A 144179-nucleotide genomic window follows, 5' to 3' on the forward strand; every position below is an offset into this window, starting at 1 on the left:
TAATTGGGCCATTATAATTCTTCATAGGACGGCCAAAACACGTGTCGACTGACTATTTAAGGAATCCAGACACTGCAAATTAAGGGCAGGTCACAAAAAGGACTAATAGGATCTAGGGGTCCCTCAATGTGTCAAGGGTTTTTCATATGTTCATATATTTATTTTGTTTGTTTTTTGTCTTTGAACTGATGTATTATACAACATTCTTGTGTTTTGTATGCACTGATGTCGATGTTCGATTTATGTTAATTTGTACACTAGTGATTGTATATTTTCTTTTACGTGTGTACACTTGATTACAGAATCTGTTAACTTTTGATATATGAATTAAACTGAAATTTTACAGAATGAAGTTGTTCAGACAAATCTGGTTGATGGTGTGTGGCATGGAGGCCTTGATTACCTTTTTCTGATGATTATAGGATAGTCTGGAAGAGGAAGGCCTACCAGGCATTCCCATTGTGCAGATCCTGAACTCAGTAGACATGATGCGGGCATGCACATGCTGCAATTACTGCTGAACTTAAGCACGGAGGTTACAGGACGCCCATCGCGGGCTTTACAAGGCCCAACTGGAGACACTGCAAACCGCAGCACTAATAGCAGATACTTCTACCAGGACCCCACAGGGGGCTGCAAGCCAGTACCATTAGCCTTGATAAAGACCCTCGGGTCGAAACACGTGTCGGCTGACAACAAGGGGATTCAAGAACCCCCCAATGTACTTTATGGATATGACAACGCATAACTAACCACTTGCACAAATAAAAGTGAAATTACATCGCAATTTACAACGTTTAAGAACAATTCTTTTCAAACCTATTGAGCAAGATAGCCAGGAACGAACCCCCTTTTCTCTTAATACATATGATGCGTGTAACCACATCTAATATTTATGCCTAATTATGTGTGTTAACAGTTAAAATGTGATGTTTTAAATTCCTGCTCTTTAAAAAAATACAGAATAATTATGAGTTGGGATCGCATGGGTTGTTTGCAGCACGGGGTGCTTCAAAAGGGCTTCAAAAAAGGTAGCAGGCGCTCCTCTCCAGGAAGAACATGGCATGATAACCTGTTCTGAGATGAGAGTTTGCAGCACTCGCCTTTTGCTCACTGTACCTTTCACAGATAGGAAATATCCATTTGCATATCAGTCTTTGTCCCGCCCACTTAGGCAGTCCAGCACCGAAATGCTATGGCAATTCCTCTCTGAACAAGAGTACTGACAGCAACCCCAATCACGTGTTTCAGCCTTGTTGGGCCTCATCAGTGAGGTGAAGCTGTGCCTCTCTGAGCACAGTGAGCAGGGAGTCCACATCTGGTTGCCCCCAGCTAACTCAGGATGACCAACCCCAAGTTCCTTGAAAATATTTCAAAAAAGGTAGCAGGCGCTCCTCTCCAGAAAGAACATGACATGATAACCTGTTCTGAGATGAGAGTTTGCAGCACACGCCTTTTGCTCACTGAACCTTTCACAGATAGGAAATATCCATTTGCATATCAGTCTTTGTCCTGCCCTGGGGCAGTCCAGCACCAAAATGCTATGGCAATTCCTCTCTGAACAAGAGTACCAACAGCAACCCCAATCACGTGTTTCAGCCTTGTTGGGCCTCATCAGTGAGGTGAAGCTGTGCCTCTCTGAGCACAGTGAGCATGGAGTCCACGTCTGGTTGCCCCCAGGTAACTCAGGGTGACCAACCCCAAGTTCCTTGCAAATATTTTAAAAAAGGTAGCAAATGTGAGAGCTGAAATGTGAGTGTAGATTTTTGTGGGTGGTCACCATCGCATAGAACAGTTATTTGGCCTTGTTCGTGCTCAGCCGAGGGTCACACGCTCGTTTTCCCACATATATGAATCCAGTGACCAGGAAGTGTGGGATAGCAACATTATGGTCACATACATTAAATGTTAATATAAAGAATGAGGTTACAACTCTACTATCACATGTTAAACCAAGGGCTATGAAGTGTGGCGGCACAGCTCCAAGAATCAGTGTACGCTATGTAAACTATTATATCTCCACGGCCACACATGTCGCTGATTGATGAGAAGCCTGACATCCCAGCTAGGGATGTGTCAAATTTCCCAGTTTCTGCTTTTCCCAATTTCGTGAAATCGGCAAAATAGATTAACCAGTACATTAGCCATAAAGAAATCCACACAAAAAAGGTCTTGCCAGTTGTGTATTCCCATAGACTTGCTGTAAACAGACAACAAAGGCTCTGTTGGGGGAGATTTTCTTAGTGAAAACATGGTCCGTAGATTAATCAGAAAATCTGAAACAGAAGTTTATCTGGCCTTTTTTTTATTGCAATATAAGTTAAAAACTGAAGTGAATAATTTCCAACCGTTTTGCTGATGAAACAAATTCCTGCAAAATCGTTTTTTCCATAATTGTTTTAAGCAAACTAAAGTCCTTTGCTAGCATTTTCCACTTATTTTGCTCATAAAATATCCGCCAAATTGTTTTACTGCTGATTTTTTTTTTTTTTTGTTCAGTACATTTCACTAGTTGCATCTGGAAAAAATATATAATTTTGCAATTCCGCAGAGTAAAAACTTCTGAATTTCTCCCATTTAAAATGTTGCACATCCCTGATTATAACTCTGTGATCGCCAAAATTAAGCAATGTCTGTAAAGTAGGGAGTCACAACTCATAGGTTTCACAAATTAGCCAATGGGTTTGAAGAATCACAAGTCCCTGGTCAAAGGTACACAATGTTCCCCTTAAAGAAGTACCCCGCTTAGGCGGATCTTCACATGCCATTCCTTAGAAAAAGGTACACTTTAATTTAGGGTCTTACCCTCGAGGGCCGTATTCATAACTGACTCCCTAGAGGGGGCATTTAAAAAGCTAAAAAACACTCTAATGTAATTCCGAATAAAGCGGGTGTTCAGTCTCAGCTAATAGGAGTGGCGCCATGTGAAGAATTACAGAGCAACAAGAGAAAGGAAAAAAGGACTAATGGTGGAGGGTAGCTCTATAACGCCACCACTCCCGCCATCTTGCTCCAGCAGCAAGAGACCACCCGCTTGAAAAATCCCCCAAATAAATAGTTCCCTTCACTTTGTGGGGGTGCACTTTCAAGTGCTAGGCCACATAATTTCCCAGACTGCATTGCTCTGTTATTGAATTGCGTCCTCACTCGGTAACGGTGAGAAAGCGCTGCGCATGCGGTGATGCTTTTTAAAGGTGAAAAATGAAGAAAGCCGGGGCCAGGCGAAATGGCTGCGGATACAATAATTCACAACCTATTTTTTCGCAAAATCTATTCAACCCGGGTGCACAAATTGGATGACCCACTTCCCAACAAAAAAAAAAACAAAAAAAAAACCTGTGTACAGGAACATTTCCTCTTTGTTGTAAAAGTTCCTCTTTGAATTTGGGGGGACCTTCGGCTGTCTCCTCTTTTGTCGCTGTGACAGGCAGTTGACATGTCTCATAGGCCCAAGAGTGTAAAAGGGAAAAAATTTGGGTGGGGGCACCAGGGAGGAGAGCTGGTTCATACATAACAAATTTAAACAAAACGCGCCCCACTATTCTCTCTCTCGTAAAAGAACGATGGTCCATCCTAACTTAGGCCCAGACGTGCCTGTCAGGGGTCCTCCAGGCTGAAGGTCAGATCTGCCCAGGCCATCCATTCCATGTCAATCTTAGCCCCACCAACCCCCACGCCCCTTTCTTCTCTGCCACTGCCCTCCCCACTAATGACACATGAATTGGAGCCTGGAACAAAGTGAGTCCTGCGAACAGACAGAAGGTGAGTGCGGTGTTTTATGAACTCTGGAGAGCTGGGAAGCCTGGCCAATTGTTGTCCTTGTGCAGCGTGAATGACAGTACAGTTGTTAAGGTGGAAGAGAGAAAAAGGGACACTGTGATGGGAAAGCCACTTAAAATCTGAATTACCTCCTCCACTCCAATCAGCTTGGTGGAGGTTTAATGAAGTGCAATTCCCCAGCCTTTTCCCCTGCACTCCTATCTGCAGAACAAGCCTCGCATTCAAGTTTGACAGCAGTACAATCAGCGCGCCATTCATGGCAGACCCTGTTCTAACCTAGCAGAATAGGGCCTTAATGTACGTGTCAGGAATGGCAATTAGGCAGGGAGTAATATTAGACACAGACAAAAGGCCGACTCTTTTAGCATTACAGGTGTTTTTCCTTTGTTTTCTTGGCCCCGCTCTAGACAGAGAGGAACCGGTAGCGGGCCCGGGGTCCCTTCTTCAGTCTCAAAGCAGGCCGGCCTGGAGATTCAATTAATTGGGGAGCCGGAGGTGCATGCCGCATTCCCGCTGAAGACCGCGCGACCGAGCGACTGGGCGGCCGTCTTGTTAAAATGGATGACTTCTTCGGCGGAAATATCTCATACCGGGAAAAAAAAGGAAGTTATCCTTTGCTCATTAAAAGACGATGCCTGAGCTATTCACGCGGCTCTCACGGTTTCAGAAATGAAATTATAATGGCAGCCAACAGAGAAAGAGCGGATGGGAGCTAATCAGAAGGCGATGCAATGCGGCGCGCCAGCCTGGGGCGCGGCCATCTCTGATGCGCAGCTTTGTTGCCTCTGTGTGCGGAGAGACAGGTGTGTGTGTGTGTCTGTGTGTCTGTGTACATAGAGTCCCTTGATAGAAAAGGAAAAAAAGACTGGGGAGAAGGAGCTTCAGAAATGGGGTACTGCCTGAATGGAAAACGGGGTCGCCGATAGCTTTTGAAATGATGCGCGGCGCATTGCACACAAGGATACGATGCAGAGGGGGTTCGGAATGGCAAAGTGACCTACATGACAAAAAAAGGAGCGATCAAGGAACTTTAGGAAGGAGGCATGGCTTGGCAAACAAAAAGATGGGGCGTCAAGTGACTTATGAAAGGAGCAGCATGAGTGACTGGAAGTTGGTGGGGCTAACAGGCGCGGCAATGGAATAACAGCACGAAGAGCAGAAAAATGGACGCTGAGGAGCTTGAAAAAAGAACCACGGACTTAGAAGGCGACAGAGAGCCTTGACAGTGGGGTAATAGCCTGAACAACAGAAAGATGGTGACAGAGACTCTTGACAAAGGAGCAATAGCCTTAAGAAAAGAGAGATGGCGGCAGAGAGCCTTGACAATGCAACAATATTCTTAAGAAAAGAGAGATGGCGGCAGAGAGCCTTGACAAAGGAGCAATATCCTTAAGAACAGAAAGATGGCGGCAGAGAGCCTTGGCAAAGGGTAAATATCCTTAAGAACAGAAAGATGGCGGCAGAGAGCCTTGACAGTGGAGTAATAGCCTGAACAACAGAAAGATGGTGACAGAGATCTTTGAAAATGCAACAATATGCTTAAGAAAAGAGAGATGGTGGCAGAGGGCCTTGACAAAAGATCAATATCCTTAAGAACGAAAGATGGCGGCAGAGTGCCTTGACAATGCAACAATTTCCTTAAGAACAGAGAGATGGCGGCAGAGAGCCTTGATAATGCAACAATATCCTTAAGAACAAAGAGATGCGACAGAGAGCCTTGACAATGCAGTAATACCTTGAACAACAGAAAAATGGCTATAGAGAGCCTTGATAATGCGGTAATACCCTGAACAACAGAAAGATGGCGACAGAGAGCCTTGATATTGCGGTAATACCCTGAACAACAGAAAGATGGTTATAGAGAGCCTTGATAATGCGGTAATACCCTGAACAACAGAAAGATGGCCACAGAGAGCCTTGATATTGCGGTAATACCCTGAACAACAGAAAGATGGCGACAGAGAGCCTTGATATTGCGGTAATACCCTGAACAACAGAAAGATGGCAACGGAGAGACTTGATGATGCAGTAATACCCTGAACAACAGAAAGATGGCGACAGAGAGCCTTGATAATGCAGTAATACCCTGAACAACAGAAAGGGGGGCTGGCAGTGGCAGATGGGAGAAGAAGGTTCAGAGTGAACAGTGAAAATATTAGCAAGGGGCTTAAGAAAAGGGAGATGCCATACATGGCAGGAAGATGAGTGGGCCCAGTGGCTTGGAAAATGGAACATGACTAACAAAATGAAGTGACCAGGTATTTTATGACCTTTAAAGTGATGCAGACCCAAGGTTCCCGTGAAAGGAAGTACTGAGTGAAACGCAAAATTATAGTGGTCTTAGATTTCAGCCAATTAAGTAGACGGGTCACCAAGAGGCTTGGAGGAAGAGTTTAGCGCCCAACCATGTGGCAAGGTAATTGGAAAAAGATAGCACAGCCTTAATGTGAAAAATGAATTGACAAAGTCAGCAGTTTTGGCTTTTGTATATGCATGGGATTGGCAATTGTCAGGCACTGCCATAATAGTACTACCTGGGGACAAGATGGCAACAAGTAGAAAATGGGGCTAGCCGTATGACAGGAGTGCCTGGCCTATGCCTATCTAATATCTATACGCATGTCAAAGTTGTTGTCTGTGTCAATGCTTGTTTTTAATAGGACTTTGGTGCAAGAAACAGATGTAAATCAAGTGGTTGAAGGCCCACTTGGTTAAGACATTTGTATTACAATAGCAGCGCATTTACAACTGTCATTAACTCTCCAGCCTACTTGGCAGGCCACATTGTGATGTCATTACTTCACAAGGCTTGCTCAAAGCAATGCCAGGGTCCCACAAGCATCTCGTTCATTAGCAAGCTTAGCAAGAAAGTATTTGCAACCCAACTACTTGCCAAAATCAACCAGCTTGGCACCATAAAATAGTTTGCGTCCTATCCGGTAGACACCAGTCCCAGTCACGTGTTGGGTTCCTAAGGTTCCAGTCTCTTCAGTCATCTTTAATCTATAGATTGAACCCTCAGGAACTCTCTTGAATGACTCCAACATAGCCATCCATCAGTCCGCTGATGACACGTAACTGTACCTTAAGGTCAGTGGTCCCCAGGACACTGCTCGCCTCCGCGAATGCCTGGCGACCATCTGATCATGGATGTCGAAACCCGACCTCAAACTGAAGCCCACCAAGACCGAAGTTGTGGTTATCATTCCCCCCCCACCAAGCAACAACTCTTGCAACAATTGATGGACAACCTACGCCTGGGAAGATTCACCCCACAGCTGTCAAATTCAGCCAACTCCATCGGCCTATGAGTTGACAGTCGCCTTTCCTTTCAAAAACTCATAGCCAAGGAAAGGCACACACTGTATGGCTGCAGATCTCCACACTACAAAATGAAACCCTTCCTCCACCTGCATGGCTTATGCACAGAGGTCCAAGCCCTTGCGATCTCACACATTGAAGCAGGGAATGCCCTACTTACTGTGCTTCCAGCCACAGACCTCGCCACCTTCAAGACAGCTCAACGTGCCTCAGCCTGTCTCATTACAGGCACTGCATATTTGACAGTATCTCTCCAACCATGTACAGCTTCACTGACTCCTCCTCCCCATTAGGATCATATTCAAAACTGCATGCATCGCCTACAAAGCAGTCGCAAACAGACACTGCATACTTGGCGGCTAAACTCTGCGCCCCTGGAGGCTCCCGCACCGCAAGTTAGAAAAACGATCAAAAGGTTGGACTCTAAACTAGCCAGTAAACAGAAAACTTACCAGCAGTTCTCCTGCAATGCCCCGACCATCTCGAACTCAATACCGGCAGAGCATCGAAATTCCCCCATCATCCTCCAGTTATGCAAAACACAACAAAATGTGGCGCTTTCAACAATACCTGCCGAACGAATAAAAATCCCTCTCTTCCTCCCTTGCTCTTAAAATGCCAAGCTCAGTGCTGGCACCCTCCCGTTGTAAAGTGCTCTTATGCTCTTCAGGCATGTTTGCGCCATAAGCAATAAAATAAATAAACAATGTGTTTTGTGTGGGGGCAGGTAGTGGGTGGGAAAGGCACAGGGTTTAGCATGGTCATGGGCAGGCAACGGGTAGAGGTTGTGTGTCCTTCCTCACATATCATCTCCCACCTAGCTGCACTCCAATCCTTTTGGCTTTTAGCGCCACCTAACAGCTGAAACTAAAAACCTTGCAGGCCAGTGGGTTCACGAAAACGTGAGACATCAGATCCGATGGTTGGATTGCAGGCAGGGGATATCACGCGATGAAAAGTCTCCCCTTTCCAGCAATACCTCGTACTTATTGTGCCCCTTGTTGAAACCACTTGAAATTAATAATCCTATGGCATGTGGATCTAGTTACATAATCTGTAGGGTGCCTGGGTGACCCCATGTCACGCGGGCTCCAGTTTACTGCCCGGAGCTTCCATTCGTTGACGTCCAATGCTCTAATCCACCTGCCATTCCGGAAAGGGACAAGGAAAAGACATCTACGGAATAACTATTGAATCTAGGAATCTTCATGGAACAGCACTTGGAAGATTCATGAGGCCACTTGTTACGTGTTCTTTTCCCCAATTGCAGCAATGATGCCTAATGGAGGGTGGTTTGCAGTGCTGCCTCTTAAAGAGTGGGGCCCGTGAGGGATGCAGGACAGGAAATCTAGGATGGGCACACGCTACAGACCTTTAGAAACTGTTTCTCCATTGCAAAGGTCTACATGTTAACCTTGCAGAGGGAGAAAGGCAAGACTGACCACATTCTGGCCTACACTCTCCTGATCCTACACTCTCCTGATCCTTACTTGGCCGAGGCATTAAGGCATGATTGACCACATTCTGGCCCACCTTGTCAAGGAGTTCCCCCCTTCTCACCTGAATCCGTTCTTTACCAGTGTCCTTGGAGGCTGCCTTCTTTCGGATGGATCGGGTTTTGAAGAAGGCGGCCCGTGTCTCTGCCGAATCCAGAATGCGTTCAGTTTTCCCAGGAGGTTGAATCCAAGAATCCAGGAGGCAAGGTAAGTTCGCTAGAACTAGAATCCAGGAGGAAGAAGAAGGGGGGGGGGGGTTTGAGGAAGGGATAGCGGAGTAGAAAGGAGAAGAACCGTGAGCTACGGAGCACACGTCTGGTCGCTAATCGCTATAGCATTGAGACGCGCGGAGCCGCGGAAGGCGTGGACTACAAATAGAGAAGGTTACGTCCAACGCATGGAGCGAGAAGGGAATGCGTTGGATGGCCATATTGGAGGTATTAATGAGTATAAATCCGTTGTGACAAGGACCATGAGGCCCAAAAGGGGCGCACCCTGCGATTCATGACAGCATGCCTCCTCCGAAGACCCTTCCCTCCTGGTTTGCCTGGGTGGATGAGGTGGAACCTTCTGAGCAGCCGTGGGGCCTTGATGTTTGCGAGAGGTTCCCAGGTTCTTTCACTAGGGGGATATCCTTTCCATTCAACCAGGTATTGAAGCTGGCCCCTTCTATACCTGGAGTCACAAATCCGAGATACCTCATATTCCAATTGGTCATCGACCAGTATAGGAGGAGGTCTGGAGGGTTTTTGGGAGGATGGATAGTAGGGTTTCAATAAAGATGTGTGAAATACTGGGTGTATCTTCTTCCAGGATTCAGGCAACTCGATCCGACAAGAAACAGGATTTATAATTTCTTTAATGGAAAATTGACCATAGTACCGAGGGGCCAGTTTACTAGGCCGTAGATGTCGGGGTAGTAATTTGGAGGACAACCAGATCTGATCACCGACTGCATAAGAAGGGCCAGGTCTTCTTCTGGAATCTGCATATTTCTTGGTCTGTTTCCTGTCCTTCTCCAAAAATTCTGTGGCTTCTTTATGTATGTTGACAAGGGTTTCGATCCAGGAGTCATCTGTTGGTACTGGTGTAGATTGGGGAAGAACAGAAGGTAGGACCGACGGATGAAATCCTTGACTGCAATAAAAGGGGCTGATCTTAAGTGCCGAATGGTCAGAACATTTGTAAGCAAATTCAGCCACGGGTATCAGGAGCGACCAGTCATCCTGGACCTTGGTGGCGAAGCATCGAAGATACTGTTCCAGGGTTTGGTTGACACGTTCTGTGATCCCGTTGGTTTGAGGGTGGTAACCTGACGAAAGGGCACGTTGGATCCCTAAGCATTGACAGAGATGTTTCCAGAATTGTGAGATGTATTGAGGTCCGCGATCCAAAATGATCTTAGAAGGGAGTCCATGCAAACGGAATATGTATTCCAGGAAGATTCCTGCTAGTTCAGAAGAGGATGGTAATTTACGCAGGGGCGTAAAATGAGCCATATGAGTGAAGAGGTCTATGGTAACCATGATGGTGGTATACCCACGGGATGGTGGCAGTTCCACAATGAAGTCCGTAGCAATAATCTCCCAAGGCCTAGTTGGCAATGTAGGTTGTAGTAGCAGGCCCGCTGGTTTCTTGTTATTGTGTTTATTTTGACTGCAGACAACACAAGATTGAATGTACTGCCGTAGGTCGGGTCTCATCCTAGGCCACCAGAATTGCCTTTGTATCAGACGGAGGGTATTGGTGACACCACGATGTCCGGAGTGTAGGGTATCATGGCAGAGATTCATTATTCTCTGTTGTAGTCTTTTTGTAGGGATGACCAACAGATTGTCTTTGAACAAATAGCCTTCCCGGACCTTTACATTCCAAGGATTTCTTTTGGATTTGTCCTTCCACAGATCAGAGGATTGGGTTTGGGCTTGGATTTCTTCAACGAGGTTGACTGCCTGGGCCACAAAGATCGTGGGGGAAAACATCTGAGGATATGCCTTGTCTTCCGTAGGCTCGTAGTCAGGTCTTCGAGATAAGGCGTCGGTGATCAGGTTTTGTGATCCAGGAAGGTGAGTGATATGGAACTGGTACTGGGCAAAGAAGTATGCCCAACGTGCCTGACGACTGTTCCTACACTCCAAAGATTGTCGAATCTGGAGGTTTCGGTGGTCAGTACGGACCTGAACTGGATGTTTAGCTCCCAAAAGTAGATGTCGCCATTCAGTGAAGGCTTGGCGGATGGCTAACAATTCTTTTTCCAGGACTGAATAATGTGTTTCACTAGGAGTCAAAGTTCGTGAGAGGTAAGCAATTGGGTGTTCCAGTTTATCTCCTAATTCTTGTTTAAGGACTGCGCCAATAGCATAATTTGAAGCGTCCGTTTCTACCAGGAAAGGACGGCTAGTATCGGGTTGAGCCAAGGTAGGAGCTTGCGCAAACTCTGTCTTTAAACGCTGGAACGCCATATCTTGTGGTGTTGACCAGAGGAAAGGAGTGTCTTTCTTCAGGAGGGCAACAATCGGTTGAACTATCTCAGAGAAATTAGATATGAATTTCCGGTAGAAATTGGCGAGTCCCAGGAAAGATTGAATTTGTTTCACGGAAGTAGGAGCGAGCCAGGTCAATATGGCTTTTACCTTTGAAGGGTCCATACCGATTCCTTCTGGGGTAAGGATAAACCCTAGGTAGTGAACGGAGGTCACATGAAACAAACATTTTTCAGGTTTCGCCAGGAGTTTATGATCTCGGAGTCTCTGCAACACTGCCTTCACGTGCTCTTCATGTTGTTTAGGATCCTTGGAAAAGATCAGTATGTCATCCAGATATACAATAACAAAGAGAAACAGCATGTCAGATAACACCCTATCCATAAAGCGTTGGAAAACTGCCGGGGCGTTAGCCAGGGTGTTCTGAAGGCGGTCTTCCATTCGTCTCCTTCCCTGACACGGATCAAATGATAGGCGCCCCTGAGATCCAACTTGGTGAATATCACTGCGCCTCTCACGGCTTCCAGGATATCCGAAATCAGGGGTAATGGGTACCGATCCTTGAGGGTACATTGATTTAGCCCGCGATAATCAAGGCAGGGTCTGAGTTCCTTGGTATCCTTCTTGGCAACAAAGAATAGAGAAGCACCAGCAGGAGATTTTGAAGGTCTTATGGTGCCATTTTGAAGGTTGGTATCCAGGTATTCTCTTAGGGCCTTCTTCTCGGGTTCGGAAAGAATGAACATCCTGCCGAAGGGAATCACTGCAGAGGGTTCCGTATCTATTGCGCAGTCTTCAGGTCTGTGTGGGGGTAAGGCCTGGACAATGGCAGTCGAAAACACATCAGCATAAGCTTGGTAGACTTCAGGAACTTGTATGACATTGGATACCATTAGTGGTGTCTGTTGTTCCTTTGTAGGTTCCTTTGGGTGTGTTAATGGAGGTTCTAGGGATAGACAATGAGACATGCAAAACTCAGAGCTTAGGAATAGGGAACCCGCAGACCAGTTGATTTATGGGTTGTGTTTCTGTAGCCAGGGCATGCCCAATACCAAGGGATAATGAGCTGACTTAATAATGTCAAACCTGATCAGCTCTTGATGGTGATTTATTGAAAGCTTACTTGGCCAAGGCATGAAGGCAAGATTGACCACATTCTGTCCCACCTCTCCTGATCCTTACTTGGCCGAGGCATGAAGGCAAGATTGACCACATTCTGGCCCACCTCTCCTGATCCTTACTTGGCTGAGGCATCAAGGCAAGACTGACCACATTCTGGCCCACCTCTCCTGATCCTTACTTGGCTGAGGCATGAAGGCAAGATTGACCACGTCCACGTTTGAACTGACTACCCTGCGCCTGCCAGGTCCATGCTTTGCAAGGCTCAGAGGGAGGAAGGCAAGATTAACCTGGTCTTGAATGGGCTAGACCCTGGTCCCTGTTCTCTGAGCGGCTCAGATGGAGGAATGTAGGAGTAGCTACATCCTGAGTTGGGCGACCTTCCTCTCCGCCATACTCAGAGCCACGAAGAATGGCAAGTCCCAGATTTGACCTGGCTTTGCACCCTCTGCCTGGTCCATGTTTTAGCACAAGGGAATAAATGCAAGAGTGACCACGCCCAGATGTGATCCCTCCTAAATAGCTCTATGAGGTCCATGTTTTACCTGGTGTAGCTAGCAGAACACAAGAAGGACCATGCCCAGCATTGGCAGCACCCCGCCACTCCCTCCATCACCCAAATCCATGTTTTACCAGTCTGAGGCAGGCTTCCTGATTCCCAGATTAGACAGGATACCATCCAGCTCCTAGGACTATCTTTTATTGTGCTCAGATGAATGAAGGCAAGGTTGACCATACACATTAATGACCCAACGGCAGACTCTCTACTGTGCCATGATCAGGTGGAGGAAAGCAATATTCATCACACCCAGAAGGAAGACCATTGCCTTCCCCCTTCTAACAGACCTCAGAAGGAGAAGGCTAGTGTAGCATGAGCCAGACTTAACTCCTGGTATATTCCATTCCCACTCCAAAATACCCTTCCGAGGGAGTAAAGGCACAAAAGACAGGCTCCATTATACGCAAAATGGACGGTGGCCTCTTTAGGCTGAATTCATACCCTGTCCGCACTTACACTTAATACAATATGCCTTATGTGGAAGAAGGCGGGAGCGGCTGGCTTAATCGTTATTGATTCTGGAGCCTCCTATCCAAATAAATTCTATAGCGCCTTCCTTACGCCTAGCTCTTGCTCCCAGCGCATATATTAATAGCCGGAGCCAGGCAGGAATGGGAGGCCTGATCACACCCTTTACTGATCGTGGTCACTCAAAGTTCTACATCAATAAAAATGACAAAGACAGGCTTTCCCACACCCAGATTAAAACACATCCACCCAGGCCTATGGAATAGCCCTCGCCGTCCCCCGCAAGATCGGCAAGAGAAGGGCAGGTCCAGGTTTATGGTTCCTTTGCAGACATCCTGTCTCTGTCTCATTCCCACATTTCAGGAAAGCCCTCTTCACTTTATATTCCTTGAAGACATGTTTCCAGACCTCATTTGTATCTGCCAACCCTTTCTGCAAGACTCCACACTATGGAAGGCCTACCCACTCAAAACCATACAGCCATCAAGCCTCCAGTTTTTCCTTCTTCTGACACTGAAGAAAGATCATTTGTCATCATTCTCTCTGAACCCCCACCTTCTCGCATTACCCGAATTGGGGTCTTAGTTTAGAGTTGAGTTTTTGCTTTTAGCCAGGCTGAGATTTGTGTTTTACTCACTGTGCCATATCTCATGTTGTGCTTTAAATCAGAGATCTTGATTCTCTGAAGTAGACTCGGGACAATCAATCATAGTCGTCGTTCTTCTAAACCAGGGGTCTGCAGCCTTTGACTCTCTCAAGTGCTTTGGACTACAACTCCCATCACTCTTTGCCAGCAGTCAATGGTGAGGGATCACTGGAGTCGTACTCCAAAATATCTGGAGAGCCTCAGGCTGCCTAACCGTCTCCCAAGCTCTCAATACATTCCTAAAGAGGAATCGCTGTGGTGCATTTCAACACACCTCCGTAACACAGCTCGCTGCTGGGACAGACAAGCCGCACACACTATAACTGGAAGATCTCTGCGGGGACACCAGAATGGAGGTTATGAACTATGGAAAATTTTCGGTCACTCGAGTGGTACCAAAATGGGTAGAGCGCTCATTTAAAGACTCAAGTCCTCCACTCGCCAAAAAGACCTTACGTTTTGGAAATTAAATGCTTGTAAAGATAGGAAGTGTTACAAAAGACAGAAAAGCACTAGAGAATGGGTGGTTCTTATGATGTGTGTTCCTCCAAGTAGCACTGCTGCCTGGAAGGGATAGGAGGAATCCCTGTTCATTGGCTCTGGACAGCACTTTGGATACTTAGTTCAGGTGTGGCCCCTTGCATAGATCAGGCTTGCCAAATGTGAAGGGTGTATCACTGTTATGTGCAAGGCATGTAAGCACCGAGTTCCTATGGGGTTGGTTGTGCTTGCAATACCCTGAGTCAGTAGGGGCCTGAGTAGCCAACACATAGCCCAGCGTCTAAGTCAGTAAGATTGGTGCAATGCGGAGGATAGCTCTGTACTCCAAGGTTTAAACCTGCAAGCTATTGCTACTGGAGTAACTGTTGAAGGACAGAGAGCTGTACACTGTTTAACCCCAGGGCACAGATCTGCATCTGCGGTCTGATTCTATGGGCTCTAGATCAAAGGAAAAGATCTGCTTTAGTGGCTGTTTATCCCAATGCATAGATCTGTTGCATGCGGCATGCGTCTATTGCCCATGTACCCTGAGGCCCTGGTCTGCTGCATGGATTCTGAGTCTACTGGCTGTTTATCCTAATGCATAGATCTGTGGCATGCGTCTATTGCCCGTGTACCCTAGGGCACAGGTCTGCTGTGTGGAGTCTGAGTCTACTGGCTGTTTATCCCAATTCATAGATCTGTTGCATGCGGCATGCGTCTATTGCCTGTGTACCCTGAGGCCCTGGTCTGCTGCATGGATTCTGAGTCTACTGGCTGTTTATCCTAATGCATAGATCTGTGGCATGCGTCTATTGCCCGTGTACCCTAGGGCACAGGTCTGCTGTGTGGAGTCTGAGTCTACTGGCTGTTTATCCCAATTCATACATCTGTGGCATGCGTCTATTGCCCGTGTACCCTGAGGCACAGGTCTGTTGCGTGGAGTCTGAGTCTACTGGCTGTTTATCCCAATTCATACATCTGTGGCATGCGTCTATTGCCCTTGTACCCTGAGGCACAGGTCTGTTGCGTGGAGTCTGAGTCTACTGGCTGTTTATGCCAATGCACATATGTTGTATGCGGCATGAGTCTATTGCCCCAGTGTACCCTGTAAGGAACTCATGGTGGCAACAGTAAAGACAGACACAAGTTCAAGGGTGTTTATTAAACTGTATATGCGGGTTGGAAAAAATGGCTATTCTAAACCTAAATCTAAGATGGGAGCAAGCTGCGGCCATCAAATAATAATAAGGCAGTCCTAGTGGCTTCTTGTCAAATAAAAGGGCATATATTAAGAAAAACCTATTGCCAATCCTTATGCTAAATACAACAGAGGGTGGGATAGGATTCACAAGAAAGAAAGAAGTGTTCACAAATAATATGTCAGCATGCGGTTGTCGGGGTCTCGCTTCCCCATGTTTTTAGCACGGGACAAGGTGGGACTCCTGAGGGTCCTGAGGTGGACCCTTTTTGCTTCTCCCATTTTAGTTTAACGCTGTCTGTCCTGTGAGCGCCCTGAGGCCTTTGGGAGTTTGGCGCAATACAAGAAAATCATAGATAGATAGGTAGATAGATGGATAAGATAGATAGAGCACAGCACACGCTCAAGCTTCCGCAGCACGAGCTAATAGTTCCGCTATCAGCTTATCAGGGTCTTCGGTGGGTAAGTCTCTTTTCTACAAAAAGTCTCTTGCCTCTGAGGACCTGATGTGTTCCAAAAAAATAACAAACAAAAGTTCTATTCTGCTTGCACGTTGGGTGATTCTTTTTTCACCCCTGGATGCCCCTCTTCCGGGCTCAGATCCACAAGATGTTCTTAGCAATTCCAGGTTGTTCGGTATATAAGCTTCTTGCTTCTGAGGGTCTGATAGGCTCAAAATAATAAACAAAAAGTTAACAAAAGTTCCAAAGTTCTTCTCTGATTGTCTCTGCTTGTACTTGGATGATAGCTCTTCACCCCTGGGTCCCTCTATTCTGGGCTCAGACCCCTCTCGAATATCAGCCTTCCTCCATCGGGTTAACTCGGTCATGTATTCAAAAAGACTTTTCTCTATTGCAGTCTTCTCTATTTCATTCACAGATTGGTGGATGATGGCTTTTCACCCTATGATCCCCCTCTTCCGGGCTCAGACCCTTCTCAACTGTTAGCCTCCCTCCTCCAGGTACACTACGGCTTTCAACACAATCTTATCTATGACATTTGCAAATATTACTGTTTTCTTATACAGTTCACTGTGGACATCCCTCTGCCGGGTTCACACTTGTCAACACTTTTTATCTGAACTTTTGGCTTTGCCGGCTCTTTATCGGCACCCCTCCATCAGGTTCACTCTTGCCAACTTTGTCAATCAAACAGTTCTTACGATTCGGGACTTGCTTCCCTTTGCTGCTCAATATTCTGTTGGTCAAAGGCTTTCAACTATACAGAGGATTTTTATAGACCCCTGTATGACCACTTTGACACCCTTCTCGCCTTTCTCCCAAAGCTTTCTGATAATGAAAGTTCCAACAATAGGGTAATTGCCCAGAGTTTCACTAGTGAGCACCCCCGTGGTGCCGGACTCCTCTATAGCTGGCTTGCGTTTTAATAGTTATTTGTACTTTCTTTAACTAGCAGCTTGCTACTTTCATTCAATACAGTTCGGTTTCTTATCGGCTCGCCCCTCGACTTACCGGCTGTGATAAACCCCTTGGCATTATTGTATCTGGAGTCAACGCCGGTACCATGGGGTCAAGCGTCACTCCCCGGCTTGATTGTCAGCGGAGGAGGTCCCCAGGTACCGTTGACATCTGCTGCAGCACACGCTGACTATTGTTGGCGGTCTTACAATTCCTTCTGTGGAGGTTTCACAGGCCTTGGTCAGAAAGGGCAAGGTCTCTTCTCTGCTTGGTGCCCCTGCTCTATTTGCGCCGTCTTTCTCCTCCTCTTGAAATGCTGTGCTGAGTTACCTCTTTCGTTGTGCGGCCTGCATTGATCGTATTGTGCTCTTATGCTCCACCTTTTATCCCTGTGGGGAAGGGAAATGGTCGGCAGGTGTGTGTGATTCCGGTCAATTGCTTGACTTTGCCTGACCCTTGTGCTGGTACGTGTCAGGAAACAGCTCTGGTGTTTGTCCGTTGTCTTTCGTGGTGTGCAAAAGTGTGTGTGTCGGAAAAAGGGGCGGGGGGGTAAAGTGTTAGAGTATCCTATGGGGTAGGATGGGGAAAAGGTGTTATAAGAAGGGGGATAACACGTCTCACCCGTCAGTGTCCCACTTCCATTCCCTGAGGACTCCCATCCAGGTGATCCTCCCACACTAGTCCACCCCCAGGAACTGGATCCAATAGCAATGGCCATGTCCTGTCCACCTGGATGACAGATCTCCCAGTTTCTCACAACTCTGAGGCACATGTCTGCTGCATGGAGTCTGAGTCTACTGGCTGTTTATCCCAATGCATAGATCTGTTGCGTGTGGCATGCGTCTATTGCCCGTATACCCTGAGGCACAGGTCTGATGCATGGAGTCTGAGTTTATAGGATGTTTATCCCAATGCATAGATCTGTTGAATGTGGCATGCGTCTATTGCCCGTATACCCTGAGGCACAGGTCTGATGCATGGAGTTCAAGTTTATAGGATGTTTATCCCAATGCATAGATCTGTTGCATGTGGCATGAGTCGGGCTCTACTGGCTGTTGGGTTCTATGTGAAAATGTCGAATATTGCAGGCTGCACACCAAAGACCAATTTATTTCGCCCGATTTGGTGCGGCCCCCAATATTCAACATATTTCACTTTTCTGGGGGTTTCACTCCCCCAACCCTCCCTCATCCAATCCCCCTCCCTCTATCTTTAAAACAGAGGGTTTCTTCTCTGCCTGCTCCCCTCGAAAATCTACATCCGAAATACCCCTCCCATCACAGACACACACACATCAACGTACACAGACACGCCAAAACAAACACACTTACCCGTTTCGGCCATTTCTTCGGTATTCCGGCCTGGTCCTGCCCGTCAGCCCCCACTGGCACTCGTCTGCGGCAGGGGCGTGACTGTTCAATTTAGAAAGATCGCTCTGAGCGGTCTCAGAGTGCTCTTTCTAAATCGACCGCTTTTTCATTCGGAAAACAGAATGAGATCTTTTGACTTAATACCGGCTGTTTATCCCAATGCATAGGTCTGTTGCATGCGGCATGAGTCTATTGCCCCTGTGTACCCTGAGGCACAGGTCTGCTGCATGGAGTCTGAGTCTATTGGCTGTTTATCCCAATGCATAGATCTGTTGCATGCGGCATGAGTTTATTGCCCCTGTGTACCCTGAGGCACAGGTCTGCTGCATGGAGTCTGAGTCTATTGGCTGTTTATCCCAATGCATAGATCTGTCGCATGCCGCATTAGTCTATTGCCCCTGTGTACACCGAGGCATAGGTCTACTGCATGGAGTCTGAGTCTATTGGCTGTTCATCCCAATGCATAGAAATGTTGCATGCAGCACGGGTCTATTGCCCCTTTGTACCCTGATGCACAGATATGCTGCACGGAGTCTGAATCTATTGGCTGCTTATCCCAATGTAGATCTGTCACATGCGGCATGAGTCTATTGCTCTGTGTACCCCGAGGCATAGGTCTGCTGCATGGAGTCGGAGTCTATTGGCTGTTCATCCCACAGCATAGATCTGTCACATGCGGCACTAGTCTATTGCTCATGTGTACCCTGAGGCATAGGTCTGCTGCATGGAGTCTGAGTCTATTGGCTGTTCATCCCACTGCATAGAACCATTGACGCAGCACGAGTCTATTGTCTGTGTACCATGAGGCACAGGTCTGCTGCTTGGAGTACGAGTCTGTTGGATGTTTACCCCAATGCATAGATCTGTTTCATGCAGCATGGGTCTATTGGCCTAGTATACCTTGGGGCACAGGTATGTTGTATGGAGTATGAGTCTATAGACTGTTTATCCCAATACATGGATCTGTTGCATACGGCATGAGTCTATTGCTCCTGTGTACCCTGAGGCACAGGTCTGCTGCATGGAGTATGAGTCTACTGGCTTTTAACCCAATGCAGAGATCTGTTGCATGCAGCATGAGTCTATTGCCCCAGTGTACCCTGAGGCCCAGGTCTGCTGCATGGAGTATGAGTTTATTGTCTGCTTATCCCAATGCATAGATCTGTTGCATGTAGCATGAGTCTATTGCTGTGTTCCCTGAGGCATTGGTCTGCTGCATGGAGTCATGGAGTCTGAGTCTATTGGCTGTTTACCCGAATGCATGGATCTCTTGCATACGGCATGAGTCTATTGCTCCTGTGTACCCTGAGGCACAGGTCTGCTGCATGGAGTCATGGAGTCTGAGTCTATTGGCTCTTAACCCAATACATGAATTGGTTGCCTGTGGCATGAGTCTATTGCCCTTGTACCCTGAGGCATTGATCTGCTGCATGGAGTCATGGAGTCTGAGTCTATTGGCTGTTTACCCGAATGCATGGATCTCTTGCATGTGGCATGAGTCTATTGGCCCCATGTACCTAGAGGCATGGGACTTCTGTATGTGGTCTAAGCACATGGGTTCTTTTTATCACAAGGCACAGATCTGCTGTCCCAGGCCTGGAGCCGTAAAATCTAAGTAACATGAGAGCTAGCTCAGCTGCCTATGGTTTCTATGGCCTGAAAGCTGTTTACAGTCTGTGAGATATAGGTGCTGCCTTTTTCTGATTGTTTTTTTTTGTCCCTGGTATATGTCCCACTTTTTTACACCCTTATAAACTGGCTCACTACTTCTTTTCATCTTTGTGCTATTGTACAGGCACTCTTCGTGGGAAGACTTCCACTGTCTGTAAATGTGTTATTGTAAGTCATTTTTGATCGAAATTGACATCTCTGTTCTTAAAATAAATACAAAATTCAAATACATGTCTACGGTCTATAATGTATTCATATCCTGGTATTGACTCTAAGGTCTAGTAAAGATGTGCAGCCTGAGGAATACCCTTGATGTTTAAGGCCTGTGAAGAGGGGCCCAGAGAGTCCTGGGGCATAACTCTGCTGTATAAGACTTGCAAATGCTGTGTTAGTATCAGTCGGTGCAGACTAAAATATGCCCCCGCTTCCCCAGCCTAAGGCACATAGCATTTGGCTCTACTGTATAATGAGTGAGTCTAAAGGAGCCGCCTGTTGTTAGGAATGTGTCCTATTATACAGTCCTATAGGATATATGTGACCGAAAGCCTTTTCCAAGTCCCCTCCGGGTCAAAGGTAGATCTTCCCAAACCTTCAGCCAAGCCTTTTCTTACTGTTATGATCTCCTGGATAAAATGAAGCACTGCCAACCCATTTTATAGTAGTCATTGCAATTTCAACCCATCATCCTTTAAACCGTGCTATATTAATTCCAGACTTATCATTACAAACCTTGAAAGAGAAAAAGTTGAAAATATTTATGATATTGGCTTCCTGGTGCTAAAAAGTATGAACATTAATGCTTCTGCCACCGTGGCTCCCACGTTCCAAGATGGTGCTTCTTTTCTCTGCTGTTTCAACAAAGACCTGCTGCACTTGGTGACCTTTCACCTCTGGTGCCCATTGGTATGCTTTTCTGTCATCTTGGCCGATGATTGGTAAACCTATTTGACCTCATGTTGGTGCTAATTAATGGTGCAACAAAGCCATGCTGGGTGTGGATTGGTGTCTTGTACCTCAAGCGGTGGGTTGTATACTAATTGACCTTTTCACAACTGACCTCAGGAGAATTAACCTTGGGAGAATTGACCTAATTTAGAAGGTCAATTAGGACATATATGCGGGGGGAAACCCCCTGCAACCCCCCACCCAATCCAAAAACCACCACAACCCCCCACCCAATCCCCTTACATTATTTTTAATCCAAAACCTACCCAATACATATATAAAATAATATAAAGGTCACTTGTGCAGAAGGTCAATTAGGACCACTACAATTAGGTCAATTGTGCAAAAGGTCAATTGTAAAAGGTCAATTTGGGTAATACCAAGCGGTGGCCATCTTGCATGGAACGCAATATCAACAGGCCACTCTACAGAATAGACATTCCTTAATGAGCTATTTGAATAAACAATATCTGAAGAGATTTTATACACTGGCAAAGTTGTAATTAGCATTAAAAGGGAGTACTGTGTGGAAGCTCTTGGGAAAGTACGCTGCACTTTTCTTTGTGGCGCGTGCTAAATGATTGCCATTTAAAGCGGCTAGATATCCCAATGGCAGCTTTACGCAGATGACTTTCTGGACCATTTGGCTAGTGGGAACAGATGCATCTCTTATCAGAAGATCATGCAGGCAGCTAGGTTAATGCCCAAGGATTAGCGGGTGTTGCCAACCTGAAGGATCCAGGTGGTCTCCTGGAATTTGGAGAAAGCAGTAGCCTGCAAGCTGCTGGAGCAGTTTCTGGGCAAATTAGAACTGCAGAAATCTCTTGCTCAGACTGGCTCTGAGCTGTTGGTAATTACCTCTTGAATGGCTGGCCAAAAAGTGGATCCTGGAGGGGGGCAGGTCTTCTGCACATGCCCCATGCAAGGTTCAAAATTGAGATTTTATGAGCAGGGCCTAAAACCAACTTCTGGGTGTCGGGCATCACCCAGTAGGCAGGAGCTATCGCAGGGGAATCAGGAGCTCCCAGAGGTACTCTTTTTGTCCATTTTATAATAACCATTGTGTTGAAATGTGTATTCGAGGTGTTCTTTATTATCAGTCTCAAATACTCAAAGATAATGTCACATATGCATGTTTCTAAAGCACCAGTTGGCCCCGGGAGCCAAAAGTAGCTCCTGGTAGATGTTGGTGTCAAGCAAACCAAGCTCTACTATGCTAGAAGCAGGAGCTAAATAGCCCTGAGCTCCCCTTCCTTTCATACCTTGACCAGGGTACAGTAACTACTGGAAGTTAGGCCAAGCTCGTTGACCATTCTATTTGACCACATCTTCATCAAAGCAAAGAAGCTCATTATCTATAGGCACATTACAAAACCCAATAAATAAAGAGAAGGGTTATCAAAGAAGGAGTTATAGATTCTTAAGTATCAAGGCCCAAAGAGAGGCCTGCTGCCCTATACAGAAATCCATGTCATGTCAATCGTGCCATTTCTAAGACTCGGGATGAGTGGGTCTTGTTCGCCATCACCTTGTGCGACCTTGGACGAGCGACTGACTCTTTGCTTTCCCCTCTACCCAACGAAGGTCATGACAGCAGACTGCCATGGACGAGTCCGCCTTATTTGTACGCCGTTTGTTTCTGGTCTAGCGCCTTCCTTACACGGTATATACATTAGTGTTGATCCAAGCTCTTAGCTCACGTAGCGCAGAAACCCCTCTAGCCATATAAAGCCACAGGAACAATTATTAATGTTTTATTCCAATTATATGAAAAAATAATAATGTTGGCGTGTCGTCATCCTTTTTTCCCTCGCCTGGCCAGCTTCCCTTCCGCAGATGCAGGCGGCGGCAGCGGGCTTTCTTGGAAGGATCTGGTGGAAGAAAAGAGACTGGGGCTTGGAGGGAGAGAAAAAAAAAACAGATGCAGCAATTAGGCATCTATTGCCGCTCATTGAGTGAAAGGACACAAGTGGGTGACGCTAGCCCTCACCTCTCACACTCTCCCCCCTTTCGCCATGGAGCCCCCAGCTCCCCCGCCTGCCCTAAACCATCACTGTCAGCAACACCCTTTAGAAGAGGGAGCGGAATTGAAAAGAGGGGGGCGGTGCGGTGGGGAAGGGGGGTACGGAAAAAGACAGCCGGAGACAATGGCTCCTCACCCTTCCCTGCGCGCCTGGAGTGAGGGATCAGAATGCTGCTAAGGGGCCTGAAAACATGGCGTAATCCGAGAATGGAGCGCGGGGCCATTGTGGCGAGCGCTGCAACCATGACTGAAAATGCTGTGAGGACCTTTACTCCTGTGCTCTCTCAGAATCACCAATTAGACAGACATTAGCATCAATTAAGCTGTTATTCAGCACAGGTTCCATATAATTATCTTAATGGGCTGACTGCTTTCCTGAGCAGTAATTTCTTAAACAAACTTCATCCTTTGTGCAACAGGCTAAGAACATTTCCAGCAGGGAGCCTTTCCCCTTTTGTCAGGGTTTCTAAAGAGACAGCCGAATTGTTCTATTTAACAACAAACACCTTCACTAAAGGACCCTCTCATTCCTGTCCTCGTTCCCACCACATTTGACGGGCCGGAGCTCAATGCTGATTAAGACAGGCCCTCAGACAAAAAAATAAATAAAAAATTGGAAAATACCACACAAAAAAAAAAAAAAACCCAGAGAGACAGAAGAATGCGTCCTGGCCGGGGGGGCAGAGCCTCACGCAGGGATGGCCTTGCACAAAGGCCCCGGCGAGGCTTGGCTTCAGCTTGCAAGGAAGGCCTGCGGAGAAAAGGCGGCCATTGAAAGCGCCAGGGCCCATTTAGGATCCGAAATGGGAGTGAAGGGAGACGGGCCCGTCCTCTCTGGCAGCACAAAGAGAGCCCGGGAGGGCGGGGCTCGGCGGAGGCACGAGGGGGACGGTTCCCAGAAAACGAGGCACTCAGCGCCGGTAACAGCTAATTAAGCGCGGGGACTGGGTGCTGGCAGCGGCCCCTCCTCAGAAAGGCCGTGCGCCTCGCCCCCTCCTTTCCTGTTTAACAAACATTCCCCCGAAATGTACTCAAATAGTCCCTGCGCGGCCCTTCCTGCAGCCAGTGGCTGCGGGGCCCTTGGCCCATCCACTGAATGGCTGGTGAGGTCATCACGGTGGCGTGGCGTGGCGTGACGTGACGCCACCACGCACGCAGACACGTTTGAAAGCGTTTCCTGTCAGAAATGTGCACTCCCATGTTTCCCAGGCAGTTAATCTTCTGTCGAGGTACTGGGTGTGGACGTCCTCAAAACGTCTCCAGCATTGTTAGGCCTATAACTGTCAAGGCTGGAATTTTCTGGAATATTAATTTTTGCATAATGATGTGTATCTGATATGATGGGCAGCACCTACATTGTTCAACTCCGATTTGTTTAGGTGCTTAGCCAGCCCTGTTTTTTTCATTGCATTCTGGGACGTGTAGTTCTGCTTTCCCCATTTACAAAATGCAGACTACAACTCCCAGAATGCACAGAAAATGGTATGACTGCATAACCACCCACAGATGGGATTGGATCATCACTGCGCACCTTTGCATTTTCATTCACACAATCTAAACGTTGCCATCAGCTATGCATCAAAAACTGTGCACACATGCTTTTGGCATGTATGATGCAATTGAATCCCACTCTTAAAGAAATAGAAGCCAGAGCACATTTTGTAAGGGCTTAGTGATATGATCCTATGTACCAATGAAAATGACAATACAAAGGATTCATACGTATGTTAAATGCAATGGTTGGGCGACGGATGGTCAGAGAAGGAGTTGTACATGGAGGGATGATTGGCTAGATGAACAAGCAGATGACTGGTAGTATGGACACAAAAAGTGACAGAGGTTGATCGATCAATATATGGATGAATGAAAACACAGATACCAGAATGATGGCGGATGGATGGATGGGGTTGCTGGATAGGTGGATGGATTGGTGGGTGGTTGTGTTTGGGTGGATGGGTGGGTGGGTGTGTTTGGAGGGATCGATTGATGGATGGATGGCCGGGGGAATAGCTCAAGGGGCAACACGTGTGTCTTGGAAGCAAGAAGCAAGACAACACATAGCAACACAGGTTCGAACCCCAGGCTTCTGCTTTGGAACTGGTCTCTGGGATTAAGTGATTTATAAAAGAACAATTATTAGCTGTACATCAAACATAAACTGTGGCATGTATGATGCAATTGCAATTCCGTCCCGCTCTTAGGCAAAATATTTGAAAAGCAGAGCTTGTGTGAAGTGGCTGGGTGGCTGGGTGGCTGAATAGATGGATGTGTTATGATATGATAGGATGTTTAACTCACCTGAACACAAGTTTTTCTATCCACGACAAGGAGGGAAGACAGAGGGAGGACAAAACAAATGATCTTGTCAGATCGTGCAAGTGCACTAACGGAAGTGCAGGGGGTGGGGGTGGGGGGGGAGAGGAGAGAATGGGGGAGAATGGGGAAGTGGCAGGGAAATGGGAAGTGCAATCAGGGAAGCATTGCTCTGAGTAAGTGTAGACAGGGCAGCACAGCTCTGGGTAAGTGCAAGGAGGCAGGGGACAGTAGGGTAACAGTTACAGCCCCTAAGTAAGCAGTAGGCCTGGAGGCAGTGCAGCGGTGACTGGTCGTGGAGGACCCTGCTACCCACTGAGACTCTAAGAGAAGCCAGGCCACCAGTCAGTGGTCAGCCAGGGAAAGAGAGAGAAAGTAGAAGCAAAAATTAAGAACTTGAGCTGCTTCCAGAACTTCAGGTGGTGCGACTCAAGTTTGAGAGGGGCAGGAGGACATCCCAGAGGGAGGCACCTGCAGAGGAGACAGCTCTACCCCCACTCTCTGCCCAAAGAAGCGTCTGACCCTCGGTTAAAGGTGGCTGAGCGGAAGTGCTCGAGAAGGAAGGATGTGTGGGTGGCTGGATGGATTGATTGATGGATGGGTAGTTGGATGGTTGGAGAGACAGAAAATAGATTAAAGAGAATTGGTGGATGGACAAATGACAGGCGGCAGGCGGCTGGATGGACAATAAGAGAGTCATGTGGATAGCTGTATGGCTGGGTATGGCTGGGTGTAGATAATGGAAGGACAGGTGGATGTGGTGATGGCTGGACAGTGGATGGATAGAATAGAAGAAACCACAAGCAACAGATGCTGCTGGATGAAGAAAGAGATAGAGATGGGTTGGATGGACTAATGGATGGGTGGAGGGATGGGCAGACAGCAGGATGATGGACAGATGATCGAAACAGAAGTAGATGGATGACATAGAGACAGCTATGTTAGGGAACAGCAGGTGGCTGGACAGTGAGAGAGTTTAGGCTAGGTAAACGGATATGTGGATGAATGACTAGATTGGTGGATGAACAGGTGGGTTGATGAATGCAAGCACGGGACAGGGCACACTGGGTGGGTGAAATGTGATGGATGGGTGGGTGGGTGCAATACTTGATGCAGTGATAGAAAGACAGGCAGATGGCTGGCTGGTGCACCGCATAAGCCTATTTATAAAGTCTGTATGGTTCCTTCATAGGGTTTGTGTCTTCCATGCAATGGGGGCGTCCCATCGGCTGCACCAGTCTACGTAGGGCACTGTTACCCACTCGGCCGCCTGCATGGCATCATGCCGCCAGTGTCAGGGCAGAATGCCCATGGTAGATGGCCTGCTTCCAAGCCAAACACCTTTCTCAAAAGCTCAGGTTCCTTCCTGGTTCAGCTACTTATGCCACAACTCGGCACCCAGAACCAGCCGTGCAGGTCTATCCAATCTAGGGTTGCTTAACCGAGGTTCCATGACTGACCGCAAATAATGCAAGGGCATATATCATGGCATTGCTTTCATAGGTAGATTGGACTGCTTCTCTAGAAGGCCTGGTGCTCTACAGGGAGTATTCTAAAATCTGTGCGTTGACTGACTGGCAGCGGATGAAGATGTCCATGTTCCAGGGAGATATGCTGCCCTTTTTTGTACCCGGAGGATGAGTCCGGTTGTCAAATGCAGAACCTTTTAAGAACTTTCAATGATGAGTGCCGAATACCATGGATTACGCGCAGGCATAATCAATTTTAGATAAAGTGGTAGCTATTTGAGATGAGGGCAGATATTTCAGATAACATGGTAGCCATTTGAGATAAATTGGTAGCCATTTGAGATAAGTTGGTTGCCATTTGACATTTGAGGTAAGTTGTTAGACGTTTGAGATAAGTTGGTAGACATTTGAGATAAGTTGGTAGCCATTTGAGATAAGTCGGTTGCCATTTGAGATAAGTTGGTAGCCATTTGAGATACGTTGGTAGACATTTGAGGTAAGTTGCTAGATGTTTGAGGTAAGTTGGTAGACATTTGAGATAAGTTGGTAGACATTTGAGATACGTTGGTAGCCATTTGAGATATGTTGGTAGACATTTGAGGTAAGTGGTAGACATTTGAGGTAAGTTGGTTGCCATTTGAGATACGTTGGTAGACATTTCAGATAAGTTGGTTGCCATTTGAGATAAGTTAGTAGACATTTGAGATAAAATAGTAGCACATTCAACTGAGAGGCTAAATATGCCTTTGAGGTTCTTTTTTCAGCAGAGGCTGGGTGCCAGAGGTCCATATAAGTGATACATCTGAAAGAGATTTTCCTCTCACTGTTGATCTATAGACTCATAGAACCACATGACAGGACCTTGTTGTTTTATTACATTATATTGTTACCAGTGCCCCCTTTATGCAAAACACTCTCATAGCTGCATATTTATCTCCTCAAAAGCAAGCCGAATTTTTGCTCCGGACTGCAAATAGTAAATCAGGGGGGGTAGACTCCGAAAGTTATTTGTCCCCCCGAAATCTCCAGTCACCCAAACGCAAGCGTTTGTTCTTTTAGCCCAAGTATAGTGTGTAGCCAAGTATAGAGTGTAGCTCAAGTACAACACGCTGGCCTTGGGTTTAATATCCCAGATGAGCCGACTCAGCCTTTCACGAACCCGTCCTCCATGCCATTACATTGAGTGCTGCGAGTGGATAGTAATATTGACATTGATTTTTATAGTGCTTAGATGCTGAAGGAATCTGGCATGAAGTACTATATTAAACACATAATAAAAATTAATATGAATACTACTACTGCTACTACAAATAATAATAGTTATTAACCCTTCATACTGCGGTCACATGGCACTCTCAGTAGTTGAAAAGGGGTAGGGGCCTACCAAGGTGAACACCAGAGCTGATCCTATCCCAGAGGTTTGGGGAGGGCCTTGGGCTGGTTCCAGTCCTTGAACTCCATGAATTTTCCTTGAATGTTGACTTTGGTACCAGTGTCTATCACCCAATATTTACAAACATTCGTTTTTTTGTTGCTGAACCTCAAGTCCCAGAATGCCGTGCGGTGGCGAGAGAACAGGACAAATGGTTAAAGTGAGTCACTGGACACGCCAAAGCCCATGTGACTCCACCGAAAATCAGCCTCCAGGCTATGGAAAAGGAATACCACTTACCGCAGTGAAAACAGAAGCAAGCGGTGAGCGAACCCCAAGTGGAGAGAGCCACAGGGGCCACACAACTACCACCCCACACAAATAAGGGGTGGGGCTAAGAAGAGTTCATGAAACATTACTCTGTGTTGACCAGCGCTCGTGAAGAAGGGTAGGATTAGATTGGCCCTTAGAGTCAGGTGAGTCACTGAGCCAATGGACGGGGAAAGGACCAAAGGAGACAGGAAGTCATGGGTACAAAGGATCTGCAAAAACAAACCAACGTGCAAAGGCGTTCAGGTGAGGGCAGGAGATGTGCAGGTGGACCGAGAGACCAAGAGAAGGGTGGAAGGTGGAGTAGAATGCTGAGGAGTTTGTGGTGGTACTGGATGGATGTGCAACTAAGGCATTGAACATGAGAGAGAGTGGTAGCAAATTGTAAGAGTGACCCTGTGACTGTGTTTGTGTGTGTGTGTGTGGGGAGTAAGTGCTAGGAGAGAGGGTTGTGGTAGCTAGACAAGTGAGTGAGAGGGTGAAGGTACAGAGGAATACATGAGAGTAGTTGTAGAGGGATGTGGAGATTGGAGGAAATAGTGGAGGAAGCAGGAGAAGGTGGGAGAGAGAGAGGGATTGTCAGAAGATCAGATGGACAGAAGGGGAGAGAAGGGTAAAGAGAGAGAAAGTGGTAGGAGATGGGAGGGAGATGAAGGGAGAATAAGAGAGACAGGGAGATGGGAAATGAGAAGACCAAAGATGGGGGGAGAGGGCGACAAGGAGGGATTAGAAGGATAGGGAAACTTGGAGGAAGGAACCATGAGATCAGGGAGAAGAGTGAAAGAGAGCACGAGGGAGAGGGAAAGAGGGGGCGCATATGATAAAGGCACAATCTCAAATCATTTTGATAAGATCCTGGGAAATAATAGCACAGGGAACCATTAGGAAGTCCTCTAGGGAGTATGACAGGGAAGGCCTTGGACTTCAGGGCCTTACTTGAAACCTAGTCTAGATTAGACAATCAGGGATACCAATCTCTACTCTGGAGATGGCACTAGGGGGTGGCACTAGGGAAGCCTGGATTAGAGTGGGGGGAGCCCATGGGTGGTCCATCATAAGGACATCTTATTATCCGTTAATAAAAACCCCATAACAATCCTTTGGATTCTGGATTTTGTTGAAGTAATCCTTGACATTAAAAAACAGAACATCTCATTCCTTGAGCTTCACACACACGCAGGTACAATAGCTGCTCAAAATTTCATCCCAAATAGCTACCGCCACCTCAGTTCAACAACATGTCGTGGTCGCCTCCAAATTTTGTCCAATGACCATACAGGCTGTGAGCCTTCCTTCCTGCCCCTTTTAGAGAAAGGTTGTAAGTGTTGCTCAATAAGAAAGGGCGGAAAATGTGGGTATACGCAGATAGCTCCCCGATGATCCTGGAACCGTCTAGGAAAGGAGTCAAGTCTCCAATGTGAGGGCAAAATCCTAGACTGTTCCTCTGCCAAGAGGCCTTGTACCTTTTGTTTTTTTTCTGACCGATTTTCTGACCGTTTATCCCTATGTGTCAGAATCCGAGACCTCATCCAGGACAGGACTCCTCGATACATAACCCTGGGAGACCCTTGACCTCTTATGGGTGGGATGCCCTAATGACATCATCTGAAACCTATGCGAGTCCCCTGGCACAGTTGGCTGTGACTCACTTTGGTTGGTGAAGGACATTACCACGAGGGTGCCCTGGAGGGCACCCCTCTAGGAAACATTTGCCTTGTGTCATGCAGTCAAATCCTGCTCCTTTTGTGTGAAAGGAAACAGATGCAGCCATATATGGCTGTAGCTTCTGGCTGCCTTGGAATGTAAAGGCAGGAGGAGCCAAGGCGAAATCTGTCTGGATGCTTGAAGGATGTCTGGGATTCCCCAGACGAATCCACTTCTTCATTGTGTTCCCAGGAAACCTTGAAGACAGCAAGCCCCAGTGTGATGAAGTGACTACGGCACTGCAGGAGAACAGGAAGGAGTAATGGCTAAAGCACCTACTCAGCCTCACAGTACTACTAAACCAGGAGTGATGCCAATAATACAGGTGAAATGGGCACAGCAGCAGGTATACCTCCTTTGCCTCATTTAGTAACACGCGCCAAGGGCAGGCTGAACTCTGCAGGAGTGGGTTGAGATGGTACAGAACCAATCCAAACAGGAATGGTACCAAAATAAACTAATGCCCAACCAAGGTTCTATAAAAATAGGATCTTTAATTAAACTAACAAAAATGAAAAAAACAAAAATACCACTGGCCCACTCCCGTGGAAAAGCAGAGAAAGCAGGCTTTAGAATAAAGGGGCAGCCTAGGTTTGTGGTCAGGTGTGTTCAGGCACAGATTTCGGCAGCAAATGTCAAAGGCAATGAATATGTCTGTCAAAAGGGAGAGAAGGGGGTCAAAAGTCACTGGTATCCTTTAAGGCGGACCAGAGGGGCAGGACCTCTTGAAATACCTTTAGTTTTATATCGTTGGGGCTCAACCTTATTAAGCCGGGCTACTTTGTGCTGTATGGCAGTTGAACCAGTGTCCAGATGGTCGAGCCGGGCTTTCCAAATGGTCAGACGGTTTGACGCGAGAACTCCTAGTGGATCGAGTCAGTGTTCGAGGCAGGTCAAGTCGATCTCTTCCAGCGGTTCTATGTCCCTTTACCAATGTTTTTGAAAAAAAAAGAGTAATTTCTAACACCAACAAAAAAACTAATCTAAAGTTTTGTTGGGTGGGTCCAAACCCCCCTTTTCTCTATATTGCAACTCCTACCCCAAACCCCTCTCTATCTCTTTTAACCCCTTACCCCCCTACATAATTCGATGAGTTTTCTTCTTAGTCATTTTGACGTTTAAAATTAGTATGAAATAAAATGTGTTGGCCAAACAATCGGATACACATCCAGCAGGTCAAATCAGTTGAAGCAGCGGTTGGGTCCGCAGTCAGTCGATGATTTCCGCTTGGTCAAGGCAGCATTCGAGTCAGGCTTAGATGCTGCTTCTGTTGGATTGAATCAGCAGTGAAGACACAGCGAGTTGGTTGCTCCCACAGAGTCTACCAGCGATCGGGTTGAGTCAAGGCAGTCTGCTTCAATGGGTTGAGTCAGCGTCTGGATGGCTTGAAGTTCAGGTAAGTGGCTTGAAGTACTTGGAGTGCCAAAGGCAGCACCGCAGGCCCTGTAGCCACTCACAGTGAGTCACACATTGTTAAGACAGCTTGAAAGTATATCTTGAGGCGGTTAACACGCTTTCGGCTGCCTTCTGGACTTTGTGGTTACTAGGAGGCCCATTCAAGAATCTCAAGGGCAAGGTGAGTCCTTTCTTCTGTCTTTCCCACCAGGAAGGTTTGTAGAGGCCACTTGCAGGGTTGTGCCATGTCCAGTCAGTGGTGGACTGGCCTATATGAAACTCTGGAGATTTTCAGGTAGCGCTTTGCACCATGGGCTTTGTTTTTGTGGGTACTGTGAGCGGTCAGAAATGTGTGGCGGAAAAATGTGATAAATGTTTTTCACAAGAAGATATTTTATTAACTTAAAACGGTGTGATCAATTCCTCGCTTTCCATAACCTACTGTGGGAACAGGAGTATATGTTGCTCCGTTCACTCCCCGTGCTGGCCAGCCACCAGAGTCAGGCACAAGGCGTGGAGATCACTTCTCTCCGATGGGGTAACCTGCACCAGCAGCGCTTCCCACTGCGCGACCTCTGCAAATCGGGCTTCTCCTTCTCACGCCTCTCTCAGCACCATCAACCAATAAAGACACAGTAGTGGGCCGGCGTCCTCGGGTTTCTGCCCCTGCTGCATGCGCGGCTGCTGATAACGTCTTCTACTACTACTGCTGCTATGGAACACTAGACTTCAAACTGCAGTTATGTGCCTCTGAGACCCTCTTCCGCATCCCACTACCTATGGCATTATGGGACGGAAAGTGTCTGCCTTTGCCTGGCCAAACAAGAAGGGTCCCAGGCCAGGTTCTTTGTGATGATCTCCTCTGATTCATAACCGAACCCTGGATTTCTGCTCCTCATACCCTCTCTGCAATGCCCCCTGCCTGCTCCCTTCCATCTCTCCTCATTCCCCACATCCATTTGAAATAAAGATTTTTTTTTACAAAGCTTCAAATATGTTATTACTCACTCTTACAAATGTTACATGTACGTTTTTGGTTATTTTGAACTATGTGTTAGTGATATGATATAACTAATTTATAACGCGCCTGTACACAAGTGGTTCTAGGCACGACAGGACAAGGAAGGGGAAGATAAGGGGAACAAAACAACGATCGTACTAGGCCTTGTGTCATTCAGATCGTGCAAGTGCTGGGGGAAAAGTAGAGAGGGGAAGTGCGAGGGGCAGGGAAAGGGAGAGTACAATAAGGAAAGCTCAAGTAAGTGCTGCCGGGGGGAGGGCGGTTTGAGTAAGTGCAAGGAGGCCAGGGACTGTAGGGTTGCAGATACAGTCACTAGTGCACGGTCGGCCCGGACGCACTGCATGAGGCAGGTGGTCGTGAAGGAGTCTGGTCCCCATGAGGTTCAGAGGGAGGCCAGGTAACCAGTTAGTGCAGCAGACAAGAACATCAGCAGGAGAGAGAGAGAAAGCAGAAGCAAAAAGGAAGGTCTTGAGTTGCATCCGGAACAAACCTAAGGTGGTCCTGCACAAGTTTGAGAGGAACAGGGAAGCTGTTCCAGAGGGAGGCACCAGCTAAGGAGAGAGATCTACCCCCCACTCTCTGCCTGGGGAAGCGTCTGGCCCTCAGAGAGTTGGAGGTGGATGAGTGGAGGGCTCGAGAAGGAAAGTGCTTAGGAAGAGAGAGTTGGATGTAGTGAGGTCCCCGGCCCCAGAAAGCCTTGTGGACAATGCAGAGAGTCCATATATATGGGGACAAATGTGCTTTGAAATTCATAATTTTGAACCATTTTCCTCAATTTTCTTATGGAAGAACCCCCCCCCCCCAAACCCTCTTTCGAGGCCTTGCTTGCACTAATATGCAGCCACTTGAAAAACATTTCCAGGGACGCTTTTGGTTCCCAGTCCATCCATGCCTGCCTCCATGGTATCAGCATCTTAGCTGCAGAAGGCTTTGTCCAGCCAGCGGGTCATCCCACATTGGCACGTTTGATGGTTAGGAAGAAGATGTCTTCTCTTCCTTGGAGCAGTCTGTCTTCACCTCTAAGGCAGAGGACTTTGACGCAGACCGTACACTCAACAAAGTTGCAGGTAAATGATTCCTCAAAAGTATTTCAAAGATGACTAAGTGCATGGATCTGGCCTTTAATGGGCAAAATGCTACAGTGGATTGGTCCAGTGGTCCAGAGCAAGCCTGTTGTTGAGGACCCAATAAATGCTGCTGTAACGGATCTTTGTGATTCCATCGAAAAGATTTGCTCGAAGGAGAATTCACTGCATTTTCTTTAATGGCATTTCATGGCAAATGTATGCACGAGGAGAGCCCCTGCAGTGCTCTCCTAACCTCCCCCCCTTTATTATTACACTTACCCACCCCCCACATACATTTGCAGTGACAATTGTGCTAATAAATTCAATGAATTCACCTTTGAGAAAATCTTGTGTGTCGTAAAGTACCTATTCCATCGTAAGAAGTGTCCTTTGCCTGCTGTTGTCATACATGCTCAGCGTGCTTTGTGTGCAGGAAATGTGGAGAGGGACAGGAAGTTTGGGGGCCCTAGCAACATCCAAGATGGTGAGACCTGTCTCTGGACTAAAGCTGTCTTCTGGGCTACATTAACTCCACCCCTTCCTCTGTCTGCCTACTTCAAAGGTTCTTCAGTAAGCAGCAAGCTTGTTTTAGGTGGCATTTGAATGATAGGACTGTCTTTGATGCACTAGTTCTTAGGGGGCCTCCCCGGTAAAGTCCCTGTTTACTGAGGGAAGGTGTCAACCCTCCTCAAGGGGATCCAGGGGAGGCTTCCTGGGCTGCACACAACCCGTTTGTTGAGGGCACACCCAGGCCATACAACTAATACCCACCAGACCCAGACATGAATGGGTCACAGCCCACCAAGCTTACAATAGTATGACATCCAATGCTTGTGGCTGTATAATTGTGTCATCTCAGTACAAACCATGTTGTAACTAGTCATGGCTTATGGTTAGATACTAACCTGCCACCAGGCTGCTGGGATACACAATTATGAAACATTGATCCAGAGGTGCATATTATTTAAAAGCCACCTGTTTGTTGGAACTTTGTGTTCAAGAAGCTGTGCTCAGAATGCACATACAACGTTTCCACCTGCCCTGTTGCTACTACGGGGCAGCTGCTTGTGATGTTAGTAGACGGTCACAGCAAGGTACGTGTGTGCATTATGCTTTCTGGCATGCAGCATTATGAAAGTGGGTCTTGATCAGTAGATCACAGAAACAGGGCTACCGATATCATTGTATTATTTAAAGAAAAAAAAGCTCAGGCTATTTCACCCTCACATGTGGCATTCTGTCACACCCACTGTGTACCCAGTACCTGGGAACAGGATGGTTGAACGCATCAACATCTCCTGGCTCCATGATACGCCCATCTGTGCATCGCTTTGTGGCTCATTCATAAAGCAGCATGAGTTTTGGTATTCCATGGAGCCGACTCTTTAGCTGCTCTGTGACTGCTGGACAATGACATGATATGATAGGTTATTTATAACGCGCTTAATAACCAGAGGTTTCTAAGCATGGACCCGGGGATCGAACCTGCGTTGCCCCGTGTCGTCTTGCTTCCAAGGCGAGCACGTTGGCCCTGAGCTATCCTCCCGAGACAATGACTCATCTTCGAGGTCCACATGGACTGCAAACAGCACCACTGCTTTGTGCTCCATCTACAACCACCTCCAGTGAAGCTGCTCTTGCCCTGATTGTCCACAGTACTTTGCTGTTGCCGCCAGAACCTCCATTGAAGAACGGGGGACCAGAGCTGCCGCAGACTATTGGAACTCACGTGACTGAACCCTCTTCATAAAACATGGCTTACGGAACGCACCATCCTGCTACTTTGTTGAGCGCCTAGGATTTTTTCTGCATTTGCTGGGATGCCTGGACATCTTCCCCCTTTGAGTGCTACCCTGCAGTCACTGGGGGGTGCAACTCTCTACTGTTTGCCCTTATGACTTCCACAGTTTTGTCACTCCAAGCAAGGAGTGCCACCTTATCCAGACAGCGTATCCTCAGTACTGGCTGGTGGCAGTGTTACCTCAAGCTTTGGCTTCTGCACTCCTGGCCATTCTACCACTCCACAAGCCCTTCCTGCTCCCAGGCAGAGCCCTAAAATAGCCTCTCCGTGTTTGTGAAGTCCAGTAACCAGCCAACTGTGTTTCGTTGCAATTTGTGCATGCTTGGCAAACAGACTCAGCATACAACATCAATGCTTACCTGAGCTCCAGCTTGGAGGTCACAAAAGGCTCTGTCTAGGCGCGCCTGGGCATGCCACGGCATGGGATGTATAGGGGCGCCCTATGTAATCCATAGCCTTTTGTTTTCCCACACAAGTGCCTGGGAAAGTTTGAATGTCTCAAACAGCACTGACTGGCTGTTAGCCAAAAGCTTGAATGGTGCATTTGATTGGAGGTTGGAGTCCCTGTTAGCCCCTTGTCTAGGGATGCGCCACAACCTTGTCAATCACTTGGATTAAATTCTGTAGCACCTGGAAGGAGGGCTCATCAGACATTGGTGAAACATCTCTTCTGCTAACCTCCTGAAGCTTTGGAAATCCAATGGCAGAGCTCTGCATGTCCTGCAGCTGGCAGGAACTGACTGTGGCACTCCCTTCCCTTGACCCCGAAGGTTAAATCTAAGTACAAACCTAAGCTAAGGGTTTCTTTGCTATGCCAAAGCTCCTGGCGGTGCCTGTGTCGCCTATTACTAAAGTGGGGGCAAGGTTACCTTCCAGGACCCCTTCAGAGGACACCTCCCTGCAGTCTTCAAGGGGGCACGCGCTGCTGCGTCGCATCTTTTGTGGCTGGACTTCATCTTTGGTCTCCGCTCGTCCTTACCTTGATTTTCACTCTATCTCGCCTAGCGTTGTAGGCTGGGATCCGCCGGCAGACCGTGCATCTCCACCCATGGGATCACATTGGGCCATTGGGATCAACATAGAAACTTCAGCATCCCAAACTCTGCATCCCGCTTGACCAATCAAAGTGAACCGTTGTTCTAAGACAATGGAACTCGGTCAAGGAAATTTCGACCAAGCGAGACTTAGGGTCCATCTGAAGTACCTGTCGGACGTTAGAAGACTGTGGAACATTTGTATGACCCCTGTAGGGGTCACATTCTCTACAAGACCTTTTATTCCACAATAGTTGTCTATCATATCACACAGTCATCCCAACTTGCACAACATTTATAGAAAGAACATATTTTGACAAATGTATTGCATGGGTTACTGAGAATCTGCCTTTACTGCACATCAACTCTGTCACCTGGGAAACAGGCGACACCAAGATAAACCCTGTAGGCCAGGGCTGCACAACTGATTTTGACAGAGGGCCGAAAGTACCTTACATGAGGGCTATAGTGGGCCGAAAAGTAAAAGTGGGTGGGGCGGTAGGCGGGACATGTCAGGAGGCTTTTTCAACCCCCAATTTGTATTAAACACATGGAAAAAGAATATGTGTTTGAGAGGTAACGATTTTTATTACATTTCAAACTTACATTTTGTACTATACATTTTCCATTGTTATCATTTATTTCGATTTAGTTATTGTATATTGTCTGTTTAATTAACTTATATATATTTTATTGACCCTAGATTGGACATGCCGTTATTTTGGACTGCTACAGTTTGCTGTTTGGGTTGCCCAAGAGAAGCATGGCCTTCGTTGAGTCAGGTTTCCTCAAAAAAGCAAAGGATGTACATCTCCTAACTGTGCCTGTTTTAGCTTTATTATTGAGTTCACTCTTGGAGTGCAACACTATGCCCCATGGCTCCCACCCCCAACCAAACACTATGCCCCATGGCCCCCTCACCCCCAACCAAACACTATGGCCCATGGCCCCCTCACCCCCAACCAAACACTATGCCCCATGGCTCCCACCCCCAACCAAACTCTATGCCCCCTGTCCCTCACCCCCAACCAAACACTATGCCCCCTGTCCCTCACCCCCAACCAAACACTATGCCCCATGGCCCCATCAACCCCAACCAAACACGATGCCCCATGGCTCCCACCCCCAACCAAACACTATGCCCCATTGCCCCCACGCCTCAAGCAAACACTATGCCCCCTGTCCCTCACCCCCCAACCAAACACTATGCCCCATGGCCCCCTCACCCCCAACCAAACACTATGCCCCATGGTTCCCACCCCCAACCAAACACTATGCCCCCTGCCCCTCACCCCCCAACCAAACACTATACCCCCTGTCCCTCACCCCCAACCAAACACTATGCCCCATGGCCCCGTCACCCCCAACCAAACACTGTGCCCCATGGCTCCCACCCCCAACCAAACACTATGCCCCATGGCCCCCTCACCCCCAACCAAACAATATGCCCCATGGCCCCCTCACCCCCAACCAAACACTATGTCCCATGGCTCCCACCCCCAACCAAACACTATGCCCCCTGTCCCTCACCCCCCAAGCAAACACTATGCCCCCTGTCCCTCACCCCCAACCAAACACTATGCCCCATGGCCCCCTCACCCCCAACCAAACACTATGCCCCATGGCCCCCTCACCCTAACTAAACACTATGCCCAATGGCCCCCTCACCCCCAACCAAACACTATGCCCCATGGCCCCCTCACCCTCAACTTAACACTATGCCCCATGGCCCCCTTACCCCAAACCAAACACTATGCCCCCTGTCCCTCACCCCCCAAGCAAACACTATGCCCCCTGTCCCTCACCCCCAACCAAGCACTATGCCCCCTGTCCCTCACCCCCAACCAAACACTATGCCCCATGGCCCCCTCACCTCAAACCAAACACTATGCCCCATGGCTTCCACCCCCAACCAAGCACTATGCCCTATGGCCCCCACGCCTCAAGCAAACACTATGCCCCATGTCCCTCACCCCCAACCAAACACTATGCCCCATGGCCCCCACACCTCAAGCAAACACTATGCCCACTATCCCTCACCCCCAACCAAACACTATGCCCCATGTCCCTCACCCCCAACCAAACACTATGCCCCATGGCCCCCACACCTCAAGCAAACACTATGCCCACTGTCCCTCACCCCCAACCAAACACTATGCCCCATGGCCCCCTCCCCCCAACTAAACACTATGCCCCATGGCTCCCCTCACCACCAACCAAACACTATGCCCCAAACACACTCTCATGCATGCACCCATACAGACCCGAACCCCCCCACCCCCCAACTCACCACACACATTCTCAAGCATGCACACATACAAACCCGAACCCCCCACCCCCCAACTCAGCACACACACTCTCAAACATGCACCCATACAGACCCGAACCCCCCGCGCCCCAACGCAGCACACACATTCTCAAGCATGCACCCATACAGACCCGAACCCCCCACCCCCAACTCAGCACACACACACTCAAGCATGCACCCATACAGACCCGAACCCCCCACCCCCCATATCAGCACACTTTTAAACATGCACCCATACAGACCCGAACCCCCCACCCTACCAACTCAGCACACACACTCTCAAGCATACACCATGCACCCATACAGACCCGAACGCCCCATCCCCCAACTCAGCACACACTCTCAAACATGCACCCATACAGACCCGAACCCACCACCCCCCAAATCAGCACACTCTCAAACATGCACCCATACAGACCCAAACCCCTCACCCCTAAACTCAGCACACTCTCAAACATGGACCCATACAGACCCGAACCCCCCACCCCCCAGCTCAGCACACACACTCTCAAGCATACACCATGCACCCATACAGACCCGAACCCCCCCACCTCCCAACTCACCACACACATTCTCAAGCATGCACACATACAGACCCGAACCCCCCACCCCTCAACTCAGCACACACACTCTCAAACATGCACCCATACAGACCCAAACCCCCCGCCCCCCAACGCAGCACACACATTCTCAAGCATGCACCCATACAGACCCGAACCCCCCACCCCCCAACTCAGCACACACACTCTCAAGCATGCACCCTTACAGACCCGAACCCCCCACCCCCCATATCAGCACACTTTCAAACATGCACCCATACAGTCCCGAACCCCCCACCCCACCAACTCAGCACACACACTCTCAAGCATACACCATGCACCCATACAGACCCGAACCCCCCATCCCCCAACTCAGCACACACTCTCAAACATGCACCCATACAGACCCGAACCACCCACCCCCCAAATCAGCACACTCTCAAACATGCACCCATACAGACCCGAACCCCTCACCCCTCAACTCAGCACACTCTCAAACATGCACCCATACAGAACCGAACCCCCCACCCCCCAACTCAGCACGCACACTCTCAAGCATACACCATGCACCCATACAGACCCGAACCCCCACCCCAACTCAGCACACACACTCTCAAGCATGCACCCATACAGACCCAAACCCCCCAACTCAGCACTCAAACTCTGAAGCATGCACCCATACATGCATCTCAACATACACAACACAAACAAAAAACAAACATTCATACACATCCGACACGCCTCCCCACGCCCCATCTCAACATACACAACACAAACACTCAAAAACAAACCTTCATATACATTCAACACCCCCCCACCCCCATCTCAACATACACAAACACTCAAAAACAAACATTCATACACATCCGACCCCCCCCACCCCATCTCAACATACACAACACAAACACGAAAAACAAACATTCATACACATCCGACACCCCCCCATTTCAACATACACAACACAAACACTCAAAAACAAACATTCATACACATCTGACACGCCCCCCAACCCCCCATCTCAACATACACAACACAAACATTCATACACATCCGACACGCCCCCCACCCCCCAATCTCAACATACACAACACAAACACTCAAAACCAAACATTCTTACACATCCGACACGCCCCCCACTCTCAACATACACAACACAAACATATAGCAGAACAGACCCGACACACAAACACAAACACACAGACCACTTACCGGAGACGTGCTGGAAGGCAGGTAAGCTGGAACGCTGTCGAGGTAAGTGGAATCGTACTACGGCTGGCGTGGCCAGCAAGGCTGAAATGTCTTCCGGTATCAAGCCTTGCTGGCCACGCCAGCCGTAGTGCTGGCACTCCATTGGTGCAGCACACACGCACTACGTGGCTCATAGGAGTGACGTGGTGCGTGTGTGCTGAGCCAATGACGACCAGTGTTTTGTCCGGCCCGAAAGACAACAAAGACGTTCCTAATGGAGGGCGGCCGATGCTGCTTGCGGGCCGCCCACCTTTAGGAAAGTCTTTGTGCCTCACGGGCCGGAAAAAACAGCATGGTGGGCGGCAACTGGCCCGCGGGCCGTATGTTATGCACCCATGCTGTAAACCAAGTGAGCTGATGTATCCGTGCCCTACACATATGTTTTAGATTTATGTTTTATCATTTATATTGCGCACCACTGACCCGGAGGCTTTAGGGCGCATTATACAGACCACACAAAAGGGCAGGCACATACCAGAAATCAAACACTAAAGGGGCTGATTCCAACCGCGGGCAACTATGGGGCCGCGCAACTATGGAACTCCCTACCTCCAGGCATTAGAGTTCCCCAGCCTTTCGCCAAATTCAGACAGAATTTGACCAATGGGCTAAAAGAAAATGACAAATAAAAACTCAGACCAACACCCTCTCGACGCTCTGCTCCCTATCCTCTACTTATTGAATCGCTTACTTTGTGCCAGTCCATTTGGACCACTTTCCTAATGTACTGTGACTACTTTAAATCTATGCTACCTAACCATGTAATTTACATTGTATATACCAATATGCCACTGTCTATTTCGTCCTGCATCTCATGTACCCATGTAATTTCAGTGCATTCCCATGTGATTATGTAATCTACTCTGTATATACTGATGTGTTATTATATATGTCGCCCTGTTGGCCATGTAACCAAGTTGAACATATCCTTATCTGCTGCGCCCTCTTGCCCCTGGGTCTGGTGCACATTATAAATAATAAACTAAACTAAACTAAACTAAACCTCCTTATCTAAACAGATAAGTCTTGAGTCTCTTTCTAAATAATGCTGTGGATTTTTCCTCCCTCATGTCTAGTGGGATAGTGTTCCATACCACGGGGGCTGCTACAGAGAAGGCTCCTTTCTTCACTTGAGACAGCCTGTGTGCTGGAATTTTCAATTGGTTCGTATCATTAGATCTGAGATTGCATATATTAAATGTAATCTCTAACGTTTCACTCAGATACAAAGGTGAGAGACCAATCAGGCATTTCTGCGTAATCACTAAGAGACGAAAAGCAATTCTGGCCTCTATTGGAAGCCAGTGCAAACTCCTTCCGGCATCCGACACATGTTCCCTTTTTCTAATGTCCATGACAATCCTGACAGCATTGTTTTGAATTTCCTGCAGGCGGCCGATCTCAGTTTTAGCCAGACCACCAATAAGCAGGCTGCCACAGTGGTCTAGCCTTGAGCCAATTAAGGCTCTAACAAGTATCTCACAATTTTCTCTGGATATAAATGGGTGGGCTTGCGACAAATGTTTAATAGAATATGAGGCTGATGAAACCATGCTCCCATCCTGAGCCTTCATATTAAGATTATGGTCAAGATATATGATGTGATATGATATGATGGGTTATTTATAATGCGCTTAATACCGAGAGGTTTCTAAGTGCGGACCCGGGGATCGCACCTATGGTGCTCCCTGTCGTCTTGCTTCCAAGGCGAGCATGTTGCCCCTGAGCTATCCTCCCGAGACGAGATAGACACCTAATGTTTTACCTTTGTTCTTGGTGTCAATGGCACAGCCATCAATACAGAATTGGGCATAATTCAAGCCCATTTTCCTAGTTTTGGCCAAAGTGCCCACCACCATAACCTCAGTTTTGCCGCTGTTCAATGCCAAACCATTTTCCCACATCCAGCGTTGGATCACTCCATAAGTCTGATAGATGACTTTTTGATCCTCTGTGTGATTACCTCAAATATTGATGACACATTGAGTGTCATCAGCGTAATTAGTTAAAATTGATTTTGTTTTCTTCAAGAAGGTCAAGAAATGCAACAATAAAAATATTATAGAAAGTGGGAGACAAACACGCCCCTTTTGGTACCCCATGTGTTATTAAAGTTGGAGTTTCCTCCGCCGAGCTGCTGCTGACTCTACACCATTGGTTAGACAAAAATTATTGGGCCCAACGTATCGCTGGCCCAGAAAACCTTGCCACCTTCCCTAGTTGATCAAGCAATAAGGTGTGATCTACCAGGTCGAAGGCGGCAAAGAGATCAAGCAGCATCAGGAGGGCTGTTTGTCCATTATCCATGATACAAAGAAGCTTGGACTTCAAGTCCAGAAGAGCAGTCTCCGTACCATGGTTTTCCGAGACACGACTGGTGTTCGAGGAGGCGGCGCATTAGGATCGTGGACGCATTCGACACTTTCCAATCCAGAGCATTTTCTGCTCTGGCCACACAGTACGGCACCATTTTGATGGTCTGTGGCCCCGCTTCTATAGAAAAGCTATAGACTCACCCAACATTGAAGCAAACGATCCTGCATACTCAAGACGTATTTCTATCCTCCCCGAAACTTAGTGGCCATATCGTGCAGGAGCCATCATTTCAGCCCAACGAGGTGGATCCCTGAGTGAGGGACAGAAAATAGCTTGAGTTCGGATGACAGCACGGTCCATATATATATGCCCTAGCACTTCACGACTCGTTTTCACCAACCATCATACTCTTGGTCCACTTACCCTTCAGTTGTGGCAACTGAGGACCCATACGATAGTCCTAAATTACTCATGAAGCAGTGTGCCCCCACAAGAACACTATAAGGTCGCATGTGATTCCTTTTTCTCCATTTGGAGTTTCTGAATAGGATCTCGGCCTCAAATATTTTTTCTCCTGATGAATGTTCTATATTTATTTGTAAAGAACAGAAACATGTTGTGACCCCTCCTCTCTGGATGTTAACAGAGAGAACAAAAAATCTCATGACTGTAAACAAGTTGATGAATGTACACAATGATTGAAATGCATTGAGATACTGCAAATTGATTGCTATGTCAAAAATCATTGATTGACTTTGATGTTTTCCTATGTTACTGGTTTTTAAACTTATTGTTTGTACCAACTAGCCACAGTCCTAACTTGTATGTATCAATTTAATCAATCTTTAACTATTGTTTGCGAAATATAAAAAATATGTTTCCCTTGATATGTGAGTGTACTACTATTGCTCACTAGAATTACTGCCCCCTGTCACTCCATTATCGCTTTGAGTTTCCCTAAACCCTGACTGCTACTTGTTCAGAATGTTGTTATTCTTCAAATGTGTCAGAACTTGTGTGTAGGCTACTCGGTCGAGTATTTTCAAAAGAAAAGGAGAGTTAGAAATAGGCCTATAATTCTGTGGATTAGACGGGCAAAGACCTGATTTTTTCAATAGAGGCGAAATCCATATTTTCTTAATAGATGCAGGAACATTACATTCACTAAAGGAGGTGTTCACAAAGTTACACAATGTGCCAATGAGAAGAGGAGAGCAATTTGTTATGACCAATGCGAGACAAACATCCCCCTTGCAAGAGGTTGGTTTCAGGTTTTTAATTAATAGGGCTGGTTCTTCCTCAGATATTGGTTTAAAATAAAATTGTTCATTCTGGTCCCAGACATCCTGTATCAGACTAGAGGATGATTTCTCATTAGGACTTATAGATTATTTTGCCTGATCAGTACTGAGTTAAATCATATTGAGTTTGCACTCCATAGCATCCTGAATAGAGGAGCACCATTCGGTATCTCTAGTGATATTGTCTGCATCATTTTGAACTGGATGTTCCAGTTATTTCAGAATTCTAAATAGTTCTCTGGGATGGGATTGTGCTTGATGAATTATATTATCAAGTGAGGACTTTTTAGCCAATATAACAGCTTTCTTATAATTTCTTGCCGCCTTTTTGTAGTTCTCCTTATCTGTTTCTGTAAGAGAGGCCTTCCATAGATATAGGCTCTTAATCTTAGTACTCGTAAGCATTTGAAGCTCAGGAGAAACCCATAAATGAGCCTGCCTACAAATAGTTTTCTTTTTGTTTTTTAGGGGTGCCAGACAGTCGATGGCATCCAGCAAGATACTTTCATACCTTTCAACAATGGCCTCCACTGCCTCCATATCTTTTGTCTCCTTCTCCAGGGCTAGGAGCCAGGGGCACTTTGTGTCAAGTGTAAGATTCCTGTAGGGCAAGAAGTCGCTTCCCAAAGTCACTTTAGAAGATGAGGCTCTATAGAGGCCCTGAGAGGAGACAAGCGCAAACTTGTTGGTCTGACCATTGCTGATTTGTTGGTCAGCCAGACTGACCATTGCTGACTTGTTGATCAGTCGGACTGACCATTGCTGACTTGTTGATCAGCCGGACTGACCATTGACTTGTTGGTCAGCCGGACTAACCACTGCTGACTTGTTGGTCAGAGGGACTGACCATTGCTGACCTGTTGATCAGCCGGACTGACCATTGCTGACTTGTTGTCAAAACTTGATAGTCGTGAAGATTATGAAAGCCTCTGTCCCCAAGTACCACACAGGGAGATACCAAATAACTCCCTGTGCAGTCCTTGAGGCCACAGGTAATAGGTACTGGAACGCTGGAACCCAGGAGCGCCGGAAACCCCAAGCCGCTGTAAGGTAAGCAAGCAATTAACACAGAACCAAGCAAGCAGTGATAGTTAAGTACATAAACTATGAGTCACTAGACCGCTTACCTATTTGTGATAGGGATGGAGCTTTAACCAAACCGTAGGCTCAGGGCACATACTGTGGTGGGCGTTCTAGAAGTACCCTCAGTGTGTGATAAGAGGCGGCAGCAGTAGGGTGTGGATGGTTGGCAGCTGTCTTTGCTGTTAAAGGTGTCATACACTGGAAATACCAGTGGAAGCACTGTTGTTGCAGCCGGATTGGGAAAAGGGAAAAACTTGAAGCGTGGTAGCAGAAGGGAAAAGCCAAAACAGTCCGTGCAACAGATCCGTGGTCGAGTGTTCCAGAGAGGCAACAGTTGGCAACAAATCTGAAGGGAATACCAACAGGAGTCCAAGTTCAAAGTCCGTGGGTCGAATAGCGGAAGAGCACAACTGAAGGCAAACAATACAAGGAAAAAGCAAAGGAAATCCGTAGTCCGTAATCCGTAATCCAAAAAGCCGGTAGTCAAAGTTTGTGAGTACGTCAAACAGTGCTGATTAGAACAGCTGTGAAGCACTGAAGGGCGCGTACTCAGGGCATTTATGCTGTCACCATGGAAGCAATGTCACGTGAGCGGGTCTTCCGTATCACGTGATCTGCAGGAATATCACCTGAGCGGATTTTCTGGATCACGTGATCCGAGGCAGATCGTGGTTGCCTGACAACGGGACGCCTGATCCCGCCTGTACCAAGGCGCCAGGGTAGCTGCCAGTGAAGGAATGGACGTAGACGTCCCGGGTGATGTGAGGATGTTTGCCAACGGGCATCGAACCGCTGCCGCCCTATTTGAGGACCAAGGGTAGGAGTGTGTATATGTGTAGAAGGGACAGCGGAAGGAGGGGAATCAGGATGCATGACACTTGTTGGCAGAACCTGAGACGTTTCAAGATGAGCTGCCAACCACTGGAGAAGGGCCCGTGCACGCTTCCGATCCAAAAGCTGTTTCCCTCTCAGAATCTATTACTGTCCAGCAAGAAGCCATGGAATGTAAGGACATGGAAATACATTTCAGGCAAGCTCAACTTGCTCTAGAAACAAAGAGACAATTGGAGCTCAGGCATTTGGGCTTGGAGCAAAGGAAGCAGGAACCACAATTTACTGAGAAGGAAAGGGTGAGGGCTTTAAAGGAAAAAGGGCTCAGCCAACATCTGGAGTTTAAAAAGCTGGAACGTTAGGCTGCCAAGGTGTCAGTTCTAGCACATCCACAGAGAGGCCAGTGCAGAATCTCACTTCCCGCAGAGCATGGTGTGTTAATATGTTGCTGGGACATAAGTGTTATCATGGTTGCACGGGTTTGAGATGGCTTCAAGCATGCATGAAGTCTCTGGGAAGTCTCAAGATGATTGTATGATATCAATCAATTATTGAGTGTTAGTTGAAGATAAACAAAACTGTGACTTTATGAATGATGCACTAGCACACAGTTTGTTAAAGCTCCCACTCAGTGCTTCAAGAACTTCAGGGAGTAAAAGAAGTCGGTCATGTGCATTGGGCAACATGGGTGACTGGCGCCTTGAATAACTTGCATGGATGGATAAAGTGGATCATTTAGAGGGCATGCTTGGTTTGACTAAGCTGGGGCACATTTTGAATGCTTGATCCCCTGTGTCATATTAGCATCTGACTGACTCCCGGGTCATGGATGTAGGACACTTGCAATTGCTGCACATTTCCTAGGATGCATCGAAAGGGAAAGCAAGTGGCCCCTCAAAAGCACGAGGGGACCAAGTTCCACCACTCTACCGAACAACATGATTCCAAACAGTTGCCCAAAATAGAGGGGGGTAACCCACATAGGTGGTGGGTCCCCCAAGGATAGTGTGCACTCGACTGCAACACTCAGTATTGCGGTGACAGATTCCTCGCATTGCCAGGAACTTGCTGCAATTGTGGGACGTCTGACCGCAGGAGAGGTCACGTCAGCGATTGCCGTCTGCATACCGCGGGACAGAAGCATGACGCACAAAAGATCCACACATAGGTCGATGCACAGTGCATCATACAGCAGTCCAGCAGAGGTATCTTGAAAGCATTTCTATGCATTGTCAGGGAACCAATCACTTGAGAGATACAGAGGCCAATACATCTGTGGCAGACAGTTGGCTCCTCAGGCGTGAGGACTTGTGAGAAAAAGGCCTCATCCGATTAAAGTGGCCAGGGAGCCCCCACAGAAATTCCATGCGGCCATAGTCAATTTCCAAATAGGGGTTTAGTGTCCAAAAAGATTTCTGTGTTGAATTGTGGTGCTGCGATTCTCACAAGAGACCCACCCAGGATTGCCTAGTGGCGGTAGCTGTGCTGCCTGCATCGAGCGGGACGGCGACAGCAGTGGCGTAGCTCAAGGCACGTGAAGGAACAACGTGGAATCCTCCCTTCAGTATGCCTGTGCTACAATGTCAGGAGCCGGGACGGCAGCGTGCTCTGCTCTGAGGGATGGAACCGGATGAGAGACGATGGCAGAGAGGCGCTGCAGGACCTCAGAGGAAAGGCCCTAGCCTTTTCCTTCGGCAGCGCTAGCACAAGTCCAGGATGTCTGCAACACCGTAGAACATGTGGGAGGACCCAAGTTCGTATACCCATAAAGCAACTTATAGGAATGTAAGTGTGCACCTAAATGAATTAAATAAAAGGCTGAGCCCCAAATATCGAACAAATAAGGATCTATGTAATAATGTTGCTATGAAAATGTCATCAGGTTATGGTGACTTTTTCCTGGCTACCAAAATTCTTTCCCCAAATATCCTAGGAGGGGTATAGTTATATATCATTATCTCCAGTCCTAGAATGTTAGGGGAAAGTGCTTTATAGCCTGGATGGTGCAACATTAATGCATTTTTAAAACAAAGTGGCCTACCTGCCGAAGTTTTTCATGGCAACATTATTACCTGATACCACCAATAATATTTAAAAAGAGATCTAGGATAAAAGAAGAATAAATATAGGAAATAAAGAAAGTGAAATCGTGATTAAAACAGAAGTCCAACTGGCCAATCAGAAGAGAGAGCCTAACACAAGACGATCAGAGTGGAAACACCCTGCCAGCCAATCCTGTAAGTCCGGCTTTCAACCAATCAGCAAGCAACAGGACCCAGCTGATCCATCACCTAAGAGGCCCCAAGAGCAGGACCCAGCTGATCCCTCAGGTAAGAGGCCCCAAGATCAGTACCCAGCTGATCCCTCACCTAAGAGGGTCCGATAGTAGGACCCACCTGATCCCTCACCTAAGAGGCCCCAAGAGCAGGACCCACCTGATCCCTCACCTAAGAGGGCCCGATAGTAGGACCCACCTGATCCCTCAACTAAGAGGCCCCAAGAGCAGGACCCAGCTGATCCCTCACCTAAGAGGCCCCAAGAGCAGGACCCAGCTGATCCCTCACCTAAGAGGGCCCGATAGTAGGACCCACCTGATCCCTCACCTAAGAGGCCCCAAGAGCAGGACCCACCTGATCCCTCACCTAAGAGGGCCCGATAGTAGGACCCACCTGATCCCTCACCTAAGAGGCCCCAAGAGCAGGACCCAGCTGATCCCTCAGCTAAGAGGCCCCAAGAGCAGGACCCACCTGATCCCTCACCTAAGAGGCCCCAAGAGCAGGACCCAGCTGATCCCTCAGGTAAGAGGCCCCAAGATCAGTACCCAGCTGACCCCTCACCTAAGAGGCCCCAAGATCAGTACCCAGCTGACCCCTCACCTAAGAGGCCCCAAGATCAGGACCCAGCTGATCCCTCACCTAAGAGGGCCCGATAGTAGGACCCACCTGATCACTCACCTAAGAGGCCCCAAGAGCAGGACCCACCTGATCCCTCACCTAAGAGGCCCCAAGAGCAGGACCCACCTGATCCCTCACCTAAGAGGCCCCAAGATCAGTACCCAGCTGACCCCTCACCTAAGAAGCCCCAAGATCAGTACCCAGCTGACCCCTCACCTAAGAGGGCCCAATAGTAGGACCCACCTGATCCCTCACCTAAGATGTCCCAAGAGCAGGACCCACCTGATCCCTCACCTAAGATGTCCCAAGAGCAGGACCCACCTGATCCCTCACCTAAGATGTCCCAAGAGCAGGACCCACCTGATCCCTCACCTAAGATGTCCCAAGAGCAGGACCCACCTGATCCCTCACCTAAGATGTCCCAAGAGCAGGACCCACCTGATCCCTCACTGAAGATGCCCTAGAAAAGGGCCCAGCTGATCCCCACCTTAGAGGTCCTGCACCAGAAAGGAAACTACAGGTCCCAGTTTACGTTATTGCATAAGCACCCTGTTGCTTGTCTACCCGAGGTGGCCTGGGAGAAGACCTCTCTGAATTGATGGACTTTGTTATTTAGGGAAGTGCTTTAAGTTAGGGATTGTATCCCAACACTTTTCCATCTAAGGACTGTAAGTTATTTTCCTCTTTTCGCCGTTTGATTTAGCCATTCGGAAAACAACTTTAGGAAGATTTGTTTCATGAAACCTTCCTTTCAAACTGAGGTTTAGTTGTGACAGGCAAATTCCTGTAGGGTGTTTAGGACTTTGGGCACCCTTTTGACCTCGTAGGCGTAGTGCACCTTACACTTGCGTTACTCACACTGGGATGTAATTCTAAATCATTTGTGTTTGAACTTTTTATTCTGTGTTTAAACTCTTCAAATGTGTTTATGAATGCTTTATTCCTTAAATTCTCTTTTGTCTTATACCTGCTTACAAAAGAGTTTTCTTCGAAAAGACCCAAAGTCTGAGACTCTTCTGTATGCTATGTCCTCACGCGTCCCAGCAATGGTCCTGCAGGGCAATGGCCTGGCAGAGTTTGGTAGGCTTGATGAGTCAGACACCTTTGCTGGACTGTGATTACCAGGTCATAGTCCAATTAAGGTCAGCCTATCAACGAGAGTACAGCCTATCAACGAGAGTAAGGCTTCAGAAAGCCTTGTCCAAAGAAAAGACATGGCAGGAGTGAAAAATGTGAATCAATAAAGTGCATTTTGATAAAAGTGAAACACCATGTCCATTCCATTTTTGTCATGTTTTCATTTAGTTCCAGATTATCTTGCATACAATGATTTACAGAGATTGCTGCACTGAAGAATATGTGCACAGATTATTCTTCAGTTAAATAAATGATACCTCTGCAACCATTTAACTGCATGGGTGAGAGTTCCTTGTTGTTGCAGCCGCTCAGCGAGGAATGAGGAGATAGTTGTGTGGACTGGTTGATGTTCACATTGTAGCCAGAACTGTGTACTGCCGCTACATTGTATCTATCTAACGAGCGACTTATTTATCAGTGTCATGAAAGAGACATATTTGTAGCTCATTCTACAAGGCAATCTGCAAAACGGCTGAATGCAGCACGCGCACCCGCATATGCGCGCACACACACATTTTAGCCCTAAAAGAAAGAGAAAGGATGGCACAGGTGGGGTGAAATCCCCACAGGATTTTCCCTATCAATGGAAACAAAAACGAAAATGTTAAGGGTGGTGAGAGAGACGTTGCGACCCATTTCGGAGGGAAGGTGATTTTACAAGAAATTGTGTGTGGTGAGGGAGGTGTCGAAAGACATTGAGGGTGGTGGGGGAGATGTTGAAAGATGTCAGGTTGTGAGGGTGATGTTGCAAGACATTGAGGGTGGTGAGGGAGATAACTGAAGACATTAACTGTGGGAGGAAGCTGCTGCAAGCAGTTACACCAAACATTACACATCCCAGCGTAGAGTTGGTTCATGCTGCACTATTTAAGAGGTGTCAACTCTTAGCGCTTGTGGAGATGGGAGTAATCTTCAAAATTAAGCAGGAGGTGATTGAAGGCTATTTTTATGGTGCTGGGGACACTCTTAGGTCCCTGGTGTTTAATGGGGAGGGGTACTATGAAACAGACCTGAACCTTGAGAAGCTGAGGGCTGTGTAGGGGTGTTAGGTGTTGTGAGGATTTTGATCGAAGAGGGTCAGGCGAGCTGTAGAGTGAGACAACATGAAGTGGTAAAAGGAGGAGGAAAGGATGGACTAGAGTAGTAGAATGTCTTCTTTGAATGTGGCCTTGTGATACAAAGAACGTCAGACTGCGCGATGTTAGGAGGGGGTGTCAAGGGTGCATTTCGGAAGGTAAAGCTATAAAAGTATAGCAGTACATAGCGCCCTTTCAGGGTAAGAAAGAACCAGAGTTTGTGGGAATGAAGGGTAGCTGGCCGGCTGGGAAGGCTCTGGGCGATGGAATGCTTCGAGGAGCAGTAGACTTGGACCGTTGAGGATCCAGCCATCGTGGGATGGACTATTAGGTATGAAGCAGGGTGTGCCTATCCAGCCATCCAGTATTGGAGCAATCGGTCACATACGCTTGGAGTGACTTGGCAAGGTATGGAAATAGAAAGAAGATTTCACTGCCTTTTGCCTAAAGGTATTAAGAGAAACCAAATGACGAGACTGTGAGAGAGCCTGAACATACAGAGATGAAGAGGCAGTCAAAGATATAGGCTTTGTGTGTTCCCACTGGTGCTGCGGTGGGAGTGAAGCTGGAGGAGGACTAGGAACCTGTGTGGTACTGTCTGCAAACTAGGTGGTAATGAAAACGACCATCCAGCCTTGGTCAAATTCTGCCTGGTGGATTTTTCCTACTCCATTTCGTGAAGTACTTGTGCCCTCCCACTGCTGCTTCCCTCTCGAAAGGGGCTCCCAAGGATCGACCTTCCTCTCTACTCTCTACAGCTCTTCTCTAAGCAAAGTTGTCTACTCTTTCAGCGTCTTATATGATCTCATTGCAGAGATGCTCAACTCTTCTTCTCTGTCTACACCATCACCCTTGATCCATCATCTTACATGTCCACCGGCCTCTCCCCCATCCCACACTGGATGGCGCGGGGATGCCTGATGCTGAACTCCATGAAACCTGCAGCCACCTGCCCATCCAGTAATACTGCTTATTTATTTATTTACTTAGTTACAGTGCGCCGAAAGCCTGCAGGCATCAGGACGCAACAATTACACAATCAAACAGATAAGACGGGACAATCAAGATCCAAGAAGAGCCCAGTCAAAATGTCTCCCTGTCCACTAAATCCATCCCTCAACCTGATTTTCCCTGCCACCAAGTACAACACACTGCCAGCACAACAACATTCTGAACGTGTGAGATATTAATTTAGTCAGTTGATTTTCTTATATAATTCGCATTAAAATAGATTCTTTTGTCATTTTTAGTCCGAAATGACTTTTGTCACATAACAAAGTTATATTGTATTGTACAGTATTCAAATGACCAGTCTCTGTATACATAGAGTGTGCGTATGAGAGATTAACTACATTTCTCTGCTTTCGTGTAACTATGATGATTTTTACGTCTTTAGCATACCCAATGACGTGATCACGTCACGCACGCACTTACCTTTTTGATAAATGTCGGCCATTTTCATTCACAAAACATGAGCGCCCCATAACCTTGCACACCTTTCTGCTTGGAAGCTCTGACCTTCACCTTGAGGTCGCTTTTCCTGGCCTTCGGTCATTTAGCCAATCTTTGCACTTAATAGTTCCATACACTACCCTCAATTTCAGCTTCCAATATTTTAGATACCCAGCGTGTCTTAGCCTTGTGGTAACAGTCATGTTGCACGCAAGGCCCCCTGTACAGGAGCCGTGAGCTGTGCAGCGACTGAACTCTGCGACAATATATTATTGGGGTATCACCAGGCTTTGAAACATAGCCCAGACGGTGCCCACACATCCATAGCAGCCCCGCCCTTCTCTTCTCCAACTAAAGTCACCTTTAATGTGGTCTATCCGAGGCCGCGCCACATCGGCTCCCAGCTTGGCAATCCCAAATTACTATTCGCCAATTTGCCCCATGGAGTAATTTGAAAAGTAACCCCAGGTCTAAAAGCTACCAGAATTCATTTGGGTATCTGCAGCACACCTGGAGCCCCTCAGGTAGCCAAACACTATCTGCTATTAATGACCTCTTGGCCCTATAAACTGCTTCCCATGCCAGGCACGTTTAGAGCGCACTGGTCTCTCTGCAGCCTCAACCTATGGCTCATCTTTATCACAAAACACGTGTGTTCCTACCTTACACCGCCCTATCCCTACTTCTCTTGCATTTCACCTGCTTTCCAATCCTTTTATCTTCCTCCCACTCATGCTCCCCGGCAGACTTGGGTCTGGGTCCCACAGGGGGTGGGTGCTAAACACCATCCTTTAGACAAGCCAGGAACTCTGACACCACTATGTTGGTAATTTTGTGTAGTTTAAAAGCCTTGCAACACAACATAACATGACTTAACATAACACAATAACATAACGTAACCCTGTGACCCCCTAACCCCAGGCAGTGGCGTAACACAAGCTCTGGGGCCCCCCCTGCAAGCCATGCTGAGGGCCCCCCCCCCAACTCGGCAATAAATCACGAGTCGTGCCACACTTTGGGCCGCCCTAGATTACCACGCTTGCGCAAAAAGCACAAAAGTGTTGCTGAAGGGGTATGCCACACACTGCACTAGGAGAAAGATATAAATATGTGTTTTATTAAAATATACAGCACACTTTCTGAGAAAAATGTACTAAAAAGCCACAGTGTTTGCTATTGTTGTGTAGTGTAACAGCAATCCAAAACATGCAAGTCACCAACAGTGCACATGAACATTAATGCTTTGCTATTAAAAAATGTCATGCCACAATGAAAACATGTCCAACTGGCTGCACAATGTAGACCAGTGTAGACACATAATAACATTACAGTAACATTAAGACATACCTAGAGTGGTTGCACCAAAATGCCAGTCGAAGCAATAAGACTCATCAAGAAGAGAGCACACATTCAAGCCTACGTCTCTACGGCCTCTAACAACACAGCCAAACTCTTTAAAATCTGCAAGGAACTGGCCAATCCTGTTGCGGTTTCTACCTCTTCTGTTCCCTCAACAGGCCCTCTGTACGGCTTTGGCCTCTCACTTCTCCGATAAAACTCAGGACATCCTGTCCACTATCTCCTCTTCCTCTCCCTCTTCCTCGCTCGCCCCCCTTTGGCCATCTCTCCCTCTCCTCCTCCTTTCTCCTCTTTCTCTCTAACACCTGACAAGGTTTCTAGACAAGTCCCATCTATGGAAGTGTCATCGAAACAAGTGCTCGTCTGCTCCTCCAGAACCGTCAAGGACCACATTGACACGATCTAGCCTTGGCCGATTTCTGTAATCATTCTTTTGCCACTGGAACTTTCCCCTCTCCCAAATTCTTAGAAAAGCTGGCCAACTGCCAGCTTACAATCCACACTGAATCTGTTGGTTGTCTCCATGACCATTAGTCTCGCTTAAGAGCAGCCAGAGGCACGTAAACTGGTCTCCTGAACACCTGTGAAGATCTGATCTCTAACCTTGATTCCAACATTCCTTCTGTCCTCATCATCCTGGAACTTTCCTCTGCTTTTGACACGGTCAACCACGCCATCCTGATCAATTGACTCTGTGAGAACCTGGGCATCATGGATCAGGCCCTGGAGTGGCTGACCTCCTTCCTCTTGGACCGCCCCTCCCAGGTCCAACTTTGTCCCTTTCACTCCGCCACCTCTCTCTACATGTGTCGTTCTCCAGGGCTCTATCCTCTCACCCTGGGTTTCAACCTCTACTTGGCCCCTTTGACCCACCTGATCTCTACCTTCTCCTCTAACTTACAGTGTTATGTGGATGACACTCAGCTTTCATTCAGGCTCCCATCAGCCTACTCTCCTCTCTCGCTCATTCCTGGTGTCATCTTCAACTCCACTCTCTCTTTCTCTCCTCACATCTTGGACGTCACCAAGAAATCCCACTACCAGCTGCACCTCTTCAAAGGCACTCTTCCATTCCTCACTTTCCCCCAGAAGCTCACTGTCTCCAGAGCTCTGGTTCTCTCTAGGCTGGACTACTGCAACAGCCACTTTCTCAATCTGCCTTCCTCTACTCTCAACCCTCTGCAACTAATCCAGAATAGGACTGCGAGACTTATCCTTGGCCTCAAGCCTAGGGACTATCTCTCCAGCCATGAAATCTCTCCACTGGCTCTCGTGGCTGCAAGGATCAAGTTCAAGACCCTTTTCATTGTCCACAAGGCTTTCTGGGGCGGGTATCTGCACTACATCTGACGGTATCTTCCAAAATACCTTCCTTCTTGAGCCCTAAGGGTTGGATATTTCTCCAGGCAGAGAGTGGGGGGGGGGGTAGATCCTTCCCCCCTGCAGGCGCCTCCCTCTGAAATGGCCTCCCTGACCCTCCCAAACTTGAGCCGGTCCACCTGAAGTTCGGGAAGCAGCTCAAAACGTTCCTCTTCACCTCTGCTTTCTCTCTCTCTCCCTCCCTTGCTGACCTACCTGTCTGCTGTACCAACTGGTTGCATGGCTACCCTCTGTCTCACTGAGTCCAGGCTCTTTCTTGATCAGTCACCCTTGCACTGCCTCCAGGCCTACCATGCAGTTAGGGGCTGTAGCTGTAACCCTACAATCCCTTGTTCTCCTTGCACTACCCAGAGCCACGCTGCCCTGGCTAGACTTACTCAGGGCATTGCTGCCCTGTTTTCCCCTCCACTCTCCCTTGCACTTCCCCCCTCCCTTTCCCCTTCTCGTTCTTGCACTTGCACGATCTGAATGACACAAGGCTTAGTAAGGTCATTTGTCTTGTCCTCCCTCAGTTTTCCTTCTCTTGTCTTGTTGTGCCTAAATACACTTTTGTACAGGTGCGTTATATATGACCAAACATATCATAACATATCATTTTATCACAGATGCCCAGAAAAATATACAGTGCCGCAGTAAAAAAACGGCTAGACTGGCAGAATCCAAATGTGAGTCTAGCCAGGTAATTACACTTAGCAGGACTGCTTTATCAGAAATGCCCAGTTAAAAAAAGTCATACCAAACTGAGAAATGACTAGACTGGCTGCACCAAAATGTCTCTCTAGCCACTAATACCACATATCATGCCTGCTTAGCATGGACATGGACGACCATTATGATTTATTGCACAAGCTCACCCCCCACACATCCCTTCTCCCTCCCATCCCCTACTCCAACCTCCAAAATCAGCTCATTGGCCCAGAATTACCTCCATGTCCCTTTTCCTTGTCCCAGTGCTTACGTATGAGGCTCCTTGCCTCACTGGTAAGTACTGGAGGAAGAGTGGGAATAGGAGTAATGAAGATTACAGCTAGCTAAATCAGGCATTACCTTCATGTACCTCTACCTTATCCCAGTACTTGCGTATGAGGCATAGTGCCTCATACACAAATACTGCCTCATACACAAGTACTGGGATGAGGAAGAATAGGGCTAGGGGTAATGAAGAGTACCAAAAATTAATCAAGGCATTAAACACAAGTAGTGGTGCAACACCATTGAGTTGACTGGGCTTCAGCACTCCACCCCCCAACTGAAATTGTGGGCTATGTTGACTTGACCTGGCTGACCTTCAGAGCAGTTGCCGGACAGAAAAGGACACAGATGTTAAACGGCACCTGGTTTTTGCCATTAACAAGGGCCCGGCCCAGCAACTACTAATGCACATCATTTCACTGTTAGTACCTGCATTCAAATGCCAAATTTTTTAAGCAATTGAAATTATAATGTGGGTTTAATACTTGCATGCCAGGGGAGTGATTGGAAGGATAGGGAGGGAACAGGAGACCAGTCATTCTCACAGCAGCCCATAAGTGGGTGCTTTCAGACCTAAAGGAGAGAGATAACTGCTTGTAACATTGAAGCTGCACTAGAATAGTCTCATTAAAATGCGTAAAGAAGTTAGATGACCCCACACAAATAAGTTTGCTCCTCCCCACCACACGTGAAGTTAGCACCTCTCCCAACATTTGAAAAGTTAGCCCCCCTGAAATGTAGGTTTTGTTTTGCGCCCCTGAACACAAGCACACACACCATTCACCATATATACACACGCACATACAGCCATCCATATATTTAAGTGTGCACCCTTTCACCATAGAGGCACACCCAGGTTAAGTGTGCAACCGTTCTCCACACAGGCACACACAGCCAGGCAGCCACCCATACATTTAAGTTTGCATCCTTTCACCGTACATGCACACCCAGCCACCAACACATTTGTGTGCACCTTTCACCATACACACATACAGGCTGTCACCTATACATTTAAGTGTGCACTCTTTCCATCTGAGGAGCAGGTGAGTGCGCCCCCATCCGCGACCCCATTCCGCGTGTTTTCTTTTTGTATTTCTCCCCCCCGCCCCCGCGTTGACCCGTGGTTCCCTGCCTCTCCCTTCGGGAATCCTTTCGCCCGCCCGCCTCCCAGCCCGCCCCACCACCCCTCCCTAGTCCAGCTCCCGCCCCCAACCCGCCCATCCCTCCCTTCATCACTGCTCCGTCCAGGGCAGCCCTCTGCCCAGCAACCCATCGGCTAAGGACCCGAGGCAAAGGACGACTCCATTATTGGCGGCTCCAAGATGTGTCTGCAGGTGTCCGCAGGGGACGCCAAGGAAGCCAGCAGCTAACAGACACCACCAAAACCGTGAGTGTGGGATGGGTGGGGAGTAGAGCAATCACTCCACTCCAGAAAGCCCATGCCACTCTATCTTACCCCCAAATAACATAGACTGCCATAATACTAGCATGTCCGCACCTAGACAGAAATGTGAAATATTAGCATGTCCACTCTTAGATGGAATTGTGAATGTTAGCATGTCCGCACCTAGACGGAAGTGAGAATGTTAGCATGTCCACTCTTAGATGGAATTGTGATTGTTAGCATGTCCGCACCTAGACGGAATTGAGAATGTTAGCATGTCCACTCTTAGATGGAATTGTGAATGTTAGCATGTCCGCACCTAGACGGAAGTGAGAATGTTAGCATGTCCACTCTTAGATGGAATTGTGAATGTTAGCATGTCCGCACCTAGACGGAATTGAGAATGTTAGCATGTCCACTCTTAGATGGAATTGTGAATGTTAGCATGTCCACTCTTAGATGGAATTGAGAAAGTTAGCATGCCCACTCTTAGATGGAATTGAGAAAGTTAGCATGCCCACTCTTAGATGGAATTGAGAAAGTTAGCATGCCCACTCTTAGATGGAATTGTTAGCATGTCCACACCTAGACAGAAATGTGAAATATTAGCATGTCCACTCTTAGATGGAATTGTGAATGCTAGCATGTCCGCTCTTAGATGGAATTGTGAATATTGGCCTGCGCCGCATCTAGATGGAATTGTGAATGTTAGAATGTGAAAGTTGCATTTAGAAAGTGTGCCCTATAGCCTCTCCTTGAATTTTAGAAATGTGCCCAATAGCCTCTCTGGTAAATAGAATTTAGAAGTGTGCCCAAGATCCTCTGTGAAAGTTGCATTTAGAAGTGTGCCCAATAGACACTCTGGAAAGTTGCATTTAGAAATGTGCCCAATAGACAATCTCGAAAGTTGAATTTTGAAGTGCGCCCAATAAGCTCGCTGTGAATTTAGTAGTGTCCACAATAACCACTCTGTGAAAGAAGGGCGCCCAATACCCCCTCTGTGAAATTTAGAAGTGTACCCAATTACCCAATAACCTCTGTGAGAGTTACATTTAGAAGTGTGCCCAATAGCCCCTCTGGTAAACTGAATTTAGAAATGTTCCCAATAGCCTCGCTGGAAAATTGAATTTAGATATGGGCCCAATATCCTCTGTGAAAGCTGCATTTGAAAGTATGCCCAATAGCCACGCTTTGAAATTTGTATTTAGAAGTGCTACCAATAGCATCTGTGAAAGTTGATTATAGAAGTGTATCCAATAGACATTCTGGAAAGTGGCATTTAGAAGTTTGACCAATAGCCTCTCTGAAAACTTGAATTTAGAAGTGTGCCCAGTAGATGCTCTGTGAAAATTGCATTTAGAAGTATACCCAATAGCCTCTGTGAGAGTTACATTTAGAAGTGTGCCAAATAGCCTCTCTGATAAATTGAATTCAGAAGTGTACCCAATTGCTTCTGTGTGGAAAATTGTACCTAGAAGTTTCGCCCAGTAGCCTCTCTGGGAAAGTTGCATTTAGAAGTTTGCACATTGAAAAAGCATACAACCCATCATATCACACCACCACGCGTACTCTCTCCTTTACATCACCACTCAACTAGAACACAGAGATACTATGACACCATTCGGTATAACTGTTCTCATACGAACATCCGCCGCTTACTACACATCATTCTATGTAAACACTGCTGGTCTCACACGCCCAGCCAGGCGTTTTCCTCAGGCCTAACGCAGCCACATCCGTTCCGGATAAATCCTGCCAGAACGAACACATTCTCCTGATCTCTCAACCACCACACCTACCGATAAGAAGCAGCTATTACACAAGTACCGCACGAGCTGCACACATATCCGGTGCTCACACGCACCTTTTGACTCTCCCTACTCTCTCTACTGATCTGAACTGCGGTTCCCAAGGGCGTTCAACCTACCAGCGCCTTCAGACCATACCAATGGTATATAAGGCGCTATATAAGTGCAAAATAACATAACATAACATACCCTCACACAGTCACCTATACATTTAAGTGTGCACCCTTTCACCATACACTCACACACGCACACGTCATGGGTAGAGGGGAGCCATAATACTTCAAAAATACATTGGGCCTCATTAGGACCCTGGCGGTGATGGTATGAACGGTGCCGGTAAGGCACTGGCACCGTTCATACCGTCCCGCTGCATTACGAGTTCTGTTCTCGGATTCCTGACAGCCCGCCAGGTCACGTTATCAACGGTACCGGCGCAACCATGCTCCCCACCCCCATTCTGCCCTACTGGGCAGAATGAAGATCGGGAGCCCGGCAATACCGCCACCCGCAAATGGGCAATTACCGGCCCATTCATTTTGTAATGGGCCGGTTATTGCCCAATCGCGGAAGGCGGGGCCGGTAGTGAGCATGGCGGTAGCCGTGCCTGCCATACAGGCACAGCTACCGCCATGCTCGTAATGAGGCCCATTGTTTCTTTTTGAAGTCACTCTGACTTCATAAAGAAATTATTTCCGTTAAGGACTGAACCATAACGGAATAAACTATTTATTTTTGAAGTCATAGGGCTTTCCCCCACCCCATGACATGGAGGCCTCCAGCCTAGGGTCTTCATGTCATGGGGTGGGGGTAGCCACCAGACTTTTTGTATTCACTCTGCCTTCATAAAGAAATGATTTCTGTTATAGAAATCATTTCTTTAGAAATGCAGAGTGAATTCCAAAAGAAAATGTAAAAAAAAAAAAACAATTATTATTATTTTTTTTTTTTACTCCAAGTGGGGCCCCCTTCCAGAACATGTGGTCGCGGGGCCCCCACACCGCAGGGGGTGCGGGGGCCCCTGTTACGCCAGTGAGCCCAGGCTCTGAGCCGAGTCTTCTCTTGGCTGATGGTCTCACGCACAGGCCTCCGCATCACATGACCTGCGAGGTGGCGGCAACAATAACTAATGACAGGAAATGCAAATGAATTACTAAATAACTGAGGTAATAAGTACGTGACGTAATGGACACAGCCTCAAACGTTGCTCCATTCAGAAAGCCTTCTATACAAGTGCCCAAGACACACCAGAAAATGACATGTCACAGTAGTCCAACTAGATTGCCCAGGAAACCGCTCATCCCTTTTATTGTTCTGGTCACATGGTCACTGACATGTCACATGAGCACGAACCTTGGGAGATACCATGCTCCCAGGAGGGGAGAAACACCACACCCAGCTCAAACCAGCTCCAGCAGTGGTCCTTCAGTCACCAGAAGTGTGGAGTCTGACCATTGGCAGTGCTGGGCCCAAGACTCTTGAATCTACTTAAATCTCGCGTGTGAACAACATCTCGAATCACCTGTGATTCAGAAAACCTCCGAAGACAAAACTCTTCGAACTGGTCCCTGGATGCTAGAGGCAACCTATGAAGAACGCTGACTAGGGCACGCCACCCCAATCACCCCCGCAACGGGCTGGACTCTGCGGTTCCTCATTTTCCAGCACAATCCTGGGCTTTCTCTGCTTTCTTCCTTTCCCCTCATTCTTTTTCTTAGCGCTGAGAAATTACAGAACGTATAGCGCTAGAGAAAACCCTGTAAATAAATATATAACGTCCACGCCGCTCTGCTGTGCAGCAAGTGCAGAGACGCTAAGTCGATTACAGCTGTTTCGTTTCCCAGTTCTGCATGGCCCTATGCTAAAATTGTGAGTAATTACAATCGCAAGCCAGGCGCAGCACGTTCGGCCCTCGCCACGCAGTAGGGTTCTTCAAGGTGCCGCCGTTGTACACCCTGTGCTTACATGGAACTGTTGAGTAGTTTGCCTGCCCAAACTGCGCATAATCGCTGTATCTCTTAGCTAAAGTAATACCTGGTGAGGGGCAGCGCCACCATTAAGGCTGAAAACATGTGCCTGCTGTCCTCCGCCAGGCTTCCCTTTGGTCAATAAATGCAGAGGTCCGCACGCCCTCCACCAGGGAGAGGGGGTTTGGATCTCTGCAAAGAACTGCCTGGCGGGGTGCCTGTAGTCTATTAAGCTGGGGCTAGCCAACGGTGCGTAGCCTCACGAGCCGGCAGGCGACCCTTTGCTGTTTGGCCACACCTCTTGATGAACCCCCAGCTGGTTTTGACTTGCCACACTTAAGGCACTGCCCAAACTGATGATGAAATTGGGACCAGGGATATGTCAAAATCAAAGCCCATACTACACAACTAAATGCACTGTCATCCCTCGCACTGGCCACTGCCCCAACACAGCTGAGCAGAAACAAAACACAAGGCCAAAAACATGGGGGAAGTGCAGTAACGCCCCTCTGATATACAGGAAGTGTAGCAACCCCCGAGTACACCTGCCAAGGCACACAGGGGTGGCCACTCCTCTATGTACTCCTGGCACGAGGAGGTGCAGTAAACACCACGGGGTAGGCCTGGCACAGTGGGAAGCGTTAACGGGAAGGCCCCTAGTACCCAATGAAACAAGGGTAAAACACAAGGCCCAAACCATACATGGCGGAAGTGCAGTAACGCCCCTCTGGTATACAGGAAGTGTAGCACCCCCCCGAGTAAACGTCTCACAGCATGCAGGAGGTGTACTAACACCCACCCCTCTGAGTGCATCTGCCAGAGCATGCAGGAGGTGGTAGCACCCTGAGTACCCCTGGGTCCTGGCACAGCACTAGGGGTGTACTAGCAGCAAGAACCTCTGCGTACACCTGGCACGCAGGAGGTGCAGTAACACCATGGGCCTGGCACAATAGAAAGCCTTAACTGGAAGCTCCCTAGTACCCACTGGCAGAGAGTGCCCTCCAACACAGCTGAGCGGAGCTCCCTTAAAAACACAAGGCCCAAAACAGGCAGGAGTTGCCTTGACCCCAAGCGCGACAGATTAACCACACTGCATACCATCGGATCTTCCTGTCCCCTGGAGAGGGGGTGTCCGCATCCCCCCTGCCCCCAATGTGATTTAACAGCCCACCCCCGGGCCCTGGGTGTAAACTAACTACTAATCTGCTAAGAGCCATTGGAAGCAAAAACAAACAAACAAGCAAAGCCAGACCAGAGAACAAACGAGCGCCCCTCGCAGATACCCCCCCGAATCTTCGGATTAACGCCTCACTTGGGCCACTTCGGGGCAGAGAGCTGCAGGGGCCCCGCCTGCTGTGCGGCGGGGCAGGGGGGTCGCGAGGGGGCGAGGGCATCGTTTGACGTCCCTGCTCCTTCCACCCTCGCGCTTTCCACCCAGGGTGGGTGCGCGCACCTCGTCACCTCTAAGAAAAATAAAATAATGTCAAACATCACTCAGTCTAAAAGGCTCCCCTGGAACAACAGAGACGCTTTTCTTTAAAAAGTTCATCATTAGACTGTAGCTTTAGAGGTCAGTTTTCTTCACGACCCTTTAAATATTATACTTTATTCCCAAATGCATGGCATTTATTTATAAAAATAAGAGCTGCAGTGGCGCAGGTACAAAAACAAGCTGTACAATGACAGGCAGCTCCGACACAAAAATCATAATGCGCTCATGCAGGGGAAATAAAAAAAAGAGTATTTTTCTGTTGCTTGCAGAGAGAACTGTCAGTAAAGAAGCTTTTTAAATAGACCCTACTGAAGGAAAGAATGTGTGCTGACTGAGCAAGGGCCCTTAGTAACAAGGCAGACTTGAGCGTCCATTTTATTTTGTGGACAGCCTCCATTTTGTTTTGCAGCCGATACATTGACATATTAGGCCCGAGTCTCAGTGTTTTTTCCATACTTGCTCAAGCAAGTCTGTCAATGAAACAGGGGCAGTGAAATAAATGTAAATAAGTGTAAAAGGGAGGCATACAATGCTTGAAAATAGTCTTAGTTATTTTACCAATATGGGTCGGTTTACACAACTTTTACTGGTGGAATGGTAGGCCAAACAGGAAATGCAGCCCTCCTCCACCTGCAAAGTTTGACTTTTTTTTCTTCAGCATGAGATTTTCATGAAGGCGTGAAACAAATGGATTCCTATGGAATCCGCCTGCATTTGGCATCTGCAAAAAGTAGGCAGATTGCATAGGAATCCATTGTAGATGCAGCTGCAATGCGTCTTTTGCAGGGGGCGTTTACTTTTTTTTGCAAAAAGCAGAATTAAAGGAACGAGTAACTGTAATTTCAGCTGCATTTGCTCTTTTGCACTCTGTTTTTGTGAAAGCTGAAAATTGCACAGAGGAGACTCAGCAGCAACTGAGAGTTAACAATGGCTGCCCGGGCGTGTAATTAGCGCTGTTAACATAATGCACCCCATGCTGCGCTCGTCCGGTTTCACAAAAGCGAATTTCTGCATGCACACGCGACTTTTTACGTGCCGGTTGGGGTTAATGCCTTCCTCTCCGAACGTCCTTCCCTGGTTCCACTGGACACTTTTCTCTCCTCCACCTCACTCTCCACCTCTGGTGTCCCTCAGGGCTCGATCCGCTCCTCTTGACTTTTCTTTTCAACATCTACCTGGCCTCTCGGGCCCCTTTGATCTCCGCCTTCTCTCCTCACTTCCAATGTTATGCAAAAGACATGCATCTCTCCTTCAAGCTTTCCCCCACTGCCTCCTCTTCCTCTCTCATTCGTGACTGCCTGTCTGCTATTCAGGCATGGTGCGCTGCCAGCGATCTCTGTCTTTATGCCAGTAAGTCCTTGATCCTTCTCATTGGGACCCCTGCTCCCTCCTTCCCTCCTACTCTCTGGCGCCCTCCATTGGTCCTCTCCCCTCACCGTCCTGTGAGGCAAAGCACCTTGGTGTCATCTTCGACTCCTCTCTCTCCTCACATCACACACCTTGCCAGGCAGGCCCACTTTCAGCTGCACCTCCTCAGAGGCATTCTCCCTTTCCTCACCTTCCCCCAGAAACTCAATGTCTACAGAGCTCTGGTCCTCTCCTGGCTGGATAACTGCAACAGCCTCTTTCTAAACCTACCCAACTCCTCCCTTCACCCCCTTCAACTAATCCATAATAGGACTGCAAGATTTATCCTTGGCCTCAAGCCCAGGGACCCAATCTCTCCAGCCCTAAACTCTCTCCTGGTTGCTGCAAGGATAAAGTTCAAAACCCTCTGCGTCATCCACAAGGCTTTCTGGGGCCTGGGACCCCAGTACATCCAGCTCTCTCTCCCAAAATACCTCCCTGCTAGAGCCCTTGGGTTTTCTAGCTCCAACTCTCTGCAGATCAGACGCTTCTCTAAGCAGAGAGTGGGGGCAGATCTCTCTGCAGATGCCTCCCCCTGGAATGGCCTCCCTGCCCCCCACAGACTTAGGCAGGATCTCCTTAAGTTCTGGAAGCTTCTCAAGACCCTCCTGTTGTCTTCCTCCTTCCCTCTCCCCTGCTAATGTTCTCCCTCTGCCTCTTGACTAGCTGCCTGGTTTCTTCTGATTCTTACAGGGCGCCTGGCCCTCCCCAACCCAGTTGTTCCCCTGTACTTGGTCTCTTCCAGCCCGCTCCCTCCACCTACACTTGCCCTTCTAGGCTCTGTCTTCCTGCACTAACCTGGAGCCCGGGGCCCTTCCAGCGTCATTCCTCACACTTAGCACATGGGCCTTCTGCTCCTGCACTCTCTTCTCCTGGGGCCCTGTCTGCCTGGCCGCCCCTTGCACTCGCTTAACCCTCTGGCACCGCCCCCAGCACTTCTGTTGACTGCACTTGATACGATAGTTATGATAGTTCATTTATATAGCACCTATACACAATGGGCCTCATTACACGGTAGGCGGTAGGGGATTACCGGCACCGGTAAGGGCACCGATGCCGGTAATACCCTACCACCCTACTACGAGGTCCCTCAGCGGGTCCCGTCCTTAACATGTGGTCTGCCCAGGCGTTATGAACGGTTCCCGCTGAGGGACCTCAGAGCTAATAACGGTACCGCAAATTGCGGTACCGCTATTAGCTCCTTCCCCATTCCCATTGAGCCCTATGGGGGCTCAAATGGGAATGGGGAATGGTTCCCGGAATGGGGACTTACCGGTCCCGCAAAGGTCGGAATAGACCGGTAAGTCCCTATTCCGGGAACCCAGACTCCGACGGCGGTAGGGGGTAGACATGGCGCAAATAGCACCATGGCTACCGACTACCGTGTAATGAGGCCAAATGTGTTTCAAAGCACTTCAAGGCAAGGGAGGGAACAAGGGAAAATACAACGGCATTCTTACAGGCTATGAACAGTAAGGATGTGAAATTAACTATCGTACTCGGCCTGATGACATTTCAGATAGTGCAAGAGCTAAGACATAGATAAGGAAGGGAGGGGGAGAGTGGGAAGGAAATGGAAACAGACAGGCGACTACCATACTAGGCCTGACAACATTTCTGGTAGAGCCGGAGAGGAACAAAAGGTGAGGGAGAGGGGTGCAGAAAAGGAGGGGAGGAACAAACCAAGCGACTACCGTACTAGGCCTGACGACGCGATCCTAATGTCACAAGGCCTAGTAGGATTGTTTTTGTTTTGTCATCCCTGTCCCTCACGCCTCTTGTTGTAACGCTCACCTGACTCCCACGGAGGCGCTGGCCTGGTTCGCGCTGCTGTGACCTCTTCTAAGGTGATGCGCAGGGTTCGGAAGATGGACTGGACCGGGCCCCCAAATCTGGCTTGTCTGGCTCGAGAAGTATCCTTCTGTAGGCGAAAATAGGGGATTAACTGTCTGCGGGGTAATGCAATCAGCCTCCCACTTTCCCCTCTCACCCTCCTCGAAACCCTTCTGTGATTCCTCGTAGCGTCTCACCTTAGGGTCTGGAAGGACGAGCTCTCCATCCTGCTTCTGATGCAGGGGCGCGTTGGTATCCAGTTACTTCACTGGATTTTCGGATTGGTGAGAACCAAACTTGCTTGGCTTCCAGGTAAGTTTTTGTTGATAAGAGGTTCCCCTTGTGTCCATGCATTAATGTACTAATGCTAGTGTCTTTTTCCCCATAGGGGCCGGGGTACGGAATGCCGGGGAACAGGCACCGACCCGAGATGAGAGGTGAAATCCTTGTAGAAATCAGGTAAGTCTTTAATGAACGTTTTTTGGTAATGTCTTTTCATTCGCTCATTAACGCTGATGTCTCTTTTTCCCCTTAGGGGCCGGGGTCCAGAAATGCCAGGATGCGACGCGGACCCGAAATGAAGAGGGAATGAATCAACAGGTAAGTCTTAACATGGAGATTTAGCTTTCCTTATTCCCTTCTCTCTCTCACCTTTTGTTCTGGTCTTTTTCTCCCTAGGCGCTGGGGCGTGACTGCGAATCCGGATGATCGCTGCTGAACATGGAGGCGCCCTGTAAAGGTGAGTGGAATGCGGCGCTGCAGCGATCGACGCAATGAGCTTTTAAATAAAAGTCTTCCTTTTCAGGATTGTCGGCGAGATGTCTCTGGGATGCGGATTTAGCAGGTAAGGACTTTTCGTTCTTCTGTTCTCTTCTTTTCTTCCTTTGCAGGTGATCCAGGATGCTGGCAGGCGTGGCAGAAGTCAGGATGCAGGAGCAGACATGGTGAGCGTCCAGCTGCTAGATGCAGAACAACGCGAAGCACGTGTGGCTGTTCGGGTGGGGTTTAAATAGCCTTGGAAGAAGTTCCAGGTATGTATCCTTCCTCCAATCAGGTATGTATCCTTCCCCGACCACGCCCGGATGGTAAATTAGTCCCACAGGTAAAGTAGTTCCTTTCAGGCCTCAAGGAGGCCGGGATCCTGCAGCATGGTCTGCATCAGGTAAGTGCACCCAAGCACTTCCATAATGAGCCTGGCGCCTATGGCGCCAGGACTGATGTCTTTTATGAGCCTGGCGCCATAGGCGCCAGGACACTGTCCAAAGGGCCCCTATATGGGGTTTCTGGGTCCTTCCTTGGGGACTGGATGTCCGCTTTCGGGGACGCAGGGCTTGAACCGGCTCCCCGGGAGCGGGCATCATGACAGCACTCCCCCCCAAGGCCCCTCCCAAGGTTGTTCCCTCCGGGGGTTTTGGTTTGTCTGGGAAGAGTCGGTGGAATTTGCTGACTAATCGAGGTGCATGCACATGGTCGCTGGGTTCCCACGACCTCTCCTGAGGTCCGTACCCCTTCCAATCAATTAGGTAGAACAGTTTTGACCTAAACATTTTTGAGTCTAAAATGTTCTTCACTTCGAATTCGGGCTCCCCATCTATTAGAATGGGTTCTGGAGGTTTGAGTAGTCGGGTTCCGGGTACCACTGGTTTCAGAAGTGACACATGAAAAACAGGGTGAATTCGCATACTAGCTGGTAAATCAAGTTTAACAGCCACTGGGTTAATTATTGCCGTAATAGAATAAGGTCCCAGATATTTTGGGTTAAAAGTTCAAGGCCCTTTGAGTGGTAAATGTCTGGTAGCTAAACACACTTGATCCCCAATCTGATACGGAGGTGCTTCACTCCGATGTAGATCAGCATTCTCCTTGTATTTTCTCTTGGCTTGTTGTAAATGCGTAGTTGCCTCTTTGAAGGCTTGGGTAATTGTAGAATGCAGATGTTCTACTGCAGGCATTCCGAGGTTCTGAGGTGAGTCAAGGTTTGAGGTTCGAGGGTGATGCCCAAACAAAGTATAAAAAGGACTGTGGCCAGTTCCAGAGTGTACCGAATTATTATATGCGTATTCGGCTATCCAAAGAATGTCTTTCCAGTTGCTTTCAGATTGATGTAACATACACTGTAAGTATTGCTCAAGGGTCTGATTTGTCCTCTCGGTCTGACCATCGGTCTGAGGGTGGTGACTGGTCGATAATCTTGCGTCGATCTGCGCCATTTGACAACATTTGCGCCAGAAGTGGGAAATGAATTGGCTTCCCCGGTCAGAGATTAGTATAGATGGGAATCCATGTAGCCGAACAATATTTTCGAGGAATTCTTTGGCTAGGACAGAAGCTGAAGGTAAACCTTTTAAAGGAATAAAGTGGGCCATTTTGGAAAACAAATCCACAATTACCAGAATAGTATTGTACCCCGAACAAGGAGGAAGGTCCGTAATAAAATCCATTGATAGGGTGTGCCAGGGTGCTGGCAGTATGTCTAGAGGTTAAAGGAGACCGGCTGGTCTTTTCTTTTGACTTTTATTTTGGGCGCAAACACCACAGGACATCACAAAAGATTTAACATCTTTTCGCCAAGAGGGCCACCAAAATTGTCGTTTCACCTTTTCCTCTGTCTTGGCAATACCGGGGTGTCCCTCTATTAATGCATCATGATAACCGGAAATAACTAGTTTGTGTAATTCCTTATGTGGCAGGAATAAGCGTCCTTGGAAATAAGGTAAACCATTATCTATGGTAAAGTCGGATCCCTTTTGTATCCAATCCTGTAAGGTTGTAGGGTCCAGGAGTTGTTTCACTCTGGCTTGAATGTCTTCAAGCGTCTGTAACAAAGTCATGCCTAGAATCCTCTGTTCGGGAATTATTGGTACTGGTTCTGAGTTTGTATCCGATTCTCCCATTCCAATTCGGGATAAGGCGTCTGCTTTGCCATTCTTGAAGCCAGGTCGATAGGTAATCACGAAATCAAATTCAGCGAAAAACAAAGCCCATCGGAGCTGCCGTGATGACTGAGCCTTGGCGGTTTTCAAATACTGTAAATTCCAGTGATCAGTGATCACTGTGATGGTATGTCGAGCGCCAAGCAGATAATGCCGCCAGGCTTTAAAAGCGGACTTAATGGCTAACAGTTCTTTGTCCGTGATTGCATAATTAACCTCGGGTCCCGAGAATTTTCTGGACCAAAATGCTACGGGATGCAGTTGGTTGTTTTTCGGATCTCTTTGGGACAGGACAGCTCCTATGGCTAGGCTGGATGCGTCAGTCTCGACGACATAAGGGAGATCTGGACGCGGGTGTTTCAATATAGGTGCAGAGGTAAACTTAGCTTTTAAATCCTGAAAGGCCTGCTCGGCTTCTTCAGACCATTCAAAACGTTTATTTTTCCTCAAGAGTGCAGTAATGGGTTGTACCACGCGTGAAAATTCCGGGATAAACCTGCGATAGAAATTGGCAAAGCCGAGCACGCTTTGAACCCCTTTTACAGAGCTAGGTGATGGCCATTTGAGGATGGCATCCACTTTTCTTGAGTCCATTCAGACTCCTTTGGGTGTCAGGATGAAACCTAGAAACTCGACTTCTGTGGTATGGAAAACACATTTCTCCAATTTAGCAAATAGTTTGTGTTGGCGCAGTTTTTCAAGTACTGCCCTGACGTGTTTTCTGTGATCAGATTCCGAAGAGGAGTACACCAGAATGTCATCGATATATACGACAACACAAACATCGATGAGTTCCCGAAGGACATCATTCATGAAGTATTGGAAGGCAGCCAGCGCATTACACAATCCGAAAGGCATCACCTGGTACTCGAATAATCCGTATTTAGTACGGAAGGCAGTTTTCCATATGTCGCCTTCTTTAACTCGTACCAGATGATAAGCCCCCCAGAGATCTAACTTGTATATGCAAGCGTCCTTCACCTGGTCAAGGAGTTCAGGGATCAGAGGCAGAGGATAACGGTTTTTAACCGTTATCTGGTTCAATGCGTGGTAATCGATACAAGTTCTAAGGTCGCCTTCTTTTTTGGGCACGAAGAACAAAGCAGAGGATGCCGGGGACTTTGACGGGCGAATAAAACCATTAGCTAGGTATTGATCCAAATATTGTCTCAAATGCAGATTCTCAGGTTCGATAAGGGCATAAATCCTGCTACAAGGGGGTTGTGCACCGGGCACCAGATCGATTTGGCAATCGTACGATCTGTGAGGAGGTAACGTGTTGGCCTGTTCCTTTTGGAAGACGTCCTGAAAGTCTTGGTATTCCGGGGGTAGTTGCATGGAGGCAGAGGTTACAGATGCTAGATTAATCTTCAGGTTTTCTGGGTAGCAGGTTTGTGTACAATCCGGGAAGGTTATTCTCTTAGCTCGCCAATCAATTTGAGGATTATGTGTCTCTAACCAAGGGATTCCAAGAATAACCTGAAACTGTGGAGCCTTGATTACATCAAACACAACACCCTCCCGATTGCCGTCGGGACCAATAAGAGTCACCTCAGTAGTGGAATGTGTTACCGGTCCAGAGGCAATTTCAGTTCCATCGACTGTGGTGATGACATCTTTGCTGGTTTTAGGACAGAGAGGGAGGTTTATCCTAGAGACCAATTCACGATCCACATAGTTTCCAATAGCCCCACTATCGATGTATGCCTTTATTGCATGCAACCGCTTAGGCTGTTCTGGATCTACGAGAACCATTGGCACAATGAAATGCGAGGTCTGAGAGTTAGTTTTCAAGCTCGGCAAGCGGACCCCTACACTTGTCGGGCGGAGTCGTTTCCCGAAACAGAGTCTTTGTGGTTTTGATCAGCGGCTCCTACCGCCTTTCGGGGCTGTTTTGCCAGGCAATCTCGTAGAAAGTGTCCAGAATTCCCACAATAAAGACATCATTTTAACTGCCGCCTCCTTTCACGTTCCTTTTGAGTTAAGGGTCCTTTAACCCCTCCAATTTGCAAAGGCTCAGAGACATCAACTCCCTTGGGATTAGCATGGGTCTTGACCAACACCCGGGTCTCAAACCTGGACCGATCTGCTTTTCTGTTTTGAAGTCTGTGATCCAATTGGACCACTAAGTCTATATACTCTGTGCATTCTTGGGGCGGATTTACAACTTGGGCCAAGACATCTTTAAGTTCTCCGCGTAGGCCTCGATAAAACAACGTGACTCTTTTATCCTCTTGCCATCCCGTTTCCACAATTAGTCTATTAAAGGTTGCAATATAGGATAGGAGGTCCTGATTGCCCTGTCGCAGGGATAGAAGTTCGTCATCCAGAGCCTGCCCCTGAGAGTGTCGAGCAAATAACCTTTCCATGCTTGCTTGAAACCTTTGAAAATCACGGAGAATCGGGTCATCTTGAGTAACCAGTGGAACTGACCAATCGGCAGCGCAGCCGCTGAAATATGACAATACAAAGGCTACCTTGGTCTGATCATTAGGGAAGGCCCCGGGTCTGCATAGGAAGTGCAAACGACATTGATTCATGAATACGGCGAATCGTTTGGGGTCCCCAGCAAAGCGTTCGGGTGGGGCCAGCGGCATGTTTCCAGGTAGATTAATCTGCACAGGGTTACTGGACAGCGGCATGTTTCCAGGTAGATTAATCTGCACAGGGTTACTGGAAACCACAGGAGCGGGGTTCCCTCCGGAACCGGGTAGAGGAGTTTGCCCAGCTTGACCTTGCAAAAGCTGTTTGGCCAGGTCATCAGTTCTTTCCTTTGATATTATTAATTCCCTCCTGAGGGCATTAGTCTCTTGACGAGCGGCATGTACTTCGGCCCGTAATTCCCCCAGTAATTGGGCCAACTGATCAGTCTCAGAACTTTCCATAGCGCCTGGGTGGGAATTTCTAGGAAGGCTTCGCGTTTTGTAACGCTCACCTGACTCCCACGGAGGCGCTGGCCTGGTTCGCGCTGTGACCTCTTCTAAGGTGATGCGCAGGGTTCGGAAGACGGACTGGACCGGGCCCCCAAATCTGGCTTGTCTGGGTCGCAGAAGTATCCTTCTGTAGGCGAAAATAGGGGATTAACTGTCTGCGGGGTAATGCAATCAGCCTCCCACTTTCCCCTCTCACCCTCCTCGAAACCCTTCTGTGATTCCTCGTAGCGTCTCACCTTAGGGTCTGGAAGGACGAGCTCTCCATCCTGCTTCTGATGCAGGGGCGCTTTGGTATCCAGTTACTTCACTGGATTTTCGGATTGGTGAGAACCAAACTTGCTTGGCTTCCAGGTAAGTTTTTTTGATAAGAGGTTCCCCTTGTGTCCATGCATTAATGTACTAATGCTAGTGTCTTTTTCCCCATAGGGGCCGAGGTACGGAATGCCGGGGAACAGGCACCGACCCGAGATGAGAGGTGAAATCCTTGTAGAAATCAGGTAAGTCTTTAATGAGCGTTTTTTGGTAATGTCTTTTCATTCGCGCTGATGTCTGTTTTTCCCGGAAATGCCAGGATGCGGCGCGGACCCGAAATGGAGAGGGAATGAATCAACAGGTAAGTCTTAACATGGAGATTTAGCTTTCCTTATTCCCTTCTCTCTCTCACCTTTTGTTCTGGTCTTTTTCTCCCTAGGCGTTGGGGCGTGACTGCGAATCCGGATGATCGCTGCTGAACATGGAGGCGCACTGTAAGGGTGAGTGGAATGCGGCGCTGCAGCGATCGACGCGATGAGCTTTTAAATAAAAGTCTTCCTTTTCAGGATTGTCGGCGAGATGTCTCCGGGATGCGGATTTAGCAGGTAAGGACTTTTCGTTCTTCTGTTCTCTTCTTCTCTTCCTTTGCAGGTGATCCAGGATGCTGGCAGGCGTGGCAGAAGTCAGGATGCAGGAGCAGACACGGTGAGCGTCCAGCTGCTAGATGCAGAACAACGCGAAGCACGTGTGGCTGTTCGGGTGGGGTTTAAATAGCCTTGGAAGAAGTTCCAGGTATGTATCCTTCCTCCAATCAGGTATGTATCCTTCCCCGACCACGCCCGGATGGTAAATTAGTCCCACAGGTAAAGTAGTTCCTTTCAGGCCTGAAGGAGGCCGGGATCCTGCAGCATGGTCTGCATCAGGTAAGTGCACCCAAGCACTTCCATAATGAGCCTGGCACCTGTGGCGCCAGGACTGATGTCTTTTATGAGCCTGGCGCCATAGGCGCCAGGACACTGTCCAAAGGGCCCCTATATGGGGTTGCTGGGTCCTTCCTTGGGGACTGGATGTCCGCTTTCGGGGACGCAGGGCTTGAACCGGCTCCCCGGGAGCAGGCATCATGACACTTGTCTTGTTGCACCTTGAAGATCTGGGGAGATTCACAGCGCTATCACAGCGAATAAACTGGGGCACTGCAAATAGCAAGTAAATTGTACTTGTTTCTTATAGTATCAAAGTAGTTTCAATGTTTCAAAAAATGCAAACATAAGATTTTTTATAAATCATATCAGTGTATTTTTCAACGTCACACACCAGTTTTAGTTCAATAGATATACAATCAAAAACTTTAACACAAATGATTTGTTTCAAAAGGAACAAAATATGTATGTTGTTGTCACATTCAATAGTCATACAAATTTGTATTAGGATTCACAAATAAGTGCCAATATTTGAGTAGGCATCAGTTATTTGATATTGGTATAACAGTAGTCCTCTCATCTAACTACCCGTTTCGGGCGAGTACCACCCTTCTTCAGGTTTAAATATTGGGTAACTGTTCTTTGAAATTCTCCTGTAATTAATAATAAAAAAAACGAAATCAATATTCCATAATGAGATACTTAAAAACACATTGTGTATAGGCGCATTATATAAACCCAATAAATAAATAAATAAAGAAGAATGCCCATTTCCCGTGGAAACTGTTTGCCTGTCACTGGCACAGCAGAATAGTCAAGCAGGGAGCAGCGCCCAAAATAATGGCAGCAATCCACACATGTTGAAATGGAGCTAAAATGCAAAAAAGACATTGCAGAAATGCACACTCCACAGCCATCCAGGAGCCGGGGGCATTGCCTTTCTGAATGTGGACTCGAATATGCCACGGCACGGCCCAGGCTGTGGGGCACCTGTTACATGCATTCAGGGCTTCTGTGGCGCGTTGGGAGTTCCTGCAGTTGCGGCGCGCATTGCTCAACTTCCAAAATGGCCGCCCTTCCCCTTTATGTGTTAGCAGCTGTCACGCGCAAGCGGCGCACACATTTACAAATGGAGGGAATATCGCGATGACGTGGCCAGACCTCCAGTAACTGCTGGCATTGGAAGGGCCTGGAAGTAGCCAAATGAACTATGAAAAGGATCTGTGGTGAAGGGTCTGCACCCTTGGAAGTGTGGCCCCCGAGAGACAAGGCAGCGCTGACTGCCAAAACTCCACGAACCTCAGGGGCCTATTCACTGTCCGGCAAATGGCCTGAGTAGGATTCCAAACCCACTTTTCTGCGAAATTAATATCATACTGCATTTCCTCTAAACTGATGAGAAGGTCCGCACGTGTCTGCACAAGTAACCATCGTTATTGGGTATTATTGTCCCTTCTGCGCCTCAGCCCGGCTCACCCCACCCCCTGGTAGCGGCCCCTTCTGGGGGAAGGGGTGACTTTTCAACCTCCCACTTTTCATCCGGGCCACTCAGCTCCTTAGTGGAGGCCTAGGAGGAGGCACGAATGTCTCCGTTGCCCCAGGCCTCTCAACTGCCTGATGAACCAACTACACTCAATTACCACTAATCCGAAAAAAATAACCATTTGCACAATGCCCTGGCAATGCGTTAATAGCCAGAACTAAGCGGAACTAAGTCCCTCCTCGCTGATTACTGCTCGCATAATAGGCTCCGGGTCATCCTCCTGCAAACGGGGACACAGGGAGTCCAAGGGCAGGCTCTGGTAAAGGGGTCTGGGTACAGCCTCAGTGCGCACGCGCCTGTTAATGGCCCGGGACTGGGAGTCAAGCAGCCAAAGGCGGTTGGATGGTGGATGCACATGGAGACCGGGGTACCCAACATCAGGGAGTGCTGATACACGTCTACCCCAGAACCTACTGTGGGTGGGGGAGGGGAGCACGCTGGCCAGCAATTAACTCATGGATTCAGCCCTTCTCTGGTAAGGTCCCCCAAAGTATATCACAGACACAGGGGTCCGCTCGCACATTATTTGTATTACAGGAAAACTAACACGCAAGTGGCAATCGCTTTGCTTTGATGGGTTCTTTTATTGGTTCTCTGCGTGTTTGTGTAGCGCCAAGATGTCAATCGGAGGAACTATGCGTTTGCAACTGGAAGGGGTTTAGTTCTCAGCAGCAGAGTGTCATGTGGATGGTAGTCTTTCAAAACACCTAAAACCGCTGTGGATATATGTGTTCCTTATAAATTAAGGGCCCGATCGACAGAGCGTTGTCCAATGGGATTGCGCCATTAGAAAAACCCGGGGAAAATGGGACGTACATGCATCGAAGTGAACGTCCATGGAGTCATTCATTTCAATGGAGCGACATAGACCCCATGTGGAGACCCCTCAGATGCTCTATATATTCTAGGTCAGGGGTCTGCAACCTGCGGATCTCCGGAAGTTCTGGACTCCGACTCCCATCATCCCTCCTCATTCATCATGCCATCTAGGGCTGATGGGAGTGGTAGTCCAACACATCCGGAGAGCCAAAGGTTGCAGATTCTAGATCCAAGCGCCTCTGCTAAAGGTGCTGGGGCACCAACCCTCCATGCCTTTTGCCCCTGGCAGATAGAACAAGCCCTGTTGGGTGGGCACTGTGAGCTGACAGCAAAGCTGCAGAAAGCCTGCGAGTGTATGCAATGCAAATCAGCCATACACAGTGCAGCGTCGGCCATTTTGGGAACCCTTGGCACATGGTGATGGGAGGGACGGAGAGGGCAAGGCAGGTGTGCATCCTGAGGTGTTAATAGGTGCAGGTGGGAAGTACCTGAGGCCTTTACGCTGGTATGTTTCTAGGTGGGTTATGCCAGTGACACTTGCCTGGCTCTCTGTGTGGAGAGGAGAACTGAAGACCCATTGGTCCCCAGTGGTAGTTTGCCGGAACAGGTACTGGTCTGAAAGGGTGGGATGTGCCTGTGTGACGGGGCATGGAGATGCGGAGGGAGCTCATGGCTCTTCAGTGGTTAGTGTGGGGCTGAGTTCTAGAGTGCACCAGGAACCTTCTATGTAGTGTATCTCATTGACTAAGATAGTGGGGGAGGAGTCCAGAACGGTTGCTGCTCATCAGGACTGGGGTCCTTTGCTTCAGTAGTAGTTGCAGATTGGTGCATTTGCCCTGTTTCCAGCTGCCAGGGGCTTGTGCTATGGCCTTGAAGGCCCTATGTCTACACATGATGGGCAAGAGTGACCCAGTAGGGGTTCTTTGCCACTGAGCAGGCATAGCAGTGATGCGAAGATGAACGAGAGGACTTCACCTTCTGTGCCCAATGTGTAGGGTGCTTGACTGAGTGGGCATGGTTTGCCCACTTCTCTCTGTTAAAGTGGACCTGGGTCTCCGCTCTGGGTGGTATGGATGCCTTGTGACTTTATAAAAGAAGCGTAGATTTATATAATTGTCCTTGGCCTACCTCGGCCTGGCCTGCGCTCAGGGGGTGGTGTTGATGCGTTGTTTCTGTTGTGGAAGACACATGGGCAAAAGCGACCTGAAGTCTTGCCTTGGGGGCCCTCGTCATTAGGGTATCTTCTTGGCAGAACGGTAGTCTTAGAGTCCAGACTTCGTAATTACTTCGTGTGTGTTGTACCATCCTGATTGGGTCTCGTTTTCAGAGTGTACATGTCCGTGCTAGTTGGTTTGTTGTGGTGTCATGGGCAGATAGGTTGTAAGCAACTTTCTGAGGGTCAGGGGATCTTCTAGTGTGAGACGTCTCATGGCCGTGGGCCTCCAAGTGGTGGATTTGTTGTGGTGTCATGGGCAGCTAGGTTGTAAGCAACTTTCTGAGGGTCAGGGGATCTTCTAGTGTGAGACGTCTCATGGCCGTGGGCCCCCAAGTGGTGGATTTGTTGTGGTGTCATGGGCAGCTAGGTTGTAAGCAACTTTCTGAGGGTCAGGGGATCTTCCAGTATGAGACGTCTCGTGGCCGTGAGCCCCCAAGTGGTGGATTTGTTGTGGTGTCATGGGCAGCTAGGTTGTAAGCAACTTTCTGAGGGTCAGGGGATCTTCTAGTGTGAGACGTCTCATGGCCGTGGGCCCCCAAGTGGTGGATTTGTTGTGGTGTCATGGACCGCTAGGTTGTAAGCAACTTTCTGAGGGTCAGGGGATCTTCTAGTGTGAGACGTCTCATGGCCGTGGGCCCCCAAGTGGTGGATTTGTTGTGGTGTCATGGGCAGCTAGGTTGTAAGCAACTTTCTGAGGGTCAGGGGATCTTCCAGTATGAGACGTCTCGTGGCCGTGCAGCTCCAAGTGGTGGACTTACAGAATAAAGAAGAGGATCCACACTTCCCATCTACTTTTGAAACGTGGTCCTGTTGCTAGAGCTGCAATTCCGGCGTGGATTGTTCTGGTGAACTTCTGCTTGGTGGACTATGAACACCTGCCGTGGATGGTGCAGTGGGTGACACTGAGTTTATGGCCCTTTAGTATCGTGCATAAAATGGATGAGGTTGTTGTTGGTACTCTTGTTCAGAAGAGAATTGCCATAGCATTTCGGTGCTGGACTGCCCATGTGGGCAGGACAAAGACTGATATGCAAATGGATATTTCCCTCCTGTGAAAGGTACAGTGAGCAAAAGTGTGGTTGCGGACTCTCGAGTGGGTACCTTCCCAAAGAACAGGTAATTTAGCTGTGTTTGGTCTCGCATAGTGGCGCCTATGAATATTTTTTTATTTTATTTTTTTACATTTATTATAGGCCTTAATAATTAAACACAAATATGCCAAAGTAATATCACACAGTTACCACACACGCCTTTCACTATTTACCATATATACAATTACGTTTCGCCTAATGGGGTAAAGGGGAAAACAAAACGACAACCTGCAGCAGAAGCATAAACTAACGCAAATATAGCATTAGGCAGTTCTTCAGAGGCGACCCCTAACTTAAGCAGTCTAACCCTACGGAGTGGGGAACTGTATGCACAAAACTACCATAGTGTGTTGGAGCTGTAGCAGTTGAGGAAGAGGCTTGAGGTGATGAAGAACAGTGTCCTACTATTCGAGGAGGGTCTACCCTTGCAGGCAGAGTGACTTTCGAGTTTCGGGAATAGCTAGGGAGTGCAGGTTAGCCCAGCTAAGGTGAGTATCTTTTCAGGGAGGGTCTACCCTTGCAGGCAGAGTGACTTTCGAGTTTCGGGAATAGCTAGGAAGCGCAGGTTAGCCCAGCTAAGGTGAGTATCTTTTCAGGGAGGGTCTACCCTTGCAGACAGAGTGACTTTCGAGTTTCGAGAATAGCTAGGGAGCGTAGGTTAGCCCAGCTAAGGTGAGTATCTTTTCAGGGAGGGTCTACCCTTGCAGGCAGAGTGACTTTCGAGTTTCGGGAATAGCTAGTGAGCGCAGGCTAGCCCAGCTAAGGTGAGTATCTTTTCAGGGAGGGTCTACCCTTGCAGGCAGAGTGACTTTTGAGTTTTGGGAATAGCTAGGGAGCGCAGGTTAGCCCAGCTAAGGTGAGTATCTTTTCAGGGAGGGTCTACCCTTGCAGGCAGAGTGACTTTTGAGTTTTGGGAATAGCTAGCGGCCGCAGGCTAGCCCAGCCAAAGTGAGGATCTTTTCAGGGATTCTCTTGCGTAAAGAACAATGGTGGTGACAGGGGGCCACCGGTAAGTGATGCAAGTACTAACCGACCCTCGACACATTCTTGGCCAAACTTTGCCAGTCTAGGCCAGGTCGCTTGTAGGTTCAACCCCTGCAGTTACACGTCACTCCGGGTCTCATTGGCTGCCGGATGGTATGATCGTCCATGGCGGCACAGTAGCCTTTTCTCAGCTCTTGATGAAGAAAAGAGGAAAATTCCAGTGCAGTCTCAGGGCACGAGGGCAAGAATGCAAGGCTTCTCCAATGGCCGTCACCACAGCAGGGTGACACAGGCATCACAAAGGCTCTCAAAATGGCACACTCTCTTAAATTGTGATACAGAGGAGCTAGTATTACAACTCATACTTGCTGCTTCACAATTCTCACCTTTTCTCTCCATGGATCCTGGTTTACTAAATTCATGACACCGATGTCCAGCTCCTGTACAATGGCAGTTTTGCCTGCAGTCTATTCACTACATATAGCCAGCTTTTATGATGTCTCAGTATACTTGCGTTTCAGCATCTATACAACTATTGAACGGTTGATTTTTTGCAGCACTTCGCACACGTGCATTGTTCTTTTACGTATATGAAAGTTAACTCGATTCTTAACTTCGTCATCAGTTTCTGTAAGATCCATGCATTCTCTTCAGCCAGTATTCTCTCAAGGCGTCAGGCATGTTTCTTGTGACGTCACTAGCTTCTTTCTTAGCTCCTTTTCATATTCCTTCAGGGAGTTCCTCCCTCAGATTGTCGTCTCTTCGGGAACACATTAAATAGGGTTTTCTCAGTGGGTACCTTTTTTCGAATATTCGCTGCGGCACAGCTGGTGGTGTCAAACATGGCATAATCTCAGGCTTCCAACATATAGGAGGGAGGGGGTTGTGGGATTTCCTGCAGATGCATGTAACTGCTCCTCTACAACATGCAGGGTTTTGAACTGGAGTCTGCATTTGACTGGCAGCCAATAGAGTCACTAGAGTCTTGCCGCTGAGAGTTGCACTCTTTCTAGATGCTTTAGCAGGCATTCTAGGAGCCTTTGGAAAAATCTGTTGGCCTAATCCAGTCTAGATAGTACTAGCATGATGGCGGTCATGGCTTTACGCAGGCATGTTTGTGATGACACTCAGCTGCAGATCAATCTTAGTCGAAAGCAGCAACTTATTACCAAATCTTAGCTTGGGGTTCAAGGATATGGCAACTGTTGATTAGAAATCCAAAGTTTTTGGTGGTCGCTGTCGGCTTGAAAGTTGCCCCTTTCTCCTGGCCAGGGATTGGTTGTGGGTTTGGAAGTTTCGGAAGCCACAGATCATATGTTCATTTTTAGCTGGATTGAGTTTTAGTCTGTTGGTCGCCCTCCAGGTGTCTACCTATAAAGGGCATTTGATGAGGGCCAGTTGATTTAGTGATGAGGCTTGCATATGGTTGTAGATAAGCTGAGTATTGTCCTCGTAAGTGTAGCAGGTGAGGCCAGAGTTGCTTATGGTTTCCAAGGGAGTAGTCATGTGGATATTGAAGAGGATTGTTGAAAGGTTGGACCCTTGGGGTACACCATAGGTAATATTGCTGAGCCGTGATTTGAAGGTTGACATGTAGGTGGTTTGCAACCTGTTAGAGAGGAACAATATCAGCCAGCATAGCGTTGCTCAATCCAATCCGATTTCTACAAGTCGTTACAGGAGGAATCTGTGGATGATGGTGTTGACGTCCTCTGAGGTACCCAAAATGGAGTTTTCCTGCTGTGTCTGCATCAGCGTTAGTTTTTTAGTGTGCTCAGACAGAAGAGGGAGCGGATTTGGTTCCTCGATTCCGTTTGAGTTTCTGTTGTGGCTCGTGCATGATGCTGTTGGTCTCCAGGTGATCCCGACGTTGCTAGATTAACTTCTTTACAATCTTTGCTGTGAAGCGGGTGTTGAAGGTCGGAGGGTAGCTTGCAGGCTATTGTGGGGTTCAGTTCTTGCTCTGACATATAATTCTAGGGTGTTCTCCAAGACAATAAATGCCTTCGCCCCTCCGCACACCCAATTATGAGACATAGAGGGTCAATGTAATAACCCTAGAATGGGATGTGGCGGGCATTATCACAACCCAATAATGGGATATAGAGTCTCCTTATTTTAAACCCATAATGGGATATATCAACACAAGTAAATTCTAGTAACATGCGCTAGGAAAACATTTAATGTTATTATTGTAGTCTGAATTTTCTAGAACAGTCAGTTGGACATGTCACTCTTGAGCAGCCTACACGTGTTTTGGCACATAGTCTTTATCAAGGCTGTCAGTTGGTTCAAATGAAACCACGAACCAAATTAATAATATAGACATCAATTGGTCAATGAAAAATAAACAAATTCAATCACACAAATTTGATAGCATTCAAAAATATATAAATGAACATATACGGCAAATAAATTAGTGATACATACCAGAGAGAAAATGGGTATCTAGATGGATTAACAGACGGAACATGGAGAAATACAATTTCATGTTTATTTTTCATTGACCAAGTGATGTCTATATTATTAATTTGGTTTGTGGTATAATTCGATCCAACTGACTGTTCTAGAATAGTCAGACTACAATAATAAAATCACATTTTTTGCCTGGTGCATGTTACTAGCATTTACTTGTGTTGACCTATCTTCTGTGGTATAGGGTAAAACCACTATACTAGGCGTGCAGCTGGCATACGGATTGACCTTTCGTTGTTGTGTAGCGCACTAGGATTCCAGTTTATCCAATTTTGCAATTTGTGCCATAATGGGATATAGACGGTCATTATTATAACTTGATAATGAGATGTAGAGGGTTAAAGGAGAGTTCCGGGACTTTTTTTTTATTGCCCCTACGGTTCGGTCATGTGTTTTTAAGCATAACTCGGTAGATCGTAGAAAACTTTCCTATGGACCTTACCCGACTTTTCGTCCATTAACGCACTCGAAATCAGCCGCCATTTTCTGATAATCCTATCATTTCCCCCCATCGACCTGGCTCACCTGCTTTTGCGGCACTAAATCAAATCCCCCGCCCCTGAGCCTGACATCAGCAGACGCGTACCGCCCATTTCCCAACGCCAAAGCACGTTTCGTGTCAACAATCGCTGCGCCTCAGCTAATGACGTGTCGCCATGGAAATGGCAGGACGCCTCTTTCCTCAATAAGTATAAACACACCGTTTCACAACACACAGCAGCAGATTTTCGATTCCATTACTCTCTCTGTGTTACTTTGAGTATTCTGTGACTCGTTTCTGTGCTCTGGTCAGCTACCTTTGCCGCTTCTAGGCCTTGTGAACACCTGTACCATCTCTGTAAATTATTTTACTTTCTTTACCACACAATGGCTACAATAATGCCGTATATGTACGAGCCCGAGTACACCGAGGAAGAACTACTGGAAAGGCAAGCACGCGAAAACGATGGGGATTCGGACGGCAGTTGGGAGGACCAGTCAACGGATGAAGAGCCTGGACCATGTCGCATGGACGGCGTCTCCACCTGGTGCACGTGCAATCGGTGCGAGCTAATGCCAACTGAGGAGGAGAACTGCTGCTGCCGTGAAAATTCCGGGTGCTTGGCCTACATTTCGGAAGGCGAGCCAAGTCCGCAATGCATCACCGAGCTGCCAGAGTTCAGAGAAGCCTGCCTCTCACGGACCGTGTTGAGGATGATGATGGTGCTTATGCACGAACTTTGCGGCACTGTTCGTCCGCGTAATCCGAGTAACGAGTAAGTATACTCTGGTTGTGATGTCAGTGATGCCACTACTATTTCATGGTCGTCTCATCATTCGAATGCATGTAAATTGGTTCCATGTTGTGCATTTTCTAGATAGAATTTTTTTCAAAGCAGAATGACATTTTTTACCTGAATTGACAGTGATAAGAAAGTTGTCATTTTAATACAGTTTGCATCTTTCATTTTCACAGGTGGTACAGGCTGGTGGCCTATCGTTGCTTCACTTGGTGGCTTCACGGGAGGCTCGGACACCGCGTTCGGAGAGTAATACCTGCCTGTGCGGTACTTGCCATTAGACAACATTTCCCCAGCGACAGTGGACAATACCGCGGATTTTCCCTGGATGTGCTGCAACCGCAACTTTACAATGTGTAATGTTTATTATTTATGTTCAATTGAAATTAAGATCTAAAATAAAACCCAACATATATTTTAACAATGGTTGTTTTGATTTTTTAAATGAATCTAGTGTGTCTCCATTGAATAGTCTTCCTGTGCCTTGTCTTGTTACACCACATGTCTCCGGCCAGCATCCTCCCGAACGCTGGCCGCCCACCTTCAATCCACATAACCGTTGAACCCATATGCAGCAGACATACATATGTTATTTTTCGGGTTGGCATCAAGCCTCCCGGCCTTGCCTCCTCCCCCAAAAATACTTACCACACCACTTTGTTCAAGCGTTGGCAATAAAAGGCCGTTGGATTTTATTGATACAAAACATGGTTATAGGTAAATAATCAATATGGTTGATCATAATAAATCATCCTTTTGGGCACCGGGTACAGAGATGACCCCCTCTGGCCCGTGCTGCCTTGCCACCACAGGCCAGCCTGCTGCTGACTAACTGCCTAGGCATCCAGGGTCTCCAGGGTGAACTGCACCCATATATTCTCCTGGGAGGGTGAGGTATTTATAAACTCACCCCCCTGCCTTCCATGTACTATATCCTGCAGCCTGCCTCTTACATGCAGTTAGATGGCCTCTCCTTGGTGAGGCCCTGCGGCAAACGAGTCTTGTCTGCACGACCACCGCCCCAATCCACCCCCCCGCCCTATCAAAGGCAGTTCGCACCGGGGTACTTGTGCTGGCAAGTGGAGCTGTCAGGGAGCGATAAAGGCCAAGAGGTGCCAAAGACCATGTACACTACACTTCAAAGTGGTCTATAGAGCATGGGTTGTTGTTCCCATGTCTACCGCCAGACCCCGTGTCTCCTGCCAAGCATCCCCCCTCACGCTGGACGGCCCCCTGCAATCCACATAAGTGTGTCTCCATTCACGAGTCTTCCAGTGTCTTGTCTGCACGACCACCGCCCCAATCCACCCCCCGCCCTATCAAAGGCAGTTCGCACCGGGGTACTTGTGCTGGCAAGTGGAGCTGTCAGGGAGCGATAAAGGCCAAGAGGTGCCAAAGACCATGTACACTTCAAAGTGGTCTATAGAGCATGGGTTGTTGTTCCCATGTCTACCGCCAGACCCCGTGTCTCCTGCCAAGCATCCCCCCTCACGCTGGACGGCCCCCTGCAAACCGCATAATTAGAGTCCTAGAAGTCTTTGCGGACAAGAGGGGTGATCGATACCGCATCTGCAGCAGGCACTTTACCTCTGACATGTACTCCACATGATTGCTAATAAAGAAGAACACACCGCGAGCGAGGCGAAAATTGCTCTCAACCGCTATTCCCACTCTATTCGTCCACATCCCTCCACTGGTGAGTCAAGTTTACGTATTTATCTCTCGGCCTTGCGGTAGTGTGTAGCATTAGCTAACAATAATTTCCCCATTTATGTATCCACTCAATATGAAGGCGGAAGATTCTCCATCCGTGTCGTTATTGCAGTCATCAGCCACTTCAAGCGCCTATCGGGTAATCTTACTTGGCTATTCTGCCACTGACTTGTTTTAGGCATGTAAATCAATAGTTTTAATTTATCGTGTAATTATTTTACCTAATGGTACACCCTTGTACTCGTCCTCTAGTCTTTGTTTTCAGTTATAATTATTGTTATCCAAAATAATTCAAGTACTGTCTTTCAGGGAGATGCTGAGGAGTCCAACGTATTGACGACTATCGTTGATGTCACTCAGATGCTTGAGGTACGTTTCAGGACAGTTCCATCGATGGAGATCATCAGATCTTGCATTCTTGTAGCGTGATTGTTACACACAATGTTTCTTTCGTTTTTAGCCATTGATATGTCCTTCTGTCGTCGCCCTCCTATGTGTCTTCTTTTTTCAATATTGTGTTCATTACTAATGAAAGTCCTATGTTTCAGGGAGTCGATGGAGCATTAGTCCAAGAAGAAGGGGGAGCGTGCAGTTACGGGTCGGCGCAACAGCTTGCAGAAGTGTGCACCGCAGTTACATCGTCCCTTGATGTTCTTATGCATTTCGAGGTATGGATACTGACAGTTCAATCAAGCGAAATCATATGACGTGATTACATCCGCTATACTTCCTTCTTTATTAACGCAAGTACTATGTTTCAGGGAGATGACGGAGCTTCTTCTACAAGAACATCACCCCTAGTAGTTGATGCAGATCTCTGGGTGGTGACACTTCCAACGATCGAGCAAATCGAATCATATTTACATATCCATTATTTATTTTAGACAACTGATCATTTGTGCAGGTCTATTTAGATGAGCCGTTCACGCCTGCACAAAGTTTCTGTTCTTTTTATCAAAATAGAAAACCATACTAATGCAATTACTGTGTTTCAGGGAGTCACTGAAGCATCATCTTCAATAATATCATCAATGGAAGTCCATGAGGAGCCCGAGGTATGGATCTTGACAGTTCCATCTAACTAGATCAACAATGCGTGAATAATTGTCGTTTGAATGTTCTACACAAAGCGTTCATTCGTGTTTTGCTATTGAGATGTACGTGGGTATTGGTCCCCAAGTACATTTTGTGTTTTCGATATTATTATACATACTAATGAAAGTTCTATGTTTCAGGGAGTCGATGGAGCGTCAGTGCGTGATGGATGTGCTTATCAGGAAAACATAGTCGTTGCAGCGCAAGAGGAAGTGGAGACATGCACACACGAGTCGGAGCAACAGCGTCCTGATGTTGAAGTTCGAGGCAAGAAAGTTTCAAAGAAAAGAAAGCAAAAGAAGGTTAGTGTCCTGGTCACTATATTATGTTGTTTTTCACTGTTAATAGTTCAATACTGTAAGTTGAGTTTAAACTGAACATCCCTTTTCCAATCTGTCCTCTAGTTGCGAGTGGGTCTACGAACTAGATCTACACAGACAGTGAAGCGAACGAGAGATGTTGCTTGTCAAACCTTTTGGCAGGGACTTGAGACTGGAGATGCATCGTGCCAATGGGAAGAATATGAAGTGATTGACAACGGAGCTATACCACCACCAGCCATTGATAGTGAATGTCCTCCTGGTAGTTCGGATGCAGTCGGAGATCAATTCACAGAATCCACACCCGCAAAAACTAAGACCGCGAGAAAGTTGAAGAAATTGTTTTATTCACCCATCGCCGGAGAAGGAACAGATGTTGCAATGGAAGAGAATGAAGTGGACGACAATGAAACACCATCAATATCACTGAACATAGCGGAAGACGATATCAGAGATTCTACCTTTCATGTGAGTGACATGTCCTCAACGTTACAGGCCGAACCAGCTGGGATGCAGAGTGACAGTATAAGGAAAGAGGCCAAATTCATTGTATTCGATAGTTGTTTGATTGATCTTATTATTCGGATGAAATGTGGGCATTCGGTTGGTGGGGAAGTATGTGGGGAGCCATTGATTAATGTGACTCGTGCAATTCGAGGCACTAACCTTAAAATACATGCCACTTGTACAAAACATCATCCGTTCACATGGTCTGCACAACCTATGCTGGGACAACTGCCAGCAGGCAATCTACTTTGTGCAGCGGCTGCACTTTTTAGTGGTTCAAGTTTTAAAAAATTAGAGTCTTTCTTTCAGTTTGTGGGAATCCATTTCATTGCGAAAACTCAGTTCTACAAATACCAAACCGATTATCTATTTCCAGCCATTAGCGAAGCTTGGAGAATGGAAAAAATGTCTATTGATAGTACATTCGCGGGCAAACGGTTCAGGCTAGCCGGTGATGGACAGTGCGACAGCCCAGGATTTTCAGCCAAGTACTGCACCTACCACTTTCAGGACATGGAAAGTAAGAAAATTGTGAGTTCGGTGGTCGTGCAGGTGTCACAAAGTACATCCTCAGTGGCCATGGAGAAAGTTGGCTTTGTAGCATCATTGCAAGAACTACAATCGCAGGGAATGGTGATCGACCTGATAGCCACGGACAGACACGTTTCAATTGCCAAGACAATGAGAGAACAGTACAAAAATATAAATCACCAATTTGACGTTTGGCATCTTGCAAAATCAATCAATAAAAAATTGTTGGCTGCAGGTAAAAAAAAAGAATTGCAAGGTATTTCACAGTGGTCCAAGTCAATCAGCAACCATCTTTGGTGGAGCTCAAAAACATGTGGAGGGTCGTTGGAAATTCTACTGTAAAAATGGCGGTCAGTATTGCCACACTGTACAAACGTTCACCGATGGAACACGAACCAACATTTCCACAATTGTGAACATGGCCATTTGTCCACAGAGGAGGCACGGAAGAAGAAGTGGTTGATTCCTTCATCACCCACTCACAAAGCCATTGAAAAGATTGTATTTGATAAAACTATAACAAAAGCTTTGAGGGGACTCACGGAATTCTGCCACACAGGAGATTTGGAGGTGTTCCACAATATGTGCCTAAAGTACAGGCCAAAACGATTGCATTTTGGCATGGAGGGCATGATAAATCGGACTCTTTTAGCGGTCTTGGCACATAACCATAATGTTGGCCGTCAACAAAGTAGGACGACCGGAACTTTAGGGACGCTTCGCTACAATAAGGCCTTCACTAAAAGAAGTAAACAATGGGTGATCAAACCAGTGTTTGAGGATATGCAATATGAGTTTATTGAGAAACTTATTGTTGACGTCCTAGATAGGCACATAAATGGAGTTGTGAACGAACCTGTGCAGGGGACAACTGCATTGCCACCCAACATTGCCTCTGTTCCATGTCCACCTAAAGAAGAACTCATTGAGAAATACACATCACGGTTTAAATGATTGTAATTTGATTGTCTGTTCTCTCGAGTCTCCTCATGTCGCAGGCCCATTGAATATGTGTAGCTATGTATTGTGTAAATAAAAGTGATTGCTCAGTGTACATGCAATGTGTCTCTCCACCCTTGCCCCTCCCTTCACCGTGCAGTAGTGCGAACCACCCGGGTGTCACCTGTGACTTTGCTCTGGAGTCTCCTCATGTTGCAGGCCCATTGAATATGTGCAGCTATGTATTGTGTAAATAAAAGTGATTGCTCAGTGTACATGCAATGTGTCTCTCCACCCTTGTTCATTTGCGCATTAAATTAAACCAAACAGTAATATAAATCATTTTTCAAAAAATATAGAATGTCTCCGTATTTATGGTTCTGTGGGGCTGCAAAGCACGCAGACAAAATGCAAAGATGGAGTGTAAATTTCAAGTCCTGTGAGACGGCCTTACACTGAATGTAGCTAACTAGGAATGTGTGCTCGTTCAAAGTGAAGGTCAGCTGCTTTGATTTTTTGTAGGGTGCCAGAATGGCCCACGACTCAGTATAAGGTTCTATTGTTATTTGACCTTGACAGGCCGGGACCACGTAAGAAACGATAATGAATATAATTTCAGAAACGAAAGCCATTTCATGTTCGTTCATTAGAAGAAATAACGTCTGCATAGAAGGAGTGGTATTTCGGGGCTGCCCTACGCACAGACACAATGGAAAATGCAAATATAATGTAAGTAACTCTTTAGATGAGTTTATACCGCAATTTAATTACTATACAGTAGCTTTAAAGACGGGTTAAGTTGGACTTGTTCGTTCTATGTGGCATATTGTTTTGTACCGCGCACTATCTTGGGGAGAACCGTCTCCTTTTACGGAAGCACCTCAAAACCTTCCTCTTTGCTTCTGCTTTCTCTCTCCCTCTCCCCTGCTACAACTGGTCCACTGTCTGCGATCTCGGTCCTGGGCCCTTCCACTCTCCACCTGCACTCCCTGTCAACCCCTGCACTGGGGGACTGTCTCAGTATCCTACAGCCCCCCCTTGACGTTTAAAACCCAGTTGCAATGTCCTAGCTATGAAATAATTTACCAACCGAATATATAAAATGAATAATTTTAATAAAGATCTGATGGTGAGACTAATTTCATTTTTTATGTTTTTCAAACAGGTACTTCACCCATTATTGTCTGTGTCACGAGTACCAGACACCGGCGGATGGCTTTTATAACCGCCAGTTGCTTCTCCGCGTGAACAACGTTACCACCCTGACCATTTTATGGGACGATCGCCAAGTACAAGTATGCCCTTACGCGGTACTAACGGCTAGATGCAACATACAGACCGTTGTGGTGGCCTAGTGCCTCGTTGTTGGAACAGCCATGCGATTATCAGTGCGACCGAAGAGCTTATTTTATCGTAAACCAACACCCTGTGTACTGCACACGAACATCGCTTGCCTCAAGACGAACTATTTTGGATCGAGAGCAAAGAAAAATGAAAATCGCTGAATATTCTCTAAACATTTGATGTCCAATAAATGTACTTTGCCAAATGTACAATCTTGCAGTTTGCTTTTAAACCACAGTTTCATATTCCGAATTGTGGCGCTGTATTGTGAGATGATCTAAGACCCTGTGTACAGCAAAGGAACATCGCGTGCCTCAAAACGAACTTTTTGGAACGTGAGCAAATAAAAATGAAAATCGCTGAATATTCTCTAAACATTTGATGTCAAATAAATGTACTTTACCAAATTTACAATCTTGCGGTTTGATTTAAAAGTACAGTTTCATATTGCGAAGTGTGGCGCGCTGTGTTGTGAGCTGATCTGTGTTGGTTTCCGGGTTCTGTGTGGAGTCGCGTAGAAGACGCCTGGGCGCGTTTGCCTACGCAGCACAGTCACGTCACGGATAGAGGCGGGGAATATGAATGTTTTGATAAAGTCTGTTTCAGGGGCGGGGGATTTGATTTAGTGCCGCAAAAGCAGGTGAGCCAGGGCGATGGGGGGAAATGATAGGATTATCAGAAAATGGCGGCTGATTTCGAGTGCGTTAATGGACGAAAAGTCGGGTAAGGTCCATAGGAAAGTTTTCTACGATCTACCGAGTTATGCTTAAAAACACATGGCCGAACCGTAGGGACAATAAAAAAAAAGTCCCGGAACTCTCCTTTAATATTATAACATTGTAATTGGATACAAAGGGTCCTTATTAGGAGTCCATAATGTAATCCATAGGGTGTGGGGTCAGTATTTTAAACCCTGACTATAATATAGAGGTTCATTGAAGTAAGCCCATAATATATTATAGATGGTCATCATTATACTGGACACATGAGCATAACACATGACATCGAGTCACGTGTGTGCATTTTAGTGTTTTTTCTGGTATTCATACCTCTCACGTTTGCCATTTGCAAGGCCCGAGGAGCAATGGCGCATCTGAAAGAGAGCAGGATGTGTAGGTTAGTGGATAAGAGAGGGAACGCGCTAGATAGCTTTGCTGTTGTACTGCTGGGTGCAGACCAGAAGGATCCTGAGCTCCGTGTGTGGGCCGTTGTCTAGGAGTTCTGTGTCCAGAGCACAGTGGCATTTGTGTCCTGAGGGAGCCTTGTGTACCTATTGTTCTTGGATGGCATGGCTGGGACTATGATATGTAAGTAAGTTGTAGAATTGTCTGTTTTTGATGTCTGTTGGGAGGGTTAATATTGGCAACTTTTCCCTCAGAACACTCCAGGATCATTTGTACGCTTGGGAACTGACTATTTGTGCACGCGTGGTCCCTATTTTCAGGCTGAAGAACAAATGAACACAATAATACTTATAGCCACATTAGTGGACCTTTATGGAGACACAGCTCCACCTCACTGATGAGACCCAACAAGTCTGAAACATGCGTCTGGGGTTGCTGTTGGTATTCTTGTTCAGAAGGGAAATGCCATATGATTTTGTTGCTGGACTGCCCATGTGGGCGGGCCAAAGACTGACATGCAAATGAATATTTCCCTTCTGTGAAAGGTACAGTGAGCTAAAGTGTGGCTGCAGACTCTGGAGTGGGTACCTTCCCAAAGAACAGGCCATTTTTGCCGTGTTTGTTGTCATAGAGGAGTGCCCATGACAAATTTTTGATTTTTTGAAGGGCCTTAGGTCTTGTCAGCCTAAGTTTCCCAGGGTCATCCAGACATGGACCCCTTGCTCACTGTGCTCAGAGAGGAACAGCTCCACCTCACTGATGATGCCCAACAAGGCTGAAACACGTGTCTGGGATTGCTGTTGGTACTCTTGTTCAGAAGAGAATTTCCATAGCATTTTAGTGCTGGACTGCCCATGTGGGCAGGACAAAGACTGATATGCCAATGGATATTTCCCATCTGTGAAAGGTACAGTGAGCAAAAAGCGTGTGCTGCAAACTCTCATCTCAGAACAGGTTATCATGCCATGTTCTTTCTGGAGAGGAGCGCCTGCTATCTTTTTTGAAAATTTGCAAGGAACTTGGGGTTGGTCACCCTGAGTTACCTGGGGGCAACCAGACGTGGACTCCCTGCTCACTGTGCTCAGAGAGGCACAGCTTCACCTCACTGATGAGGCGCAACAAAGACTGATAGGCAAATGAATATTTCCCTTCTGTCAAAGGTACAGTGAGCTAAAGTGTGGCTACAGACTCTAGAGTGGGTACCTTCCCAAAGAACAGGTCATTTAGCCGTGTTTGTTGTCGCAGAGGGGCGCCTATGGACTATTTTTTTATTGATTAAAGCACAACTGCCATAAGAGATTATGTAGTTACTAACAGTATCACCTATAACATTTACCTTTCAGGCAACCTCACAGTTATGTCTGTGCTTGAAAAGTTCACAATATAATCCCCTGTATGCAAAGCACCAGGAGCAAAGACAAAAGCTCCACCTAACCAAAGGAGTAAGAGAGGTGGGATTGGAAGGTGATGGGGGCAACACTTGCTCCAATGGAAACTGGGAGTAAATCCTGATTGTCTTCTGACCTTGTATGACTATGGTTATAAACGCTGTAGAAAGGCCAAAGGATTGAACTCTGCATATCAAAAAGGATAGGTGTGGGTTAACATTAAGTTCAAGCTGGCAGTTCCTGGACGTGTTTTGTCCTGATGAATGCAAGATTTAGTCATGCAGAAACCGGTCAACATTTTCATTACTTATCCTTGCAAGAGAGAGTATTTTTAAGTACACCTTACTGCCCCCATGACATGAATTTAATAGGTAGTATGAGGACTTTTATTTTTCACTTTTTTCTCAGTACAGGTAACACAGGGGTTTTTGGCGTTTTGAGTATATCTTCTAAGTGGACAGATGTAGATCAACAATAAGGCTTATAAAAGGAGATTAGTGAATGGATTAGTCAAGAGAGAACACATAGACCCTGGGAAATTGCATTACCTTTTCCAGACATGCTGTGTGCCAGCGTTTGTAGGGATACAACACAGAGTTCCTACATGAAGTTACCAGCAACGAGTTCTCTTGTTCTGCTGACCTTTAAGAGGACCTTCTCCTTACGATCCAGAATGAAAGACACTTTTTCCATTAGAATAAACACAGGCAGCGCCATCTTGGTATGGGGAAGAATCCATAGAATTGCATGAATTAAGGCTGCAAACTCGGAAACATGCTTTGTGAACCCTTGGCCCCAATGCCTATTGGTTCTGATGAACCCACCTAGAGAGTGCCACGTGTGGATGTGAAAGTCATAGGGACACTAAGCCACTGGTGAGTATTGTAGGTAATGGGTCGAGATATTTGTCACCACCTCCACCTCACTTACCTGTCGGAGGGGGCGCGGTTATGGATTCCGACGCGCCCCATCCTGGCGCTGTTATCCCCGATACCGGTTGGGGGGTTCGCCAGATTGAGACGCCTACCTTCCGACTTCGAGATGGACGAGGCTCAAGATCTCCGGGAAGAGATGCGTGTTCTTCGGGCTGAAATGACAGCACTCCGTCAAGAGAACATCGGTCTAAGACAGATGGTGTCACAAGCCTCTGGGGTAGCATCCCAGGGAGAAGGGGCTATGTCCCAGACTACGCCCATCAAGTTCGACGGCGACCCGAGACGAGTGGCAGAGTTTTGCAACCATTGCAGAATACATTTCCTGTTCAGAACCTCTCATTTCAATTCCGATAAAGCCAAGATAGGATACATCCTGGGGAATTTGACGGGAAACGCCCTGGCCTGGGCCGCTCCATTGGTGTCTGCCAATAGCCCCATACTCAATGACTTTGCAGCTTTTGAAAAGGCATTTCGGGAGGTCTTTCAGTCACCTAATCTAGCCTCCGCAGCTCAGAATCAGTTGATGGAACTAAAACAGGGTGTTATGGATATTATAGCTTACATCGGCCGTTTCCGTCAGTTGGCAACTGACTCCCAGTGGCCTGAGATAACTCAAAAGACTTTGTTCCGAAGAGGTCTACGAGAGGAGTACAAGGATGAATTGCTCCACATTCCTGAACCTGATACCTTGCAACAATTAATTGAACAAGTGTTGCGAATAGACCATCGATTGGCGGAACGGAAGGGTGAGAGACGACGAGCTGAACGGCTGTTCACAAGACCACCCAACGTTCAAACTGGTAATTCCGGACTTTCGGATTCCGGCCCCGAACCCATGCAGTTGGGAGCCGTTAGGGGCCCGCTCTCGGAAGCTGAACGGAAACGCAGACGGAATCTAAGACTTTGCCTGTACTGTGGGGCTGCTGGGCATTTCTTGGGTACTTGTCCTTTACGCCCACAAAGAAAGCCGGAAAACTAGTTGGCCTGTCGTCAGTTGGAAGGGCAACGACAGGTCTAGATCCGTATTCAGTCCTTTCCAGTTCCGCCTTTTCATTTCAGCCCATGCAACCGGCTGTTTTACTGGTGGTGAGGATCAAGTTGTCATGGTTTAACAAGAAGACAGAGGTGCTGGGTTTACTGGATTGTGGAGCATCTGGGAATTACATAGACGAGACATTTGCAATTAGCCAAGGAATACCCTTGCTACCCCGGAGAAGTGTCTTGCCAGTCGAGGTCATCGATGGAACCCCTTTATCTTCCGGTCCAATCAGCCAACAAACCATGTGTCTCCATATGCAGATTAAAGAACATGGGGAAGAGATCGCCTTGGATGTCATCAAATCACCCTCCTATCCCGTGGTCTTGGGTTTACCTTGGCTTCTTCACCATAATCCTACCATCAATTGGGGAGCTCGTCTTTTGGATTTCACCTCCGCTCTCTGTCTCCAGGATTGCTGTTCGGCCGGTGTGTTAGGAAGGGAGATCTCAACCATACCCCTCACGAGGGGTACTGGCTCTCCTGAATTTTGTGCCCTGTTGTCTGTCCCTCAGGAATATGCCGAATTCCAGCCAGTATTTTCTGAACCCGAAGACATTCCACTGCCACCTCATCGAACGTTTGACTGTACTATCGAATTAGCACCTGGTTCAGTGATACCTCATGGGAAGGTATACGCCCTGTCCCTTACTGAGAAGGCAGTTCTTCAAGAATACTTGTCAGACTGTATTAGGAAGGGTTATATCAGTCCCTCGAAATCACCAGCTGGATTCCCGCTATTCTTCGTGAAGAAGAAGGAAGGAACCTTACGACCCTGTATTGACTACCGTCAATTAAATGACATTACAAGAAAAGATAGGTATCCATTGCCATTGATTCGAAGCATCATGGAGTCCCTTCGAACTGCCCAGGTGTTCACTAAGTTGGATCTACGAGGCGCTTATCACTTAATACGAATCAAAGAGGGAGATGAATGGAAGACGGCCTTTAAGACTCCTTTCGGGCATTACGAATACCGGGTAATGCCATTCGGTTTGTGCAATGCCCCGGCTGTCTTTCAGCGTTTTATGGATAGCGTTTTTTGTGATCTAATCGGGATATCAGTTTGGGTGTATCTCGATGATATCCTCATTTTTTCTGTCTCCCTGAAGCAACATGTAGAACACGTTCGAGAGGTACTTCGACGTTTGTCCCAGAACCACCTGTACGTTAAGCTTGAGAAGTGCTCTTTTCATCAGAAAAAGATGGAATTCCTGGGCTATGTGATCAGTGGCACTGGAATATTCATGGATCCGGCCAAGGTACAAGCCATTCAAGTTTGGACTCAACCTTCTGATATAAAGTCCCTACAACGATTTTTGGGGTTTGCTAATTTTTATCGGCAATTTATACCCCATTTTTCTCAACTCACGGCTCCCTTAACTCGACTAACTAGCAGTAAGACGCTTTTTGTCTGGAATACACAAGCAACCAAGGCTTTCAACGTCTTGAAACAAGCCTTCAGTACTGCTCCCATTTTGCGTCATCCTAATGACGAAGTGCCTTACATAGTAGAAGCCGACGCTTCCGATCTTGCCGTGGGTGCTGTCCTTTTGCAAATGGAACCAGAAACCGGTGTGGAACACCCTGTGGCATACTTTTCCCGCAAGCTCACGCCTAGCGAACAGAATTATGCAGTAATCGAGAAAGAACTATTGGCAATAAAAACTGCATTCGAAGAGTGGAGACATCATCTCCTTGGAGGCCGGCATTCTGTGGAAGTACGTACAGACCACCGAAATTTACAGTACTTAAAGTCTCTTCAGTGCCGCACCTCTCGCCAAGCCCGATGGGCCTTTTTTTTCTCCCACTATGACTTCCATATCACATACATCCCCAGTGCTCGCAATATAAAGGCCGATGCCTTGTCCCGATCCTTGGAGGTAGAAGCTAGAAAGCAGTACAGGGAGGAGCCAATTATATCCCCAAAGCATTTCTTATACACCTTATCACCTTATCTCCAGAAGATTCTACAAGACACTAGTACCGATCCTGATCGGGAAGGCCTCATGAGGAATCCTCAGGTTACTGAAGAGAATGGACTACTTTTCTTCCGGAACAGGCTATATGTTCCCACAACCTCTCTTCCAGCTCTTGTGCTTCAGGGGTTTCACGACTCCCGAGTTGGTGGCCATCGTGGTATTGGAGCAACTCGAGAATTAATATCCAGACAGTTCTGGTGGCCAGGTTGGGCCCATGATATTGAACGTTACGTAAAGAGTTGTCCTGTGTGTGCCCAGGTGAAGATTCCTAGGAAGAGGCCCCTAGGGTTGCTTCATCCCACCGAGATTCCTCCTTACCCTTGGCACACCATAGCAGTTGATTTCATCGTAGAACTCCCTCCGTCTGAAGAATATACCTGCATTATGGTTGTGGTGGACTGCTTTTCCAAAGCAGCACATTTTGTTCCGTTCCTTAAAATACCAACCGCCACTCAGATGGCATCGGCATTTCTTCTGGAGATATACAGGTTACACGGACTGCCGCAAAAAATTATATCCGACCGAGGGTCTCAATTCCTGTCATCTTTTTGGAGTCAATTGTGCAGTCATCTCGGCATCCATCGTGCACTCAGTTCTGGTTATCATCCTCATACCAACGGCCAGACTGAGAGGACTAACCAGACTCTGGAACAATATCTTCGCTGTTTTGCCAATGCCACTCAGTCTAACTGGAAGTCCCATCTGGTTTTTGCCGAGGTCTCCTATAACAATACCGTTCATTCGGCTACGGGCCTGAGTCCGTTTTTCTGTTTGTCTGGCTTACATCCTAAATTGGTACCCTTTTGTCCTGTACCTTCTAGTACGGTTCCCTCCGCTGATTGGCTCGTCACTTCCATTCAGGATCAACACTCCTTGGCTCTCAGTACTTTGGCGGAAGTACAGGCACGGATGAAGCGACAGGCTGATAAGGGAAGGACACCTGAACCTGCTTTCCAGGTTGGGGATCTAGTTTGGTTGTCCTCCAAACATCTCCCCATTCGTAATTTACCCACCAAATTGGCTCCCCGATACTTTGGCCCTTTCAGGATCACTAAACGCCTGTCTTCTGTGGCTTTCCGTTTGCAATTGCCTCAAACTTGGCGGGTGCATCCGGTTTTTCACGTCTCCCTGTTGAAGCCATATGTGGTGGACACGTTTGGCCGTTCTGCCCCTCGTCCCGCACCTGTTGTTGTCCAGGGGTCTCCCGAATTCGAGGTACAGGAAATTTGCGATTCTCGCTTCAGGCGTGGAGTGCTCCAGTATTTGGTGGACTGGAAGGGTTACCCAGCCTGTGATAGAACTTGGGAACCACGCAGTTATGTGCATGCCCCCCGCCTGATCCGTGATTTCTATCGCCGCTTTCCGTGGAAACCAGGGGCTCCTGGGCCTTCTGGGAGGGGGCGTAGTGTCACCACCTCCACCTCACTTACCTGTCGGAGGGGGCGCGGTTATGGATTCCGACGCGCCCCATCCTGGCGCTGTTATCCCCGATACCGGTTGGGGGGTTCGCGGTTGTCCGCGACACCCGGCGCTTCCGGGGTTTCTGTGTCCCGGGGCCTGCGCATGCGCGGAAGACCGCGTCTTGGTCTTCGCGCATGCGCAGTCCTCGAGACGCTTGGGAAGCCACAAGCTTGCTTCCCAAGCCTCGTTTCGGACGCGGCAGCACTCGGGGATAACACGGCTTGCGTTCCAAGCCTCCCGAGTGCTGCCGGTCTTATTTAAGGCGCATGATCCTGAAACTCACCGCGTCTCAATGCGGTTTGTTTCACGGATCGTGTCTTCGCTCCTGAAGCCTCGCTGCTTCAGCTCCAGTCCTTACCAGCTCCAGCCTGCTCTCCTGTCCTTGCCTGCTCCAGCCTGCCCTTCATTCCTCACCTGCTATAGCCGCTCTTCAGTCCTTGCCTGCTCAGCCAGCCCTTCAGTCCTCACCTGCTCCAGCCTGCCCTCCATTCCTTGCCTGCTACAGCCTGCCCTTCAGTTCTTGCCTGCTCCAGCCAACCCTTCAGTCCTCACCTGCTACAGCCTGCCCTTCAGTCCTTACCTGCTCCAGCCTGCCCTCCATTCTTTGCCTGCTCCAGCCTGCTCCAGCCTTGTTCTACTGTTGTGCCCACTACAAGACTTGCCTGCCTCCTCCAGTTATTTGCATCCTCTGGGAACACCACGGCATTCCGTCCGCAATTCTATCTTGCTACACTGCTCCAACACTGCAAGAACCAAGAAGGTGCACTTTAGTGACGTTGGGAGCTGGTCCACCTCTAACCCTGTTGACTCTAGGGGAAGGGGTGTGCTGGTTTCTCGCGTCTCATATTCTTCAATCACCTGTCGGACAGCCTGGCGACCTCACCAAGAACAACTACCGGAAGCCCAGGTACTCAGCGCCCAAGAGACGCAATCTTTAACAATATTGAAGCGGCCATGACAGTATATCTCATGCAGAAAAAAAAAACTTCCCATGAATGTGGCCGTGTGAGGTCTGAGCTTTTCAGGGAGCCGAGAATGAAAGGCAGAGTCCAGGTCATAGACATGCACATGTGGAGTCGGTTCCCAAGAGTCGCTGATAATGTTGGGAGTCCAATACGGCATGTGCGGTAAGGCAAACTCCAGGCCCCTATCAAGCATCTTCAGGGTCGGAGGCAAAGGAGACACAAGTGAACCCTGGCCAGTTAAAGAAACATGGGAAACTGGATTGGGATTGCCATCAGTTTGTTAAGACAAACTGGACAACCTCCGAGTTGGCTACTTCTACAACATAACAAGCATTGGCCAAGTCAACAGTTTCGGCTTTTGTGTTGGCATGGGAAAGGAATTTGTCAGGTACTGCCATGATGGTACTACCTGGCTATGAGATGGAAACATCAGAACAATTGTGTGGTTGCCTGGGCACATGATAACAGTGCCTGGCAAATGCCCGTTTAATAGCAATACACAGGGCAAAACAGAAGGCTTTGGCAATGCTTTTTTATTTTTTTTTAGGGCTTTGGTGCAAAAATCAAGTGCCTTAGAACACATGTTGCACCGGTAGCGCATTTACAGCTGCATTTAAGCCATTCACTCACAGCGGACTGCTTGGAAAAAGGTCAAAGTTTGATATCGCTGCATGATAGAGCTGGCTCAAAGATATCCCAGCATGATGCATTTTGGTTGGTGAGGGCGAGGTAGGGTGCTAAGAATTGGCATAAGAATTAGCATGCCATCTGGCGGTCAATGTGTGGGTAAATCAACACCCTCAAGCCGTTTGTTACTCCACACATGCCATCTCCATCCCATCTTTACTTCAATGCAATAGTTTTGTCTTATAAATGGCCCGAAAGCACCACCCAAACTAGAAACAGATGACAAAACATAACTGAATTCCAAATGGCACCCAGGAGCTTGAAAAATAAGCCTGCTGGACAATTAAACAACATTTCTGACTGAAGACTAAGGCTCAGAAACACAGTTGTTGTCAGTACAGTACAGTACAGTGCTTAGAACAAGTCTTTCAAATGGATTGTGTCCTCCCCCGTATTCCTCATTTTAAGGTATATCCCTATCCATCTTTAGCTGCTTCTGATTTTTTTCCAGCAGGGGGCACTACACGTCGATGCCTGTCCACTCGATGTCCCTCGAGGGCCTCCGTCTCAATGTCGACATCATCACTGGTATATAGCGCGTACAGTGACTGTTGGCTTCAGTTCTATTTTTCCATGAGAGCTATCGCTTCGGAAGATCGGAGCGCATCAGTTCCTATCAAATTTTGGGAAAAATAATGGCATCTTCGCCGGCATCTGTTAAAATGGATTTCTAAACTCTGACCTGGTGGGCAGAATTTTAGGAGGCCACCCTAGTTTAGTTGATCTGGAGAACCTTCTGGACAAACCAGACCAATCAACGGTAGCTTGGCAGGCGATCAAGACTAAGGGCCTGATTCATGGAACGTTTTCCTATGGGATTGCACCATTATAAAACACTTCCATGAGACAGGCCCTAAGTCTCAGGAGGGGTGAGAGTGATCGGAAGCGCACAAAGAGCCCAAACAGTAAAACTGCACAGAATACGCTTAGACAAGTGTATATAAAAAATACATATACATTTATTATAGGCCTTCATAATTAAACACAAATATACCAAAGTAACGGAAGGATAAGTTAAAACAAATATAGCATTAGGCATGTCTCCAGAGGCGACCCCTAACTTAAGCAGTCCAGCCCTACGAAGTGGGAAGCTTTTTGCTCAAAAGAACCGTAGTGCGTTGGAGCTGTAGCAGTTCAGAAAGGGGCTTGAGGTGATGAAGAACAGCGTCCTACTATTTGAGGAGGGTCTACCCTTGCAGGCAGAGTGACTTTCAAGTTTTGGGAATAGCTAGGGAGTGCAGGTTAGCCCAGATAAGGAGAGTATCTTTTCAGGGATTGTCTTGCGTAAAGAAAAATGGTGGTGACAGGGGGCCAACGGTAAGTGATGCAAGTGCTCACCGACCCTCGACACAGTCTGTGCCAAACTTTGCCAGTTTAGGCCAGGTCGCTTGTAGGTTCAAACTCTTCAATTACACGTCAATCTGGCTCTCGGCGGCTGCAGGATCGGACGATCGTCCATGGCGGGACAGTAGTCCTGTCACAGCTCTTGATGAAGAAAAGAGGACAATTCCAGTGCAGTCTCAGGGCATAGGGGGCAGGAATGCAAGGCTTCTACAATGACCGTCACCACAGCAGGGTGACACAGGGACCGCAAATGCTCTCACTCTCTTAAATTGAGACACAGAGGAGCTAGTACTATGAAATTTGGCTGGAGGGGTCCCAGGACCACAAGCTGGTGATTCCTTGAGTCTTGAGTGTCAACTCGGGACAGTGGCGCTCCTAGGTAATACCCCTGGTTTGAGCTGGTCAGTTCACTGGATAGCCCAGGAACACTTCTGAAGAGTCTTTATAGGAGGATAATCCGGAGAGTTTCCCCACTACTTAAAAGTGCCAAACCACCCTTGGAGGCGTTCAGTTATAGATGCAAAAACCGGGGTCTAACGGGACAAAAGCGGGCTCAGGGTGCCAAACCTTCCAGCACTTCTCTGGCAATTCCACAGGTCTGCTTTAGTGATTCAGGATACTTGGCTCCTTTTGTAGTTCGGTGCGAACTTCAGGTGATTGACCTGGAATGGATGCAGAGCCCCTTCAGTTATCCAAGATTCACTTTTTTTTTAGAAATATTTTTATTAATTTCCACAATTAATAACATACAGTGCACTCAAACACAGTGCACAAAAACATACAATAACCAACGTCCCCCCCACCCTCTTCCCTCCGCCCCCCTTTCAGATTCTCGCAGCTCACAACATCTCTTGTTAAACTCTTGTTCGTTGCCACTCCTTCGCTTTCTGAGGAGCTATCTGTTTCAGATTCCTCAGGTCCTGCACCCGACAGCGACACAACTAGGTGTATCCAAGCTGTAAGCTTCAGAGCTTCTTCTCCCCCCCTCTACCCACCGCTTCTCTCCACACCACTGTTTCTGCATCTGTCCACTTCAGGAGGTCCCACCACCAGGTTTCGACGTTCGGTCTCTTGCTTGCCTTCCAGCCCATCGCTAGCCAGGATGTAAGCCAGGTCTTTTAGCTTGCTCACATGTTTAGATTTGCGTGATCTTGGGAATCCCCCCACCATGCACGCCCACAGCGAGTCCACTTCCAATTTAAGGATACGCCGGCCATCGATTAAGGCCAGACAAAGGCCCTGTTTGCACGCTGGACCCTCAGTGCATCTGATGTCTTCAAGGGAAGAGGGCAGGAGCCCTTCCTCCCACTCCAGGAGCCTCATTGTGCCCCATCGCGCAACGAAGCAGAGCAGCAACGAATCCTGGATCCGCCGTGGCTTCCGCACTGTCGACACCCTCTCCATGCTAAGGGTGAGGAATTCTGCCACTTTTCCTGTGATCATACCATTGCTGTTTGCCCTCTCACTTTGAGCAGCAGCAACCTCGTATTACACGGGGCATTACACATTTCTCACGAGTCCTGCCTGACCTCGTCTGATTGTTCCGCCGAAGCTCCTCATGACAGGCGCAACGTGGCACCAGAGCGAAGTTGCACCTTGTTTCTAAGCAATGCCTATTTGATCCACAACATCCGCCGGCAGGCGGATACGCCAGCCATCGACTGAGGCCAGACAAAGGCCCTGTTTGCACCCTGTTCACGCACTGGCGCGTGGTTGCTACCAAACTCTATTGATTCCGGCGACTGATTATTGGAGGTAAGACACCCAGTGCCTCTCCCGTCTCTACAGTGCCCTCAAGCTTGTCCTCCACCATTACACAGTCACGCCGATTCACCCCCTACTCTGGGTGACCTGTCACGCCTCTAACGGATCCGATGACTGCTTCCTACTAGCTCTCTTCGTGTAATTCATCTTATGCCTGTACTCCAAACTGACATAGGGGGACGTAAATGGTGCTTTCTGCCCTCCCCTCGGTAGCTGCCGTACACACTGTTTACAACAGCAGCCTATAGTGGCGGCTTGCCTACTTTACTGTATTGCCTCATACCTGTCTGTTTAGGGCTGCATCGCTTCCTGCTATTCCTATGTCACACTATGCATTCAATGTTTAGCACTAAGGGATACAGAAATGACTGCTGCCCATGATGCAATGGAGTTGATATGTTATCATGTTGTAATGCCAATGCAGCCCTGTCATTTTAGCTGTGCTCACTCTCTTAACACTGTAAGTCTAGACTATCGGACCATGTCTATCCCCATCCTCTGCACCTGAATGTATCAGTACCTTACACATTCCTGATTAGATGTGCACTAGCCGAATTTAGCCTACTCTGTGAAAACTGAAATAGCCTATCCTGTGTCTATTGGTATTAGCCCATTCTGTGAAGAGTGAATTTAGGCCACTGTGAAAACTGAAATAGCCTATCCTGTGTCTATTGGTATTAGCCCAATCTGTGAAGAGTGAATTTAGGCCACTGTGAAGAGTGAATCTAGCCATCTATGTGAAAATTGAAATAGCCTATTCTGTGTCTATTGAGATTTCCCTATTCTGTGAAAGTGATATTAGCCCATTCTGTGCAGAGTGAATTTAGCCTTCTTTGTGAAAACAATAAACTAGATTATTCAGTGTCTATTTAGTGTCTATTAAGATTAGCCTATCCTGCGCTAGTGATAATTGGAATTAGCCCACTCTGTGACTATCCAAGTAGCTTACCTTGTGATAACCGGACCCAGCCAAGTCCATGAATATGAGTAAAACCCAGAGGAGCCAGTCTATCCTACTCCTTCTCGGCCTCCTTACTACAATGGTCCTTGCTACCTTCCCTACATGCCCACCTAAGGACAGAAACCCGAGACTTAGATCAAGACTGCCCCGCCTGTACGAACCGAAAATGAACAGTAAAAATAGCCTTCCTAATCAAAATGTCAGCCTTACCTATGAACTCTCGACTAAGCGAGCGCAGCAGAGCAGGCATAAACATCTGAATACCTCACACGTCTCCACGTTTCTGATACCTCCCACAAGGATAAATATACCTATAACTAAACACCCCCTCACACCCAACACTAACAGTACCTTACCTTTATCTAGATCGCTCATTTATGCCAGATCACTGGTGGGTCACACAATGGAAATTGCGGACATCCTAACCAATGAGAACCTGCACCTGCTTGCCATAACTGAGACCTGGCTTCATGAGGCAGCAGGACCCGCACTCATGATAGCCGTACCAGACAGCTACCAGCTACTCAGAGCCGACAGACCCAATGCCAGAGGTGGCAGATTAGCTATCATCTCTACAACTAATCTACCCATTAGACTTGCCACATCACCAACTTGCCAATCATGTGAGATACTTACAGCTAAACCTCCGCTCTCTAATAACCGCACGTTAATCATCTATCTGGTATACAGACCTCCAGGGCCATTGGGAACCTTCGAGGAGGATCTAGCGAGTCCTTCTAGCTAATAACACTAAAGACCACTCACAAATGCTGCGGTTGGGGGACTTTAATCTTGGATTTAACGACACTGATAACAAACATGCCCAATCAGTAGCAGATTTACTGAAAGATCATGGGCTCATACAAAAAAGACACTTATCCCCACCCATATCAAAGGAAGGACCCTCGATTGGGTGGCCGTCCTGAATTGTAACATCGCCATTACCTGCATTGCCCGCAATCTTGGACCGACCACCATCTTATCACCTTTTCTGCCACACTGGACCTCCTTAGCCCTAAAACTATCGTTATGGCACCTCCACTCCCAACTAGAAGTAAAAATGATATTACAGCGGAAAAACTACTCCCTCATCTCCTTCCCTCCATTAACAACCCTGCTAGCAATACAGACCCCAACTTATTAGTGGAGGTCTTCTGTAATGCCATGTCTAAGGCACTTGACATTATTGCACTTCGTAAAGGCAGACAGAAATCTCATCTTAATGTCTGGTTCACGCCCCAACTCAAAGAATTAAGACTCCAAAAGAGAAAGCCCCAATCCACTTGGCGTCATTCTCCCACTGAAGAGAATAAAGTTAAGTTAACTGACCATTCCAAACTCCAACAAAAAAAAATAATGAGCACAAAAAAGAATGCATTTAACGATAGAATCTCAAAGGCTAAGTCTGACACCAAGGAACTATTCACTATCCTTAGGGAAATGGAATCACCGATCTCTCCAGTTGACAATGTCCCTAAAGATAAGTTCTGGTGTACTGACATACAAAATGCTTTGTCAAACAAAATTGCATCCCTCCAACTCAAAATAGCCAACAAGAAGGCCTCACTGCTCCCATCTGAGCAGCAACACCTCCAACCTACACAAGATAGAACCACCTTACCCTTCAGCTTCAAAACAATCTGCATCCTCGAGACAGAGAAAATTATACTATGCCTAAAACCTTCTAATTGCAAAGGAGACAGTTGCCCGGCTCAAATTATAAATAATGCAGCTAGAGACCTAGTCCCTTTTATCTCTAAGCTTATTAATGCCTCCTTCAAGACTAAAACAGTGCCCAATAACCTTAAAGAATCTTGGGTCCTCCCACTGCGTAAAAAACAAACTCTAGACCCCACCATCCGACCAACTATAGACCTATCACCACAGTCCCCTTCTTAATTAAAATCATCGATAGAGTAGCTTACCTTCAAATTCAGGACTACCTAGAAGTCAATCACCTACTAGGATCATGGCAATCTGGATTCCGCCCTCTTCATGGTACAGAAACAGCCTTAAAAGACCTCAAGACCCAAATTGACGAGTTAAAAGATAATGGGAAAACACCTATGCTACTCCTCCTTGACCTATCTGCAGCCTTCGACCTGGTGGACCATGCAGTCTTATGCAACCATCTTAGGTAGGCTGCCCATTTCTCAAGTGATGCCATAACTTGGGTCCAGTCCTTTCTAGCTAACCATACAATGAGAGTCTTCTCCCCTTCAGCTTCAGCGGACCCTATACTAATGTCCTGCGGCGTACCTCAGGGATCCTGTGTCTCACCTACCATGTATTACATTTTTACTATGCCTTTGTTCAACAAATTAGACAGACTGGGTGTTACCTACACAAATTATGCAGATGACACCCAGATCCTCATTCCCCTTTCAGGCAACTTTCTCAAGGACACGGCCTTAGTAAATAAGGTCTACCTCCTCATTCAGGCATGGATGGCATCCCATGGCCTCTGCCTGAATGACGACAATACCGAGATACTGATCCTAGGCTCAGAGACGAACCTCAAAAAACTTAGCCCTAGCTATGCCTCCTTCAATATTGACAACAACCCCATCAAGGTGATGCCTGTAGTGAAAACTTTAGGCTTCTACCTTGACTCAACACTTACCCTTAAGAAACAAGTTAATTCACTAGCATCCACAAAAGCTTACACCTGTAGACTCATCCGAGCCTGCAGACCATTTCTCTCTGAAACTAGTTGCATTACCTTGGCCAATGCACTCATAGGGCCTCATTCCGAGTACGGCGCTAACCAATGGCGCTATTAACGCCTTGGTTGACGCCGTACCCGGACCGGCAGCGCCTTGGTGGATGGCGGAATTACCGCCCCATTCCAAGGTTGGCGGGGCGGTAATTCCCCATTCACCAAGGCTCTTCCCCATTCCCAAATGAGCCCCCATAGGGCTCAATGGGAATGGGGAAGATGCAAATAACGGTGACCGTTCATTACGGTCACCGTTATTGGCTTGGAGGCCCCTTTGCGCCCTCGACTTTAACACCTGCTCAAAGCAGGCGTTAAGGGCGAGGGCGCAAAGGGAACTCGGAGTATGGCGGTAAGGGATTACCGCCACCGGTCTCGTTACCGGTGGCCGCTATCCCTTACCGCCATACTCGGAATGAGGCCCATAATATCCAGACTGGATTATTGTAATGCCCTGTATTCAGGAGTTAACAAATACATCACTGACAAAATCCAAAGACTGCAAAACAATGCCCTAAGAGCAGCCCTGAATATTCCTAACAGAGAGCAGATCTCCAAATTTAGAAGAGATGTCCACTGGTTAAGAATAAATGATAGGATTCTCTTTAAAACAGTCTCACTTAGGTCTAAATGCCTGAATAACCTAGCACCACCATACCTCTCTGAAAGAATTAATAAGAGACTCACTACACGCCCCATGAGATCTGCCAATGCCCACACCCTGGAGATCCAGAGATTCAAATGCACCACAGCTGGGGGCACTAGTTTCCCGGTCAAAGCAGCGCAATCCTGGAACGCACTCCCCTTAGATCTTAGAATGGAACAACCCTACTCTAAATTTAGATGTAACATTCTAAACTGGCTACGATCAAATGACTACTGACTTGCTCCACCCTGTACTAAGACTGCACCTGCTACCTGATATCGGTTACCCCTTTACTCAATATACTTGCTATCAACTACATTATTCGACTGCAATATGTAATATGTAATATGTGACCCCAGTCCCCACCAGTTATTGTAACCTGAAAGTGGCAGTAAATGTATATCCCCTGTATGTATGTATCTAACTTGATCTGTAACTAAGCTTGAAGCCTACTTGTCCTGTTTGCGCCCAGCTACCTACGGGTTTGGTACACTTTACCAAATAAATAAACAAACAAACAAACAAACAAACAAACAAACAATCCCATTGTTAGCTAGGAGGTGCGTTATTTCTGTCCAATACCGTGTTATTTCTGGGCATGCCCAAAACATACGTACCATCCCAGCATCCGACAATAAAGCAAAAGTTGAACCAGTAGAACGGGATGACACGTAAATTATTCAATACATTATACATTTTAATCAATAAACATCTTGACGGCAACTGTATTAAGGTAGCTCAGGAGGTAAAAACTTTAGGCTTTTATCTTGACTCTACACTCTCATTTGCCAAACAAGTTAACACTCTAGGGTCCTCTACGGCCTATATGTGTAAACTTATAAGAACAGGAAAGCCATTTCTCTCCACTAACAGTTGTACTATCCTGTCCAGAGCACTAGTCCTGTCCCGTCTGGATTATTGCAATGCATTGTACATAGGCTCTAACAAAGCCATTATCGAAAAAATTCAAACCCTACAAAACAATGCCCTCAGAGCGGCATTAGGCATTTCTAAAAGAAACCATATCTCTGAGAACAGGCGACAGAATAATTGGCTCCGAACCAAACACAAATTTCTCCTAAAAACCCAGTCACTCCCCCATATATCGCTCAATAACGCCGCCCCTATCTACCTTTCTCGGAGATTCCACGAACAAACATCCATAAGACCCACCAGATTATCAAAGAAGGATCGACTGGTCATCCCCAAATTCAAATTTACCACCATCGGAGGTAATAGTTTTCCCAACAAAGCGGCCAAACTTTGGAATTCCATGCCTCCTACATTGAGAATGGACCAGTCCTACCCCAACTTCTGAACTAACTCTATCTTATGGTTGAAAGCTAATGACTGTTAACTATTGCACTATGTCTACTGAACTGTAATTAACACTGATCATCCCAACCTGCTACCACTACTTTCCACTTTTCAACATATAACATGTGTAAATACTTGTATACTCTGCCATTGTAAGATTTGTGCCACACGCTCATATGTTTCCCATAGAAACAACCATATCTTTGTACATAATGACTGTAATATATGAACGTAATAAGAATTTCTTGCCTTGTTCTGTCATTTATGCTTCACACTGTTGATTTCCTGCAACTAAGCCTTGCATTATCTTGTATCTGCTGCGCCCTTTTACCTCTGGGTCTGGTGTGCATTATAAATAATAAACAAACAAACAAACAAACAAACAATCTAACATAATCATTGTATGTATGATATAAAATATAAAAAAAATTAATTCATTCCATCAATACATCTTTCATATCTTAAACATTCATTCACAGTCCCATACAAACTCATTCGTACATTCCTATATAAAACCAATTTGGCTTCTAGAACAATGTGTACTGATAATGTTAACACAGTTTCCTTCAGTTATAACATTTGTTAATGACCCAGTCCATAGTATCAGGTGTCGTATTTGATCTGTTTTTTTTGTTTGTCCAGATGGCTCACAAAATCATTGACACGTGTTTCGGTCATAAAAGACCTTCTTCAGGACGTCGGGCACAGAATAGTAAATCCGCCCTTTTTCCGAAATGTATAGGCCAGTTTGCACTCCCCAAGTTCCAACTCTAGGGATATCGAATAGGACATCGGAATGGATCCTCCACTGGAATCTATAACAATATAGAGATCAGTCTCCACTTGTTCATGCAGAATAGTGATATCAAACGGGTTCCAGAACCACCATCCACAACAGAGGCTTGAATGGATCTGTTAGAGGTTTTACTCTATTCGTCTGGCTGTAATCACATACAACAGCCAATGGATATTGCACGAAACGAAAAGAATTTGTATATTCCACAGAACACTTCACCAGTTATTCTCCCGCTCGCACGCCATTACAACCTACACGGGGACATAGACCCCCAGCATCCTCCTTGCCGCATTTCAGGCATGTCTGCGTAGTGGCATTTGTGAACCTGACAATTTTCTTGGGGGTCATATATGCCCTTGGGTGATATACAGCTGTATTTATTGTAATCTGACATTCCTTGATACTTTCTTGTGATATCTTTGCATCCTCACCCATAACCCATTGCTTATCGTTTCCCCCTTCCTCTTCCCAATCCTGCTTTATCTGTACCACTTCCTTTGCAACCTTAGACATCCTTATTTCATAAATTCGAGAGATCTCATGGCCTCCTTCTGACACCGTCTGGAATGATTCTATGGCCGCTTCCGGCTGCTGGGCTAGTTCTATCTCCAACCACGTCTCCTTAATTAGTGTCATCATCCTAGCATACATGATACACTGCTCACTGTGCAAGACTGTGTCTACTGTTAATATATCAAATTTCATCCTTTCCCCGTCTTGCCATGTATCTCCCAAGGTTGTTACTCCCACAGGTTCGCAGTGTTCCCTAATGATCTTCCGCAGTTGTCCATCCATACCATTCAGTGTTGCTGAGGGCACCTGCGGGGAGCAAGGTAGCGGGCTCCCCATCATCCTACAGGCTCTATGCCAGATCTTCCGTTCTAGGTCCAGCAGCATAGACCTCTTCCCCTTCGGAGGGTCGGCCACCCATATCCTCTCATTTAGAAAATAAGGTGCGCACTCTGCTCTAAACAATTTGGCCTCTGGTGTGATGTCCTCTGAGAGCCACATCGCCACATACTGGAGCTGGCCAGCTAGTTAACATACCTAAAAGTTGGGGAGTGTAATCCCTGCCTGATCGTATGGATTCTATAATTTCCACAGGGCAACCCTGTTCCTGGAGTTGTGCCATATGAATCTTCGTTATTTCATTCAGAGGTTTGCCCCACACTATGGTGATAGTCCCTCCTACCAAGTGAGGATTAATATATTATGTTACCCAAAAGAAGGGACACTTACATCATCACTAAAACAGCATGTAACCCTCAAACATTTGGAACCTTACTGACAGCCACTAAACCAATGTGGGCTGTGCGTACAAATAATTAATACCAATTATAAACTATTCACTAAAAACATATTTTCATTCATTTACATATTCATAGCACAATTATCAACAACATTAAAAAACATATACACCACATAAAAGTATACAATGTTACAAAAGTAGTTTTTCCACCACACAGAATCAAGTACACATATGCTTCATATAATCTGCTATAGCAACTTAATTTCTCTTGTCTATACAGTAGTTTTCCCATCAAAGCGGCCAAACGTTGGAATTCCATGCCTCCTACATTGAGAATGGACCAGTCCTACCCCAACTTCCGAACTAACACTATCTTACGGCTGAAAGCTCTTGTAAAGTACAAGTGTTTACACAAGAGAAGTTAAGTTGCTATTGCTGATTATATCAAGCATATGTGTACTTGCCAAGGAAATCATTTTTTAAGTAATTTTCCTCCATTTATGAGGAGCATGATCCCTCATCTGATGATGCACGACCCTTTGGATTGCTATATGGGACACAAGGTGTTCCAGAGGCTCTGATATCAGAGGAGTCAAAGATGAAAGAACTATATGAGGCTCTACAGACTGCAAGTGGAATAGATACTTATCCCGAGATTGAGTTTAGAAGACATTATCCCTCAGACCATGTTGATGGGTCATACAGACAATTAATGCCTAGACTAATTGATTATCTGGGTAGGAGTAGACCTGCTCCACATTTTGAGCAGAATGATCTTAGAGATATTCTAGATAAGGGACCCCAGGAGGTCCCTATTCTTCCCTTCCATGTGTCCTTACAAAGGCGGGTCAATGCCAACTGGGAAACACCAGATTTAATCCCAGCGGTAAATGAAAAGTTGACAGGCAAATATAGAGCTTCAAGCAGTGATCCCTTTCACTTAAGCAGACATCCTACTCCAGAAAGTATGGTGGTACAGGCCGCCACATCCACGTCTAAACAGACTGCATACCCAATGATTCTCCCCGACAGAGATGACAAATGCTGTGATGCCATGGCAGAAAAGGTCTTCTCTGCTGGAAGTATTATAATGTTGCAATGTATTTCCCATTCTCCCTCCCTCCCTGCCCTGTGGGCACTTTGAAACACTATATTCCTATTGTATAAGCACCTAGCAAGCAAACAGTAAATAAATAAATAAATATGGCCCTTAAGTCGGCAAATGCCACATTTGCACTGGCTAAATTCACATTTACCCTATGGAGATGCATATCGATGGCGGCTGAACATATCCCCGAAGGGGACGAAAGAGACATTTTTGGGAATATTGTTAAGCTTGGGAAGGACGCCATGTGTGAATCCCTTCGGACTGGTCTCGACTCTGTGAACAGTATCAGCAAAGCAATGGCGGCTAGCACTGTAATGCACAGATTTGCCTGGTTAAGAAAGCCTGGGTTTGCTCCGGATGTGCAACCGAGAGTTCTTAACATGCGCTTTGACGGCACACATTTATTTGGCAGCAAGGCTGACTAGAGCCTGGAGAAGCTGCAGACCCCCAAAGCAGCAGCCAAATCCCTTGGTGCTGCAAGCAGACAGCTTCAAACTCACCCCAGTGGAACAGCTTAGAGGGGCAGGTCCTTTCGCTATTATTCCTCAGTTGGAATAGGGAGAGGGCTGGTGAATCAGAGGTCAGAGAAGATTCCCCCATGCTGGATGGGGGAAGAGGTTCTAAGACCGCTCAGGCACCAGCTGCTTTACCCTCAGCTGCTGCATTAGCCACCTCAAAATCTCTCTGAGGCCTTAGTTCACAAAACCCCAGTGGGAGGTAGACTCTCACAGCATCTGCAAGAATAGCAGGGTATTACTTCAGATACAAGGGCATTTGAAACAGTAGCCCAGGGTTACTGCCTTCCTTTTCTAAAATGGCCTCAGGATCATCCACCGGGGAATAACTCTTTAAGGATTCCAGATCTGCTCCTTGTGCAGGAAATGTTGACCCTGCTGGAGAAAGGTGCAATAGAACATGTACCTGTAGCAGAGAGGAACAAGGGTTGGTACTCCCCTTATTTTCTCATCCCCAAGAAGGACAGAGGATTGAGACCCATCTTGGACTTAAGAGACTTGAACAAGTTCCTCAGGAAGGACAACATCAAGATGGTTACCCTTTCTTAGGTACTCAGGCCCTCCAGCTTCAAGACTAGATGGTATAATTGGACCTTCAGGATGCTTACTTTCATGTGCCTATTCATCCCAAGCACAGAAAGTACCTGAGGTTCGCAGTTGGCGGTTCTTATTATCAGTTTAGAGTTCTGCCTTTTGGGCTGACCTCTGCCCGAGAGTTTTCACCAGGTTAATGGTGGTGGTGGCAGCGAGTCTCAGGAGAGGAGGGATTCATGTGTATCCCTACCTGGACGATTGGTTGATCAGGGTAAATTCTCCCGAACAGGCTCTGGAACATGTCAGCATAATCTGCCACTTTCTCCACAGACTGAGCTTCACCCTCAATTACAAGAAGTCCCATATGATACCATCTCAAATGCTCCAATTCATCGAGGCAGTCCTGGATGCATCCTTGGGAAAACCCTCACCACCGTGGTGAGGGCTCAATACATTCTGTAGATGGTCACCAAATTCCAGAGCACCCAGCGTCTTCCGGCCTTCGATTTTTTTGAGGTTGCTCGGCCTCATGGCATCCTGCATTTTCCTGGTGCCAGAGGCTCGCTGAGAATGAGATCTCTCCATGGGGCTATCAGGACTCAATGGTCCCAATTCTCATGCAGGATGTCAGACCTTCTTCAGGTTCCGAGCAGAGTCACACAGGATCTTCTGTGGTGTGCCTGCAAGGACAACATTCTGAGGGGAGAGCCCGTTTGGCAACCATGACCGGAGATAACAGTAGTGACGGATGCCTCACTCACAGGGTGAGGAGCACATGCTAATGATCTGACAATCAGCAGTCGTTAGTCTCCATCAGAGTCCATAGTACACATCAACCTTTTGGAGCTGAGAGCAATCAGACTAGCGCTGAAGGCTTTTCTGCCCTCTGTACAAGGAAAGAATTTCCTGATAATAACAGACAACACCTCAACAAAAGAGGAGCTGTAGAGTCACTACCACTGTGCAGAGAGGCAATGCAGCTCTGTTTCTGGGCAAGTCAATATGGAATCTCCCCATCAACAGTTCACCTAGCGGAGAGGAGAACACGGCGGCGGACGCTCTGAGCAGGCTGAGCACAGTCTCCCACAAGTGGGACCTAGCTCAGGAAGTCCTTCAAGAGATCATCACTCTTTTGGGGAACCTCTCAAATGCATCTGTTTATGACCAGTCTCAACCGGAAGTGCAAACTAAACTGCTTCAGGGAATTTCCCCCAAGAGGAGCTCTAAGCGACGCATCCGTAGTGGACTGAGAGTTTCCACTCCTGTACGCATTTGCTCCAGTCCCCGTCATTCCTCAATTGATCAGGAGGTTGAGAAAGTTCAGGAAATCCATGATTCTAATTGCTCCGGATTGGGCCAGGAGGACATGGTACCCAGACCTTCTGGACATGTCCACATGTCCTACAATACGTCTTCCATAAGATAGGACCGTCTCACGCGAGAGGAGTGTCGTGTTCTCCATCCAGAGGTCAAGACACACAACCTTCACGCATGGTTTCTGAGAGGTTGAGAAATAAGGATTGGGAAATGCCAGATGACGTAATGGAGATTTTGCTTTTGGCCAGAAGGTCAGCAACAAAATCCTTATACCACTGCCGTTGGAACAAATTCTGCGGCTGGTGCAGGGATAAGAGTGTAGACTCTTTTACATGCAGCACACCCATGGTTTTATTTTTCTTATTGTACCTGACTAATCTGGTGCTCCAGGTTGGAACAATTAAAGGCTATCTTGCAGCGCTATCTATTTTTAAGCGCTCCTTTGAAGAAGTATCTTTCTTCAAAATACCATTAGTGATAGAATTTCTAAAGGGATTGACAAATGTATTCCCTCCAATCCCCTTTCAAGTTCCAGTTTGGGATCTCAACTTAGTTTTGAAATTTCCCATGTGCGCTCCTTTGGAGCCGATTCATTCCTGTCCGTTAAGATTGCTAACACTCAAAACCATTCATTTGATTGCTCTTGCATCAGCCCTTAGGGTGAGTGAAATTTAAGCCTTGTCTTGCAAGCCTCCTTACAGAATTTGTCTTTAAGGAAAGAGTGGTCCTTAAGGTTCAACCCACATTTTTACCAAAAAATTGTGCCTGATTTTCATTTAACTCAAAATATTATACTACTGCTTTTTTATCCTCCACCTCATCCTGGAAAGGAAGAGGAGAGGTTACATAGGCTTGACCCAAGGCATGCACTTAGCTTCCACTTATCCAAGATGTCTAAGTTAAGACAGGAGGATCAACTTTTCGTTGGTTGCACGGGCCATAACTTGGGAATAGCGGTCACAGGCCATAACTTGGGAATAGCGGTCACAAAACAAACCTTATCCAGGTCAATCATTTTAGTAATTTCTGAATGCTACAGATTAGCTGGAAAAGACCCCCCTGAGGCTCTCGGAGCTCATTCGATCAGGGGCATGGCTACTTCCTCTGCCTTACAGAGAGGTGTCCCAATTCAGGATATTTGTGTGATAGCCATATGGTCCTCCGTCCACACATTCACAAGTATTATAGTCTGGACTCTTCCTCGGGCCGGGAAGGTGGATTTGGGAAGGCAGTGTTACATTCGGTTCACAGGCCAGTAAGGAACTCCTAAATTCTGACTCAATCCTCCCAAAAATGCAAACACTGCTTTGGGAGTCTATCATAAAATGAGGAACATGTGGGAGGACACAATCCATTTGAAGAACAAGTTACTTACCCGTGGTAATGTTCTTTCAATTGAATGTTCCTCCCACGTGTCCTCGTCACCCCTCCCAGACTACCCTGCAGTAGAATGTCGTTGTTATTGCAGTTTACGCTCTTTCAGGGTGAGTAACTGCGTTAGGCACATCCAGAGAGAAATTGGAAATACGCACAAAAACGGAACTGAAGCCAACAATCGCTGCATGCGCTATATACCAGTGATGACTTTGTCATCGAGTCGACAGGCATCGACACACAGCGACCCCTGCTGGATTTTTTTTTTTCGAAGCTGCTATAACTGGATATGAGGATTATCAGAAAATGAGGAATACGGGGGAGGAACATCCAATCGAAAGAACGTTACCACAGGAAAATAACTTGTTCTTCTGCACCACAAAGGGCAGGATGTTGCGAAACCTTTATTAAATGTCTAATGGCTGAAGCTGAAACCAGTGTTCATGCGAGGGGGCACATCTGAGGACAATAACCATATAAAAAGGACAGTAAACATGCTTTTAGGAATTCTGAAGATTATTTATTTATTTATTTATTTATTTATTTGCACTTATAAAGCGCGCTTGCAGCCCATAAGGCATCGAGGCGCTGTTACAGAAAATGCAAAGATTCAATTTACAGGGAGTGCCCAGTGGGCTCTTGGTTGCAGGTAAAGGAACAAACAAAATGCAAAGCATTATTAAACGGAACAAAATGCAAGAAACTGTTGAACCACCTCATGATGGATATTCTTTCAGACAAAGAGTTTAGTTTTAATAACCTTGCGGAAGGCTAGGTGTGATTCAATCAGTCTTAGGTGAGGTGGCAGGGAGTTCCAGTGCGTGGCTGCTTGGGTGGGGAAGCTGGAGCCTCCAGCTCGCACCTTTCGTGAGGTGGGTGTGACAATCGTGTTGACATAGTGTGATCTTAAGGGTCTGGTGGCCGTATGCCTGGTGATTCTGTCGGTCAGTTATAAGATAGTTATACATGAGCTCTGACAGGTATTGGAGAATGACCTAGGACATCGACCTAGGACATCGCCACTAAATGTGTGTAAATGGCACATCATGGTGTTTGCCCTGCAGGGGGCGCACGTTGGTATTATGAACCGGGCCAGTGCTCTCATGACGTAAATAACCTTCATGTATCAATTAGCCGACTAGGCTTTGCTCAGTCACTAGCGCTGAGTCACTTCTGCGCCCCAACAGCCTGCTCTGATTTGTGGGTGCTAACATGTTACTACGTTATTTAATATTTGTAAAGCACCTACTGCCACTTGTATGGCCTCGAAGCACTGCTGCCACTGGAAAATCGCCACTGATACTGTAGGAAAAACCAAACGTTGCGAGTGGGGATCGTATTGTGCTCCCATTACTATGACAGTTTGTTGCCTAAAAGTCAGGTGCAAATCAAAACAGAGAAAACATTTCATGAGGCCATATTATGGAAACCTTGCACCAGTGAAAGCGCACCTTTATGTGGAATTAGCACCAGGGAAAACACTGACCTCATGTACAGGACATGTTCATTCAATACATGTTTGCACCGAGGCAAAAATTGCCCTGGTGCTATTACCATTCCATAGATAAAGTAGGCTACATGTTAGCCTGGTGCAAAAATGCATTCGGCTGAACCGATAATAAAACAAACCCACACTATTAACTACTAAACACCCCTGCTCCTCGCTCCTCTCCCGCATACTTCCCACATACCACACACACGCAAGAGGGCTAGCCAGACTACACACAAAACACACACCCGCCACAAGAACAAGCAGCAGCAAACAGCAAACAACCCAGACACTTGGCCGTACCCCTCTGAACACCACAAGGCAGTGCACTCAACCAAAGCACGCTCAGAAAGCCGGCACGCACAGACGCCAGTTTCTCCTGGTTCTACAAAACCCCTATCCTATCCCGCTCCCCTCACTGACCAACCCCGCCCACTTTCTTGCAGAGCCACGTGAGCGCCTGCCTAACAAACCCCGCCCACTTTCTTACAGAACCACGTGAGCGCCTGCCTAACAAACCCCGCCCACTTTCTTACAGAGCCACGTGAGCGCCTGCCTAACAAACCCCGCCCACTTTCTTACAGAGCCACGTGAGCGCCTGCCTAACAAACCCCGCCCACTTTCTTACAGAGCCACGTGAGCGCCTGCCTAACAAACCCCGCCCACTTTCTTACAGAGCCACGTGAGCGCCTGCCTAACAAACCCCGCCCACTTTCTTACAGAGCCACGTGAGCGACTGCCTAACAAACCCCGCCCACTTTCTTACAGAGCCACGTGAGCACCTGCCTAACAAACCCCGCCCACTTTCTTACAGAGCCACGTGAGCGCCTGCCTAAAAAACCCCGCCCACTTTCTTACAGAGCCACGTGAGCGCCTGCCTAACAAACCCCGCCCACTTTCTTACAGAGCCACGTAAGCGCCTGCCTAACAAACCCCGCCCACTTTCTTGCAGAGCCACGTGAGCGCCTGGAGACCCTGCAAATGGTAGCGCTGGGTGGTATAAATCAACATAACCTAGCACTCAAGCAATGAGTGCTATGGACGTGAGCAATCTTTTCCCGCGTGCCTATTACCCTGCCACCTTCACACCAGCGCAAAGAGAAACACTGCGCCGGTAAAAAAAAGTCTAAAAATGCCTGGGAAGATATGCACAAGGCGCAAGGGAAATGTTTGCGCTACTGCTAATAATGTGCAAAAATGCACGTGCATATGTGCAAAGATTCAGTGATCGGGCCGCAGGTGGGTCATTTCATCGACATGAGAAGCCCGAGCACTAAACACCGACATGACCGCCTCCTCTCCTCTGTCCAGGCGGCCAGATGGGGGACCTCCTAATGAATGCCTCCCCAAGGCTGGCACTTAGCGGCGCTTCACTTAATCTAATCAAGCACTCCACTCAGTTCGTTTAAGGGAGTGATCCTGTTCAAATCGATATTAGTAGTTTTCCAAATCTGCCTTAGTCGCAGCTTTCCGTTTCCCGCGCTCTGTGCCAGGAATGTCGACTCTTGAGCGACAGCCGAGGCAGGAGTTCGCCTCTGCTATCAATCATGGTTTTTTAATAGGAGGGATAGTGGTGTAATGCAAATTTAACAAGCCTTGCTAAATGGAATGCTGGGGACACTGCGCTTCCTGCCACCCATAGACATATACGTTCCTTAGGCCAATGCTGGGCATGGGCGTAATTTTAGGGGGGGACAGGGGTGTTTGTTCCCCCCAACTTTCATGGCACACCATTTTGTCCCCATTCATTTGGCTGGGGCACCTTTTCTTCAGATGTCATGTCCCCAGCATCTGCGGGGATCGGGATCGCTTTTAAAAATGGGTCAATTCTCTTGCACGAGCCCCTGCTTCAGAGCCCTCCCTTGGTGGGCAGCTCGGCAGAGGAGTGGCGGCGCTCAGCTCAATTCTGGGGGTAGTTTAGGCCTCTGTCACCCTAGCTGCCGCTTCGTTAAGCGCCAGCCCAGAGGGCGTGCCGCAGAAGGGCCACGACTAAGTGCTCGCTCAGGTCTGCACTCTGCGGCACTCTTGATTGAAATGATGGCCTATAATTACCCGCGGCCCGGCGCAAAGCCTGAATTGAAATAACCGTTGATACTTAAGTTAAAAATTGCAAGCCTGCATTGGAAATTGCGGCTCAAAGCAAACCATATTGTAAAGAATGAAACGCTGAGGATTTTCTGAGAATATTTGTAAACCGCTGTGCCGCGCATGTCCGGTTTGTTAGTACATTTCAACTCTCTTACCTGGTTCTGCTTCGTGGGGCCCTGTAACACATTTTTCGGTCTCCCATGGAAATGTATCCCAAGTCTCGTTGACCATCAAGTGGGGGCCAAGATGAAGGCTGCATCAGGCAACGCAGCAGTTGATCCTGCACCACTGGCGGGTGCAACAATGATCGAGTGAGCGCGGACCGATGACGGTCGACTGCACATAACTGAGCTGTGGTGAACCGTATGACCAACAATTCTGAGGTATGATATATGTAAGGAAGCAATGTCCTGCTGCACGGCGAAGAAACCGTGCAATGAAGAACTTGAGAAACTCTGAGCAGGAAGACCCAAGACTCACTACAATCACCGCCAAATCGGAAGCACTAAAGAGAGGAACGGAAGCGGTTGCACGAGTGGCGCGCTGTCTGCGGTGGAAATGGGTGTGGATGGCAGTGCAACATGCGGTTCGTGCTCTCATGAATATTTCGATTAGAGCATCTTTGTAGAAGTTTCAGCTCTCTCCACTTAGTGGTGGCAGGGATCAGGAGACCGCAGGTCAGATGTGAGAGTGGTTCCAAAACTGAGGACTGTGGCGTGAAAACGGTGGAATCATTTTTCAAGACACACATATTCCCTTTGCAAACCAGGAGTGGATTTGATTGATTACAGTAAACTGATGAACCAAGTCAAGGGAAAATAATGGCTACCTCTAGTTTGGACCCAAGAAGGAAGGCCGCCTTCCTAAGCCAAGCTCCCTGGAGCATTCTCAGTCAGCCCGGGTAGTGCTATGAAACTCTGATTCCTAGTGAGTGCACTTAGATAGCAGAGCTCAAACTATGGAAAACGGACCAGGAGAATGGAGGTAGTGGAGGAAAAACTCAACAGGCTCCCGCCCCTCAGCTGCACACAGTGGCCTCCTCAGAACCACGCTCTCTCTTCTGCTGCGTTGACCAGGCCTTCAGGACTTTGTGGACCCCGTGAAGCGAGGAGAGCCCCTTGAGAACTCTCAAGACCCTGCTATTGGGGACCTTCCCTGAGCCCCAATCGCGCCGCCCTATCCTGCACCTCATTGGCACACCTCAGGACTTTGGGTACAGCCAATCCCCTTTGTGAGTTTCTGAAATGTTTTTGACAGGTTTTTAGGTTTAAAAAGCCACTAGGGCTGGGGAAACATCAGTTCCATTCCGGGTGCCTCCAACACGTGGCTGACTCTGCCCCCTCTCTACCAGACTTTCAAAGTCACTGGCCTTTCACAATAGTTCATTCTCTGATCTGGTTCTTTTCAGGACAAAGGGCCTTGTTGTTGGGTCCTGATTGGATGGATTAATGTACAGCGGATGGAAACGGGTTTTAAACTGCTAATTTGTTTATGTATTTGTGCGAGGGTGGGGTTCGTGCTTCTACCAGGAACACCGCACAACAAGGCGTGATGCACAAGCAGCGGAAGATTGTGAGGTATGTGTGAGAGAAAGTAATTTAAGGAAAAAAGAAGTTGTGATTTGCTGAAGCAGGACAACCCAGGCCTCACATATGTCAACTGAAGCTGCCCAAACCAATATATATGGCTCATGCTTTGCAGACATTTCACTGTTACTGTGATTTTTGTGACAAGTGAAGTGAGCACCAATCCCAGTGTGCATTATGTGCTCAGAAGGGTTGAATGTTTGAATCACTATCATACATATATTTGTGAAATATAACAATGTGTGGTCTGTCTTATATTCCCCAAATGCATTTTGATTTTATGCAAAGCAGGTAGCAACCCACATTTGTATTATTTGCCCCCTCCCCTTTTTAATGGGTTATGTGTTTTCAGAATTAGTTAAATTGTTAATATAGCGGGACAGTGATTTATTTATAGACAGCTACCTATTTACAAACTGAACATGGGAGACATTAATTTAGGACTGGAGGCAAACTAGGCCACCCATGACTGTGCTGAGTGATCCAAAATACATATCGGCAGGGTCTCAGAGTGTATTGTCTGCCTTCCTCTCCTATAAGCCATGTCCATCACTCTTTAGAAATACCCCACACTTGAGCCGTGGCCCCCTAGTAGGACCCTCCCCCTTAGCCCACTTAAAGCACTGAGTTGAATGGACATTGCAGAAAATATACAATATTTACAGATATGCACAGGTGAGGCCAGGGTTCAATACTGGAGTAACGTCAAGTAGATACAGATCTTGTGTTAGGAAACATACAGGTAAGAGTCATTAAGGGAATCCAGCACTATAGCTGCGAGAAGGAGGGAATGAACACAAAGCAGACAAGGAGGGACTCCAATAGCAGCCAAGGCAAGGACCCGGACTCTGACTGACAAGAAAGCAATGAGGGGGCAGGAACAAGGGAAGTAACGTCTCACCTCAAACAATGTATGACTTGCTATCCGTCGATCAGCTCTGGTCTACATGAAGATGTGTGGCAATTCCACATGCTCTGACTGCCATGACAGGAAAACTCTAGACTGCAGTGGAACGTTTGCAACGAACATGATGGAGCAGCCAGGAAGTGGTGCTACTGTGACACTCTCGCCCCATCTCTCTTTCTCGCACTTTCTGGACCAGCCTGCAGCTAAACAAGCCAGCTTTCAGAGATTTCTCCAATACTCCCGCACACTGAATGATCTAAGACAACAAAGTACAGTTAAACCTAGGGTACATTTTAACTTCAGATCTCTTTTTAGGGTTAAATCTTTAAATACAACTTTCAGGACCCCTGAACTCGCCTACTACCTCTCAAAACTACTTGGCCCAAGTTGACCCGCAACCAGGTGCAGGAGCGGGGAATACTCATTATGAGATTTTTGGTTCCAAAAGGTGATTTTCAAACACACAATCTAAGCCAGAGTAAACTTGTTTCCAGCATATATGCACTCTTGAAATGGTCACACAATCTTTGACTACAGACTACACAGTCCGAAATGCCATAGCAACTGTCTAACATGCCCAAACAGTGTTCAGAAGATCAGAAACACTAGCATACAGAAATGCAATAGAAAAGGGAGGGATGACTAGCTGTGTTTAAAAGTACTGTACTTAAACTAAATCAACATAAATAGATCATACAATTACAAATCTGAGTGCACTAGCACCTGTGGACAGCAGAGGTTACTGCACCAGCTTTAAACAAAGCACAGAAATCAAAATATAGGCATATGTGCATTGACAAAAAGAAGGGAATGTAGAGGGAAACCATGCCAGGAAGCAGACACATCAGGTGCTCTTCCCAGGGTCTGTACAATACTCACAAGTGTAGATTGCTGGAAATGCAGAGCAGCTCCCACGTGGAGCTGGGCTGCTTATCTGAAGTAAAGGGCCAACAACATCTCCAGTGTTTGCAGTAATGCAGGGCCAACAGCAGCAAGGCATCACAGAGGAGGCAACGGAACCTGTCACGGGGATAGGCCTCAGGTCGGTCTGACAGCAGAACACACGCTGATGCAGAGTCTCTCCAGCTGATTTCCAGGTCAGAAGCCACACTCGAGCCCAGCGGCTTCGGCTCAAATAGCCAACAGCACAAGCCAAGTGCATGGCCAGTACCATTCTCTATAATGGGGTAAACACAACAAACCTATACATAAAAACCTTCAAATAAGGTGCCAGCTGACTAATTAGACATTACAACACTCCTAATATTTAAATGACAACACAATTAATAACTAAGGAAATTATACAATGTTTCCGAGTTCATAACGGTAAATAAAAAAATGCAGGTCTCTCTTCCTAGATGTCATGCCTCAAGGGTCAGCATAACGTGCTGCGCAGGGAACATGGAGGCTTCGTGGCATCTCGGACAACATCGAACGAGCAGCAGACTCCATTACCCAAGGGCTCCAGCACAGCGTGCACAACAGCAATGATGACGTCATCATGTTCTTCGTGCTGCCCAGAAGGGAACGGGAGCAAAATGCTGCTGAGATCAGGAGGGACACTTGGAATTGATATTGACATTGTATTTCTATCGCGCTCATACACCTGTGTTTCAGAGCGCGACAGGCCAAGCAAGACCTAGCGCGCCAGCACCTCACAGCTGTGCTCTTGTCCTGCTGTGACACATGTGCTTTCGAATGCCTGCTCTCTGCTCTCTGTATCATTGACCCTTTGCTCCTCTGTTTGAACTGCCTATCAGATTCTGTTTTTGCTTTTGGTGAACTGGTAACACCTTTTCTTTCCACTTCTTTAGACATCCCTCGTGGCATCCTTCACTAGTCGCTCCCACCTCCGTTGTTTTGGACTTGTTAGTCCTAGCCTGGGTTTTTGGCCTTTCAGCCCACTTGACCATCAGTGACATCATACACAAGGTACACCTGGGCTCTCTCCTGTGGGGTATGCGGCAGCATTTGTATTTGTAATTTCTCACCAGCTGTGCTATTTTTCTTGCAGCTCCTGTTCTGACGTGGGAGTGTGCTTCACCAGTCTCTTACCCAATCATCTTGTTGCAGGATACACATAGTTCCTCGACAGGCGGATTGGGATATAGTCTTCTTGTCGCCTCGCCTCTGATGAACTCTCAAAGGTTTGTGTGGTTTTGCCACTTGGGGGCTGGGGGGGCTGCATCATGGAGATAGGGATAGTGGGAAAAAACAACTAACAATGGTCAACTGTCCTATATGAAAAGTCTGGTAAACAGGATCTAAGGGATGGGCTGAGTAGCCAAGCTAAAGCACTGCACAATCCCACCCCATTGAAATGAATGCGCACCATTTAATAAAGTGAGAGTTCATAGGAGGTAATGGCTGTCCATAGGGAGCAATGCAATTCAAAAGTCCACTCTGATGTTTTCCCTTCAGCCGAAAGCAAGTTATATAGTGCACATGTACTCCGTCCTTTCTGTTCGAAGGGTCCACTTGCATGAGTGACAGGCCTTATCTACCTATAGGTCACAGAGTATAAATGGATGACTGCCTAAAAATCCCCCTCTGCAGAGTCTGGGGGCCAACACAATACTCCCTGGGCACCAGGTAGCAGTCTTAATACTGGCCTCTATTTAGGGAGACAGGGGAGGTGTTGCACCCGTCCCAACAGTCCATCCCATGTGTTGGAAACAGTTTTGTGAAGTCAACCATCTAATTAACAAAATGTGTTCACTTCATGAAGTAGCTGTTATTGTGTTCTCGTTCCTCCATGCCATGATAGTGAGGGAGATGTCACCATCTCCCACAGACATGAACTGTATCGTGAGATGTGGGGAGATCCCACCCTCTACCACTGATAGACGTTAATTATATGGAAGCGGCGGAGATCTTCCCATCTCCTACAGACTTGCAATGCCTCTTGAGATGTGAGGAGACTTCGCCTCCTCTCACTGATCTTGCAGCTGGGGTTTTGCCAGCTCTCATAAGTGTATAACAAAGCTGGCGCTTTTGGTAATTTCCTTAAGCACGAAAACAGCACACGCAGTAGCCCCTGTTACACACTTCACAAGCATTTAAACATAACTATAATCGACTAATCCTCGGGTATCTGATTATATAGGTCTGCAGGTAGTCTCTACTTGGTCATCATCCCCAGTGTTCTCTAATGATGAGGTGTTGCTGGACATTCATAAGTTGAAGTCTGCAGCCCCCTCTGGTCCTGTCCCGTTGAGTGCCCTTAAGGACATTCTGCTGGGCATGGTCTCTCTGGTCACACAAGCAGCCAACATGTCCTGTCAGTCAGGATGTATTCCACAAGAACCAAAACAGGCCATTGTGGTTCCTCTTTTAAAATAAACGTCACTGGATGTGCTAGGCCCTGAAGACCCTTCGCATATGGAAACCAAGGCACAATCAGCATATACTAGTGAAACGACAGACACGAGGTTCGATTTCTAAGTACTAGGGTTTATTGCAAATGATATGCTCAGTCGGCTGACTGGGTCTAACGTCTTGCAACGTGTGTAACCCAGACCTCATGAGACGCAAGAGAGCGAACATCATACAAACAGTTACATATATACAAAATATTAGTCTTCAAGGCACATCAGAACCGCCCACAATGTATCTTCTTCAGCTAGGGTTCGGTGATTGACAATTATGACACATATGACACATTATTACAAGTTTCTTAATCTATTATATTCAGCAACAGTTGCAGACATAGTTCTTTGTTATAAAGAACATAAAGCACTCGTTCAGTGAGGATATCGTGTTTGCGGGAGAGACACATTGCAAAGCACCTTATCTACTAGTTTCTATTTGTGAACTTAGGCAGTGGAGTACCGCTTATGAAAATGTTGGGGGGGACATGACATCTGAAAAAAAAGTACCCCAGCCAAATGAATGGGGACAAAATGGTGTGCCATGAAAGTTGGGGGGGACACACACCCCCGCCCCCCACTAAAATTACGCCCATGAACTTAGGGTCAGCCTGTTCTGAGGAAGATCTGTGAAGGAGGACCACTAGAAAAGTATAATTCATGTTTTAACTGCCTATTTCTACAGCTTTAGTGAGACAGGCCGGCACCTGGGCCACTGATAAAATGCCGTTTCTGCTTGCTCTCAAGGATTTCATGAGGGAGGAAAACAATGTATTTCTGTACTGTTTGGCATTCCTGTCTGTGCTGATCTTTCAACATGCAGGCTGTGGCCTCGTACCGAGTATGAGCTTTTCAGAATATAATATGTTTTAGCAAAGTATTTAACAGAAGAGCAAAAGAGCAAAGAGAGATCAGCACAAAATGGCGGATGTTAAACAAGATGGATGCCCTGTGGTTCTATAGGCGATTCTGTGATCGCAAATGATGCAATTGCTTTATGACCAACATAATATACCTTCTCTACTTGGTTTAGGGTCGTTTCTAGACTTACAAACCCTCCTTTTGGCCGTAAGCCAAATACATCATCCATACATTTCATCTTCATCTGACCATGCGTCTAATTCTGAACTATGCATGCTACTGTAATCGTCATCTTCAATATTAATTGACATGAATTCTTTCATTGTTCCCATTTCCATATTTGCACCCTTATTCAATATGGGAGTCCTTTTTTTCGTTATAGCTTGTACACATTCATTTGTAATTTCAGAGCAAAAGATTGGTAGGCAGTGTATGCAACAACAGCAGACCATAATCATCCCAAGTGATGTTATTAATATCGCAATTACTTTCCAATCCCATGAATGCAGCAGTTCCCAGAACCATGTGCTTATATTCAGATTCCAACCGTCTGTCGGGGCATGAATGTCAGAACTCAGGATGTGCAGTTGCTTGATTGCTTTAAAAATCATAGGGGAGGAGTCACTTACAAATACACAGCACGCTGACCCCACGATTTTGCACATACTTCCACCATCAGCAAAAATTATATCTAAAGCCATTCTATTCTGAACTGTCATTAATCTAACTGCTTTCTCCTCTAGTGTCATGTTGTATAATATATCTGTAGTTCCATTTATTGTTTTTTCTAGTACCCTGGACAATTTTCTTATATTCCATGAATGTATTGCTCACCCCCAAAATGGTATAAATGATTTTGCTATGTCCTCTGCAATTAATCCTGTATCATCCCGCCGTGGCCTGGATCTGGATAATTTGGATATGTCTGATGTTTTGGAAAGGAATACACCAGGAAAAAGGATCCCTAGGTAACACATCCCTCCCCAATTTCTAGGCAACCAGGGATAAGCTTGTTCTCCACATATAAAAAAAAGGGATCGCCTACATATATTGGTCTTGTTCTTTCTCAAGTACCACAATATTTGTGCATCTAGTGAATGTTCCTACTAAATAAGAACCCTTTTTTCTTAAGCAAAATGAGACAGTACGTGGACTATAATTGATAGTATAGGAGGGGGCACAACGTCCTTGTTCCCTATTGGATTCATGTGGAAAGTGTTTACTGATGATTTATAAGGCATAAACAGTCTATCTACTGGCTTTATATTTGTTTTAATTATTCTCGCCCTTTTAAATATGGAACAACCCACCCGTTCCATCACCACTTTTTCAAACTCATCCATGTCTGTTCCATCCAATTGACGCGTATCACTCTTGTTCCATTTCCCATAAAATAGTGCACTCAATGATGCATAACATGCCGTATTTATGGCCAACATAATATACCTTCTCTACTTGGTTTAGGGTCATTTCTAGACTTACAGATGTCTCTGTTCAAGCTGTTTTTTGGCCTATTTCTTTGCTCCCTTCTTTTATGAAACTTCTTGAGTCTTTGGTGGCTCCACTCCTTTCTTCTTTTCTGGAGGTGCAGTCTTTGCTTGACCCCTGCCAGTCGCGGTTCTGTCCTGGGAGTGGTACCAAGAATGTATTGGTATCTGTGGTGGATGATCTGACCATGCTGATTGATGCAGGAGCGGAGGGGGCCCTGATATTGCTCGATCTGTCAGCGACCTTCGACACTGTTGTCCACGCTATACTCCTGTCCTGCCTGGTCACGGACGGCATCTCTGTCCTGGCATGATTTGCCTCCTTTTTGATTGACAGGGGCCAATCACTGTCTTTCCTCCCTTTCTCTCATTTTCCTATTTCCTGTCCTGTGGTGTCCCCCAGGGCCCTGCCTTGCCCCCGTGTTATTTTAACATCTTTGTTCAGTCATTGGTTGCCCTCATCCACTCCCACGGCTTCAAGTGCAACTCCTATGCTGACGTCACTCAGATCCTGATCCGTTTAGATCGAGACCGGGTCAGAGTGTCGTCTTGGCTGTGTGAGTGCCTAGGGGCCATGAGGGGCTGGATGAGTGACAACTGGATCAAACTCAACGGGGACAAGACTGAGGTTCTGGTGGTGGGTGTATCTTCTGGTTTGGGTGCTTGGTCTCCTTCTGCCTGAACCACTGGGTATTTTCCCTACTCCACTGAATGCTGTGAAAATTCTTGGGGTCTATCTCTCTTCTTCTCTTTCTATGGGCCATCAGGTGAGTGTAGTATGCAAGACAGGACACTTCTCATTGAAGGGCCTTCGTAAGGTTCTGCCTTTTCTGCCTGTGCACCTGCATCCAGCGGTAGCTGCCGCACTTGTCACCAGCCGCTTAGATTATTGCAATGCTCAGTGTCTAGACGGCTGGCTTGGTCCATCATCTTCAGCTGGTACAGAATATTGCGGCTATGGTGGCTACAGGCCAACACCTATGGCTCCCACATCAGTCCGCTCTTGAGATCTCTTCACTGGTTGTCGCTTAAAAAAAGAATAGTCTTTAAATCTCTTTGTTTAGTCCACTGGGGCTACTATCAAGTGGGTGCTGTATTTTTCCAGGAGAAATGTGATCCTTACATATAAGTGAGAGAACTTTGGTCCATTAATGGGGGTCTACTCGTGGTCCCTAGATTTTGCCTCCAGAGGATTGGTGGGGGGCAAGCTTTCTCAGTGGCTGCAAGTAGGCTTTGGAATGATCTCCCTACTTGTCTCAGACATGCTGTGAATCATTTGCAGTTTTGTCGTCAGCTTAAAAACCTGCTATTTTGAAAATACTGCCTGGCCTAGCCTCTCTGTTGTGTTTCCTCGTGCCAAGATGCCTTTTAGGTGAACGTGCCAATTACAAATGCATATAACATAACCTAACATTATAAGCATATTCCAGGGGTCTGCAACCTGTGGCTCTCCAGCTATTTTGGACTGCGACTCCCATGATCCCTCATCATTGACTTTGATGGATAGAGTTGATTGGAGTTGTAGTGCAGAAAATCTGGAGAAGCAAAGACTGTGGTTTGGCCTGTTGCAGAAATGGCATTGGATTGTAAACAAGAAAGTGGGGTGTGGCTGCAGTAGCCTTGTGGGAATTCTGGATTTTTTAAGCTGCTGTTTAAGGACATTGAACATGGATCATGCTAAGTCCCATGTTATGTGCACGCTAAGGCAATGAGGGAAGTAATGGAGCATCTTCTTATAGTATTTGATCGTACCCTGGTCGCTGACTAGTAACAGTGTGTTTTCTTTTATGCAGTTAAGATGCGTGTTTGACTCTTTCATCAGCCTGGCTCAAATACACTGTTTCTAGCCAAGAGGCCATTGGCATAGGAGGAATTGTGTGCCATTGTCATGTCTCGTGCCAGAAGGCCAAGTGATTTTTGTTTTTCGTGAATTACTCCGGGTAGGCAATAAAGAACTAGCTCGGAATCGCACTGGAAGGACTTGAGGGATGAGCCGATATCGCGCATGGGTGATCTTTAGGGTGCGCCGCCCACAGTAAAGGTAACAATTGCAAAGGTTCTGGATGCGCACAATATCTGGGCAGATTTGCCAGGCTATCCACCTAGTAGAGCCTGTAAGTATAACCCATGCTCCTCTAGTTGCAATTTGTTGAAGCATAGACTCTTGCTACCTCTAACCGTTTTTTCACATCAGGAAGAATCGACAGAGGAAGCCACTACCCGATCGGGTGCACATACAGCAATTCACCACCGAATCTACCAGGTACATAGAACGCACCACTCCGGTGGACACTGGCCACAGGCATGGTGACCCGCACACATCAGAATACAGCAACAACTATGGCATATTTGGTCACGCTGGTCACACAATTTCCCACCTACTTTCACCAGACTACGCCGCAACACCTCTGACAAATTTGGGCACGCTGAGCACATAGCTTGTCTCGAGCACTCACGCCATTTCCTGACTCCTCTCAGCACCCATCCACAAGCCTAACCGCATGGGTTGCTCTCAACCCGAAGCCTGGCCAGCCCTGCTAAGCCTTGTTTGGCCAAATGCACCCATGCATTCTAATTTTACTGAATTGCAACAGTCTGGACTTGCGTTCGCAACACCAGCGCATTGAGACTATAATTATGGTAAAACAGCACTATATAAATGACAACTACAAAACAATACAATAGAATACAATTGTCCGTCTATGTGGCAGGGCACAAGCAGTGCAAATAAAACCAAATAGTTGCCTGGTTGCACACTCTTTGTACTTAGTCAGGCATTTAGTAGTAGATTAGGTTGACATCCAATGCTGCTAAATTCTACAATACAAGAGACATATTTTTATCGCAGCCCCCTTCGAAAATCCAAGGCTGGAAACTTGTTTGTGGGCAAGAGCCATGTGCTAAAAATGTTTGAACACTTGCACTTTTTTTAAAAATGCAGTCAGCGGCAGGGGGTGCATTACACTCGTGGGCAATAGTGGAAACCTATAAAAGTAATTCCTGCACATTTGCTCCATCACAAATCTCGCATACACCAGGTTTAGGGTTTGCCAGGGGGCTCCATGTCATGGAGGATACCCTGCTCCACTTCCGGGCTTTGTTTCTACTTTAGTTTTATGTTAGTCCATTTTATTCAATTGAAGTGATCTAACACTACAACTCCCAGCAGGCAATTGATGGAGATGTGAAAGACCAGTCCTGACATAGAGTCATTTAACTGGGTTGCAGCAGGAATACCTTATCACCAGGGAAAATAGAAAGCAATATTTTGCTCCTGTTTCATTAACCCTTTCAGGGCTAAGGCTGTGTATTATTTTTGCCCAGAATTAAATAGGAAACCATTGTAAGCCCCTTTTGTGTTGCCTGTCCCAGGCCACTCCTTTCTAACCTTCTGTTTTGTATATGTAAAATGGGCATAATCAGGGTCCAACTCCCTTCCCACTCACGTCCTCGGACTCAGGTACCTATATCAGTGGATGAAATGGGATGCTAAATCGAGTGGGGTTCTCTCATTAGGGAGCGTTGGCTATGTATGTGTGTACTTAGGCCACACCCCTAACAAAAGCCCCACTTGCCAATGGGGAGCAGGTGGGCTGGTGAAAGCAGGGCAGCCGGGTGCACCAAAGGTGTGACATCAGTGTGCCCTAGCTCTCACAAGCAGCAGGCAGCCCTTTCATTCAAGGCGCTGCATGCTTAAAAACCGCTGGCTCCTTCAATGAAAGGACTGCCTGCTGCGTGATGACTCTGTATTCCGAAACATGAGGAGGGCCGGAAGGCCCAGTCTCTCCTTTTGTTTCCGGGTAAGGAGTCATCACGCATCATGAAGCCTCGTTTAAAAGGCTTTGTGCTGCATGACGACTCTTTTCTCGGAAACAAATGTAGAGACTGGGCCCTGCTCCTGTTTTCGGAGTTCAGAGTCTGCTGGCAGCCATGTAGTTGAAGCCGGTTACAGGTCATTTGGTCAAAAATAAATGGTCGACAGGACAAATGGTCGACGCAATTTGGTCGAAAGACAAATGGTCGAATTTTTATTTTTGGTATTTTCACTTTTTTTTTTGTTTTTGGGGGGGTGCCCCCCAACCCCCTTTTTTTCCTAAAAAAACCCTTTTTTTCCTAAATGAAAACCTGAAAAATATATATATATATATAAATAAAAATAAAAATTCGACCATTTGTCTTTCGACCAAATTGCGTCGACCATTTGTCTGTCGACCATTTGTCTGTCGACCAAATGACTGGACAGCGTCAAAGCCACAGTTACACTGGTTGTCTGCAGGTGTCAGGGCTTCCAAAGTGCTGACACTTGCAGGCAGTCCGTGTAACTGTGTAGCGCTTTGGCCTGAGGTGTTGGGATGGCTGGGGTTAGGTGGGGTGGGCTCTGGCAGGGCCCCGGTTCAGGAGCCCTTTCTGCAGATTGCCAGGGCTTGCCCCTGACTAGCCCTGGCCAACTTAAACCACTGACCTATTTGCACATGTGCAAACTGCAGCACTAACAAACATTTCTTTACTGAGTTTAATGCATGTTTGACACGTTCCGTTTTTGGTTCGTAATATTTTGCATATCCCATTAATCTTTGTGAGGAAAGTGATCCCTTTTTTATGAACCGTGTGTATTTATGCACCACGTTCTTTTGTATTTTATTTGTATAAAATAGTCTTTTTTGGTGGATTTTTTTTTGTATTTCAGTGTAATTGATCTTTTTAAAATAACTTTTTAAAGGTTTCTGCAGTAAATGCAGAAAAGAATCGACATATTGCATACAACAACAAAGCTATATTTCTCATGTTTAAAAAACTTCATAAAAGCAGACACAAATACATAAATAGAATAAAAGCACAGGAATCAAAATACATACACTCTACGTACTCTCTACATAAACTTTTAAAACCTTAAAAAATGCAATACAAATTCAAAAAAGAACCAAATCCGCCTTGATATTGAAGAGTACCTTTGGTGCAAGGCCATATACACTGAGCTGACACCTGCTGGGAATCTTTGGGTTAGCCTTGGTTCCTCTCTCACATTCTCCTCTCGTATCTCGACTACGGTCGCCAGCTCGCCAATCTTCGAACACTCTCCCGTCCTAGCTTATATGTTCTCGGCCATTGCGCTGTTCTTCCCTTCTTCTAGGCCCTGCTGCTACTCACCTGGCCACACTTCCTCTATTCGTCTTCTCGTCTCTTTACTCTCCCGAGAGTCTATCTGCCCTGCGCTTGTATCGCTTCAGCGGCTCGCCACCGAATCGCGCCTCCGCTTCAACTTACTATGCCTCTTTTAAGTGTCTCCATGGTTTGGCCAACCCTATCTCTCTTCTTTGAACACACTCACACGCTCTCTTCAGTCAAAATCTCCTTTTCTTCTTACTGCCCACCCCCCATGTGCTAAATCTCATTTTCACTCTTTTTCCTCCAAGCCCCAAACACTCACTCCCCCCTCCTCTTCGTTCTCTCTCTTCCTTTCCTCTCTTCAGAACCCACCTCAAAACTCATTTGCTTGCCTCCTGATTTGGTTATATCATTTACTTCTGCTTGATTTGTCTGTTTCTTTTACCTATTAAAGGGCTTTGATGTATAAGTATAAATGAAATCCAAATTGGAGATTTGGAGCACTGCATGAGGAAGAACTAACCATTGACACTCATTAGAAGAAACTCAGAACCACGCTATCCTTGGAGTCAAGCCTCTGATGATACTATAGAAGACACTATACAACAAGCTTAGTCTTTGGTTAGGTCAATATAGTTCTCTCAAATATGTTTGCTTCTGGTTATGCCTTGATGTTACGTGGCCAGGACTTTTTCTCCTGAGAGCCTTCAGATGTGAGCACTTTGCTCCATTCCTGAATCTTTAACTACCGTCTGCGTTTCCAGCTCTTTGATATCACCCGTTTAGTGATGACCAGGCATTTGCCAATTGGTCTTATCCATGTGCAGGAATTTTGACTGATTGGGGAATGTTCTCTGCTTACCTCTACGGAAATAGGCGTGTGAAGTTTACGGATTTTGGTCTCATCATACCAGTCTGACACCGGTTTGCGTAGCGTTGTATGTTATCAGAGTTGGGATAACCACACCTTCAATATCGTACAACCTAGTCGTGGTCTCATCCAAGGTAGACTCCCTCAGCCCAGCCAGAGGCAGGCGGTTAGCCGAGGCAGCAGAAAACCAAGAGATGTCCCGGATATGAATTATAGGTGAGACTCTCACTGTGTCATTACTGCACCAGTCTTCACAGTCTTGGACGTTGTAGTTAACAAAGAAAGGGGACTAATAACAAACAGTAGCTCATGTCAGTAACCTTTATGGAGAAGTGGACACCCATTTATTGAAAAATGGAAGTCAAACACTGGCATCTCTGTGTTACCACCGGCTTATATCAGTGTTGTATTGATTGTTTTTGTATTAACCACTGGATTTCTCTGACACATCCAGTGGAACTGGTGTAAACAGAGCAATAAGCATACAGTTGCGACACTCCCTTTTCAGGGTCCTTTGGCTTAGTTTTGTAGATCAATTTGTTGGTGGTGAGCTGGGTCATGCAGGCATGATATATTGGGACCTTTAAAGGGGACATTTGGCGACAGAGCGACATACATAACTGTAGTCTGTGGCCCCACGGTGCACGGCTAGTAGGGGCTATGTGTTTGTCCCCTAAGGGAACACCTAGAAAAAAATACGCAGACACAAGGGTAATAAAAGTACTTTATTAAATGTGTGTTGGGTATGTTTTATTTATGTGTGTGTGTTTAATGTGTTTGGCTTTGGATCAAACCATCCAGCCCACCATGGGGCTTGGTGGAATGTTAATAAAGAAAAGAAAACAAAGGAACAGAACTCCCCTGCTCTAGAATGGGCTGGCCAGGGTAGACAAGAATCCTGAGAGGGTTGAAGTAAAGTGAGAGTTAGAAAAAGACAATTAGAAAAGGACAGGAAGAAAGAGAGAAGCAAAAGACAGCAGAGAAGGAGAAAAAGGCTTACCTGGGGGCAGCTGCCTCGAGCGGCCCCCCAGGCATCTGGGCATGGTGGGCATGTGTGGAGCCCCCTGAAGCGTGAGCCAAGGGGCCTAGCTGCTTATGCCAGGACCCTCCTGAAGAGTGAGCCAAGGGGCGGAACTGCTTATGCCAGGGGCAGGTCGACTGCCACAGGGCCCTGGTGGATGCCAGCCAACTGGGCCCGCCCAGAGGATTTAAAAGGGCTGCAGGCATGGCGGTGATCATTGGTGGCCCCCACTCCAACCAGGCCTCCCAGATGAAATAAAGAGGTCATGGAGAGTTGTGGTGATGGTGGAGGATCCCCATTTGGGCAGGGGCTTGCCCAAAAGACCAGCAGAGCACAGGTGGCCCCATGAGGCGAACTGGGCCACCCTGAAGAAGGAAGCAGGGCCAAACCCCTATCTATCATCAAGGGACAGGCCCCCAGCCAGCCCTTCTTCCAGCTTGGCAGCCAGTTGCCAGGGTGCCAGGGTACCCAGAGACAGCCCTTGATGGTACTGTTAAGGGGCTGACTGACTGCAGCAGTCACCCCCATTGACATGCTGTTTATATAGTGTCACATGTTGTATATATGGTGTCTGCCAATGTATATATGTATGTGTACTTAGTTTTATATATTTAAATATTGTTAAGTAGGATGTTAAGCAGGGAAAAATGGAATAGGGTATTATATAGAAATGGAGTGTTATGTAGATTTTAAAAGTTAAGCAGGGGTAGGACATTAATTTTATGCATAGAGACTTTAAGAAGAAAAAGGGGCTAGGTGGAGGAACCCTGGCGTGAGGTGGCAGGATAGTGTGGCGGCCTGCCTGAGGCAACCTAGCAGGATGGGACCACCCACAGAGGCCGTCCTCTGGCCTCACAGTCCGTTGGGTGGTACCTGAGTGTAGTTAAGGGGTCTGTTGCGTCAGATTCACTCGAATGATCCCCAATACCCCCTCCAAGGAAGGGTGCGCTGACGTAGCAGGTCCCCATTTAGTTGGGGCTCATGCCAGGGGAATCCTATGGAATTGGAAAGGGAAGAGCGTTTAAAAGTATAAGTGTTTATCATAAATAAAGAGGGGTCCCCGTGGGGATCCCTATAAAAGTTCAATCTGGTGTCTGTGTCCGTTAGTCATCAAAGAACTCAGGGTGTAGCCCATCTCCTGTTTTCAGCAATTCTATTTTAGCAGGTGCAGCACCCCTCCCTACCCAGCAGACTGGGGGGTGGGGTGGTGGTATCCATGGGAACTGTCCCTGCTCCGGGGGAAGGGAAGAGTACACCCTTGCACCACCCAGGCCGGGAAACCAGGGGCTACATAAGCATAAGGTACACTTGACCATTGTGAAGTATTTACATAATTACATGTAAAGAATTGTTGGACTTCTGTGGGGAGTGGGCTGAGCGACCACGGCCAGGGAATAAACAGGGGGCTAGAGGGTGCTCCTTCACTAGCCAATGAGTGAAGCTCATGGCTGGTCATCAGTATTTTTTATTGACTGTTGCACGGGTGCTGGCGGCAGTGGAGGGTCATTTCAGTGGTGAGGGGTCAGTAGAGAAGAGTGGAAAAGGGAGGGCACTGGGCCAGAGAGGTTGCTGAGAGATGCAGAGCAGTTGGCCTGTGTAGGAGGCTAGCAGGCAATCCAGTCAGCTAGGTGGTGGGGGGAGCCCATGCATACATTAGAAGGTAGACATCCAAAGGCAATGTGGTTCTGTATTAAGATCCACCAGGTACGTTGGATATGAAAGAGCCGAGGGAATGTCCCAGGACCAAATGTCAAGTTTACTGAGGAAACTGGTGCATTACAGATGTTTAGGCCAGTGGTGAGTCCCATTGCCAGCCTTAGGACTGTTGTTGGTCGGAGCTGGTGTGTTCTGTGATCCCCCTCAACCCAACAGCTAAATTCTGATATGTTGTTGCAATGATGTGGGAAGTAGGTAATACATTTACGGCTGTAGGGCTCTTAAAAGTAATTGCTGTATGAATGACAATGGTAATTGGGTAGATATACATCCCTGAAAAGGGTGGCAGGACTTAAAACAACAGAACGCCTATAACATTGACTAATTTCTTAAAAAATGCATGTCACTGGCTATATCTCCCTCCGCCTAATCCCCCTGACCTTAGTTGGCGGTTATGTGCCGCCGATCTAGAAAGGGGACAGAAGAGGAAGCTAGCCCGGATTATACTTCATAATGCTCCTAGGACAACCAAATGTGCATTTTATGAGATGCCATCCAACAGACAAGAAAGTGTGGGGAATGAAGGCCCCATGCACCTCCCATGGACAGTGTGTGCAGAGGCGCAACTACTCACAAGAAAGAATAATGAGCTGACGACTCATACAAGCCCCCTAGCTTAGCTATCAGAGTAGAACAGCTGGGGAGTATGTTTCCCTTTAGTCACTCTCCCTCATCTGTTCAGGAACTAACCAATCAATGGACAAGTTTCAAAGTATGTTTTTAAAGGAGAAATTGGTGAATCTAAAGATGGTTGACCGGTTTCCGTAGCTATTGACCTACTCGGCCTCGACGTACTCCATGACAAACGTGCCCATATTCTCAAGTCACGCATTATTTAATGAATACAGCATAAGCCATTTTCTGACTTGAATCTAAGTTACACACTTGTAAGTTTCCACTTTTCCGAGCAGTAACATACATACCAACCTTCCCGACTTAGGTGGGAGAGTCCTGTATCTTCAATACAAAATATTGCCATTTTTCCCTTTTTCCCACCTAAAATAATTCTAACCCCAATGCAAGGCTATGTGGAAATTAATTTCTCCTGATTTCCATGACAAAATCTCTCTCCCAGCTGCTTCAGAATGTTGGCATGTATGGTAGTAAGTTGTCTTTACTCCTGGTAGAAGCTTTACAAATAGTGACCATAATGTTTTGATCACCGGGAAAATAGAAATTCTTGGGCCCGTTCATTAATGAAGTTACCATGAATATCTAAGTTACCTCGGGAAGAGACTATTTGGTTTGCAAAGAAGTTGGCAGTAGAAAGTCTGACTTACTCCTGAATCATACTTCTCTTTCCACGAGTGAGTTATAGTAACTCGCAGTAACTTCTTTATAAAACAGCCCCTTCTTATTTATGTCCCCTACTCCTAAACATTCCAAAACATGGGACACCTTCCACCTGACATCATGAAGTAAGACACAGACACCAGATTTAAAGTTAAAAATAAAATAGTTTATTAATGTCAGGTTGGGGTTTGCCTACCTGAATAAAACTAAGGAAAATTGGAGTGAAAGAGTTGAACTGAAAAGTTTGTCTGTGTTCGAAACCTATACTTGCCCTCACAACCAAAGCTAAACAGAGTGTTAGGGTGTCAATAACACAAGAAACAGTGTACAACTTAATGGTCTGAGCTTCTTCCAGCTCCCCTTCCTCAAGTGCAATAAAGTACCACAAAAAACACAAAAAAGTCTCAAGATGACCTTTCTCCAGCGAAAGGCAATACCATTCCAAATAATCCTCGGGGCTCCCTGCCCCAAGCACCAAGCAACACAGTACTAAAGAAAAGATCTTGAGACTCTGTTCTCAAGATAACATGCACAGTTTCCAAATCTAAGGGTTCCCTTCCCCAAAACTTTATCTGCACCAGTTAAACTTGCTCCAGTCTCTTCAAAAGGTTTCACACAACTCAGGGTCCACCTGACCCTCTCTCTGGTTTGCTCACCAGTTCAATTACAGTGCTCTCTTCGGCTTGTTTCACAATGCCTTTAGTTTTCAGCATTCGGGGCTCACTGTTCTAGGGGCAGTTGTTAGACCACAAGGTCCACCCATCACAGGTCGCGCAACCAGGATCCCTGCGCTGTTCAGCCCGCACAGATTCTTTGGTACTGGCTTCTGTGCACCAAGTCACCTTCACTCAGTTCCTCTTTATCGGCCTCTTTAGCAAAACAAATCCACATTGAATACCGAACTGAATGGGAACTTTAAATTAAGAAAACAAGTGCATTTTGAATACTGAATATATTAAGGGCCTGATTCATGGAACGTTTTCTTATGGGATCATACCATTATAAAACACTTCCATGAATCAGGCCCTAGATATCGAATTGATTGAAACCCTGCAACTAAACATAGTGAATATTAAATGGAGAAAAAAAAAATTATGGGAAAAGCAGATTACTCAGAACCGCCTAGATGCCCACCTGAAAGTCAATGCAGAAAAGGGGCACCCGTGTCACAGAGTGCCATATAAGGTGGGGAATGAACAAAAACCCCTCAAGGGGAACTTTTAAGAGTGAATGCAGTGTGGCAAGGCCAAAGACTGGCAAGAGGTGTGTGGCATGTGATGGCAGAGCCACGATGCTGACAAAGAGAAGCCAGAGGAGTGTAAATCCGCACATTAAGCCAAGCGGCCGAACAGATGCAGCGAGAACCCCTAGATGAAGAAATCATGGGGGAAGACATTGCAGAGGCAATAAGGTCCCTCGCCGCTAGTAAAACACCCGGCAGTAATGGACTCCCCCCCGGAGTTCTACAAAATCTATGAAGCAGCCATCACACCGGTGCTGCTTGAGGTCTACCGAGAAGCATTCACCAAAGGGGAACTGCCGGGGTCCATAAGAGAAACGCTAATTGTCCTGATACCCAAGCCCGGAAAACCAACAGAAGAATGTGATTCTTATCGCCCACTGGTGATGTTGAATTACGATGTTAAAATCCTCATCACGATACTGGCTAAACGCTTGAACAGAATAAATGGGGGCCTAATACATAGCGACCAGACTGGCTTCATACCAGGACGCAGCACTGCATTAAACCCACGTAGGCTGCAACACATCCTGGCACAGACAGAGGGTTCCCAGAGGGAATATGCTATACTCTCACTAGATGCCATAAAAGCATTCAACTCAATCTACTGGGAATGGCTGCTGGCAGCACTAAGGGAGTTTGGATTCGGGGAGGTCTTCATTCGTGGGTTTGGATCCTATACACAAACCCCAACGCCAGGGTCAAAACCGGGAGGTGGGTGTCAACACTCTTGGACATAGAGAGGGGGACCAGACAGGGATGCCCGCTGTCCCCAATGCTATACATCTTGGGCCTTGAGCCAATAGCGATATACCTCAGAATGCAGTACCTCGATGCATGCATCTGGGTTGGGGGAATGGGACACCTACTGTCACTCTATGCAGACGACGTGCTGCTACATGTAAGGAACCCAAACCTAAATGTCCCAGTTATCCTAGACATATTAGACAACTATGCCAAGGTGTCAGGAATTTGCTTCAGCAGATCGAAATCCTGCATATTCCCAATAGCGGGGCTAAGAGGGAGGGACATCAACACACTTCCGGCAGTGGGACTCAAATGGGAGGTAGATTTGTTCAAATACCTGGGGGTCAACATAGAGCATACGCCAGAACAGATGCACGAATACAACACGGCAAGGGTGGTCCAAGGCCTGGGGAAATCTATGAAGTTCTGGTCCAAACTAGCATTGTCACTACTAGGCAGAGTGGCCATCACCAAAAGGATCATTCTGCCGAGATTTCTCTACTTCTTCAACAACGTGCACTACTACATCAAAGCCTCCTTTTTACGATCACTGGAAACACTGATCCGGGAGATCCTGTGGGGCTCCGCATGCCACAGACTCTCACTAACAAGGCTACACCTGCCGTACGATAAGGGGCCGTGAAACTGCCAAACTTAGAGAGATATTATCTAGCAGCCTAACTTAGCCATGTGGTTAAATGGTTGGCGGACGAGTCTAGCTCAGAAACCGGCCTGTTACAACACCTGGTGGCTCCCATTAGACTGAAAGAGATACTGTGGGTAACGCACGGGGACACAGAACACCCCCCAATGGTGGTAACACTAGGAAAGAAGATATGGAGAGGGACACAAGCCCTACTAAAACTTGCGCGACCTTACTCCCCAGAAGTCCCAATAGCGGCAGACACATGCCGGGACAGCGCAGACATGGCAGTGATGAGAAAATGGGAAGGAAAAGGGATATACACATGGGGAGATGTATATGAAGAGGGGGCCTTCAGGGAATGCAGCTCAATACAGGAGAGAGAAGGGATGCTGGGGGGACAGTTCCTTTGGTACCAACAAATCCGTAAAGTGGCAAAGGGCAGATGGGAGGGCTGACCGGATGAACCACAAGCGGAACCAATACTCATGCTAATATACAACTTGGGCGATGGCTGGCGGCCTGTTTCAAGGTTGTACAGCATGCTAATAGTTACACCCAACCCTAGGAGCATATCATTAAAAGAGCAACGGGAAGCAGACCTGGGCACGGTACTAACGGAAAAGGAATGGGAAAGGATACTGGATTGCCCCAAGGCAATATCGCGGAATCATTGCTTCAAACTGATACAACTAAATGTCCTACACCGCACCTACATGACTCCGCACAGGGTAGCCGCATTCAACAGGAATACCTGTTCACTGTGCCCATGGTGTGGAGGCGAAGGAGCCGACATGATACACATGTTCTGGGGGTGCGGGCACGTGCGGGGTCTCTGGGCACACATAGAACAAGCCTGCAGAGCGGCTGGTGTGGTGAGGTTTGAATGGTCGCCAAAGGAATGCCTGCTCGGAGCCTACCCCTGGGTCAACAAATACAAACACGTGTTTAAAATTCATGGACCTGGCATGCATCCTGGCTAAAAGAACCATCGCCATGTCCTGGAGGAAGGCTGGGGGGCCACAATATGCACAATGGCACAGGGAATTTGAGAGGTGGGCAGAGGCGGAAACCAAGGTGTGGATGGATGGGGTCAATAGAACGGAACCGGATGGCAATGACAAATGGGTTGCATGGAAGGCACTGGTGTGGGACATGTTCCATCCATCTGACGATAACCCCCCCTGAATGAGATGCACACAGGGATACATCCGCCACACACAAGTGCGACCTCTCACCCACATCCAACTACAAAGACCGCTGGTGACACCAGGAGAGCAGGGGTATGAACTGGATCCCAGGCACCTGGGTGCCTACCCCGACGAAATATGCAAGACATCGTAAACTTTTGTGGGAAAGTGTTGGTTTGTTGTTTATAAGTTAATGTTAAAATTGGGCATAAGCATATGACTTGTACAGGAGGCGAAATATTGAGATGCTTGGTTGTACTTAATCAAATGCCAATAAAAACAATTTAAAATAAATAGGAGCGGCCCAGTGTTTGAGAATCCTCCCCAACACTCACCGGCTTCAGGCATCTCCTCTCGGCGGTTCCTGCAGCTTCCTCTGTACTTCTGGAGTTGGGAAATCCAATGCTGTGAGCCCAGCACATCTGCTGGATGTTTCCTTCTGCACGCCGGCCACCTGATTGCTTCTCCCCGGATGTAGTCTGTGTCCTTTCTTCTGGCGTTCTCTTAGCTCCTGATGCTTGCTCAGTATCACAGAGGGTCCCAGACTTGTGGCAATGACACAGCCCACTCCTCCTGGGTCCTGAAAGTCCTCTGGGATATATACCGGCATCCTGGCTCCTTCTGAAGTCACACCATGGCTGACTCCTTGAATCAAGGGTCCCCTGTGGGTCTCTCCCCCACAGGTCTCCCTGTTTCCCTCTTTGGTGTTCTCTGTCTCTCATGTTATACACCTGCAACCAATTAACAGGATACATGTGTGCTCTGCCTGACTTTCATTAAGGGGACATGTCTGGCCTTTACAACACTATGCAGGCATCTTCTTCGTCTCAGTACTAGAGTGGTGAAATGGCATAGTGTTCACTACTGTTAGTCTCCTCTTCCTCATCTCAGTACTGTCAAGTGTCACATGTGGGGAAATGAGGGGAACAGCTTTATGGTATCCCATAAAGGTTGGGGCAGGGTTTGGTTGGTCTTTCAAAAGGAAAAGGGGGATACCATGTCTCGCCTGTGTATACTCCACTCCCAGTTTCCAAGGACCCTCCACCCAGGTGATCCTCGTTCGCTTCTCCACCCCCAGGGTCGGGATCCAAGCAAAGGCCTTTCCCTGGCTACCTGAGCAGAGGATCCAAGGTGAGTAGGAGGGAGAACACCCTGAGGTTGCTCACACACCCCATCGACACCAACACCCTCATCAGCCTTACTGCCAAAACAAAACCTGCACTCTTCCCGGATGATGCATGCCCACCTCAAGTCGCATCCAATCCAAACATCCTACTCAACCCCTTCCAATCTGGCTTCTGGCCTGGACACAGGACTGTAAATGCTAGCTCTACACATCCTCGATGACCTCCACAGCATCACATACAAAGGACACACATCACTGCTCGTACTCCTCGACCTCTCTGCAGCCTTTGACAACATTGACCACACCATTCTGCTAGACATCCTAGCACACAGGATGAATCTCTCTGGTACCGTACTCGACTGGTTCACCTCCTTTCTCACTGACAGGACACACTTTTTCTCCAAGCCCCCTTATCGTCCAGACCCCACCCCTATCAAGTATGGGATTCCACAATGCTCCTCCCGATCTCCACGCCTCTTCAACCTATATGTTGAATACGTGGGACAGACCATGAGCAAACACAACACACATTTCTACCAATATGGAGATGACACACAAATATACTTCCAAATGTCATCCCCTTCCCAAGTCCACACCCTTAAAAACTGTCTCTCCATCATTAACTGGATGGCCACCCACATCCTCAAAACTCAACCCTTCCAAAACAAAATACCTCCTCTTCCGCCCCCCAAGGCACACACCCGACCTCACCCCCTGGATCCAAGAACTTGCCACAGACAACCCACACACATCCTTCTCCTCACCTGTCAAATACCTTGGCTTCTCCATCGAGCCCTAACATTCCTTCACACACCACATAGCCACTGTCACCAAAACATGCAATCTACAACTACACGTCCTACGCACAATCAGACATATCCTTGCTCCTGAAGACTTCCGCACTGCAGTCCAAGCACTGGTTCTCTCTAAACTGGACTATAGAAATGCTCTCCTCACTGGACTTCCCAACAGCAACCTTGGCCCCTTGCAAGCCATACACAACGCAGCAGCCAGACTCATCCTCCACCAACCCAAACATTCATACATCACCCCTGCTCGTTCCCAGCTCCACTGGCTTCCATATCTCAGAGAATGGCCTTCAAAAGACTCTGCATTGCAAAATCTTACCTTCATGACAAACTCAAACCCATCACCCACACTAGCACCAGACAAGCCAGCCAACACCTTCTACACACTCCACTCTGCAAACTCACAGGCACACAAAAGCAATCATTTACCCACTGGACACCCGGGGCATAAAAAACCCTACCCCTTTACATACACACTGCATCCTCCATCACCACTGTCAGAAAGAGCCTTAAAACATACCTGTTTCCCCACACATAAACCTGCCCTCCTCCTCTGATGTCACTTGTCTATCCTAATCTTCCAATCCCTTTCTAAAAACATGTTGTAACTTCTCTTTTCAACTCTCTCCATTTCAATATTTGAACCATGTAACCTCTGGGCAGGGCCAGCGCTAAACAAAAATGTAAATACATAAATAAGTGAAGCCAACTCAAGCATAGGAAGCAAAGCAAAATGGTGATTGGTTGCGCAGAACATTATACCTGTAAGCTGACTCTTCAGTGGCCAATCCCCTTTTGGGGAAGCTTTGGGTGGTAAAAGGCGACTTTTAAGAAAAACAAGAAGAGTTTTGAGACGTGGGGCTTGAGTGGTAAGAGGCTTAGACTGGTGGGAAGCACCATATTTTAACCCAACGAATTAGTTGTTTGAGCAAACACTGTCTCCCTTGAAGGGACACGGAGAGAAGGCGGCGGCCATCTTGGAGAGCAGGTTTCTTCACAGCGAAAGGAGCGCAGCTCTCATGTTTCCTTTACTGCACAGCTCTCTGTTTCATCCAACTGCCCATTCACGGTGTGTTTCCATAAGCCTGCCAAAGACCACCACCACAACAGTAAACAGAACCCTGCTTATGGAAGCGGGAAAGAAAGAAACGTGTTTCTGCTGCAGATTAAAGGCCGAGAAAGTTCGCTGTGTTTATTGTTCCTGCGGAGACAGCATTCACAATCCCAGCGCCACCGCTTGGACTGCGGGGTGGGGAACGTGTCTCGCGACACGCTGTCATCCCATCAGACACTAATGCCCTTCCCATGGGGTATTTCAGTTTAATCTGCTCGGCTTTTTTTCAATATTGTCAATTTTCAGCTTTCCCCAACACCCACGAAATGCTGTCATTTCTAGAATTACCAATCCCGGCCCTTTCCTTGGCATGAGGAGTGTAAACGAAAGCTCCTGAAGAGTAATGACTAGTTGCTGAGTTCATGTTTCCATCGCGGGATTGTATTCCAAGGCCCGGGAGAGGCATTCCGTATGGCTCAGAACACCTCACCAAGACTGGAGTCTGCACACTCTCAGAACTAAGCAAAAGGTTATATACCCACCTGTGACACTCAAGTGCTTGAACTCACCCTATAGTAGAGGTGGAAAGTGCTTTTCCAAGGACCCTTCACAAGAGTCAGACAATCTGAGAGGGAAAAGTTGCGTACCCTTGTTCCAGTTCCCTCAGCAGGGATACCTTAGAAAGGAAAGTGGCGCATGGGTCTTCCAGAGGAAGGCATCTCCGGGTATTTCTCTCTCAGGTGCCTGTGCTAACTGGTTCTAGAGATGACAGTATTCCTGTGCCAGTTCATACTAGAAGAAAGTAGTACTATATCACTTCCTTGGGCCTGCTGATCTTAGAGACGAAAGTATTCCTTTGACCGGTGGCAATTCCCTGGACCAAATGGTGCAAGATGAAAATATTCCGGTGTCAAGAACCTGAGCCAGATGGTGCTAGATGAAATTATTCCTATGTCAGTTCATGCTAGATGAAGGTATTCCTGTATCAGTTCCTTGGTCCTGCTGATCTTAGAGATGAAAGTATTCCTATGACAGGTGTCAGTTCCCTGTATCAACTGGTGCTAGATGAAAATATTCCAGTGTCAAGTATCTGACCCAGATGGTGCTAGATGAAAGTATTCCTATGTCAATTCATGCTAGATGAAAGTATTCCTATGTCAGTTCATGCTAGATGAAAGAATTCCTATGTCAGA

This window comes from Ambystoma mexicanum, chromosome 14 (assembly GCF_040938575.1).
Source record: "Ambystoma mexicanum isolate Mex_15411 chromosome 14, UKY_AmexF1_1, whole genome shotgun sequence".
In the NCBI taxonomy this organism is placed as follows: domain Eukaryota; kingdom Metazoa; phylum Chordata; class Amphibia; order Caudata; family Ambystomatidae; genus Ambystoma; species Ambystoma mexicanum.